Genomic DNA, 144,179 nt, shown 5'->3' on the forward strand with positions numbered 1-144,179 from the left:
CATATCATTGCTATCTTCTCAAGGTACAAAAAAAAAAAAAAAAAAAAAAAAAAAATCATTGCTACTAAGTTGTGAAAAATGCATGTCACAATAGTTATATTGAAAAATACTAGATTTACAAACTATTTTATAACATTTTTTACTAATTGTCGGTGCGGTGAGTAGTAATTGATAAGTAAAAAAGTAATGTTAGTGATGGGTCCAAATGATTTGTAAATGGTAAAGATGTTGCAAAATAGTTTGTATAGGTAGGATTACTCATTTATACTATTTATTAAACGATAAAAGGTGAAAAAAAATGTAAAAATTGGGTTACACCAATTAAGCAAATAACAATTCTCATTTAGCTATTCTATGATTCTATGCTTTTTTTTTTAAAAAAAAAAAATATTAAAAAAGGTAAATTATTATTTTTTTTTTTTAATTCTTGGAGTTTTGGATATGTTTCATTTAAATATTAAAATTTCAAAATATTTATTTTTAACCTCAAAGTTTCAAAAAACATTTCGTTTAAACCTTCTTAGAGTTTTGGATAAATTAAATGTAAATCTCAAAATTTGAAGTGAATTTCATTTAAACCAACAAATCATGTGATGTTTAAGGGGATTAACATAATAAATGTGATACAATCATACAAGGTTAAATGAAACATTTTTAAAATTTTTGAGAGTTGAACGAAATATTTTGAAAGTTCAAGGTTTTTAAAAGAAACATTTCCAAAAACCGTAAGAATTAAAAAGTAACTTATCCTAAAAAATCTCAATTAGCCTAGTGTTTTCTTAAATTTGATTAGATTTACAGGGACGCTTTTTATGCTTTCACCACAAACTATTTCAAAATTTTTTTTTTTTGGTTACAACTTTGACATATCCGATTGTGATTGATTGCTAATAATTTATTCATAGATTCACAATTTTTTCTCCACTATTTACACTCTGTCACATTTCAATTATGACAAAGAAATTGCTAAATAGTTCGTGGTCATAAATTTTCACATAACAAACCAAGTAGGAAAATCAGTTGTAATTTGCTTAAATACGTTTGCTCAGAATCTTCTCTTTTTGAAGCAATACTTAACTGCAAAAACTCTCCAGCCACTATAAATAGCTGATAGTCCCTTTTAACACACAGCAAGACAGTTAGGAATATTTGTTTTAAAGAGAAAAGAGTAAAAGAAAAACAATGGAGGTTGATCTATCTCCAAAGTTGGCAAAGAAGGTGCACGGAGACAATGGAGGGTCATACCATGCTTGGTCTCCATCTGAGCTTCCCATGCTTCGTGAAGGGAATATTGGTGCTGCTAAGTTGGCCCTTGAGAAGAATGGTTTTGCTCTTCCTCGTTATTCTGATTCTTCCAAGGTTGCTTATGTACTCCAAGGTTGCTTATATATATATATATATATATATATATATAATCGTTTTCTGTTTTAATAATTTTTTGCTTCTTTGCTTGTCTACGTTTGTGGGTTTTAAGTTCTATTGTTTGATCAATTTTACGTTGCATACTTGCATGTTCTATTGTTGTTACTTTTAGATACATAGATTTATTGATGTACTGAATTAAATTTATTTAATAAATGGGTTCTTTGTTGGGTATAGTATTTGTAGAATAAAATTTGAATGGAATTTATTTTTTATTTTTTAAGTTTTCTTTATTTTTTTCTTAATTGAGAAGGTTTTGATTTGTGGATTTTCTAGGTATTTTTAGCGCATCATGAGAAATTTTGGATTGTGTTAAATGAATCGATTAAACTAAAATTTGGGGTATTTAGTTTAATAGTAGAAAGCCCAAAATTGTTCTGGTATTAACGTATTGTGTTAAGTTACAACTCACTACCATCATGGGCTAGGTGGACTCAAATCATATCATGGCAATTTTGGTCAGTATTCTGATGGATGATTGCTTGTTTTTATTTTATTTTATTATGATTTTCTGTTTTCATTATGCTCTTGATTGCTCCATCTTTTATCATGTTCTGAATTTTTATTCTAAACTTCACCCAACTTTTTGGGTGCTTTTACTTGAGATTGGTTTTATAAGAACATCTCCAGTAGATTAGACAGATTTTTGTACTATTTAGAAAATGAACAGTGACTTTTATATTTTAGCTACCCATTTTTTCAAATACATTTTCCAACTGATTCTCTATCTCATTTAAATATTATTTCTTCATTTATTATTTATTCTTTTTTTAACAACTAAATATCTTCCAACATTTTTTTATTCAATACCTTATTATTATAATAGAAAAAAATATTTGAAAAATAAACAGTAGCCCATCAGACTTGATGAGCTACTGTTCATGAGCCAAAAAAATTCAAGATATAGAGAATCCATTGGAGATTGAACAGTAACTTATTTTGTGGGTTTACTCTCTAAAGTAGAGAGCATTTTGTGTTTAGCTCTCTTGTTGGAGATGCTCTAATTGGGTTAAAAGGAAAACAAAATATTTATGTAATCCAGTTGTTTGAATTATTATGGAAGAATAAATTTTTAGGCATTTAAATGTTGGTAAGAACAATGACTTTTGGATAGGAATGATTTGATGGCCTGACCTTTCAAAAGAGTAGTATTGTGCTATTGTCCATATGTAGCAGAAGAGTAAGCATTAAACATATTGTCTACAATTTGTTTTACAGAGTAATGATAGAGTATGATCCAAATTCTGTCAACCATTCATTGTGTAGTATATGTAATATGTTAACTTAGTCCTCATTGGTTTTCTGTAGGAAATGGTGTAGCTGGAATTGTGCTTCCTGAATCAGAAGAGAAAGTTCTTGCAATTAAAAAGGGTGATGCCATTGCCCTTCCTTTTGGTGTGGTTACATGGTGGTACAACAAAGAGGACACTGAGTTAGTCGTTCTTTTCTTGGGAGACACTTCAAAAGCACACAGAGCTGGTGAGTTTACTGATTTTTTCCTGACAGGTTCCAATGGGATCTTCACTGGGTTCTCTACTGAGTTTGTGAGACGAGCATGGGACTTGGATGAGAATGGTGTGAAAACCCTTGTTGGAAAGCAATCAGGCAATGGAATTGTCAAGCTTGATTGGAACTTTGAAATGCCTGAGCCAAAGAAGGAACATCGATTTGGTATGGCATTCAATTGTGAGGAGGCTCCATTAGACGTGGACATTAAGAAAGGTGGAAGGGTTGTGCTATTGAACACTAATGTTCTTCCTATGCTTGGTGAAGCTGGGCTTGGGGGTGACCTTGTTAGGTTGGATGGAAGTGCCATGTGCTCTCCTGGATATTCTTGTGACTCGGCATTGCAGGTGACTTATATTGTTAGGGGTAGTGGCCGTGTTCAGGTTGTCGGCGTTGATGGCCGTAGGGTCTTGGAATCAACTCTTAAGGCGGGTAATTTGTTCATCGTGCCAAGGTTTTTTGTTGTATCAAAGATTGCCTCTCCTGAGGGTATGGATTGGTTCACTGTCATCACCAGCCCCAAGTAAGACTTTTTCCACACTCTTAGGCACATTGTCACATTTGTGTTAAGCTACTGCTTGTTTTTATCCTTAGACCTCCAGGTTGTTTAATTTGCTAGTGTTGGAGTCAATCAATTCTGTGTAAAGAACTCAGCAGCAGGTCCGGGTCTATAGCTCAATAGTATGGGCAAATGAGACGGTCGCCTAAGGCCTCAAGTCAAAAACAAAGAGGACAGTCACCTAAAGCCTAAGTAAAAAAAAGCCCAAAATTTTAACTAATAGGGTTTTATTTATTTATTTTAATAGTATTAATTATACCCAAATACTAGCTAATAAATAAAATATTATTTTTATCAAATGAAGAACAAGAAAAAGAGATAAATAAATGTTATGTCTACGGTATTTTTCATAACACTTTCACAACAAATTTTAAGTGATAGGTTATTATTGGTTGTTATTGATGTGTAAAAAAGTAACTTCAGTGGTGAGTTTAAATTAGAATCAGTAATAAATTAACATCTAGAATTTGTTGTGAAAGTATTGTGAATATAACACTTCTAAAAAAAGAAAAAAAAAAGAGCAATACACAAAAAATTTCACAATAGATAAGTTGTTAAACTTTTACTAGTTCTCATCTAGATCTACTACTAACATAATTTTTTTTTACTATTATCAATCTACCACATTAACTGGTATGAAAAATTTTATCAAATTTTTTGTGTTGATAGACTTTCTAAATTTTTTTTTATATGGTTCATATTAATTAGTAATTTTGCATATAAAAATAGAGAAAAAGACCTCAATTCAATTTTTGCTGTAGGCCCCCAAATACATCAAGTTGCATTCTGCTAAGCAGTAGAAGCAATTTAATATTAAATTGTGTATAATTATTTCTAGTGAAAGTTTTTATGACTCATATGACTTTGTTTCTCTGTAGGAGTCCGACATTCACCCAATTAGCTGGAAGGACTTCAGTATGGAAGGCACTATCTCCTTCGGTGCTCCAGGCTTCATTCGATGTGGATGCCGATACAGAGACGCTTTTCCGCTCAAAGAGGACTTCTGAGGCCATTTTCTTCCCTCCACCGAATTGATAAAAAACCTAGATTTGTCTTGCTATTTTCTTAGTCATCTCAATAAAAAAGCTTAGTTAGATTGCATTTTTTTATTATATTCTTCATGCTTGCAGAATTTTAAAAAAATTAAAGATCAATAATTATATCATTAGTCAAGTGTTTAAATTTTAAGTTTTTGTAGTTTTAAATTATGCATAAAAAATATGTTTATGAATCAAATAATTATTAACATCCAATTTAAATAAAATTTGATATGTATGTTAAGAATAAAAAAAAAATATGCAATCTAATGTTTAGATTTTCAAAATATATCTTAATTTTTTAATGGAAGTAGGAAGGGATTCTCTAATTTGTCCTTTCATTTCACTCTAGTCACCAAATAATTCGCATATAGCGTTGAGCTACCAAATTTTTAATTGTGAATTAAGCTTTTCTATTTGACTTGAAATGAATTGATGAATATACTTTTGAGGGTGTGAAAGTCATCATGTGTGTGATAATTTTATTTATTTATTTATTTATTATTATTATTATCATTATTTTGTCTTGAATAAGCCAAAAGAGGATCAACCACCATCTCTGATTCTCTATGTTATTGAGCTAAAACAGTCTCAAGTACAAAGGAGGTGCGGATTTTCTAGATAGACTACAACTAAACACCCATGAAGCCAACTCATGGGCAAAGGAGTTAGATTCTCTAATGATAACTGAGAAGCACTCCAAAAGGAGAATGGTCACAAAAGAGACAACAGTTCATCACAAATTACTAGTGAAGCTTGGTCAAAGAGGAGAGAAGATGATTTATAACATGCAGGGCATCTCATTCAAGAATAACTTTGGTGAAACCTTCATCTAACAAGCCATGGAGGGGTCAATAACAAGCAATGCTATTTGGTTAAGTAATTACTGTAATTTTTAAATATGCATTATTAAAGCCAAAAAGCCTAACATTGGACACATCATTACATCTTTTTTAGATTTGTAGCAAAACCATGAAAGGAATCCATTTCAATTATGGATATTCTCCACATCTGCTAATGTTAAAGATTATTAGCGTGCATTTTCAACCTCTTTTTTTAAAACCTACCTACTTGTCTGTTTAATACAATTTAAGTCAGATAATTTTTGTTGCTAAATTATATATTAATTTAAATTTGTTCTTGAATTATTAATTATTTCAATTTGTTCTTTAAAAATTATAATGATATATTTCCATTACACAAAAGATTTTTTTTTTGTTTTTTGTTTTTGTTTTTGTTTTTGTTTAAATAACTACATCTCCTTTTCATATTAGGTGAATCTCACAAGTGAGGAACCCAAAGGTCCCAACCCATGTGAGATATCCATATTACACCAAATACCACCTCTTAGACTAGCGGGATTTGATGAGGCAGTTGTCTCTCTCTTTAGAAAATAAAAAATATAATATAATATATATATATATATATTTAAAAGCTGAAGCATAGTATTTATTGTTGCTATACTTTTGTTGAGCCATATTAACGGTTATGTCATTATTTTCTTTCCATTAATAAACAAAATTATTTTATTTCCATTATTTTTCAAATTTTTTTTTTAATGATTTCACTGTTTTCACTTCAGCTTCCATAACACCCATGACTCCTTCTATCCACTGTTTTCAACTTTCCATGTAAGCTCTTTAATGTGTCAAACTCTCCCTCTCCTCATTTCTTGCCTCTTCATCTCCTCATTGAACCCAACCAATTCATACCTGTTTAGTTGTCACTATTCCTAAAAAATCAAAGAGATGATATATGAACTGCTAGACGTCCTTTGTCACTCTTAACTGGAGGAGGAATGGTACCGTTAGACATCCTTTGCCGCTCTTAACTAGAAGAGGAATGGTTTTGGATTTAGCTCTTGCTTAAAAAAAGAGCTTATTTCAAAGCATCAAGTCTATCTTCTTCAGTCTGTTCCATAAAACCATATGGTATGTCAAGTGTGTTTTATATATTGGAGTATTGTATGTTTTTATTTTAGGATAAAGTTTAGTTATAAAATCGGTTGTAACTTAAGGTTACAACTTCCTTTAAAAAAAATTAACATTACTATATATTTTGAAAATCTAATCATTGAATTACATGTTCTTTATGCTCTTAATACACATGTCAAATTTTACGCCCATCGGATATTATTTACTATATGATTTACAAGTTTATATTTTATGCATAATTTTAAATTACAAAAACTTGTAATTTAAACAATTTATTGATGACATAGCTATTGATATTTAATTTTCTAGAAATCTTGTGAGCATGGAGGATATAAGAAAAAAAAAATGTAATTCATTGGTGGATTTGTCAAAATTCACATTCAATAAAAAGATATTGAGTTGTGTGGTGTGTTGCAGTGCAGTACGGTGCGGTACGATTATGTCATTTTACGAGTGGTTTTGATGCGGTTTTTGCTGATTGGTAAACACACATAATCACAGTACATGGGGAGAGGACAACATACACTAACACAGAGTTGCCGTATCTTATTCTGCTTGATACATGCAAGTCTTTTTTTTTTTTTTTTTTGATGGTAAACTGAATGAACTTCATTGAATACAAGCAGCAAAAGAAACATCTTGCAGGAGAGCCTGATCAATAAGGCTAGGACTCTCCTCCACCCAAACATTAAAATCAATAATGTTTTTTGCATATTTGGCTAATAGATGGGCAGGCCTATTGCCTGCCCTCTTTACATGAGAGATTTCTACCTTACGGAAGTCCTTAAGTGCAGAGAGGGAACTATAAACAATTGCAGCAACAGCAGATGGAGGAGGAGAAATTTCATTAACGGCATTAACTAATAACAGAGAGTCCCCTTCCAAAATGAAGTCATGAATAAGCATGTCTTTAGCGAATTGGAGGCCTACCTCAAAAGCTTTGGCTTCGGCTTCTAGTGCACCCATTGGAGCTTTAATTTTCTTGCAGCAGGCACCCAAAACTCTCCCTTCCTCATCCCTAACCACCACCCCAACGCCCACAGCTTTTTGCGCCCCAAATACCGCACCATCCACATTGATCTTATAGCGTGAAGGGGGAGGGGGAGACCATCTTGTAGGCCTGCTAGTGGCAGGACGCTCCGGACTGTCCAAACACATCTGGTATTCAAGGAGATAATCCAATGCTCCAAAGACAATAGCCCTACCCTCCTTCCGCTTCTTACCATGCCACACTTCATTTCTGTTAGTCCACAACGCCCAAGCCACCATAACTGCCTTCGCCACATCCCCAGGATCCCAATTCTTCTCCATGGCCCCAAACCACAGCAAGTCCAAGAAGGAAGGGAAGAAAACTCTATGGTTTGGCGGGAAAAGCTTGGTCAGAGCCCAAACCTCCTGAGTCCGAGAACACTCCCAAAATAAGTGACCTGAGGTTTCTTCCATAGTCTTACAAGCATCACAGCTCCCGTCTAGCAGCACTTTCCTACGCTTCAGATTAGCCTTGGTGGGAAGGATATCCTTACAAGCACGCCAAGTGAAATGACGAACCTTATGTCTTTGATTCCATTTAAAAGAAAAAAATTTAAGTTAAACAAAGCGAAACATTTCCATTACTTGACGGAACCCACAAAGAAAAGTGTGCCGGATTTCCCAGATGATAATCAGGTTATTATTATACCCAAAAAAAAAAAAAAACTAGTGATTATTGGACAATAATCTTGACCGACTTGACGGCACGCCTAAATAAGTGTGCATAGTTTCTGAGCTAGTGACGACTAAAACAATAATATAACCTGTTTATTTATTTGGTCATTTTTAAATCGGAAATAATAAGCTCTTCATATAATGTTTTTTTAAACATAATTTGGTGACAAAAACAACAAAAGAGCGTGACAAATGATGGTAGAAACAGCAAGCGGATATTTCAAGTTTTCATTTCTTGTATAAATAACTTAGAGTTTTATCTCGTAATTAAGGCATCAACTTAACACTGTTACAGTTGAACCAAGTTCAATCCCAATGGCCACGGCAGTGCTACATATTCTTTTGCACACATTATTGCTTGCAGCTCTTCTATTGAGTTGCCATGGCCAGGAAAGGAAGGTACATTGGTTTTCATAGTTTAAATTTAGTCTTTTTAATGCCCAAAGTAATTCAACATGGTTTCTTTATTAAGAAGTTTGTGCTGCATATAGGTTCACATTGTATACATGGGAGACAAGATTCAAGGAGATTTTTCTGCCGCATCATCGCACCATTCCATGCTAGAGAGTGTACTTGGAAGGTGTTACAACTTTTAGCCTGTCACTACTTATATAATGTCATAGTTTTGCACTAGTCTTCTAGTTAACACCCTATAATTAGTGTTAGGAGTTCTAATAGTTCAGAACTATGGCAATTAAAAGCAATGTACAGTTAATGTAATAACTAAAAACCATGCTAGGGTCTCTAGAAGCTGATATGTGGTAATGCAAAGGCAACTTATATCTATCAAGGTATTATGGTGCATGCTAACGTTATGTAGAGTGAACGAGTAGTTATTTTGAGATGTGTCAACAGGAACCAAATAGTGATCTTGGACATGTTTGGAGAAAATTTTAGATTGAGCTGCAAAGTGTGACCAATGTGACATTTTTAGCTTGTATAATAATCAAGAGAGTTCCAGTCTACACTCCAAAACAGAATCACACTTCAATGTCATCACTTTTATAACTGGAAACCACCTGAAGGCTTTACTATATTCATAGTGTAGTGTGTCATTCCAAATATAAATCCCTTCCCATAACAGCTTTAACTTTTGAATTATCTCAAGCATATTCCTTTTTTTTTTTTTTTTCAATTGCAGTGCTTCGACAGCAAAAGAGTCACTACTCTATAGTTATGGGAAGAGTTTTAATGGATTTGCAGCTAAATTAACTGATGAAGAAGTTGAAAAATTCTCAGGTGAGTGTCAAACTAGTGGCAAGGAATGAAATTTTACTACCGTTTGTGTGCTAAAAGCAGTTGAAATGTATTGCAGAAATGGAAGGTGTGATTTCAGTACTTCCAAACCACAGACTAAATCTTCACACTACAAGGTCATGGGACTTCATGGGTTTCCCCTCCAAAGGCAAAGTTGGAAGCCCTCAAGAAGATGTCATTATTGGGCTTCTTGACACAGGTTATTATACTAAGCACACAATTGTCACCATTTTGCTTTGAGTAAATAACAAAGCAAATGCTCAAATTTGAAGTTTTTCCACATCTGTTGTGTTGCAGGAATCTGGCCAGAATCTGATAGCTTCAACGATGAAGGGCTCGGCTCTCCACCTAGTAAATGGAAGGGTAAATGCCAAGGAGCCAACTTCACCTGCAACAAGTGAGCTCTCCTTTTGCCTTGTACTTATGTGTGCATTGCCATGGGTACAAACACATTACTCATTAGATGAATAAGAACTAATGTGATTGAGAAAATTTCAAAAAAAAATAAATTGGACATGCTGGTGTTTGTATGAAGGCAATGATTATTAGGCAGAGATACTATTGTGGAGTTTGTTTTCTTAATGGAAGATAACCAACAACTAAAAAAAGGTTTCAATCCTAATTGACAGAAATAAAGATGAGTCACTACATTTTGAAGATTTTCTATACTAGGGACACAAAATCCTAAGTGATTGTCTTAGAAACTTTTTGGACGGGGCACATGTAACTATTACATAACTTGAGGCACAAACTAAAGACATAATAAATTAACATTCATCTTTTAGGCATTCATCTCAGATAGCTACTTACAGAAATTTTAAAATCACAGCAAGATCATTGGAGCCCGTTACTACAACAGTGAAGAAGACTATGACATAATAGACATCAAATCCCCAAGGGATTCCGAGGATCATGGAACCCATACATCCTCAACAGCTGCAGGGAGGGAGGTAGCTGGAGCCAGCTACTTTGGGCTAGCTGAAGGAACTGCAAGAGGTGGAGTTCCTGGTGCAAGGACTGCAATGTACACAGTTTGCTGGTCATCTGGATGTTACTCAGCAGACGTCCTAGCAGCATTTGACGATGCAATAGCAGATGGAGTTGACATTATTTCCGTTTCCATTGGTTTTGGCGGGTTTTCACCATACTTTGAAGACCCATTGGCTATTGGGTCTTTCCATGCCATGAAAAATGGCATCTTGACTTCAGCTTCTGCTGGAAACTCAGGACCTTTCCCATTATCCATTGCTAATCATGCACGTTGGATATTAACTGTTGCTGCAAGCACCATTGACAGAAAATTTGTTGCTCAAGTTGTGCTTGGCAGTGGACAAGCCTTTACTGTGAGTTTTATGTTGAAGTTAATATATTCAAAAGATAGCATTCCCATAGAGTAATCTTTACTAATTCTTTGAATGATCTAATGAAGGGTCTCTTCATTAATAGCTTCAACCTCAATGGAACATCATTTCCCTTGATTAGTGTTGAAGATGGCCTTAAAATTTTAAACTACATCAGATCAACAGAGTAAATAAATTGCTATACTAATTATCTTTAAATAAATCATTGATGGCATAAATTGCTTACTTTCTTCAATACCCTAATGAAATACTTTGAACCCTTGATAGATTTCCGATTGCCACTATTTTGGTTGGTGAGACATAGAAGGATGTCATGGCACCTTATGTTGTATCATTTTCATCTAGGGGACCCAACCCTATCGCCCCAGACATTCTCAAGGTGATTAGAAAATGAGTACATAGTTTACAAAATTGTTTCCATCTATAATTTTAGTTTTAGTTTTAGAACATGGCTTAATATGTTAAAATTATGTTTGGATGATATATATGCAGCCTAATCTCACAGCCCCTGGAGTAGATATTCTTGCTGCTTGGTCTCCTGTGGCTCCACCTTCCGTGGACCAGGACGAAACTAGGTGTGTCAAATTCAACATAATTTCTGGGACATCAATGTCTTGCCCTCACACAAGTGGTGCAGCTGCCTATGTTAAGGCTGCCCATCCGAACTGGTTACCTGCTGCCATTAAATCTGCCCTTATGACCACAGGTGAAATAACAAACTTGACTTCTAGAACATGATTATGTTCAAGACTATTGCCTTATAGAAAATGTTAAATTCCCCTAATTTTACTATAAAAGGTTTATAAACTGACATGACAAAACTCAAGAAAATGGCAGAAAGATTAAACATGCCTTGCTATCTACTGTTTTGTTGGAAGCATAGAACCTTATAGACTATGAAAGAAATTAACCACACTGATAAGGAAAAACATTATAAATCATCGTTTACTCTCTCTCAATGACCTAACTTTTATCATGAATAGCTTATATTGTGGGCCCCAAGATGCATGAAGACCTTGAATTTGCTTATGGATCCGGTCACATCAACCCATTGCAAGCAGGAGACCCTGGGCTCGTCTATGATGCATATGAGGTAGACTACATAAACTTTCTGTGCATGCAAGGCTACAATACCACCACGTTAAGACTCGTCAACGGAGACAAGAGCAGCTTTTGCAATACCTCAAAGCCTGGAAGAGCATGGAACCATAACTATCCCTCATTCTCTGTTGCCGTGGAAGATGGCCAGCAGATTATGGCTGTATTCACTAGGACAGTCACCAATGTTGGCCCACCGAACTCAACCTACACTCTTTCTACAAACTTGCCAGCCTCTAGTGATGTTACTGTGGTACCATCAGTGTTGTCATTCTCTGCCATTGGAGAGAAAAAATCGTTTTCAGTGCAGGTCTATGGTCCAAAGATAGCACAACAGCCAATCATATCTGGTGCAATCGAATGGAAATATGGGCATTATGTGGTGAGAAGCCCACTTGTAGTTTACAATATTCTCCCTGGTACTCAATACGGATACCCTTCTTTCTCAATGTCCCAGAAAAAGCCAGATTCCATAGGTTCTTCTATGCATCACAGGAATGGGATCGTTAAACACAAATATTAACAATAAGTCTATCACAGTTTTTCTTCCAACATTTTGACATTGCAAGTTATTAACAATAAATAAAGTTACTTGGCGAAAGTGTGGCCTATAAATAAGCACTGTGACCAAGTGGCTCTAACTCACTTGGCATCATCATGATTTTTGGTAGACTTATATGAAAATCAATAACTACTTTTCAACTCAAAAGTTGTGAAAAAAATTGTGTTTTAGCATTACTAGTATTGAGATTTGTATGTGCATTTAAGATGACATGCCAGATTTGTACCCTTTTTATGAGTTGAAATATAATTGAAATAATAAAACTAAATGTTGGAAGCACCTCTCTGTCTCTCTGCCCTTCTCTGATCCCTTTTACTCGCATTGTTGATCTATAACTATGTCTATCTCACACAAAACAGAAAATATGAAAAACCTAAATATCGTTCTAGCTAGGACTATATAATCTACTATAAATAAAAATTTCAATTTTATTGAAAGCGAATTGTTGTTTTTGTTTTGCATATTACAAGCCTATTTAAAGGATCCATAAACCTTATCTTTCAAATGAAAGTATTCTTAAACGTATCCTAAATAATATGCTTAATTTTGATTTTAAAAAAAAGCCTAAAGATACATTTAGATTCAAATTAATAAAACTGAACTCCTAGAAACATTCTTGCGAAAATAACCCCATATTTGGATGGAGGGAGATTCAACATAATATCTGGCACATGTTGTCCAAACAGGTGAAGTAACAAACTTGACTTCTAGAACATGACTACATCATATCAACAGAGTAAATAAATTTCTAAACTAATTATCCGTAATTCAATCATTGATGGCATAAATTGCTTACTTTCTTCAATATCCTATTAACCTAATGAAATACTTCAAATTCTCCATATAAAACCGATTGCCACTGTTCTGGTTGGCGAGACATGGAAGGATGTCATGGCACCTTATGTTGTATCATTTTTTTTTCTAGGGGATCCAACCCTATCGCCCTAGACATTCTCAAGGTGATCTAGAAATTGAATAATTAGTATACAGATTGCTTTCAACTATAATTTTTGTTTTAGAACATGGCTTGATATGTTAAAATCATGTTTGGATGATATATATTGTTTTAGAACACACTGTTGATAAAGGGAAGAGAAAGGGGAAAGCCATTTTGATCTCTTGTGACTAAAAAAATCTCACATAGTGCACAAAGTGATTAGTAGGCTTACCCCTAATTTTCAAAGAGACTAATTCAATACTCAAATTCTCAACAAATCGCTTGGATGGAGAGCAATGACTTTAGTAATCTAGTTTTTCTCTCAAATTTCACTTTTGTATTTAATAACTCCACTATATACTTAAGACAAATTAAACTATGATGTGTGATAAAGCTTGTTTGTTTTGAATTCAAATATTTTCAAACCTAAAATATTTTACAAGGGTTTGATATGACAAGTAAAATTTTTCAAGTAAACCACCAAAATTGGTAGCTCAAGTGACTACTGCCAAAGCAATGTCTCCAGTGATCAGATCGCCATCATTGCCAAAGTAGTGTCTCCAATGATCGGACCGACATCACTGGTAGCCAAAATGGTGTCTCCTATCATTGGAATTACAACTTTGGTTATTGAATCTCCAACACTGATCACAAAACGGTGTTTTTGGTGATTGAAATGCAAGCACCCATCGTCAGAGTGGCTGCTTCAGTGGTCAAACCCTCAATACTGATCACTAGAGTGGTGGCTCCGGTGATCATCGAAGTAGTTGGTCTAGCCACTAGCCCACTAGATCGGTGACTTAACCCCCAGATGCGGTGAGGCAAGTCACTTTGTATTTTTTTTTTTTGTAAAAAATTTTACCAATTTTTTAATGCTAAAAATATTTTGCAACTTTTTATAAAGGATTTTACGTTCAATGGAAAATCTTTTATAAATTTGACTACATTTTACTTGCAAATCTATATATATCCAAAAGCTGAAGCATAACATTTATTGTTGCTAAGTTTTTGTTGCACCACATCATTGCCACATCATTGATCACATAATTATTATTTTTCTTATTTATTTTTTAGTCCTATTTTTTTTTTTACAAAAAAATATAAATAGATTATTGACTTTACACATTCATCTTGAGTGGTTTTACGTTACATATAATTTTTCCTTTTCATATTTATCTACTTTAATTTAGAATTTACTTTTATTCTTTATTTTTAACAAAAAAAATATATAAATAGATTATTGATTTTACACATTCATCTTGGGTGGTTTTAACATTATATAAATAGATTATTGACTTTACACATCCATCTTGGGTGGTTTTAATATTATATATAATTTTGCCTTTACATATTTATCTAATTTAATTCAGATGTTTATAACTAAATAATGAAATCAATGAAGAATAAAAAACCAAAAATAATGTCTACACATATCTATACTATATATAATAATGAAAGTGTTGTAATAAATTTTATAAAGTTCTTTATGCACTACATCTTAAGCATCTTTCTTATTTTATTTTTTTGCAATTCTTATTTTGTTCAACTTTTCATTTGCTTCAACCATTGTCTTTTTAGTTCAATATTTCATCCCTCCAATAATTTTTTTTTTTTTTGCAATTATCATTTGATTTTCTTTAGATTTAAAATTTTTTTTCCTTTATATCTTCTGAAATTCTACAGTTTCACTTTGTTCAACCTTTCATCTACTTCCACCCTTCCTCTTCCATCTTAATTTTCATGTAAATTTCTTTTTCATTTCCACCTCTCTTCCCTATTCCTTCTAAATTGTCCATGACAAAAAGGTCAATACTCTCTCTCTTTCTTCAATTTTGTTTTTGTTTTGGTGGAGTTTTTTAAAATTGTTTCAACCACTTTTTTTTTTTTTTTTTTCCTACTAATGGTTCTTTTTGTTATTGTTGATTTAATTGTCACATCACATTTGTTTATCTTTTTGGTAAATTTGTATTGACTTTTATGCATATTTAGGTAGTTTGGTATTCCAATTTCCGATCCTAAGTTCTTTTTCTTTATCCCATTGGTTTGATTTGATTTGGGGTAAGAATTAATTGTTTTACAAGTTAGAATTTGATTTTTATCTTTTTTATTTCTTTTATAGTTATCAATTCAGATATTAAATTGAAAATTCAATTAGTATATAAAACACCTTGAACGTTTAGACCCCAATTTACAAATAACCAATTCAAACTTAATATCAAACAATCAATGTGCGGAATATGAACATAAGCTTAATACAGAATTGATAAACAATCTAAACCAAATAAAATCACATCCACAGCAGAAATTAAATGACAAAGATTAAGGGAAGAGAGATGCAAACACAAGGACAACACAACAATTTGTTATCGAAGAGGAAACCGAAACCCTCGGCATTAAACCTCTCCATCACCTTCCAAGCGGTAAACAATCCACTAAAGAATGTAGTTGGGATACATGAACAGCAGAAGACCCTTCAAGCCTAATCTGCCTAATATACCTAAGCCCTCCAAGCTCCTACTCCAACGAGGTTACGCTGAACCTATTTCTTCTTTAACTTACTGGATTTCGCTACTTGACCATAACATCAATCAATATGAAATTGGTCCCTTCTTAACTGCTTCCCAAATACCAAATGGCATTCTCACAGATATGGGTATGGTGAGAAAATGTTTTAGTAATGTGCCTCTCAAGGATGTAACAATGGAGAGGAAGAGAGTAGAAAAATTTGAAGAGTCTCTATGTGAAGATTGGGGATGAGTCAATCTTGTTTTTCTCTAGGGTTTCTCTCTAAAAAATTCTCTCTGGAAGCTCTCTCTATTTCGTGAGTATAAGGGTCTATATATAGTGGGGTGAGAAAGTAATGCGAAGAGTCAGTTTTTCCCAAGCAGGGTGGTTTGGCGACTTGGCCTCGCGACTGGACTGAGTCGCGAGTTCAAGTCACGAGCTAACGGCCTGGCCAGCCTGGGACTTTTGTCTTATAGTGTAACAGCTGGCATGACTCTTCAGCTCCCCCTGCATGCTTCACACGTGTGCCAGATTTGGCGGCTTGCCAGTCGCGAGTCTCTGCATCCTTACATAATCTTGAGCATTTCTTCACACTCTCTTACTCACTACCCTTACATGATTCCCACCTAAATACATGGTTACTAATTGCTAAAATACAAGCAAATTTGGCACGGAATAAAGCCAACAAGATGGTTGATAAAATTCAACCTTACATAAATGATGAGATTTTACTAATTTTTGTTTATTTTTTAATCCTTTGGGGGTGGACAAAGTATTCTTAAAAGTTGTATTAGAAGTACTCTATATTGCCATTTATTCATAAAAAAGCAAAGCTTAATCAAACGAAAATAATCGGATGGGCGACATATTTTAGCTTTTGCAATTGTATTTTAATCACTATTATTATTATTATTATTATTTTATAACAATGCGTGCGCGCACACACACACACACACACACACATATATATATGTATGTATATATAGAACTTTAATTTTTAGATTTTGCTAATAATTGTTTATTTCATAATATGTTTTGGGTGGACGAAATTGCAATTTCTGTAAAGAAAATAACATTAATAGATTATTAACAACAAATTATTTTCTTAATCGGTCCAATTAATCATTGTTATTTTTTTAGTTACGTTTTTCAGTATTTGGATTGTTGGGTAGAAAAAATAAGGTTTGAGAAAATTTATTTAAAACTTAAAGAATAATTTCCAAATTTTATATTCTTTTTAATGATTCACAAAATGTTATTAGTAACTTTTATTAAAAAATGAATATTTTCATTAACTTGCCTTTTGAATTTCTGAGAAAAATTATATTGTTTTGATTTTGGTACGACAAAATTTATATTTATGATTTATGATTATTCTTATAATAAATAAAAATATGAATTTTCAAATTAATATTTATGATTTATGATTGTTCCTATGTTATATTTATGATTATGAAATACATTACTCTTTATTAAATTAGTCCAAATTGAAAAAAATTAAATTTAATGAGACTACTCTAAAAAAATTATCACATGTAACGTGCAGATTCGTGGCTAATAAACTCCTAAAAATGAGAAAATATTTTACTTCAAAATAAAGGAATCAATTAGAAATATAGGCATATAAATGACTTATAAATATTGAAGAGCATCCTTAGTTGATATATACAATGCCTTATAACCACATGGAATAAGTCATTCTTAAGGCAATGGCTAAAATTCATACATTAACTTATAAGTTGTCTTTCTTTTTTCGTGAATAAATTTCTTCACTAACTGACAATGGGTAGAATAAAAAAAATCAAAATTCTAACCTGTACTTTTTTAATCCAAACATTTATAATTCTAATCATCAAATAATAAATTAAATAAATTCTAGAGGGTTAAAAGTTTTTTTTTTTTTTTTTTTTTAATTTTTTTGTGTGTGTGTGTGGAGAAACTAGTGGCTTATAAGTTAATGTTCATGTTATTTTGAATATTTTCTCCGTTGTACTTTTAATTTTAAGGAAGAAAAAACACTAGAATTCTTATTCAACAATATGCAAATTTGGGTGACATGCACATTAGATAAAATATTGGTATCATGTAGTAGACACCATTAATTCAAAATTTATCTATATATTTATCAAGTAGTTAATTAATAGTGAACAGTGAGAAAATATGATGAGTCTATCTGAAATTGAATGTCTATCGTTCAAAGTTAACCACTTCATTACTTTTTTTTTTTTTTTTTTCTTGAGAGGAACCATTTCATTACTTTATAACAAAAATTGTGTTAAAGTTATGGTAGTATAGAAGAACTATAGAAACATACTATATGCACACTAGACTAATCGCACACGCTTTACGCGTGCAATAATTCTCTTTTTTATTTATTTGTTTTTTTAGTTTAATTATGCATTTTTCTTAGCTCAATTGGTATTTCCAAATGAAACATTTGGCGTTCTAATCCCCCACTTTTAACTATCAAATTATTAAGAAATAAAATAAAATGAAGAAGTCATTATTTTGTGTGGTTGGTCTATTTTTTATTTTTTATGTTAGGTTGCATCACAAATCGATATCAATGAGTAACAAAGCATAAATGTAATCAGATAAATACTTAAATATTGAATTGGGGTGAATGAAAATTTTGCCATTTTAAAAAAGGCCTATTGACATTTAATTTATCATTTCAACCTGTTAAGAAATCAAAAAGTGGGCCAGTTAACACTGATTGATTATTAATTAAAATAATAATTATTCCCGAAACTATTTACCCAAATTATTTCAATTTTTCCATATATTTTTCATGATTCTTAAGAACCGTGAATAGCATAAAATAAAAATAAAAAATAAAAAAACAAAACAAAAAGTGAATGAAAAAAAGTGAATATGAAATTATGAAGAAAAAATGGTAAAGCAAGAGCAATTGAACAAAAGTGAAATGATAGGATAAAAAATGAAATGTAAAAAGTGGGGAGAAAATGACCATACCTTTATCCAGCGCGTGTTTGAATCAAATTTTTCTTTGGATTTTTTTCCTACTTCAAATTATATATCCAGTGTGCGTTTGGAATGAGCTGAATTTTTCAGCTTATCTCCACTTTCAATTTATTTTTGTTACTATTCATGAGTCCCACTGCACTTTTTGTTACTATTTATAGGCCTTATTGTACTATTCAGGTTTTTTTATTTTTTTATTTACATTTTTAGCAAAATTTTTTTAGTTTCAGCTTAATAAGCTGTTTCAAACAGACACCCAATATAAAATAAATTTGTATTCTAGAACCTGAAACTACGAAAAAAAAGGGTAAAGGAAGGAGATGAACAATATTCAAAATTAAATGATAGAATGACAATAAAAAAAAAAAAAAAGCCATACCTTTATCCCACAAATGTAAGGGCATACTAATCCCATCGTATACTATTCCAAAATCTCTCTCTTTTTTTTTTTTTTTTTTTGAGATTCAAATACTATTCCAAAATCAGAATAGCTAAGCACATAAAAAAAAAGGGTCAAATATGCTCATTCTTTTTTTCAAATAAAAAATCAAATACTTATGCACTTTCAAAAGGTTATGAATGAAAATTTGGACTGATAAGAGACATCTAATCAAGTAAGAAACCATTATCAACCAACATGAAAAATATAGAAAAACCCACTGAGCATCAAGATCATAGGCACAAAATGAAGGAATTGGAGATACAGTGCAATGAAGAGGGAAAATATTGTGTGCTGGGTATGGTAGTTTTCTTATTTTAAAAGTGATCATATCTTATCCAATTCTGATGATAATATTTTTAAATGTGAAGTTTATTTTTTATTTTTTTATATATAAATAAAGTTTTAAATGTGATTTTAACTTATAAATTTGGCATGAGAAAAGAAAAGTTGGAGGGATGGAGATTAATGATAATTGTTAAATAGATGAGAAACTTAATTAAAACTCAAATAGATGAGAAGTTTCAAACGGTTTTAAATTTTTTTTTTAAGGATAATTCAAAGTATTTGAATTCAAATAGGAAACAAACTTATCAAATAGAAAAAAAATGGATTTGAATTCTAATATGTAGTGAGATGAACGTGATTATAGGGTCTTGGATGGTTTGAATAATGTCAAATTACACTTTTAACATTTTTGTTGTCTTTATAGCAAATAAATCTAGACTCAAGAATATGTTGTTTTAAAATTTGTACGAGAATATTTGGTAGGTCGAAAATCGAAGACAAAACAGGATAATCCACTTATTAGTAGTATAGAAAGATAATAAAGATGAGTTTCCTAATTAAATTAGCCTAATGTTTTCCTAATTAAAATTCAAAAACGTCTCTACCTACAATTTTGTTTTAGATTTTATAAATAAATAAAAAAAGAAAATTTATCTGTAATCCAATAAATGTAAAAATCAGAATGGATAAAATCTGTAATCCACTGGTCGCGGGTAGCGTTCCCTATGCGTCGAATTCAGAAACTGATTGTACTCACAGTCACAGTCACAGTCACAGCCACAACGAGGTTTTCCATGCTTTTTCAACTTTTGTAACAGCTTGCCTGCGTGGCATGCTGTTTGTTTAAATCCGTATACTCTCCCACCCCGTCTTTATCTCAGAATCTTTTTCTTTTTGAAGCAATACTTATCTACAAAAATAATTACTCTCCCGCTGGCTGCTACTATAAATATCTGATACTCTCTTTTCAGTTTTCACGCACAGCATAGACTGTTTGGCATTCTGTAACTATTATTTTTTGGGTTTTAAAGTAAAAGAAAAACAATGGAGCTTGATCTATCTCCAAAGTTGGCTAAGAAGGTGTACGGCGGCAATGGAGGGTCGTACCATGCTTGGTCTCCATCTGAGCTTCCCATGCTTCGTGAAGGGAATATTGGTGTTGCCAAGCCTATGGTCCTCGGACTCAAGCCTATGGGGAAACCAAGTACACAGAAAAAATTACAAGTTTTGGACAGAACCAAGGCCTTGCATGGTCCTCGGACTCAAGCCTATGGGGAAACCAAGTACACAGAAAAACTACAAGTTTTGGACAGAACCAAGGCCTTACATGGTCCTCGGACTCAAGCCTATGGGGAAACCAAGTACACAGAAAAACTACAAGTTTTGGACAGAACCAAGGCCTTACATGGTCCTCGGACTCAAGCCTATGGGGAAACCAAGTATACAGAAAAAACTACAAGTTTTGGACAGAACCAAGGCCTTGCATGGTCCTCAGACTCAAGTCTATGGGGAAACCAAGTACGTAGAAAAAACTACAAGTTTTGGACGGAACCAAGGCCTTGCAATGTCCTCGGACTCAAGCCTATGGGGAAACCAAGTACACAGAAAAAACTACAAGTTTTGGACGGAATCAAGGCCTTGCATGATCCTCGGACTCAAGCCTATGGGGAAACCAAGTACATAGAAAAAACTACAAGTTTTGGACAGAACCAAGGCCTTGCATGGTCCTCGGACTCAAGCCTATGGACAAGTTTTGGACAGAACCAAGCCCTTGCATGGTCCTCGGACTCAAGCCTATGGGGAAACCAAGTACACAGAAAAACTACAAGTTTTGGACAGAACCAAGGCCTTGCATGGTCCTCGGACTCAAGCTTATGGGGAAACCAAGTACACAGAAAAAACTACAAGTTTTGGACAGAACCAAGACCTTGCATGGTCTTCGGACTCAAGCCTATGGGGAAACCAAGTACATAGAAAAAACTACAAGTTTTAGATAGAACCAAGGCCTTGTATGGTCCTCGGACTCAAGCCTATGGGGAAACCAAGTACACAGAAAAACTACAAGTTTTGGATAGAACCAAGGCCTTGCATGGTCCTCGGACTCAAGCCTATGGGGAAACCAAGTACGCAGAAAAAACTACAAGTTTTGGACAGAACCAAGGCCTTGCATGGTCCTCGGACTCAAGCCTATGGGGAAACCAAGTACACAGAAAAACTACAAGTTTTGGACAGAACCAAAGCCTTGCATGGTCCTCGGACTCAAGCCTATGGGGAAACCAAGTACACAGAAAAACTACAAGTTTTGGACAGAACCAAGGCCTTGCATGGTCCTCGGACTCAAGCCTATGGGGAAACCAAGTATACAGAAAAAACTACAAGTTTTGGACAGAACCAAGGCCTTGCATGGTCCTCAGACTCATCTATGGGGAAACCAAGTATGTAGAAAAAACTACAACTTTTGGACGGAACCAAGGCCTTGCATGGTCCTCGGACTCAAGCCTATGGGGAAACCAAGTACACAGAAAAAACTACAAGTTTTGGACGGAACCAAGGCCTTGCATGGTCCTCGGACTCAAGCCTATGGGGAAACCAAGTACACAGAAAAAACTACAAGTTTTGGACAGAACCAAGGCCTTGCATGGTCCTCGGACTCAAGCCTATGGACAAGTTTTGGACAGAACCAAGGCCTTGCATGGTCCTCGGACTCAAGCCTATGGAGAAACCAAGTACACAGAAAAACTACAAGTTTTGGACAGAACCAAGGCCTTGCATGATCCTCGGACTCAAGCTTATGGGGAAACCAAGTACACAGAAAAAACTACAAGTTTTGGACAGAACCAAGACCTTGCATGGTCTTCGGACTCAAGCCTATGGGGAAACCAAGTACACAGAAAAAACTACAAGTTTTGGATAGAACCAAGGCCTTGCATGGTCCTCGGACTCAAGCCTATGGGGAAACCAAGTACACAGAAAAACTACAAGTTTTGGATAGAACCAAGGCCTTGCATGGTCCTCGGACTCAAGCCTATGGGGAAACCAAGTACGCAGAAAAAACTACAAGTTTTGGACAGAACCAAGGCCTTGCATGGTCCTCGGACTCAAGCCTATGGGGAAACCAAGTACACAGAAAAACTACAAGTTTTGGACAGAACCAAAGCCTTGCATGGTCCTCGGACTCAAGCCTTTGGGGAAACCAAGTACACAGAAAAACTACAAGTTTTGGACAGAACCAAGGCCTTGCATGGTCCTCGGACTCAAGCCTATGGGAAAACCAAGTATACAGAAAAAACTACAAGTTTTGGACAGAACCAAGGTCTTGCATGGTCCTCAGACTCAAGTCTATGGGGAAACCATGTACGTAGAAAAAACTACAAGTTTTGGACAGAATCAAGGCCTTGCATGGTCCTCGGACTCAAGCCTATGGGGAAACCAAGTACACAGAAAAAACTACCAGTTTTGGACGGAACCAAGGCCTTGCATGGTCCTCGGACTCAAGCCTATGGGGAAACCAAGTACACAGAAAAAACTACCAGTTTTGGACGGAACCAAGGCCTTGCATGGTCCTCGGACTCAAGCCTATGGGGAAACCAAGTACGCAGAAAAAACTACAAGTTTTGGACAGAACCAAGGCCTTGCATGGTCCTCGGACTCAAGCCTATGGGGAAACCAAGTACACAGAAAAACTACAAGTTTTGGACAGAACCAAAGCCTTGCATGGTCCTCGGACTCAAGCCTATGGGGAAACCAAGTACACAGAAAAACTACAAGTTTTGGACAGAACCAAGGCCTTGCATGGTCCTCGGACTCAAGCCTATGGGGAAACCAAGTATACAGAAAAAACTACAAGTTTTGGACAGAACCAAGGCCTTGCAAGGTCCTCAGACTCATCTATGGGGAAACCAAGTACGTAGAAAAAACTACAAGTTTTGGACGGAACCAAGGCCTTGCATGGTCCTCGGACTCAAGCCTATGGGGAAACCAAGTACACAGAAAAAACTACAAGTTTTGGACGGAACCAAGGCCTTGCATGGTCCTCGGACTCAAGCCTATGGGGAAACCAAGTACACAGAAAAAACTACAAGTTTTGGACAGAACCAAGGCCTTGCATGGTCCTCGGACTCAAGCCTATGGACAAGTTTTGGACAGAACCAAGGCCTTGCATGGTCCTCGGACTCAAGCCTATGGGGAAACCAAGTACACAGAAAAACTACAAGTTTTGGACAGAACCAAGGCCTTGCATGGTCCTCGGACTCAAGCTTATGGGGAAACCAAGTACACAGAAAAAACTACAAGTTTTGGACAGAACCAAGACCTTGCATGGTCTTCGGACTCAAGCCTATGGGGAAACCAAGTACACAGAAAAAACTACAAGTTTTGGATAGAACCAAGGCCTTGCATGGTCCTCGGACTCAAGCCTATGGGGAAACCAAGTACACAGAAAAACTACAAGTTTTGGATAGAACCAAGGCCTTGCATGGTCCTCGGACTCAAGCCTATGGGGAAACCAAGTACGCAGAAAAAACTACAAGTTTTGGACAGAACCAAGGCCTTGCATGGTCCTCGGACTCAAGCCTATGGGGAAACCAAGTACACAGAAAAACTACAAGTTTTGGACAGAACCAAAGCCTTGCATGGTTCTCGGACTCAAGCCTTTGGGGAAACCAAGTACACAGAAAAACTACAAGTTTTGGACAGAACCAAGGCCTTGCATGGTCCTCGGACTCAAGCCTATGGGGAAACCAAGTACACAGAAAAAACTACAAGTTTTGGACAGAACCAAGGCCTTGCATGGTCCTCAGACTCAAGTTTATGGGGAAACCAAGTACGTAGAAAAAACTACAAGTTTTGGACAGAATCAAGGCCTTGCATGGTCCTCGGACTCAAGCCTATGGGGAAACCAAGTACACAGAAAAAACTACAAGTTTTGGACGGAACCAAGGCCTTGCATGGTCCTCGGACTCAAGCCTATGGGGAAACCAAGTACACAGAAAAAACTACAAGTTTTGGACGGAACCAAGGCCTTGCATGTTCCTCGGACTCAAGCCTATGGGGAAACCAAGTACACAGAAAAAACTACAAGTTTTGGACGGAACCAAGGCCTTGCATGGTCCTCGGACTCAAGCCTATGGGGAAACCAAGTACACAGAAAAAACTACAAGTTTTGGACAGAACCAAGGCCTTGCATGGTCCTCGGACTCAAGCCTATGGGGAAACCAAGTACGCAGAAAAAACTACAAGTTATGGACAGAACCAAGGCCTTGCATGGTCCTCGGACTCAAGCCTATGGGGAAAGCAAGTACACAGAAAAAACTACAAGTTTTGGACAGAACCAAGACCTTGCATGGTGTTCGGACTCAAGCCTATGGGGAAACCAAGTACACAGAAAAAACTACAAGTTTTGGATAGAACCAAGGCCTTGCATGGTCCTCGGACTCAAGCCTATGGGGAAACCAAGTACACAGAAAAAACTACAAGTTTTGGACAGAACCAAGGCCTTGCATGGTCCTCAGACTCAAGCCTATGGGGAAACCAAGTACTCAAAAGAAAAATTATAAGTTTTGGACAGAACCAAGGCCTTGCATGGTCCTCGGACTCAAGCCTATGGGGAAACCAAGTACACAGAAAAAACTACAAGTTTTGGACAGGGGAAACCAAGTACTTAGAAGAGACAATACGGGGATTGGACACAACCTGGACGTTATATGACCCTTAGAATCTACCCCGCGAAAGAGTTCCCCATTGATAAGTGGGCTAATCCCAAGGCTGCATGGATTCTCCAGCCTACCCTCGGATCCTCGGTACCAGAGGAATTGGTGCGACTGCAATATAGTGCCATACGTTGTCAGAACGCAGTTAGAGTCCCTTACTGCTCGGTTACCCCCTCAGATGAATTATTTAGAGTTTATCGTTCTCGAACGGTTTCCTCGCATGTATTACGGAATATTCAGCTGTTATCTCGGTTAGTTTCCTGAGTTTAATTTACAGTGAATTATCGTTATTATGCCTGGTAATGTCGGTAAATTAGAATTAGTCGGATTATGTTTCAAGGTTTCCTGCTCTAAGTATCATTGAAGAAAAACACACATGGAGCACACCCATTCACAAAGTAGTTGTTGCAAAAAAGAAAAATATTCAAAACAAGTAAATAAATTCCTCTTTTATTAAGAAAAAGAAATATTATAGCGTACAATGAAAAGCTGGAATAAGCTTATATTAAAGCTAACTACATAATCGAAAAGAAAGATACAAGAGAATAAAGAGAAAGCCGAGGAAGTAGCACAGAGGAGAGGTTGGCTGCTGTTTCAAGAGGTTCAAGGAAAACCATTCCTCAACACTTTTACATGCCTATAACTCAGGCAGCCAAAGAGCCCAACTCGGGGCCTGCACCGTTGAAGAAAAGGCGTAGAGAGCCCGACTTCGGGCTAGCGGAGCTGAAAAAAAGGTGCAGGAAACCTAACTTGAGGCCAGCACCGTGGAAGAAACGGTGCAGGCAGTCGGAAGTTGATGGGCCTCCACGGAACCACGCCTGCGGTATCGCAGACGGCGCTGAGGGCGGAAAACCTTTCTTCTGACACACCAAAAATCTGGTGTGACCAGAACCTGTTTCGGATTTTGACTAAAAGAGGGGAGAGTACCGTTCCCACCATATCCAAGGAGGAGGACACCTTAAATCTGTGCCTCCCTTGCCCAGACCATACCACCTTAAGCCTTGGAAGGATCCGGTGCCTCTGTGGCGGGTAAGGTTCCTTCACCTTCACCCCAGCCTCAAACATATGGCACTAAGGGAAGACGACACTGGAGGTGGGAACTGGTTATGGACAAAGGGTTATGATTCTGAAGAGAGCACAAGGGTTTATATGCCAGGAGAACAACCACCTGTCCTACTTATATAAAGGGTAAGGAGGTGTCATTTAATTTAATTTGAGCAGATTCCCAAGAAACGCTGCAGACAAGGCAGTTCTGGCATAATTTCCAACGCTATCCGCCACCACAAGATTTAAAGGTCCTCGTGAAGGCGCGCCTCGAATACTGAAATGACAAAGGGCACTGTGCGGATGAAGAATAAAGTAATGCCTCTTAATTCGACACATCTCCCATGCAAATGGAAGAATACAAGCAGCAGTAAGGTACGGAACTTGAACAAGTCACGAGGTGGGCTTAGCATCACCAAAACCCTCATTCCCAACTAAAAAGCCGGGAAGCAGGATTTTGAGGGGCTATTGTGGGGCCTGAAATTTGGAATCCCGGCCCACTTCACATTGAGGGCCCAAAGACTAAGCCGAGGGGCCCTATTGTCGAGGAGGTATGAGGAGAACCCCTTGATGGCCCAATAATATAGCCAAGGACAACCTCACGCTCAACGCCTCACAAAACGCCTGAAGAAAAGGACAAACTCAGTACAAGAGCAGTACAAGCTAGAAAGCTGCCAACACCATAACGTGGAGCCCAGCACCTGACAAGCCCATACCCCATACCATGCTATCCAGCTTTTCCCAACCATTTTGACGTGAAGATTGATAGGACGAGTAATTGCCCCAAAGAAGGAGAAACTGACACGTAGATGAAGAAGGGAAATCAAATACTAGTATAAAAGGGAAAAAAAGAGGAGAAAGAAGGGGAGGGGGGAAGGCCCCCGGAGAAAGAAGGAAGAAAAAGGAGGAATGGTGAGAATGTAATGCTTCTCGGACTAATTCCGAGGAGTCAAACTTTTCAAACTACATTAATGCAAGGCTCTGCTATACAGTCAAAACTCATCTTTGTATGATCGCTCATGAAACCGGAACCATACCGAAACCCAGCGCCCAAAGGCAGGCCTTTCCAAACCCACTCTCTACAAATCATATTGTTCGGGCCCTTTACACACGAGCCCAACGTTATCCTTAGGTCGTTAAAAACCGTGTCCTTACAGTAACTTTTATTAAAAAATGAATATTTTCATTAACTTGCCTTTGGAATTTCTGAGAAAAATTATATTGTTTTGATTTTGGTACGACAAAATTTATATTTATGATTTATGATTATTCTTATAATAAATAAAAATATGAATTTTCAAATTAATATTTATGATTTATGATTGTTCCTATATTATATTTATGATTATGAAATACATTACTCTTTATTAAATTAGTCCAAATTGAAAAAATAATGAGACTACTCTAAAAAAATTATCACGTGCAACGTGCGGATTCGTGGCTAATAAACTCCTAAAAATGAGAAAATATTTTTCAGAGAATATTTTACTTCAAAATAAAGGAATCAATTAGAAATATAGGTATATAAATGACTTATAAATATTGAAGAGCATCCTTAGTTGATATATACAATGCCTTATAACCACATGGAATAAGTCATTCTTAAGGCAATGGCTAAAATTCATACATTAACTTATAAGTTGTCTTTCTTTTTTCGTGAATAAATTTCTTCACTAACTGACAATGGGTAGAATAAAAAAAATCAAAATTCTAACCTGTACTTTTTTAATCCAAACATTTATAATTCTAATCATCAAATAATAAATTAAATAAATTCTAGAGGGTTAAAAGGTTTTTTTTTTTTTTTTTTTTTTTTTTTTTTTTTTTTATTTTATTTTAAATTTTGTGTGTGTGTGTGTGTGGAGAAACTAGTGGCTTATAAGTTAATGTTCATGTTATTTTGAATATTTTCTCCATTGTACTTTTAATTTTAAGGAAGAAAAAACACTAGAATTCTTATTCAACAATATGCAAATTTGGGTGACATGCACATTAGATAAAATATTGGTATCATGTAGTAGACACCATTAATTCAAAATTTATCTATATATTTATCCAGTAGTTAATTAATAGTGAACAGTGAGAAAATATGATGAGTCTATCTGAAATTGAATGTCTATCGTTCAAAGTTAACCACATTTTTTTTTTTTCTCTTGAGAGGAACCATTTCATTACTTTATAACAAAAATTGTGTTAAAGTTAAGGTAGTATAGAAGAACTATAGAAACATACTATATGCACACTAGACTTATCGCACGCGCTTTACGCGTGCAATAATTCTCTTTTTTATTTATTTGTTTTTTTAGTTTAATTATGCATTTTTCTTAGCTCAATTGGTATTTCCAAATGAAACATTTGGCATTCTTTTTTTTGAGAAACAAACACACACACACACACACAAGGGAGAGGGAAAGGGGTTCTAACACAAAGGCACACCACAACTCCACTCAAAAGCCATGGTAACTTTTAAGGGAGGGTGGGGCAAGTTATACTACACACAACACACTCTCTTAAACATTTGGCATTCTAATCCCCCACTTTTAACTATCAAATTATTAAGAAATAAAAAAAAATGAAGAAGTCATTATTTTGTGTGGTTGGTCTATTTTTTATTTTTTATGTTAGGTTGCATCACAAATCGATGAGTAACAAAGCATAAATGTAATCAGATAAATACTTAAATATTGAATTGGGGTGAATGAAAATTTTGCCATTTAAAAAAAGGCCTATTGACATTTAATTTATCATTTCAACCTGTTAAGAAATCAAAAAGTGGGCCAGTTAACACTGATTGATTATTAATCTATATATATATATATATATATATATATATATATATATATATATATAAAACCGAAGCCTCTGCTAGCTCCACAATTTTCCATGTCACCTTTTTTTTTAAATTATTTTTTATGTTTTATTTATATTAGATTTTTTCCATTTATTCCCCCCCTATCAGCTTTCCCGCCACCTTTTTTTTTTTTTTTTTTTTAATTCTTCTTAACGTTTGTGCTAAATAAAGAAGAATAATCTATGGCAAAGAAGATTCTTTACGATCACCTTTGTACAATTTTTTTTTTTTAATTCTTCTTAATGTTTGTGCTAAATCACGTACACTAAGTGTTTCTTTTCCTTTTTTTTTTTTTTTTTTTTTTTTTTTTTTTTTTTTAAATTCTTCTTAACTTTTTATTAGTATTATATTATATTAGAATTATCAATTTAGAACCCTAATCCAAGCTACAACTCTTTCTTTAACCTTCACGTCTAAACCTTACAACCTCTCTGTTTTCTAATATACACTGGCACGCCAAAACTTGATCCTCCCACTGCCACCGCCACCGCGGATCATTGCCACTGCATCGATTTCTCTTTGCCTCTCCATCGTCGTTCAATCCAACCCATCATGTTTTATTTTGAGGTAGTTAAAACATGTTTTTTACTCTCCTTAATTTCTATGTATTGCTCTCTCTTTATTCGCTTCAATTGTTCATGGAATTTTGTTAGTTTGTGGTTGTGGGTTGCTGTGGATTTAAGTTTTTTTGTTTTTGTTTTCATGGAATTTTGTTGGTTTGTGATTGTGGGTTGCTCTGGATTTAAGTTTTTTTTTTTTTTTTTTCTTTGCAGATTTCCACGTTTTCTTCTTCTTACTTTGTTGTCAAATCTATGGCAAAGAAGAATCACGAAATTTTTGTAATTAGATTTTCTTTTTCCCTTTTTTTTTTGTATGCAATTTTTATTGGATTTTTGGTTTCTTGGGATTCTTCTATTTGGTTTTAATTCTGGGTTTGTTTTAGTTGATATATAGTGTTTTTCTCATCTTCATTTTACATTGGTTTGGATTTTCTTTTTCCCTTTTTTTGGTTATATATGCAATTTTTATTGGATTTTTGTTTCCTGGGATTCTTCTATTTGATTTCAATTTTGGGTTTGTTTTGGTTTGATATATAGTGTTATTGTCGTCTTCATTTACATTGGTTTTCCCTTTTTATAAATTATTATAATCTCGGGTTGTCTTATATGATAGCCTACGGAATGTTATGTTAGGGCTACCGCTATTTTGGATTCTTTGGGAATTTTTTTTGAAGGTCGGGGTTGGTTAGTATAGTTGTTTGAGAGTTATATAACTCATTTATATATGATTATGCAAGATGGGCATGGTATTAGATATTATAAATTTGAGGCAAAGATTCAGAGAGACGGTTAAGAGAGACTTAACAAATAGCAAGCTTTAACAAATACCTCTATCATTATGCAAAATCAAAAGGCATATTACATATTTTTAATCTGTTGACTTCATAACCGAAAAATACATAGGTACCTACAAAAACCTCATTTTATGTTTTCAATTTTTAGGCACAAAGGAGCCTGCACAGGCCTTGAGAGAAAAAACAACCCTTGGTTATATTGATGCTGGTGTTGCTTCAACATGGTACTCTCTTTTCTTTTTAAAATTCTCTCTTTTCATTAAGTTTTTTTTTTTCTTACACGTAGTTTGATAAAATTTGTAAGTGATTTTTTGTTGTTGTTCTAGAAGTCATAATACATGGAGAGTGGTAAGGAGGAAGATAAGTAGGGAATGTGATGCTGTGTTGTTGATTTAATCAGGGTGAGATGTATTTGTTGGCCTTATTTTCTCAATGTCATTTTTTATGTGATGTAAAAACATGACTATCATTTTTTTATGCTTTTTCAATTGAACCAGAATGGATTTTTTTCTCCAACTTAAATGAATGATTGGCTTTTATGTACTGCACCTATTCTTTGAACTTGCTTTCAAGTTTCATATGATTATATTCTTTAAGAAAACATGTACATACTCCAAATTAAAAGGTAGACTCTAACAATTTGTATTAAAAATTTGTTGTTTTTTTCCTCTTGGAATATACTTTTAAATCATTTATGAGATTTTGTGTTACCAATATTTGTTATAGCTCAATTTGTTGTATAATTTATAGTGGTGGAACTACTGAGTGTGTACTTTGGTTTCTACAATGAAAATAGTTGGTTTGAGATCTCTAAATGTGACAAGACTTATTTGCGAAGTTTTGTTTAATGGTGGGGAGCAGAATTTTGTGTTGGGTAGGAAACATAGGCAACCACAAAATTTCAGAGGGTGGTTAGAGATGATCACCTGGAATGGAAGTGGTGGCTGGATGGTATGGATGATATAATATATTAAGTAAATGTTTTGAGCTGTTGTGAGAGTGAATATTATTTTTTCACTTTAACATTAGAGAAATCGATGCATCAATAATAAAATTTATATATTTATTTTATTAATATATTTCATTCTATTTTTCTCCTCAAAATTTTGATAGAGATGGTAGTAGTTTCAAAGCATACACAAGTAATTTATTCATATTATTTTTTTCCTATAAAGTTTTATTCTCTCATCGTCACCATTATCTACTCATCAATATATTTTAGCGTACCAATTACTTGCATTGGTACCAATTAATGAATTTCCAATAGGTTTAATTCTTTTTCTTGGTGATAGGTTTCAAATTTGCTACATAGAACATTTGGTCTTTGTTTTCCTTTTTGTTCTTGAAAAGATATAATAATTTCATCGTTAGATGATAGTTGGAAATATTTACAAATTTTCAATTAGTCCAGAAAATTTGATTTTCCAAGTTCTAGGGATGAAGGAGATCAAGATTTCAAAGGCCAATTTGATGTAAGCCGTGGCTTTTGTGATGGGTGGAATTCAAGAAGCCTGCAATGATATTTAAATCTTTCAACGGTATCATATACATAATATCAAGTTTTGTTTTATATTCCCAGGTGATATATTGTTTTAACCAATCCAGTTGATTGTATTTTTATATTCCCAATATTTGATAATTGTTTTAACCAATTCAGTTGATTGTATTAGTTGCGGTGGAGGTTGGCTATTATCGTCAAATCGAAACCAAAGGCATGTGGATGAAACTTTGAAGTTAGTAGTGGATTTGGTGCAAACAACCTGTACACTTGCTGTGGAATATATGGAAGTTTAGAGAAATAATCAGTCTAGATAGCCTGTTGAAGGGTGTACATGGCCTCTATGGATTTGGGGCTTCAAGCAGTAGAGATAGAGTGTGAATTTAATAGTCTAGTAGATGAAGTAAAGTCAGCTGGACCTATCAATTTGAGCATTGGCCACATCCTTAATGATGTTAGACTACTTGGTAGTTGGTTCTTCTATTAGGAATATATTTTTCTCTTGTGGCTTTCCTTGAACAAACGGACCAACATAGAAGATAGTATTTGAAGCAAAGAACTGGCTGGGTTTGCTAGACAATGATGTATTGGATGGAGGAGCATCCCCCATGTATTAAGACTCTACTAAACAGTAATGTACCTGCTCATTGAAAAAAAAAAAAAAAAAAAAAAACCCAAATGTATTTGTAGCATTTTTCAGTGGAATTTCTTGCTTTCTTTCGGCATTTTTAATATAGTGATACTCCAAAAAATTTTAAATCAATTTCTTTTTCTATTAAAAGTTGTGCTATTACCCCAATCCATTAAAAATCACTACTCATGTTTTAGTTTTAAAGTTGTAATATCTATTGGACAATATAGTATTTTGTGTTTAAATGCATTAATATTGTTCTTTCTTTAGAACCAAAAAATTGTCATATTTGAATGATATCTTGAATAATCACTAACTATATATAGTATATTATTAATGTCATCTCTTATTTATAAGCATTTCATTTAATTATATAAGTTATTCCAACTAAAATAAAATGAAATGAAGATTTGAAATAATATTTTAAACTACCATAAATAAATATTCGATATAAACTAAAATTAATAAAATTTTCTTTTTAAAATCTTATTTTCAATAGTTTTCCTGTGCATCGCACGGGTTAGCGACTAGTTAAAATAATAATTATTCCCGAAACTATTTACCCAAATTATTTCAATTTTTCCATATATTTTTCATGATTCTTAAGAACCGTGAATAGCATAAAAAAAAAAAAAAAAAAAAACAAAACAAAACAAAAAGTGAATGAAAAAAAGTGAATATGAAATTATGAAGAAAAAATGGTAAAGCAATGAGGTGAGCAATTGAACAAAAGTGAAATGATAGGATAAAAAATGAAATGTAAAAAGTGGGGAGAAAATGACCATACCTTTATCCCGCGCGTGTTTGAATCAAATTTTGCTTTGGATTTTTTTCCTACTTCAAATTATATATCTAGTGTGCGTTTGGGATGAGCTGAATTTTTCAGCTTATCTCCATTTTCAATTTATTTTTGCTACTATTCATGAGTTCCACTGCACTTTTTGTTACTATTTATAGGCCTCATTGTACTATTCAGTTTTTTTTTTTTTTTTTTTTTTTTTTTTTTTTTTTCAGCAAAAAGTTTTTAGTTTCAAACAGACACCCAATATAAAATAAATTTGTATTCTAGAACTTGAAACTACGAAAAAAAAGGGTAAAGGAAGGAGATGAACAATATTCAAAATTAAATGATAGAATGACAATAAATAAATAAAAAAACCATACCTTAATCCCACAAATGTAAAGGCATACTAATCCCATCGTATACTATTCCAAAATCTCTTTTTTTTGAGATTCAAATACTATTCCAAAATCAGAATAGCTAAGCACATAAAAAAAAAGGTTCAAATATGCTCATTCTTTTTTTCAAATAAAAAATCAAATACTTATGCACTTTCAAAAGGTTATGAATGAAAATTTGGACTGATAAGAGACATCTAATCAAGTAAGAAACCATTATCAACCAACATGAAAAATATAGAAAAACCCACTGAGCATCAAGATCATAGGCACAAAATGAAGGAATTGGAGATACAGTGCAATGAAGAGGGAAAATATTGTGTGCTGGGTATGGTAGTTTTCTTATTTTAAAAGTGATCATATCTTATACAATTGTGATGATAATATTTTTAAATGTGAAGTTTATTTTTTATTTTTTTTATATATAAATAAAGTTTTAAATGTGATTTTAACTTTTAAATTTGGCATGAGAAAAGAAAAGTTGGAGGGATGGAGATTAGTGATAATTGTTAAATAGATGAGAAACTTAATTAAAACTCAAATAGATGAGAAGTTTCAAACGGTTTTAATTTTTGAAGTAAATATATCCAAAATTTTAGTTGTGATAAACTTAAAGAGATTTGAATTTTTGTAGTGGGAGGGTAGAAGTTTATCTAAACTCAAGGATTTTAAAAATCGGTAGTATGACTTATTTTTCCCTTAATAATACGTTTGTTTGTAAGGGTAATTTAGTTTGTAAGTAGTAGTAAAGATTAGTGGTATAGATTTGTTTGAGATTAAAATTAAAAAAGAAAAAAAAAGTGCTTGATTATTTTTTTTTGGATAGAACCATTTTTTTTCCTTCTTTAAAGTAACCAAGAGTTTTTTTTTTTTTTTTTTATTTTTTTTTATTTTTTTTAGAGGATAATTCAAAGTATTTGAATTCAAATAGGAAAAAAACTTATCAAATAGAAAAAAAATGGATTTGAATTCTAATATGTAGTGAGATGAACGTGATTATAGGGTCTTGGATGGTTTGAATAATGTCAAATTACACTTTTAACATTTTTGTTGTCTTTATAGCAAATAAATCTAGACTCAAGAATATGTTGTTTTAAAATTTGTACGAGAATATTTGGTAGGTCGAAAATCAAAGACAAAACAGGATAATCCACTTATTAGTAGTATAGAAAGGTAATAAAGATGAGTTTCCTAATTAAATTAGCCTAATGTTTTTCTAATTAAAATTCAAAAACGTCTCTACCTACAATTTTGTTTTAGATTTTATAAATAAATAAAAAAAGAAAATTTATCTGTAATCCAATAAATGTAAAAATCAGAATGGATAAAATCTGTAATCCACTGGTCGCGGGTAGCGTTCCCTATGCGTCGAATTCAGAAACTGATTGTACTCACAGTCACAGTCACAGTCACAGTCACAGCCACAACGAGGTTTTCCATGCTTTTTCAACTTTTGTAACAGCTTGCCTGCGTGGCATGCTGTTTGTTTAAATCCGTATACTCTCCCACCCCGTCTTTATCTCAGAATCTTTCTATACTTATCTACAACAATAATTACTCTCCCGCTGGCTGCTACTATAAATATCTGATACTCTCGTTTCAGTTTTCACGCACAGCATAGACTGTTTGGCATTCTGTTACTAGAAAAAGAGTAAAAGAAAAACGATGGAGCTTGATCTATCTCCAAAGTTGGCTAAGAAGGTGTACGGTGGCAATGGAGGGTCGTACCATGCTTGGTCTCCATCTGAGCTTCCCATGCTTCGTGAAGGGAATATTGGTGCTGCCAAGTTGGCCCTTGACAAGAATGGTTTTGCTCTTCCTCGTTACTCTGATTCTGCCAAGGTTGCTTATGTACTCCAAGGTATATATATATATCTAATCGGTTTCTGTTTTTATAATTTTTTCGCTTGTTTGCTTCTCTATGTTTGTGGGTTTTTTAAGTTTTATTGTCTGATCAATATTATGTTGTATGTTCTATTGCTGTTGTGGTTATATACTTAGATTTATTGATGTACTGGTATGCTGGTTTTTTTTTTTTTTATATAATTTTTATTCGATGATTAATTTATTTTATAGAAGGGTTCTTTGTTGGGTAAACAATTTGTAGAATAAAATTTGAATGGAATTTACTTTTTATTTTTTTCTTAATTGGGCTGGTTTGTGATTTGTGGATTTTCTAGGTATCTTTTAGTGCATCGTGTGAAATTTTGTTCTGGTATTGTGTTTAGTTACAACTCACTACCATCGGGCTAGGTGGACTCAAATCATATCATGGCAATTTTGGTCAGTCTTTTGATGGAATATTGCTTGTTTTTATTATGCTCTTGATTGCTCCATCTTTTGTCATGTTCTGAATTTTTATTCTAAACTTCACCAAACTTTTTAGGTGATTGATTTTTTAATTGAATTAAAAGGAAAACAAACAATCAAAGTAATCTGGTTGTTTGAATTATTATGGAGGAATAAATAAATGTTGGAAAGAACAAAGACTTTTGGATACGAATGATTTGATGATTTGATCTTTGAAAAATTGAAAAAGAGTAGTAATGTAGTACTCTGCTATTGTCCATACGTTGCAGAAGAGTAAGCAATCATTAATTTTCTTTAATGATGTAATTAGTAATTTTGCTGAACATATTGTCTACAAAACTTTTTACACTGTAATGATAAAGTATGATCCAAACTCTTCAAGCCATTCATTGTGTAGTACTATGCAATATGTTAACTTACTCCTTATTGATAAATTTTTTTACCCATAGGAAATGGTGTAGCTGGAATTGTGCTTCCTGAATCAGAAGAGAAGGTCCTCGCAATTAAGAAGGGTGATGCCATTGCCCTTCCTTTTGGCGTGGTTACATGGTGGTACAACGGAGAGGACACTGAGTTAATTGTTCTTTTCTTGGGAGATACTTCAAAAGCTCACAAAGCAGGTGAGTTTACTGAGTTTTTCCTGACAGGTTCCAATGGGATCTTCAGTGGGTTCTCTACTGAGTTTGTGAGCCGAGCATGGGACTTGGATGAGAATGTTGTGAAAACCCTTGTCGGAAAGCAATCAGGCAATGGAATTGTCAAGCTTGATGGGAACTTTAAATTGCCTGAGCCAAAGAAGGAACATCGATTGGGTATGGCATTGAATTGTGAGGAGGCTCCATTAGATGTGGACATTAAGAAAGGTGGAAGGGTTGTGGTCTTGAACACTAATAACCTTCCTTTGGTTGGTGAAGTTGGGCTTGGGGCTGACCTTGTTAGATTGGATGGAAGTGCCATGTGCTCTCCTGGATTTTCTTGTGACTCGGCATTGCAGGTGACTTATATTGTTAGGGGTAGTGGCCGTGTTCAGGTTGTCGGTGTTGATGGCCGTAGGGTCTTGGAAACAACTCTTAAGGCGGGTAATTTGTTCATCGTGCCAAGGTTTTTTGTTGTTTCAAAGATTGCCTCTCCTGAGGGTATGGAGTGGTTCTCTATCATCACCACCCCCAAGTAAGACTTTTTCCACAACACATTGTCACATTTGTGTTAAGCTACTGCTTTTTTTTAGTCTTTAGGCGTTCTGGTTATTTAATATGCTAGTGTGGGAGACGATTGTTCATAAATAACTCAGCAGGATAGGCAATTTAATATTAAATTGTGTATAATTGTTTCTAGGAAGTTTTTATGACTCATATGACTTTGTTTTTTCTGTGGCAGTCCAATATTCACTCATTTAGCTGGAAGGACTTCTGTTTGGAAGGCTCTATCCCCTTCGGTTCTCCAGGCTTCATTTGATGTGGATGCTGATACAGAGAAGCTTTTCTCCTCAAAGAGGACTTCTGATGCCATTTTCTTCCCTCCACCAAATTGATAAAAAAACTAGCTTAGTCTTGCTAGTTTCTTAGTCACCTCAATAAAATAGCTTAGAGTGCTCTAGCCCTGTATGGCCTTCTATATCTTTTATGTTTGGGTTTGTGATTGTAGACCTGTTGACATGGTCTTATGATAGATGTTCATTTGGTGTTTTGGTGTTAGTAGGAGTTGGTTTGTGGGTTGTCCAAAGTTTTCCAATAGTAATGTCGTATTATATTTCTTTATTTCTTTTCATTTAACTCCAATCACCAAATAATTTGCATATGGTGTTGATCTACCAGATTTTTAATTGTGGATTGAAACTCAATTTCACTTTTGAAAATCCTTTTGAGAGTGTGAAAGTCCTCATGTGTATGATAACGTTGGTTTTTTTTTTTTTTTTGGTGTGTCCTGAATAAGAAATTTTATTAATAAACCAAAAGGGAATCAACCAACATCTGAGAAGCAGTCCAAAAGGAGAAGGTTTGCAAAAGAAACAACTGGCTCAGGTCATCAAAAATTACCAGTGAAGCTTGGTCAAGGAGGAGAGAAGAGGAAGAGAATCAATAACAAACAGGACATCTCCTTCAAGAATAACTTAGGCAGTTCTAGGGTGAGTTTGGTTCAGCTTTTTGTAAAAGTGCATAATGAAAAAGTGGAGTTTTGTTAAAAGTGCATAATGAAAAAGTGGAGTTTCAAAAAGCTGAGTGTTTGGTAAAAGCTGTTAAAAAGTGCATAATGAAAAAGCTGAGTGTTTGGATAGCACTTATCAAAGTGGCAGTTTGAGAGATAAATTACCAAAAATGACAATATATATATAAGGAAATTTATTTCATACTTTTTTTTTTTTTGTTTGGATGTGAGTTTATTTCATACTTATTAAATCATCTATTTCATATATTTCCTAAAAAATAATAATAATAATAATAATAATAATAATAATATATTATTGGTAATATTTTAATAATTTTTAGGCAAATTTTCTTTTTTAGTGTCATAATTATTTGTTATTACTATTAATGACTTCTTATTAATATTAATTAAATCTAAATAATTTTCATCATCATGAAGCACAAAATAAAAATGTAAAAAGATGATAAAATATACACCAATAATGCTCTAGCCTTTTTTGCCTCGGGGTTGGAAGTTGTGTTTTTACCCATCTATGAAGTTAACCAGTGAGGTTGAAGCATATTAGCAAAACCATAAAAACAAGCCAATGAGTAGTTACAATAGAAAAAGGCTTTTCAGAAATAACTGAACATTCCCGGAAATAATAACAAAAACTAAACAAAAATAAGTAGACGGTACTCAATAATTTCCCCAAATCTCTCAATACACATTGTCATCCACAGGCAAAAACAACTAAACAATCCTCCTGCCTATATACAGTACAAAAACACTGCAATACTATTAATATTTGAAACCTCCACCTTCTCTCTAGTCCCTACTGATGTTATAATTTGATTAACTAATAGTGCTAACTAGTAGTGCAGAAACTAATATTAACTCTGACTTAACAATCATTTTCTTCCCATTTTTTCAGCAATCAGATAGATGCCAAAAAATAAACCAAACAAAATGAGACTCGAAACAAAGCCAATATTGAACAAAATCAAGCAAACAAAAAAACTAATCATTATTAAACTTTGTCTCTACAATCCTAACCAATCATAGCTATTGTTTGGTTGCTGAGAAACACTAGAACAGGGCCAAGGACACATTTTCTTAGCAAAAGTATCTAGTTTAGAGCTACAATTGCGAACCTAGAATTGCGAAACTAGCAAAAGCAGCCACATACATGATGAACTCTTGTACTCAAGCACCATGACAAATAGCAGCACACTTAGAGAGCCATAAAACTTGAAAAATAAGAAAACTATGGAAATTCAGGTTATGACAGACTAGAAAAGATAAATTAATAGATCTTATAAACTTTAGGGCTCATACAAAATGCAAATTCCAAACGCATATGGACAAGGAGGAATGAGAAATGAAATGGTAAGAAGTTTTTATCAGGTCCTTTGCTTGTGCAGTATCTCAGTGAGTTTCAGTCTAATTGAGTCAATTGTCAGCACCATCAAGAATGCAAATCATTGTTAGCATAAAAAAAGAGTGTTGAATAACAAAATGAAAATAGCACCAAAATAAATAAAAAAACAAGAAGACCGTATCATAGGGTCAACGAATATTGAACCTTACAACATAAGAACATCAAAATAATGGATCAGTTTGTTACTGCTATTAAATTTCATCACGGTTGTCTAGAGATTTAAACCAAACATAAAGGAATTTGATGCTGCAAGCCTGGTCATGTATATCAGTGTCATCTAAGCCAGTTTCTAGGTGAATAATGAGCTACAAGTCTACAAACCATTCATAGCAAGATTCAAACCACTGTAAATTCCAATCAACAAACCCAGAGAGAATAGAGAACAGAGAAATTCAAAACCCAGACTCAAATAACTGAGAAATCAAAACCTAGATCCATGAGAAATCAACCAAAGAACAGAGAAATCAAAACCAACCCAGACCCATAAGAATCAACCCAGGTTCGGTCCAAATCAAAACAACCCATACCCATGAGAAATCAACCCAAAGAACAGAGAAATCATAACCAACCCATACCCATGAGAAATCAATCCAAAGAACGCACAGAAAAATCAAAACCCATAACACAAACCACAATCCAAAACTATAGAAATAGCGATACCCAAACCCACGGGTTTTGAATACCCAAAACACGCAGAAATAGAGATACCAAAAACTACAGAAATAGCGATACCCAAGATTTATGAGACCAACAAAAGAGATAGAACACTAAAAACAAAAATAGTGATACCCAAACCCACGGCCAAACAACCATAAACACGCAGAAAGACAGAAAGAAAGAAGAAGAAGAGGAAGAAGAAAAGGAAGACGAAGAAAGACAGAGCAGAGAGACTTACGGAGAGGGCAGAGCAAAGCAGAGAGAAGAGATGGGAGGCGTCGTGCAAAGGAAAGCGACGTGCAAGAGCAGAGAGAAGAGATGGCAGGCATCGTGCGAGAGCAGAGAGAAGAGATGGGTGTGAGGTTAGGCGTTGAGAGACCTGAATAAATTCATGGGTATTTCTGTAATTTAATGATCAGTAACGGTAACCTAACAAAATGGGCAGTGCATGTTTTCATTTATGGACCCTCAGAGGTCCATAAAATTTCCATGTTCAGTTCGCGTTTTTGGCCTGTGCCCAAAACGCAACTTTTATCAAAAAGTTGTGTTTTGGGCTTAACCAAACGCAATTTTAGACTTGACTTTTTTTAAAAAGCCCTTTTTGCGCTCAAAATGTGGAAACAAACGAGCACCTATTTGGTTAAATAATTTTTTAAATATGTATTATTAAGTAAAAAAACCCAACACTGGATAGATCATTAGTTTGAACTTTGAAGTTTGAAAGTGATAATTTTTAGACCCCTTAAAAGCACAGTTGGATTAACCTAGGTAATTAGCCTAGTTCTTACTTAATCCAAATTCCAAATCTAGGTTATCACAATCAAACAATCATATCATGCAAAGCAGCGAAAAGATAAATAACACAATGATATGATCACCCAGGAAACCAAACCAGTAAAAACCTGAGGAGGATTTAACCTAACTATTCTCAAGGTAAACCTGAATCTATTATGAAAGAATCGAAGTTGTTCAACAGGACTTGGACCACTAACATCCTATTGCTACCCACCAGTAGAAACTTACTGACACGACCACGTGCAAGCTCTGAAACCACGGACTCCTTCTTTCTTAGATTCTCCAGCAAGTACAAGCACACCCGCTTGTGTTTCTTTAAGTTCTTATGGCAGCAACTGAATGATCATCAAGCTCTTAAAGAAATCTCTTTCTTGATAATCCTAAACTTGTGTAAAGGAAAGCTCCTCACAGATCTTATAAGAGATTTACACAAACAGCAATATGAGTAACACTAAAACGTGGCTAGGGTTTGCCCTATATACCTAGGGCAAAAACACAAAATCCTAAACGTTTTAAATAAACTAGAGTTGAGTTGGAATTCTGCAGAAAAATGCATCTGACTAGATTTTTGATTGATCGAGCTTAAGCTTCGATCGATCGAACTAGGCCAAGAAGCAATATTAATTTCTGCATCAACTTGTTCCAACTTTACATAAATGAACCAACTTTGAGCAAGTCTAAACATGACTAAACATCTTGTTTTGATCATGGTTTGCCAACAAAACACATTAGAGTTCTAAATACATAATATCCTAAGTCTTTAGAACCTAACAAACTCTCCCTTTGACAATCCGTGACAAAACACAACTAAAAGCTTAAAGTTTACAAAGAAAAGCCCTTTACAAAAATAATGCTCATAAAAACAAATCCAATCCTAACTATTATCCATCAGTTGCAAGTGTAGACAGCAGCTCAATTGAATCAACCTGTATATTTCCTGAAACATTAAACAAAATGCATAACCGCATGTGTGGAAAATACAAGTAAACAAAATAAATTCTTGATTTCAACCAACACACAATAAAGACATATATCAATGAATAACTCATAAATATAAATCAATAAGCAGTTGAAACAAGAAACATATAAAACAATAAAAGTAATAAAAGTATTTCCCCCTAACATGAATAGCCTAACAAAAATATGGCAAGAGCTAAAAAGGTAAATATAATGTGAAACACTTAGATACAATCTAAACTCCACAAACTCCAACCAACCATAAATGCTCTCCCCCTGAAAACAAAAACTTTACAAGTGCTCAAATATGTACTCTCCCTTTTTGTGATGGAATGCCAAAGGGCAATCAAAATCTATCATCAAAAGGAGGGTGGCAGTGAACATTGTCGAAACTGTGCCAACTCTGCGTGCAAAGCACGGATCTCATCGAGCACGTCCACCAAAATTTGTCCATGAGCCGCCTGAACGGTCAAGACATGATCCAACGTACGTCAAATGTCTGAATCATCCGAAGTAGTCGGTGGAGGAACATCAGCATCAGCAGCAGTAGCAGCAGCACCAGACGCCTTAGCCGTATCAACACCTGTAGAAGAGGGAGGAGGGGGAACAACATTAGATGACGCACCTCTAGGACGTGTAGGACCAACTCTCAAGTGAGCAGCCCTCTGCCTAAGGAAGGTGGCACCTATGGGAGCTATGACATGAACGGGCTCACCGGCAGGGAAATCAGCTAGACCAAGAAACAATAGAATCCTATGAATGAAAATAGGATGGATAAGAGCATGCGCTACAGCAGAACTCCTATGAACTTCGTTCAAAGAACGAAGAAATGGATGTGGAAAGCTGATAGACGCACTAGACACAAAAGCGTACAAAAACACACATCGCTCAAGAGGGATGGTGTGAAGATGAGAAATAGGCTACAAAGAATGACACGCTATCCTAAAGAAAAGACAGGCAGTCTTAGTAAGCTCAGTAGACGTGATCCGAGGATCAGAATCCCACTGGATAGAAGACCCAGTGATGTATGACATAACGTCATCTAAGGGTGGAGACTCCTTATAGGGATAGATAGGCTCCCTAACAACCGGAACCCCAAGAGCATCAGCTACTATCCAAGGGGTAATGGTGAACTCAACACCTCGTATCCAACTCCGAATAAGGGTATTGGAATCATAGACGTGGCAAGAGAGATTCGAGAAGAACTCTCTAATTAGGGCGGTCGGGGGTGGATGATCTACCTCTAACAAGGATAGCCAACCTCTACTCTCAAGGTTTGCCCTAATGACAGGATCTACCTCATCTAACACAACAAAACGCTCAGCCCAAATCTTACGCTTACAGTTTAGTTTCTCATAGACCTCTCTGCTTTTGTCATTCCTAAACAACTCACTCCTAGAGGGAGACTCAGAGGAAGTGGAGGGGGTCCTATGAGCTCTAGTCTTCCTAGGCATGGTGCTAGGATAAGGACCAAGACACAAAAAAAAAAAAAAAACAAAAACCAGGGGCAGACTGCAAGTTAGCACAAAAAAATATAGAACAAAAATCTATATTATGCATGAACAGTTTAAATGTCATGATGCATGCTCTAATACAGTGAGACTAAGTCCAAGTTAAGTTTAAATGCACAAAATTGGCTTGAGCATAGAGTTTCTAACAAAAACCCCAAAATATGAAAAACCACTTGTTCAATTTGTAATAAATTGACGAATTGATCATTACACATGAAAGAAAACAGATAAAAATGATCAATTACATCAAAACAACAAGCCAATTTCATCAATTAAACCTAATTTGAACAAAGTCCCCAATTCGGGTTCAATACAAGCCCTAGAATTTTTAATTTATCACAAAACCCCAAATTGATCAAATTAACCATCATAGATCATGAATATATCAATATAGCAACAAAACCCATTGATCAATTTCACAAAATAAGGCTTGATTAATCAAAAACCCCAATTTATGCATAGTCCGAAAATTTACCCATAAATCATGAAATAATGCATGAAAACATGAAAAACAATGCAAAAGAAAGGGTAATATGGACATACCGGCTTATGGAGAGAGAAACCTTGCAAGAAATTAGGGGGAAAACGACAAAAAATTTGTTGTGGAGCCTTGCCGAGTCGGAGAGAGAGAAAAAGTTTTGAACAGTTTTTGAAAAAGGGTTTGAACAAGTCAAATTTGAATTAAAAAAAAATCTTTATTCCCAAAATTCGATTGATCGAAACAACAGTTTCGATTGATCGAAACAAACAAAGACTCCTTAATAATTTCAAACGCAATTTTGATTGATCGAAAAACAGAATGGATCAATTAAAACAGGCAGAGGCTCACTAACAAAAAGAGTTTTGAAAAAAAAATTTAGAAACATCTCAAAGTATTGAAATAGATTAACAAAATGCATGAGCATGTGATGATATGTTTTTCAAAAACAACAGTTTTAAGCCCAGTTTCTCCAAAGTTAAAATTTTATACATTCTCCATAAATTTTCAAGCATCAAATTTGTTTTGCATAAAAACTAAGTATTTGTAAACTTGGTTAGTCAGACTAAAGACACACACAGTAACATGTACAATATTTAGCAAAGAGTAACTTGTGTAGTGTGTGCAACTAGCAAAAACTTGAGATACATGTGAGGTGATATGTGTATAGCAATTAAACACAAAGTCTACAAAATTCATCACATAGAATTTGAAAGAGACTATTACCAAAAGAGTTACATCATATAACTCCTACATCTTCTAGATCATAAGCTTGCGATCATGTAAGTTTCTTGATTTTGCCTCATATTGTACACACAAATTTTAATTATTCAGAAACTTATTAAAATAGCCGGGATAATGTACGCACCAATTTTATTTGATTGATTTAACATTAAGTCCAATAATGTACACACCAATTTTAACATTTAAACCGAGGCTACACCTTATGATCTTTTTGTGCATGTGATACACTTTCTTGAGTACAAAATCTTACGATATGTACTAAAGTGTTCATGATTGGCTAGTGAACAGTGGTGAGATGGTTATTTATGCCTTTCTCTAAAAGTTCAAGTCCGACAATCAAAGACATGTGACTTCAAGATCAAGACAAAGTGATCAAAACCATAAACATCTTTCCCACACAACATGCACTACAAAGCTTTAACTAGTAAAGTGCAATAAGTAAGCTCATCAAAGCTAAACAAGATACAAAAGACATGTTATGTGAAAATAAATTGACCAACCTTATTTTCAAAAACCCAGAAAATAGTACAAAACATAATTTGCTTCCTTTTTCTTTCCTTTTTTTTTATTATTATTATTATTTGAAAAAGATAAACAAAAACAACCTAAAATGAAATGCATGAATGTTATGCAATGCAAATCCTAGAAACGGAGAAAACAAAAACCAAAGAATAATGGTCACAAAGAATAGCAATGAAGCACAAGGACCATGTCAGAAAAACTCAATTAGATTGAGCCTTTTGCAGTCAAAACTTTTTAGATGCATCACGAGTATTGGAGTTCTTATTCACATGGGAATGATTACCAACTCCAGGATTGGAATAAAGGTTTAGAGCCTTTACCAATTCACTAATAAGTACCATAGGATCTTGTGCTTGAGACACAGGTACTTTTGGTTTGTTTACTCTCTTAGCAGCTTGCAGCTTGTAACAGTTTGGACAAATGTGTCAGACTTTCCACAAAAATGACAAACCCATGCAGGCCTATCATGACTTGTCCTTCGAAAGGGTAGGCTGCTTAGGTTTAGACTCTTTCAGGTCAACCCTAATCTTTCTAAGATGTGTAACTTCTAAGGGCTTGACAACCTCACTCACAGGGGGTTCAGAAGAAGATGAAAGAACAAAGATAGTGAAATTGGGTGCAGACACACTGATGCTTTCTACAAAACCTAACCCAGTTTTGTCAGAAGGAGACTTTTGAACACTCAGCATATGATCAAGTTTGGAACTAGCAGACCTATTAGATTGTTCTCTAGCAACAAAAAACTCATGTTCCAAATTCTTAACTTTATCAAGTAAAAGCATGTTCTCAGTCTTCACATTATTCAAAAGTTCAGTAGCATCAAACATTTTAACAAGCAAATTTTTCTTATCAAGCTCAAGAGATGCAATTTTCTTCAAGCCTAATTCAACATTCATAGCATCCTTTGCAGCAACTTTGCAAAGTTTATTGTGGGCTTCTTGAAACTCTGCGTTCTCAGAGAGTTCCCCATCAGAAGGGTTCTCTTTAACATATACGCTTTCATTGACTACAGCAGTAGCAGTGAAAGCAATGAAGTTTCCATCATCGTCACAACTAGACTCATCATCAGAAACTTCACCATCACTAAGGGTTACAGCCATAGCCTTACCCTTAGACTTCAAGTAGGTAGGACATTCAGATTTCATGTGACCATATCCTTGACATCCAAAACACTGAGGACCCATAGAATTATTTGAAGATTGACCTACTTTTTCTCTAGGTTTATCAATGTTGTTAACCTTAGTGGGATCATTCTTCCTAAAGTTTCTAGGTTCAGCAGTGTTCTTATCTCTTGTCCTTTTGTTGTTATTTCTAAGGAAATTCCTAAAATTCTTGGCAAGGTAAGCAATCTCTATAGCAGAGAGCTCATCATCAAATCCACCAACAACAACATCATCAACTGACTTAAGAGCCATTGATTTGGATTTGCTAGTCTTAGGTAGGTCCAATTCATAGGATTGAAGAGATCCTATAAGTTCATCAACAGGGATAGAGTCCACATCTTTGCTCTCAGTGATGGCAATCACCTTGGGTCTAAAATCTTTAGTCAAAGATCTAAGAATCTTCCTAAAAATTTTAGGTTGATCATAGATTTTACCCAAGTTATATGCAGAATTAACAATATCATTAAGTTTAGCATAGAATTCATTAAAAGATTCATTATCAGACATTCTAATGCTTTCAAATTTAGAAGTTAACTGCTGCAATTTGTTGATTTTGACAGCCTTTGTGCCTTCATGCACAATCTGGAGGATATTCCAAGCAGTATGAGTAACCTCAACATTAGGGATTCTCTTAAATTCCTCCATATAAACAGCGTTAAAGATAGCATTCATAGCTTTGCTATTGAACGCGGCTGCTTCTTTTTGAGAAGTTTGCCACTCACTAACAGGAGTAATGGGCTTCTCCCATTCGTATTCGATGGAGTTCTAGACTCTCTCATCAATTGATTTCAGGAATGCTTTCATCCTTACATTCCAATAAGCATAGTTATTCCCATCAAAGTGAGGAGGAATAACAAGAGAATGTCCGTGTTCCATGATAACAGGGGTCAAGGATCAGCTCAGTGATCAAAAGATCAACAACAAGAGAGCAACCCGCTCTGATATCACTTGATAGTTTTTAGACCCCTTAAAAACACAATTGGATTAACCTAGGTAATTAGCCAAGTTGTTACTTAATCCAAATTCCAAATCTAGGTTATCACAATCAAACAATCATATCATGCAAAGCAGCGGAAAGATAAATAACACAATGATATGATCACCCAAGAAACCAAACTAGTAAAAACCTGGGGAGGATTTAACCTAACTATCCTCAAGGTAAACATGAATCCACTATGAAAGAATCGAAGTTGTTCAACAGGACTTAGACCACTAACATCCTATTACTACCCACCAGTAGAAACTTACTGACACGACCATGTGCAAGTTTCGAAACCACGGACTCCTTCTTTCTTGGATTCTCCAGCAAGTATAAGCACACCCGCTTGTGTTTCTTTAAGTTCTTATGGCAGCAACTGAATGATCATCAAGCTCTTGAAGAAATCTCCTTCTTGATAATCCTAAGCTTGTGTAAAGGAAAACTCTTCATAGATCTCACAAGAGATTTACACAAACAGCAATATGAGTAACATTAAAATGTGGCTAGGGTTTGCCTTATATACCTAGGGCAAAAACACAAAACCCTAAACGTTTTAAATAAACTAGGGCTGAGTTGGAATTTTGCAGAAAAACGCATCTGACCCGATTTTCGATTGATCGAGCCTAAGCTTCAATTGATCGAACTAGGCCGAGAAGCAATATTAATTTCTGCATCAACTTGTTCCAACTTTACATAAATGAACCAACTTTGAGCAAATCTAAACATGACTAAACATCTTGTTTTGACCATGGTTTGCCAATAAAACACATTAGAGTTCTAAATACACAATATCCTAAGTCTTTAGAACCTAACAGAAAGGAATACATTTCAATTATGGATATTCTTCACATTTGCTACATGAAGTGGTCCACTAATGTTAAAGATATTATTGGTTTGTAGAACAATTTTTAACTTAAAAATAAAAAATAAAAACCTACCTACTCTTACGTTTAAAACAATTTAAGTCGTTATCAAAAAAATAAAAAAATAAAAACAATTTAAGTCAAATAATTTTGGATAATTACTGTTACCTTTGAGCAGGTAATATATATATATATATATATATATATATATATATATATATATATTTATATTTATATAAACTATTAGGCCTCACATCCTTTATATGTAATAATTAATCCATCTTCTTTCACAAAAATTTGTGTGTAACTATAGTCAATGAAATTTTAATATAAATATATGTAAGTCATACATACATGATATCTATCTAACCATTAAAAACCATTTTTTTTTTAAGTCCTAGGCTCCATGTCGAGTTTGTGTAATCTGTTCTGCTTCCTGTAGCCGGTTGGTAATCTCCCCCAAAATCTCTTTTACTCCACTCCTCTTGATGCATGGAGTGGCTGAATTTGTTAACTCTGCAATACTTGTGCTTTGACATACAATATACTCATGTTTTCTACAACTCTTTAAGTTTGCAATAGAATCATAGCACATGGGTGAGGAAAACATAGACCAACATAGAGTGGCCGTATAGTATTCTGCTCGATTAAATATAAGTCTTTGATTCAATTTAAAATATAAAATAAAAATGAATGAGTAGTTTACTGTACTATATATTTTCCTGTTAAACAAAGCTAAACATTTCCAATACTCAAGACAGAATCATCAAAGAGAAGTGTACCGAATTTCCCATATGCAGGCGAGGGCCAGCCATTGACTCCAGGACACATACGTGTAAAAAATAAGACAAAGATGATAATAAATTGTTATTACAAAAAGAAATGGTAAAACTCTAACTAGGGAGACTCGGACAATTATCATGACGGCATGCCTAAATAATTGTACATATTTTTTGAGCTAGAGGCAAAAAAAAAATTGAAGTGCAAAGACGACCAAAACAATAATATAATCAGCTTATTAATTTGGTCAATTGAAATTGGCAATAGCAATCTCTTCATATATATAATGTTTTTTTAACATATTTTGGTGACAATAATTTGGGGACTATAACAAAACAGAAACTAGTGAAGCGTGACAAATGATGGTAGAAACAGCAAGCGGATATTTCAAGTTTTCATTTCTTGTATAAATACCAGAGTTTTATCTCGTAAGGCATCGACTTAAGACTCTTACAGTTGAACAAAGTTCAATACCAATGGCCAAGGCAGTGCTACATATTCTTTTGCACACATTATTACTTGCAGCTCTTCTGATGAGTTGCCATGGCCAGGAAAGGAAGGTACATTGGTTTTCATAGTTTAAATTTAGTCTATTTAATTTCCAAAAGTAATTCGACATGGTTTCTTTATTGAGTTTGTGTTACGTACAGGTTCGCATTGTATACATGGGAGAGAAGCCTCAAGGAGATTTTTCTGTCGAATCAACGCATCATTCCATGCTAGAGAGGGTACTTGGAAGGTGTTATAACTTTTAGCCTGTCACTAGATAATGTCATAATTTATCACAAGTCTTCTAGTTAAGTTAACACCCTATAATTAGTGTTAGGAGTTATAATATTTCAAAACTACGGCAATTAAAAGCTATGTACAGTTACTGTAATTACTAATAACCATGCTAGAGCCTCGAAGCTAACGTTATGTAGAGCGAACGAGTAGTTGTTTTAAGATGTGTCAACAGGAACCAAATAGTAATCTTGGACATGATAGACATGATAGAGATAGACACATGAAAACAGTGACAGACAATCTAAACAATTGTTGGGAGAAAATTTTAGATTGAGCTGCGAAGTGGAGTAATGTGACATTTTTATATTATATAATAATCAAGAGACTTCTAGTCTACACTCCAAAACAGAATTACCCTTCAAGGTCATCACTTTTATAACTGGAAACCAGAAAGGCTTAACTTGTTCATAATGTAACATGCTTCATTCCTAATATAAATCCCTTCCCATAACTGTTTTAACTTTAGAATTATCTCAAGCATATACCTTTTTTTTTTTCCAATTGCAGTACTTCAACCGCCAAAGAGTCACTAATCTACAGTTATGGGAAGAGTTTTAATGGATTTGCAGCGAAATTAACTGATGAAGAAGCTGCAAAATTCTCAGGTGAGTGTCAAACTAGTGGCAAGGAACGAAATTTTACTACCGTTTGTGTGCTAAAAGCAGTTGAAATGTGTTGCAGAAATGGAAGGTGTAATTTCAGTGCTTCCAAACCAAATACTAGAGCTTCACACTACGAGGTCATGGGACTTCATGGGTTTCCCCTCCAAAGGCAAAGTTGGAAGCCCTCATGAAGGAGATGTCATTATTGGGCTTCTTGACACAGGTTATTTATATTAAGCACACAATTGTCATCATCTTGCTTCGCAAAAATACAAAGCGAATGCTAAAATTTGCAGTTTTTTTGCATCTGTTGAGTTGCAGGAATCTGGCCAGAATCCGATAGCTTCAATGATGAAGGACTCAGCTCTCCACCTAGTAAATGGAAGGGTAAATGCCAAGGTGCCAACTTCACCTGTAACAAGTGAGCTCTCTTTCTGCCTTGTACTTCTGTGAGGATTGCTATGGGTATAAACACCATTAGTTATTACTCATTAGATGAATAAGAATTAATGAAATTGAGAAAATTTCAAAGAAAAAATGAACTGGCCATGTTAGTGACTCTGAAGGCATTGATTATTAAGCAGAGATACCATTGTGGATGTTGTAAAAACGAAAGCTTTAATACCAATTTGTTGAGAATAGCAGAAACATGAATATCAATTTGTTGTGTGTGTATCCAAATAACAGTGGGCTTATGTAGAATAAAAATAGAAAGACAAAAGAAACAATCACACAGAAACACAGAGATTTACGTGATTCGGCTTTTGGCCTATGTCCATGGGTAGTGTCGAGGAGAGAGTTTCACTAACAAAAGAAAGAGATTACAAAGGTGGTATCAAAACACTCTCACAAAACCCAAACCCCAAATATACCCAAAAGAGCTCTTAATCACCAGAAGCATGTGACTAGAGAAAACCTAAATTTCTCTCTCAAAACAAAGCACGGCTTAGAACTCTAAAATAATATGCGGCTGCCTTTTATCACTTATCAATCAACTGCCGCATGACAAACATATTTATACAAAGTATAAGTCGGCTAGGGTATATTATTTGAGAGCATATCACAAAGCCGACTATACAAGTCCTAATATAACTAGGACTTGGTTTACAAATCCTTCCAAGACAAGGACTGTGCACTCTCACGTGCACTATTCAAGCCACTAATCATAACAAATCTCCACCTTGGCTTGAATTTGGTCAAGCCCCACAAACGAAACTTCTCCACTGCCAAACCAAAGCCCCTAAGGGCTAACAAAAACTGCAAACAGAAATCAAGTCCAAGCAATACTTGAACTTGTCCAAAAGAACTAGCTTGGTCATCATATCTGCTAGATTATCCAATGTAGCAACCTTTCTGATTGCGACGGTGCCTTGAGATACAATCTCACTAATGAAGTGATATCTGAGATCAATGTGTTTGGTTATCTCATTATACATCTAATTTTTAGTCAAATGTATGGTGCTCTGACTATCACAAAATACAACAGTATCATCCTGCTGTAAACCCAGATCACCAACCACACCCTTCAACCAAATAGCTACTTTCATTGCCTTCGTTGTTGCCATATACCCTGTCTCTGTAGTAGACAAAACAATCGTTGACTGTAGTGTCGCCTCCCAACTAATAGCACAACCAAATGTGAAGACATAACCTATCAGAAATCTCTTCTTGTCTAAATCACCAATAAAACTAGAATCCACAAATCCAACAATGCTACTACTCTCTGTAGAATCCCTATAATATACCAAGTCAACATTTGCAGTACCTTTCAAATATTGAAGAGACACAATCTCTTCACCCAAAGCAACAATCCATAAAGCTTCAATCTTAAGCTCCACCTACTCACCAACACCGCGGTCTTTAACTATCTCAATACTCTCTTTTGACTGGTCAACAATAGTAGACTTATCAAATTTCATATCTTCACTGATAATTAACCATGGGGATTCTGAATCCAGATACCACAACCTATAACCTTTTATCCCCAATGCATAGCCTAGGAATATGCACCTATTTGCCCTTTGCTCAAGTTTACCATCATTCACATGAGCAAAAATAGGACAACCAAATACTCTCAAAATAGAGTAATCAGCAAGAGTACCAAACCATACCTCAAAAGGAGTCTTAAATCCAATGACAGTTGATGGAGACCTATTTACCAAATAGCAGGCCATATTTATTGCTTCAGCCCAAAAGTCCTTAGACAAACCAAATTTTGAGAGCATACAGTGAGCCCTCTCCAAAAGAGTATTGTTTATACGTTCTACAACCCCAATCTGTAGTGGTTTTCTTCTAACAGTGCAGTGTCTCACTATACCTCCATTCTTGCAGAACTCATCAAATTCACCTAAGCAATAATCCAAACCATTAGCTCTCCAGAGACATTTAATCCTTTTACAAGTCTGCTTTCCAATAAGCGTCTTATATTGCTTCAAGGTGACAAAAACATCACTCTTGTATTTTAGAAAATACACCAAAAGTTCTATATTGAACTTGACCCTACACTGCTTACCAAAGACGCAATGTTCACAAAAGTCCAACTTCCTAATTTTCTGACCATGCAACAAACCTTGTTTGCTTAGTATTGACGTGCCAACCTCACTCATATGCCCTAAATGAGTATCATTTGAATTTGGATCTACTGATGAAGATATTGTTGCAACACCAACAATTGTGCTTCCCTGTAGTATATAGAGACCATTCACCAATTTTCCCTTGATGAAAACTGAACCACCCTTACTAATTCTCAAAACTCCACCTTCACTGGTGTATTTGTACCCTTGAGAATCGAATATACCCAAAGATAGAAGATTTTTCCTCAAATTTGGCACGTGAAGAATATTAGACAAAGTCTTAACAACACCATCATACATCTTAATCTCATGGTTCCTATCCCCAAGACCTTATAGGTTATATTATTTCCCATCAGAACTTCATCACTAATTGACCCATAGGTAGTAAACCAATCTCTTCTAGGAGTCATATGATAAGAGCAAGCCGAATCAAGAACCCAAGCATCGTCAAAGCAACCAATAGATACTGATAGAACTATGTTGTCACTCATAGAATTAACCTCCGCAACACTAGCTACATTACTAGTATTTGAAGTACTATCATTCTCCTTTTTCTCTTTGAGTAGCGTGCATTCTTTTTTCCAATGTCCTTTCTTTTTACAATAGTGACACTTACCAGATCTAGACTTTGATCTAGATTTTTCTCTATTACTACTAGATCCATTTTCATTGGATCTACTTCTAGCAACAAGGCCATCAGCTTGATTATCACCCCAATTTTCAGAAACCTTCTTCTTCAACTGCTTAGAATTCAATGCATCTTTGACATCATCAATTGAGATAGAATCTCTTCCAAACCCATACAACATGGTGTTGACAAAGTTCTCAAAAGAAGGAGGCAATGAACATAACAAAATTAGAGCCTGATCCTCATCTTCTACTTTGCATTCAATATTTTTCAAATCAATAACAATCCTATTAAATTCATCAAGATGGTCAGAAACAGGTGTACCTTCTTTCATTCGAATGGTGTATAGCCACTGCTTCATGTACAAGCGATTTGTAAGAGACTTGGTCATGTACCGACTCTCCAACTTAAGCCACAATCCTACAGCTGTTTCTTCATCTACAATCTCTCTCAGAACCTCATCTCCAAGAGACAACAAAATTGCACTATATGCCCATTCCAAGAGATCTTCTTTTTCCTCATTTGATAGTGTCGCTGGCAAAGCATTCTTGCCCTTTAGTGCTTTTCATAATCCTTGCTGCACTAACAAAGCACGCATCTTGACACGCCATAAACTGAAATCATTCTTCTCGTTGAATTTTTCAATCTCAAATCTCATTGTTGACAAAGCCTTTGTCGCCATACCAAAAAACCCAGTGAACCAATAACAACACAACCAAATAGATCTGATGAACAATCTCAACTTAAAACAAAGAACCCAAGGCTCTGATACCAGTTTGTTGTAAAAATGGAAGCTTTAACACCAATTTGTTGAGAATAGCAGAAACATGAATATCAATTTGTTGTGTGTGTATTCAAATAACAGTGGGCTTATGTAGAATAAAAATAGAAAGACAAAAGAAACAATCACACGGGAACACAAAGATTTACGTGGTTCGGCTTCTGGCCTATGTCCACAGGCGGTGTTGAGGAGAAAGTTTCACTAACAAAAGAAAGAGATTACAAAGGTGGTACCAAAACACTCACAAAACCCAAATCTCAAATACTCCCAAAAGAGCTCTCAATCACCAGAAGTACGTGACTAGAGAAAACCTAAATTTCTCTCTCAAAACAAAGCACAGCTTAGAACGCTCAAATAATATGCAGCTGCCTTTTATCACTTATCAATCAATTTCCGCATGACAAACATATTTATACAAAATATAGGTTGGCTAGGGTATATTATTTGAGAGCATATCACAAAGCCGGCTATACAAGTCCCAATATAGCTAGGACTTGGTTTACAAATCCTTCCAAGACAAGGACTGTGCACTCTCACGTGCACTATTCAAGCTACTAATCATAACAGTGGAGTTTTTGGTATTAATGGAAAATAACCACCAACTAAAAAAAGTTTGCAATCCTAATTGAAACAAATAAAGATGAGTCACTACATTTTGAAGATTTTTCCATACTTTGGGACTCAAATCATAAGTGATTGTCAAAGATCCTTTTGGGACAGGGGACACAGGTTACTATTACATAACTTGAGGCACAAACTTAAGACATAATAAATTACATTAATCTTTTAGGCATTCATCTCAGATAGCTACTCACATAAATTTTAAAATCACAGCAAGATCATTGGAGCCCGTTACTACAACAGCGAAGGCTTCTATGACATAACAGACATCAAATCCCCAAGGGACTCCGATGGTCATGGAACCCATACATCTTCAACAGCTGCAGGAAGGGAGGTAGCTGGAGCAAGCTACTTTGGGCTAGCTGAAGGAACTGCAAGAGGTGGAGTTCCTGGTGCAAGGATTGCAATGTACAAAATTTGCTGGTCATCTGGATGTTACTCAGCAGACGTCCTAGCAGCATTTGACGATGCCATAGCAGATGGAGTTGACATTATTTCAGTGTCCCTTGGTTTCATTGGGTTTAGTCCATACTTCAAAGAACCAATTGCTATTGGGTCTTTCCATGCCATGAAAAAAGGCATCTTGACCTCATGTTCTGCTGGAAACTCTGGGCCTTACCCACAAAGCCTCACCAATCATGCACCTTGGATATTAACTGTTGCTGCCAGCACCATTGACAGAAAATTTGTTGCTCAAGTTGTGCTTGGCAATGGACAAGTCTATACTGTGAGTTTTCGATTGAACTTATTCTATTCAAAAGATAGCATTTCAATAGAGTAATCTTCACTAATACCATACTAATTCTTTGAATGATCTAATGAAGGGTATTGCCATTAATAGCTTCAACCTCAATGGAACATCACTTCCCTTGATTTGGGGTGGAGATGCTGCAAACTACTCTGCAGGTGCTGACCCGGATATTTCAAAATATTGCTATAATGGTGACCTGAATTCATACAAAGTACAAGGAAAGATTGTTTTCTGCGAAGGAGTTGTCGTTGGCACTGGCATTCTATTAGCCAATGGTGTGGGAGCCATTATGGCTGACTCATCCATTACTGATGTTGGTTACAGCTTCCCTTTGCCAGCAACAATAATTAGTGTAGAAGATGGTCTCACAATTTTAAACTACATCAGATCAACAGAGTAAATAAATTTCTCTACTGATTATCTTTAAATCAATCATTATGGATTGCTTACTTTCTTCAATATCCTAATGAAATACGTTGAACCCTTGATAGAACTCCGATTGCCACAATTCTGGTTGGTGAGACATGGAAGGATGTCATGGCACCTAATGTTGTATCATTTTCATCTAGGGGACCCAACCCTATCGCCCCAGACATTCTCAAGGTGATATAGAAAATGAGTACTTAGTTTGCAAAATTGTTTTCTTCTATAATTTTAGTTTGAGTTTTAGAACATGGCTTAACATGTTAAAATTATGTTTGGATGTTATATATGCAGCCTGATCTCACAGCCCCTGGAGTAGATATTCTTGCTGCTTGGTCTCTTGTGGCCCCACCTTCCGTGGACCCGGACGACACTAGGAGTGTCAAATTCAACATAATTTCTGGGACATCTATGTCTTGCCCTCACACTAGTGGTGCAGCTGCCTATGTTAAGGCTGCTCGTCCGTACTGGTCACCTGCTGCCATTAAATCTGCCCTTATGACCACAGGTGAAGTAACAAACTTGACTTCTAGAACATGATTATTTTCAAGACTATTTCCTCATAGAAAATGTTAAATTCCCTTAATTTTACTATAAAAGGTTTATAAACTGACATGACAAAACCTATGAAAACGGCAGAAAGAATCAACATTATAAACTACGAAAGAAATTAGCCACACTGACATGGAAAACATTATAAATCATCGTTTAGTCTCTCTCAGTGACCTAACTTCTGTCATGAATAGCTTATATTGTGGACCCAAAGAAGCATGAAGACCTTGAATTTGCTTATGGATCCGGCCACATCAACCCATTGCAAGCAGTAGACCCTGGGCTCGTCTATGATGCATATGAGGCAGACTACATAAAATTCCTGTGCATGCAAGGATACAATACCACCACGTTAAGACTCATCACCGGAGACAACAGCAGCTTTTGCAATACCTCAAAGCCTGGAAGAGCATGGAACCTTAACTATCCTTCATTCTCTGTTGCCGTGGAAGATGGCCAGCAGATTATGGCTGTATTCACTAGGACAGTCACCAATGTTGGCCCACCAAACTCAACCTACACTCTTAGTACATACATACCAGCCTCTATTGATGTTACTGTGGAACCGTCTGTGTTGTCATTCTCTGCCATTGGAGAGAAAAAATCGTTTACAGTGCTGGTCTATGGTCCAAAGATTGCACAACAGCCAATCATATCTGGTGCAATCATATGGAAATATGGGCATTATGTGGTGAGAAGCCCACTTGTGGTATACACAATTCTCCCTGGTACTCTATACCCTTCCTCCTTAATGTCTCAGAAGAAAGCAAATCTCAGAGTTTCTTCCATGCATCACAAGAATGGGATCCTCAAACACAAATAATGACAATAAGTCTAGGCGCCCAAATTTTCATACAATTTTTTTCCCAACTTTTTGAGGTCACAAGTTATTAACAATAAATAATAAAGTTACATGGCCAAATTGTGACCCGTTAGCCTGTAAGTATGTACTGTGACAAAGCGACTCTTGCTCGCCCAACATGATTGTGGTTGTGTAAGTGGACTTATGAAATAACAACTTTTCAACGCAATAATTGTGAAATATGTTGCGAAAGAAATTGTGTTTTATCATCACTAGTATTGAGATTTGTATGTGCATTTGGGATGACATTTCAAATTTGTATTGCTTTTACAAGTTGAAGAAGAATTGAAATGATAAAACTTAATGTTGGAGGCACCTCTCTTAGTCTCTATGCCCTTCTCTTATCCCTATCATTGGCATTGTTGATCTATATATCTCTAAATATTTATATCTATCTCACACAAAGTGGAAAACATGAAAAGTTTAAATATCATTCTGTTATAACTTTACAATCTACTAAAAATAAAAAAAAAAATTTCAATTTTATTAAAAGCGAAATGTTGTTTTCAACATATATTACAAATTACAAGCCAATTTTATTGACATGATCATGTTTGTTGCTACCCAATGTTTAAAGGGCACTTGGGCCTAGAGAAAATGATAAGCCCAATAGATATGGGTCACTTGAACGAGTGCAAGAACCCACGAGCATGGATCCAACAAAGCAAAGGCGAGGATCCAACACCCAAAAGCTAATTATCAACATCTCATTCTCTTAGCATAAGAAAAGCATCTTGCCACAGAATAGGCATTACCCATACACTATACTCATTCCTCATTCCTAAGACTTTGTGACCCATCCCTTATTGGTAACTGTAATGATTTTGGCTGAATATAACCAAGTATCATTGTTGTTTCTCTTGTTGGTTCTTTTGGATTTGTTGTTGTGTACATGTCAATTCCGTAAAACAAAACAGACTCACTTTTTGTGGAGGAACCAAACCTGACTCCCCTCAAAACCCTCTAGATCTAGCCATTGGACTTGGTGCTGACAAGTCACAAAAAAAAGGCCCCACAATGTTTTAGGGCCTAATGGGTACAGAGATTTTTGTTTTTGTTTTCAAAATAGTATAAAAACAATTTTCAAAAAATTGAAATTGAAACTAGTTTTCAAATAATAATTTTTATATTATATGTGTTTGGCTCCTACTTTTAAGAACAATTTTCAAGATACTAAAATAAAAAAAAAAAATGATAGGTAGACCATTTCTATTTTTGAGAATTTTTTTTTTTTTTTTAATTTACAAAAAGTAACGTGTAGTAGGGGTGTGCAGAAAACCCACCGACCTGCCAAACCCGACCCGCTTGGTTGGGTCAGTTTTTAAGGCTTGGTGGATTGGGTTGGGTTATAAAAAAATTTTTTATAGTGGGTCGGGTTGGGTTTGGGTCATAAAATTACAAACCCGACCCGACCCACCCATATTTAATATATATTTAAAATATATTATATATTTAATAAATTGTTTTTAAAATCAGCTGTAGGGCACTTTTATATATATATATATATATATATATATATATTATATATATTTAATAATTTAAAAAAAAAACCAACTGTGGAGCAACATTTTCTTGGTTCCTCATAGTAATACTAATTTAATATATATATATATAATATATTATATAATTAATAAATTTTTTTAAATAACCAGTTCTTCTTATCCTATATAAAAACCAATTAGTTCACACAAATCCTAATAAATTACTATTGTTGTTTAGTCATTAGTGTTGTTTGCCTTTAAGGAGTTATATTGATACTAATCTTTAGATTTTTTTAATATATTAATATTAATATTTTTTTTTACTCAATTTAATAATAATAATAATAAAAATTTGTCAAACCCATGGGTTTAACCCGACCCAACCCAACCCATGTGGGTTGGGTTGGATTTTTATTGACCCACCATGGTGGGTTGGGTCAAAAAATCCCCTCAACCCAACCTAACCCGACCCATGCACACCCCTAACGTGTAGAATCTGTATATTACCTTTTTTGTGTGGATAATGATAAGAGAATAGAGCTCATGTATTTTTACTTTTATTTTTTAAATAATGATGAGTTTCACATTTGATATGTGAGAATTCTTTTTGTGATAAAAATAAGCTCCTTAATTTAAGAAATAGAAGAGTTTGGACAAATATGTGGCGTCTACCGTTTTCAATTTATTTACAACTATGCCATTAAAAACATTTTCTATATCTTGAAAATATTATCTCAGCCATTTTCAAAATCCTATTTTGAATAAGGAAAATATGATACAATTTTCTGAAAATTGTATTTAGAGAACATCAGTCAAACAATAGATTCAAGTATGGGACTGTGGTGGGCCTTTTTTTGTATTCTGGACTGGGCTGTTTTCTACCATACTATGGCCCAATAGTCTTGGGGTAGGAGAGTCAGGACTGGCTCAATTAAAACTCACCTTAAGTTAGCTTGTGCACAAGTAAGGACTCCTTTGTAGAAATCCTAGTCACATGCCCATGGCAGGGGATGTTGTCACAAAAACATTATGGCAGGAGACACATAATATAACAGGATAATAAAAAAATATTCTAACTAAAACGTTTGTTGTCAACCAATGATAATATTTAAACAACTTTGCAACAAGAAAGAGACGTGATAATATGAGTATGACATAAATAAGTTAGCAACAATGAAAAGAACAGTATTTATGCTAAAACAATCATGATAAAAGAGGGAAAAGGGATTGGTCTGCTAGACTTAGCTCCTTGGCAGATTTAAGTCCAAGAAGGGAACCAATCTCCAATGTGGGCAACCTCTCAGGGTAATCCTACCGTAGAAATTGCCCACTTTGAAAGAGCGCACCTAAGTGGCTTATTCTTAAATCTATTGGCTAACTAGAGGGTAGGCTGTTGAGAGGGAGAGAAGGGAGTAGCATATTGGTGCATGCCTTATCACGCTTTTGTTTTCTCACTTTCCTTCCTACTCTCTCGTTTTCTTTCTTTCTTTTGCTTATCCTCTCTATTTTTCCCTTTAACTTTCTATTTCTTTCTATGTTTCTATTCTTTCTTGTTTTTCCCTTCTTCCTCCCTTTTCTTGTTGTTCACTATGCATAGCTAAAACTTTTTTATACTGCCTGTCGTGATAAGATTTACCATTTTACCCCTCAACTGCTTTTGGCCTGTTATGGGTGTCCTTCCCTGGCCACCCACTGGTCTACTGGCTACCCAACCACCACTGCTACCCTGTACTGGCTGTGCCACGTTCCATTCCTAGACAAAAGGAATTTTGTTTTATTTTCTTATTTCTTGTAGCATTCCCATCCGGATAAGGGTTGGGTGCTCTCTCTCACTAACTCCTACGGCATGCACCTAGTGATTCTAGTTTATCTCTCCCTCTTTTGGGTGGTATGTTATCCTAGCAGGACATTTCTCCCAAAAGAGCTTGAGCGGGAATCCCAGAGTAGACTTCCCCTTTCTCCCTATCACTAGACCATACCCTTTCTTATCTCTGGCCCATCGCCCACCGCGCCTGTATTGGCTAGGTACAAGTGGGTGGTGCCTGAGCCTTGTGCGTGCTCCATTCCCATATGAGTCCATGGTTTATCTGTCGTTCATGCATTTGCCATTGCCTGTGGGTTTGTCTGGTCTTGTTGCACGTTTTTGCTGCTTATTTTTTAACCCTTTGTGGCGTGGGTGAGTCTAGGTCTCCATTCTTTGTATCTCGTTTCCTCTATGGGCTGGGTCTTGCTTGGGCACAGGCCCTTTCTTCTTTAATTCGGCCCCTGTTTCCTTTTATTGCTGGTTTGTAGGCCGACTAGTATTCTTGCCACACCACTCCATTGCTTTTGTCATGTTATTACTTGTTTTGTGCTTGCTGGACCTCCTTTGGGCTTGCCATGTACTTTTCCTTTATTCAGTTCACGTTGCCCAGTATTTCTGCTAGGTTAATTCTCATACCATCTTAGGCTTCCTCGGCCCATTTTATTCCTTTGGGCATCCTCGGCTTGCTTAATTCTTTTGGGCATCCTTGGTCCATTCCATTCTTACATTCCCATGGGCTTTTACTAAATCTTTTGGGCTTCCCCGGCCCAACTACCATGTCCTTTACTTTTGAGGTTTGTTGGTTTTTGCACAAACCTCATTTACTAATTCCTTTCTTTAGGCTCCTTTGACCCATTTTTGTTTGCTTTCCATTTCTTATAATTCCTATGGGCTCACTACTTCCTTCTCTGGGCTCCCTTGGGCCTGCTTGTTTTCTTTGGGGCCTTTTTTACTGTTTTATAGGCTTGTGGACTATTATTCCTGCCATTCGGACTTAATGGTTTTTTCTTACTTTGCTAATTCTTCTTTCTTCACTCCTTGTTATATTGTTGGGTTTTTTCTTGCCATTGCCCCTTTTCTTTTTTACTGAAATGGGCCTCAACATTCAACCCCCTAAACATATGAATCGCTCATGCGGTTCATATGTGAATAAAAAGTCTTTTCTCTCCTTTTTTCATTTTTTTTTTCTTCACAGGTTTTTTTCGAACGATGGGCCCCACCTTATCTTCTTTCTTGACATGAATAGTATTGGTTCTTCGGATTTCCCAGTTTAGCAGTTATTCTAAAACACAGCTTTTGCTTCATTAATACAATGCTTCTTTTGATGGTTGACCCATTGCATCCTTTCACGTTATCTTTATTGTCATTAGTACTTAAACTCATTCCCTTTCCATCATTTGTATAGAACGTCTTTTCATTCCCTTTTTTCTTCACTGTGTCTTCTTCCTCAAACACTTTCACCCATCTATTCCGACCAAATATCTCATCTTGATGTCGGTGAAAGGCTAGGGTTCTTCCTACCATAAGGGGAAGGAAATTGCCGCCGACGATCTTGCGCTAAAATCATGGGTGAAGATGCTCCTCTTTCCAAATCAGAGTGCTCCAAGGATGAGGAAGGGAGTCGCGACCTCGATAGTGAGTGCGCTCCCTTTATTGACCCATGGTATGATGCTGACACCCATTTCCGGTGGTACTTGGTGATTACTTGCCTCCGTCGCTGAGTCACGTGTGGATTTCCATTTGCCGCCATGACACGGAGGTGTCTTGGGCCCCTTTGGCTTCTTCGATCCCCGATCTTGATATACGCCAAGGTACTTCACTCCTCATGCCCATTCTCTTTGAGTTCGGATCAGGTACTTCTTTGGGTTCGAAGGAGTGGGTAGATGAAGAGTTGGCCAATATGGGTTTCATGGTTGTGTTACAGCAGGCCGTCATGTTAAAGGCTATTGTTTCGTCGCGTTGCCTGTCCAACTACAAGAACTTGTTCAACCTTCATCATCTAGTCTGCCGATGGTGCACTGCTACCCATACCTTCCTCCTTTCTTGCGGCGAGATCACTATGACCCTAAAGGATGTGGCAAATCAACTATTGTTGCCCATTCTTAGCGATGTGGACCCAAGTGGTATGGAACTCTTTCCCGAGGAGGAGGCCGTGGAGGCCGAATTGAAGAAAGGGATGATTGGCAACGCGAAGTTGTCGCATTGGGTTAGGGCTTTCTCCAAGGCTTTAGACGTAATCCACCATGTGGCCTTCATTGCATTCTGGCTCTGTAAGTTCATCTTTGGTTCTCACCCTTATTATGCTGTAAAACCTCTATATTTTTGATTGGCTATAAAGATTTCTATCGAGGTGAGTCTGCCATTGGCCCCCATGTTTTTGGGTCATTTGTATGTGTAGTTAGACATTTTGCCGAGTGATGAGAAGCAAGCAGGTTCCTACCACATAGTTACTACCTCCGCCGACTGTACCATCTCGCAGCATTTGCTATGAGAGAGTTGTGTTAGGCATTTGGCTAAGTATAAGTTTGTTCGTTTTGCCAAAGAGAAGTATCGTTTGTGTCCAAAGGTTATTATTGATTTTTGTGATCACTTTGTATCTGACTTTCTGTTGGCTTACCGCTGGGTTGGGTTGAAGCCGTTTGGGCATCCTGCCATGGAGTTCTTTGATAAAGGAGTTGGTTTTTGTTGAAGAGCATATAGAAATCTGGGCACTGGTTACACGTGATGATTTTTTCATGGGTCCCTTTACTGATACTTCCAAGACCACTACCCCGTTGACTGCCTTTGACGTGAAGGGGATTACATACTTGGCAGCCACTAATGTTGGGTGGCTGCCTTACTTTGCTGATGAGGGGGTCCGGTTTGTGCAATATTCTGCCAATAGAGTGAAGAGGCAGTTCAGGCTGGATCAAGACGTACCTAATGATTTTTCTACCATTTTAGAGTCTGCCACTTCTGTTCGACCATTCTTGCAGCCTAGTGCTTTTGAGTTTTGGAGAAAACGTTTTACAGCAGTCATTATTCTAGGTTCACAAAGGGAGGGTCTTTGCATAGCCGCGATGCATAGGTATTGGCAGGCTGTGATGACTTCATTTGGGCAGGAATTATTGGGCAGCCATGGGTTTTCTCTCATTCCTCCTGATGGTCTTCATGCTATCATTTCTGCCAACCCTCGGTTATTACTTCCCACTAAGTCTATGGTAGCGTATGATAGGAAGCAGAGTCGGTTTGCTATATTTGAGTGGCAAGCAAAGGAAAAGGGGTGGTACTTGTATGCTAGTGAGTACCCCACGGGTTGGGAGAAGAAGGCAAAGGTGGTGAACCTTTCTACACTTACGAAAAAGGGCTCAATGTCTCGGTCTGCCAAGCCCAAGCCTGCAAAGAGAGGTGATGACTCTTCTGAGACTTGTTCTAACATTGTTCCCTATGAAGGTAGCCTTCCCCCTATAGGCAACATAGTTCTTGAGGGTTCTCCTCCCCCTTTTGCTCATATTCGTTCTAGTAGGCACCCTACTGCAGGCAAGCCTAAGCCTGCTACTCCACAACTATCCATGGATGCTCCTCCGTCTAGCAGGACTTGAGGCAGCAAGAGGAAGACATCTCTACCAGAGTATGTTATCTCTAACCTTGCTTCTTCTTTATTTTTTTCTTATTTGTGAGGCCTTCCTGCGGCCAACCCCACATGCATACTTATTCATTTCCACTCTCTTTGTTCCCCCTTTTTTATTATTATTATTTTTTAATTACTTCTTGGCAGTCTAAGCATAAGGAGGATACTTCTGCCACCCACCCCATCTTACTTGACGAGCCCGAGTTGGAGTTATATCCCTTCCTTTTGCATGCAATCTCGTTGCCACGTGTCACCATGTGTTGTTTTTTATTATTATATATATCACCATTCATCCTTCCTTCCTCTCTTATTTTTCTTTTGTTTTCAAGCTGACCCCGAGCCCCTTTCTATTTATCACCCTATGAGTGAGGAGGTCTTCGCTGCCATGGGCACACCCATAGAGGGTTTCTTCGATAGGGTGGACATAGTGGTTGAGGCCATGGCCTCTGCTTCTGTTGCTAAGTAGGGGGTCCCTCCATAATGAAAATTTCCCAAAAGCTTAAGAGGTTTAGGAAGATTACCCTCCATTGCTATTGCTGCACTTATAGGTAGATCCATAGCCACATTTTCCTCCACAACACGACATTTTTCAAAAGCTAATGATTGATGGAAAAACGATGAAATATTTCAAAGGGCTAGACAAATCAAACTATGTAATAAGTTAGTTAAAGTGTGAAGAGAGTGAGTTGTGGACATGAAGAGTAACAGAGCTATTCATCAATGGGGGTTTCAGTCTGGAATTGACAAGAGATCTTAGTTTGACCAGTGGGGACTGGTGGTTGATAAGTTGGTCACGTGTCACGTGGGACTAAAAGAGGTTGAAAGCTGACATGGTACTACCACTTCAGACAAGTAGGATGGCTGGTTAATATTTTAATTTAATTCGTGCCACGTGTGCTTTCCATCTACCACGTAAGCAAATTCCATTGACTGCTCTCAAAATGTAGGGACTAAATTGACTGTGATCTTAAAATATAGGGACCAAAATGGTGTTTTCGTCTATATTGTTATTGTAGACACTCAATTTTGCACCCATAATTTAATCTTGGAAGATGACTAGAATGACCATTTATATACCCAAAATTTAGAGTTGCATTACATGCATTAATTCATTCATTGCATATCATAAAAATGATCTTGAAGTTCTAGCAATCATGGACGGTATGTCTGATTTCCAAATCAGACCCTTGGATTGAAAGATATCACATGATCAAGTTTTCACAGTCTGCATGCATTTTGATTGGGTGGAGCCGATCATGTGTGATTAATTCAAATTAATTCTGATTGGTTAAAAAATTAAAATTAATTAAATAATTTTTTGATTGGTTGTTGGTTAGTGTCAAAAATAGGAATGCTTGCATGAGAATAAAATGGATAATCATATAACAAAGAAATTGTGGATAATCAAGGCTTTTTAGAATATTTATCTACAAGATAATTATCACTTTAAAGACTTGAATATCAAGAAAAAGGAATTAATTTTTAGAATATGGATTAAAAATGCGTCTAGGTGCGATTCCCGACTAAAAAATCCTCAAAAAAGGAGTCTAAATTGGACCAAAATTCAAAAGCGAACCTGGCACCTCGGCCCTCTTGGAGTGCCGATCGGCACATGGCAAGTGCTGATCGGCACTTCCCAAGTGTCGACTGGCCCAAATGTTCGGCCCAGCCTGGGGACCCCCTGATTGAGATAAAGCCTATCTTTTTCGACTTTTTAGAGATAAGGATGCGTTCCAATTCATATTTGGTCTCATTCAGCTTATTTTTTAAGCATCCCAACCTCTATAAATAGATCTATAAATAGAGGGAAAAAATCAGAATTAAGGGCTCTTCTTTTCTGACTTTTGTACTCCTTTTACGTTAAAGACGTTCTGAAGGCTTTTGCTTTAGGAACTTTTTTTGTAAGTAAAGTATTTTAGACCTCAAAGAGGTGAACAAACTTCTTTGATTTTTAAAATATTCATTCATTAGAAAAGAACGCTCATGCAAGAGGTATTCTGCTTTTCTTTTCTTTTTCCATTAATTAGTATGTTATTGTTCATCTCATGAATGTGATTAATATGCTTGTTGTGTCTTGTTCTTAATATATATAATTGCCATGCTTAGATACTTTGCTAGAATTTTCTTTGCATATTCTTTAGATGATTGTTTATTGTAATTATTTTTTAAAATTTCAAAATTTGCTAATGACTATCAAAGCTTTTTTTTTTTTATAAAAACTCAACTTGTGGGGGCAGAGAATTCGCGGGCCAGGCCCACTCTGCATTAGGGTCCAGGGCCCTAGCCGAGGAGAGCCATTGCCGAGGACGACCTCATGCTCGGTACCTCACGAAATGTCTGAAGAAAGGGGCAAACTGAATGTAGGGGCAGGGCAAGGGAAAAAGCTGCCAACATCATAATACAAAACCCTGTATCTGACAAGTCCATACTCTAAACCATACCCTTTAACTTTCCCAACGACCCCAAACCATTCTAGGTATGGGTTGACAGGATAGGTCTGCACCCCAGAAAAGTGAAACTTACACGTGGACTCTAAAGGGGGAAACAAACACTAGTATAAAAGGAAAAACTCCCCAGAAGAAAAAGAGGACTCTCCCTCCCCTGGTAAAAGGGAGAAAGGGAAGGATATAAGGTTCCTTGGACAGCGTCCGAGGACTTAAGTCCTACAACCCGTACTAATGGAGGGCTTAGCTAGTCAAGCCAGGCCCGCCCATATAAGAACTTCCATAGACGCCACAATTAAACCGTCCGCCTGTACCCAAGGTCATGCCTTTCAAGCCCACTCTTTACAAATCATATTGTTGGGGCCCTTTGCATACGAGCCCAACGTCACTCATGGGCTGTTAAATAAATCGCGTCCCTACAATTGGCGCCATCTGTGGGAAAGGCTTGCGCGTTGGCTCAGGCGGCGGTGGAGTTGAGCTTTTGTCAGGCAAGGGTCTGCGAGGGTGCCTTCATTTCCAACGACATGTTGTTGTTGTTCCAGCATAAGTTCCCACTAGGAGCTATGCCTGGCAGTGCCAAAGGCACGGGCAATTCTAGGGGCTTCCAACATCAAGCTAACCCCTCCCCACCTGGGTCAAGGGGCTAACCTTTGGAAATTAAATCAATAAATAAGTAAAAAATGCGAGTTTTGGACAGAACCAAGGCCTTGTATGGTCCTCGGACTCAAGCCTCTGGGGAAACCAACTACTTAGAAGTAAACTACGAGTTTTGGACAGAACCAAGGCCTTGTATGGTCCTCGGACTCAACCAAGGCCTTGTATGGTCCTCGGACTCAAGCCTCTGGGGAAACCAACTACTTAGAAGTAAACTACAAGTTTTGGACAGAACCAAGGCCTTGTATGGTCCTCGGACTCAAGCCTCTGGGGAAACCAACTACTTAGAAGAAAACTACAAGTTTTGCACAGAACCAAGGCCTTGTATGGTCCTCGGACTCAAGCCTCTGGGGAAACCAACTACTTAGAAGTAAACTACAAGTTTTGGAAACCAACTACTTGGAAGAAAATTACGAGTTTTGGACAGAACCAAGGCCTTGTATGGTCCTCGAACTCAAGCCTCTGGGGAAACCAACTACTTGGAAGAAAATTACGAGTTTTGGACAGAACCAAGGCCTTGTATGGTCCTCGGACTCAAGCCTCTGGGGAAACCAACTACTTGGAAGAAAATTACGAGTTTTGGACAGAACCAAGGCCTTGTATGGTCCTCGAACTCAAGCCTCTGGGGAAACCAACTACTTAGAAGTAAACTACCAGTTTTTGACAGAACCAAGGCCTTGTATGGTCCTCAGACTCAAGTCTCTGGGGAAACCAACTACTTAGAAGAAAATTACAAGTTTTGGACAGAACCAAGGCCTTGTATGGTCCTCGGACTCAAGCCTCTGGGGAAACCAACTACTTGGAAGAAAATTACAAGTTTTGGACAGAACCAAGGCCTTGTATGGTCCTCGGACTCAAGCCTCTGGGGAAACCAACTACTTGGAAGAAAATTACGAGTTTTGGACAGAACCAAGACCTTGTATGGTCCTCGGACTCAAGCCTCTGGGGAAACCAACTACTTAAAAGTAAACTACAAGTTTTGGACAGAACCAATGCCTTGTATGGTCCTCGGACTCAAGCCTCTGGGGAAACCAACTACTTAGAAGTAAACTACAAGTTTTGGACAGAACCAATGCCTTGTATGGTCCTCGGACTCAAGCCTCTGGGGAAACCAACTACTTAGAAGTAAACTACAAGTTTTGAACAGAATCAAGGCCTTGTATGGTCCTTGGACTCAAGCCTCTGGGGAAACCAACTACTTAGAAGAAAATTACAAGTTTTGGACAGAACCAAGGCCTTGTATGGTCCTCGGACTCAAGCCTCTGGGGAAACCAACTACTTACGCTCTGTTTGTTTCAATATTAATGTTTTCTGGAAAATGGTTCATTTTCCAAAAAACATTTTCTAGAAAACTATCTTATTTTCCAGTGTTTGGTAACGTCCTTGAAAATGCGCTTGAGAATATTTTCTGGTGTTTGGTATGTAATTTTTTAAAAATATTTCTTATATAATTTAAAACATGTTTATTATGTAAACTAACTAATATAATCATTATAAATAAAAAACCAAGAATGAATTTGGTTTTCATACTAATTAATCTAAAATTTTGACAATAGATACAATCAAAATTAATTAGTTGTCAAATTTTCATGATCTCTACCACTCATCTTGCTCATATATATAGACAATAATGTACGTACACACACACACACACACATATCAACCATTTGTCTACTATGGTCAACCACAATATTACTCTAAATTATGTATTTACATAATGTACTGCATAATATATCATCACTACATAGGATCTACCAACAAAAAATGTATTTGCCAACAAATGCAATTCTCCTAAACAATTATCATTCATTATATAACAATATTATTAGTCCACGGTAAAGATTGTCCCATGTAAAAGCAATTTAGAGCAATATAGGTACTATATTTAAAATTTTCATCTTTTACTTCTTTCATTCTTTCTTCTTCTTCTTCTATTATTTTTTATTTTATTTTATTTTTTTGCACTTTATGTACGAAAAAGAAGTAACTTCTTCCTGGAATCCATCAAATTGAAAATTTCTTAGAGAAAAAAGAAAATTAAGCTTGAAATTCAAAGCAAAGAATTGGGATTTTGGTAGAGAGGAATGAAATGATTACCGTTGAAAATTTTTCTCCTTTGCAAGTCAGAGCTATTGATCGATTAGTGAAGTAAAGAAAAATCTAATCAAAGAATTGTGTTACAGAGAGAAAGAGAAACATGGAGAAAAGAGAGAAGAGAGACAGTTAAAGAGAGAGATCTATGGGAAGAGGAGAGACCAAAGTTAGTGACGGTGAGGGTGTGAGGAGAGAAAAAGCAAAGGGAAGAGAAAAAAAGTGAGAAAACTTACCATGAGAGAGAGAAGGCGCCAAAAAATTATATTTCCCACGGCTATAGATAAAGACAATATTTATAAAAGATGCAACGCATGAGAGAAAGATTGTTTTCCAAATTTTTTTTTTGGAAAACAGCTTATAGAAAATAAGCCTTATTTTTATTAGAATTTTCCATTGACCAAAGATAGTTTTCCATTGACCAGGTTTTTTTTGTGCTACCAAACACTGGAAAATGTGGAAAACTATCTTTACAGAAGGTTTTCCAGTGAAACAAACAGAGCGTTAGAAGAAAACTACAAGTTTTGGACAGAACCAAGGCCTTGTATGGTCCTCGGACTCAAGCCTCTGGGGAAATCAACTACTTAGAAGAAAATTACAAGTTTTGGACAGAACCAATGCCTTGTATGGTCCTCGGACTCAAGCCTCTGGAGAAACCAACTACTTAGAAGAAAATTACAAGTTTTGGACAGAATCAAGGCCTTGTATGGTCCTCAGACTCAAGCCTCTGGGGAAACCAACTACTTAGAAGAAAACTACAAGTTTTGGACAGAACCAAGGCCTTGTATGGTCCTCAGACTCAAGCCTCTGGGGAAACCAACTACTCAAGCCTCTGGGGAAACCAACTACTTAGAAGTAAACTACAAGTTTTGGACAGAACCAAGGCCTTGTATGGTCCTCGAACTCAAGCCTCTGGGGAAACCAACTACTTAGAAGAAAATTACAAGTTTTGGACAGAACCAAGGCCTTGTATGGTCCTCGGACTCAAGCCTCTGGGGAAACCAACTACTTAGAAGAAAACTACAAGTTTTGGATAGAACCAAGGCCTTGTATGGTCCTCGGACTCAAGCCTCTGGGGAAACCAACTACTTAGAAGAAAATTACAAGCCTCTGGGGAAACCAACTACTTAGAAGAAGTTTTGGACAGAACCAAGGCCTTGTATGGTCCTCGGACTCAAGCCTCTGGGGAAACCAACTACTTAGAAGAGATAATACGGGGTTTGGACACAACCTGGACATTAGATGGCCTTTAGAATCTACCCCGAGAAAGAATTCCCCATTTGATAGTTGGGCTAATCCCAGGACTGCATGGATTCCCCAGCCTACCCTCGGATTCTTAGTACCAAGGGAATTGGTGCAACTGCAATATAGGGCCATACGTTGTCAAAACACAGTTAAAGTCCCTCGCTGCTCGGCTACCCTCTCGGATGAAATATTTAGTATTTATCGTTCTCGGACGGTCGCCGTGCATGCATTACGGGGCATTAAGCCGTTATCTCAATTGGTAAGGTTCTGTTTCAAGGTTTCCTGCTTTAAACATCACTAAAGGAAGGTACATACATAGCGCACCCGTTCACAAAGTAGTTGCTGCCGAAAGGAAAAGTATTTACAAAGAAATAAATTCATCTTTTATTAAGACAAAGAAATAGTACAGCGTACAATGAAAAGCTGGAATAAGCTTATACTAAAGCTAACTACATAAGCGAAAAGAAAGATACAAGAAAATAAAGAGAAAGCCGAGGAAGAAGTGTAGAGGAGAGGTTGGCTGCTGTTCCAAGACGTTGTTCAAGGAAACCATTCCTCAACACTTTTACATGCCTATAACTCAGGCAGCCAAAGAGCCCAACTCGGGGCTTGCATCGTTGAAGAAAAGGCGCAGAGAGCCCGACTTCGGGCTAGCGCAGCTGAAAAAAAGGTGCAGGGAACCCAACTTGAGGCCAGCACCGTTGAAGAAAAGGTGCAGGCAGCCGGAAGTTGATGGACCTTCACGTAACCACGCCTGCGATATAGCAGACGACGCTGATGGCGGAAAACTTTACTTTTGACGCACCAAGAATCTGGTGCGACCAGTACCTGCTTCGGATTTTGACTAAAAGAAGGAGAAATACCATTTCCCCCTTTGTCAAAACGGAAGATTTTCTTGAATCTGTGCCTCCCTTGCCCAGACCACGCTACCTTGAGTCTCGGAAGGACCCGGCGCTTCTGTGGCGGATGGAGTTCCTTTACCCCTGTCCGTGTCTCAAACATATTGCACAAAGGGTGTATAGCACTGAAGACGAAACTGTGATTATAGCTGAAGGGTTATGATTTTGAAGAGAATCGAAGGGTTTGTGTGTAAGGAAAATAACCTTTTATCCTACTTATATAAGAGGTAAGGTGGGGGCATTCAATTCACGCAGCTTTCCAAGGAATGCTACGGACAAGGTAGAGTTGGCTCAATTTCCAATGCCATTCGCAACCGTAGGATCTGAAGATCCTCGTGAAGGCGCGCCTTGAGTATTGAAGCGTCAAAGGACTCCACGTGAGTGGGTAAAGGAATGCCTCTAATATGGCACACCTCCCATGTAAATGGAAAAACACAAATCTTAGTAGAGTACAGAATCTGAACAAGCTATGATGTAAGCCCAACATTACCAAAACCCTCCTCCCCGACTAAAAGTCGGGCAGCAGGATTTTGAGGGGCTATTATGGGGGCAGAGAATTCGTGGGCCAGGCCCACTCTACATTAGGGCCCAGGGCCCTAGCCGAGGAGAGCCATTGCCGATGACGACCTCATGCTCGGCACCTCACGAAATGTCTGAAGAAAGGGGCAAACTGAATGTAGGGGCAGGGCAAGGGAAAAAGCTGTCAACATCATAATACAAAACCCTGTATCTGACAAATCCATACTCTAAACCATACCCTTTAACTTTCCCAACGACCCCAAACCACTCTAGGTATAGGTTGACAGGACAGGTCTGCATCCCAGAAAAGTGAAACTTACACGTGGACTCTAAAGGGGGAAACAAACACTAGTATAAAAGGAAAAACCCCCCAGAAGAAAAAGAGGACTCTCCCTCCCCCGGTAAAAGGGAGAAAGGGAAGGATATAAGGTTCCTTGGACAGCGTCCGAGGACTTAAGTCCTACAACTCGTACTAATGGAGGGCTTAGCTAGTCAAGCCAGGCCCGCCTATATAAGAACTTCCATAGACGCCACAATTAAACCGTCCGCCTGTGCCCAAGGTCATGCCTTTCAAGCCCACTCTCTACAAATCATATTGTTGGGGCCCTTTGCATGCGAGCCCAACGTCACTCATGGGCTGTTAAATAAATCGCGTCCCTACACAACTGATCTGTATTTTCAGATCTAATTTTTTTCTTTTCTCTAAACTCAAAACTGATCTGTATTTTCATTAAATACAAATCTGATTTTTTCTAAAACTCAAAACCGATCTGTATTTTCATTAAATACAGATTTGATTTTTTTTTTCTGAAACTCAAAACTGATCTATATTTTCATTAAATATAGATCTGATTTTTTCTAATCTCAAAACTGATCTGTATTTTCATTAAATACAAATCTAAAAATTTTTTCTAAATTTTTCTGTCATAAAATTGTAGATTTTGAAATTTCAAAGAAAGAATTAAGAGTTAGGTTGAAGTTTTTTTTTTTTTTTAATATGTGATGCATGCATAATAAATTTGTCTCATGAATATGGATCCTCTTTCAAAAGCCTTTTTTATTTGTTTCTAACAATAGATTTGATTTTTTTTTACAAACCAAATCCCATTTTTTTTAACCTTAAAAACAAATCTGATACAAACCTAAAATCAATCATTTTTATTTTTTTTATTTTACAAGAACAAATCTTATTCTTTTTAACAAAATCTCATTTTTCTTTTTCTTTCTACAAAAACAGATTTGATGTCTTCAAATCAAATATTATTTTCTAAATTTAACACAAAATAGATCTAATTTTTCTTGATAAGATCTTTTTTTTAACCTTTCATAAAAACAAATCTGATTTCTTTTACAAACCACGTCTTATGTTTTTAATTTTCAATACAAATCTAAATACTCTTTTTAAAAGAGGACATCATTCATAAGGCAAATTTATTTAAATTAATTTTTGTCAAGTGTTTGTTATGTGTGTTCAACATCATTCAAAAATGGCATATTGGTCATTAGAGTTTAGAAGACCAGACTCTGTCTAGGCGGAATGGGTGCCTAACGCCTTCCCATTCCATAACATAGCCCCCGAGCTTAGGATATTTGGATAGGTAGATTAGTGTTTTGTCTTTAATTTTGGTAGATTGTAACTAGGACCAAAGTTTTGTATTCTTTTGCATAGATTGTAACTAGGACCCAAAGCCTTGTAAGGTAAATTTACCAAAGTTGTACTTTTATTTATTCTATCAATGATGATAGGCCAAGAATGTATTGACCCCTTGTGATAAATTAACCAATTGATTTAGCCAAGTTAATTAATTAATTCAATTAACATGCAAAACGCGTGGTAGCACAAACAAATTACCAATTAACTAAAGTGCAGCGAAAATTAAATTGGCACAGTGATTTGTTTACGAATGGGGAAAACCTACATGGCAAAAACCCCATTGGGTAATTTTAAGGTCACCACTCTCGAGAATCCACTATTATCAAAACAAGTGATTACAAGTAAAGGAATCCTAGTACCTTATACCAACCTATAGTTGAACCCTTACCCCAATACCCAATTGGACTTGTTTTGTAGTGACAATTTCTCCTTTTCAATGCACGGCTCCCAGTATCTGACTAACTAATAGATGCGCGGATCCCAGTACGCGACTTAATCTCCAACTTGAGAAAGATGTTGGCTGCAAAGTTCCTCAGTTCATCACATGATGAAGATCACGAACCTCATTGGTCACAAAACCCTAAGGTGTACAAACACAACAACTTTTTCAAGAGAAAGATGAACTAGGGCAAATTCTGTCTCCGGTCACAATTTGCATGAACACAACTTTGCTTTACACTTACGCAACCTTTTGCAGCCCTTAAAATAATCCTTATATATGTTTAGGGTTATGAGAAAAGAAAGCCTAAACACGTACTCATGGATTGGATGCAAAACAGAATTGAAAATCTATTTTTCATAAATCTCGACAGATAGGGTATCTATCGAGCTAGCTGTCGAGTTTCGGTCTTTAGCAGCTTTTTGAACCTCGATAGATACTAGTTGTCGAGGTAGCTGTTGAGCTTTAAAATCCAACACTTCTTCACTTATTTCTTGGACAGATTTGCATGGCTTTAACTCTTGAACTTGAAACCTTATTTCTTGAAGCATTAAACACATCCTAGATATACCCAATTACAAGTAAAGTGCGTTTTGTCAAAGGATTAGCCAATTCTAAATTAACATATATTCTTAAAATCAAATGACATATGTCCTAACAAATGACAATGAAGTATTTTGAATATGTAATTTGTATTTATATTTTTTTCTTTTCTTTTTTTGTATAAAAAAAAAAGTGGCGACTTCACACCACTTACCTAAAAAGAGAGGTGCCTTAAAGTACCCAAATCTCTTTTTTGAGAGTACCCAAATTTTATGGTCTCTCCCAGTGGCAACTCCATTGGGGATGTCCAAAGCACGAAAGCATGACAAGAAGTAGATTCCTTCTTTTTCTTTTTAAGGACTTCAATATAAGCTTTTGAGGAATATCTTTATTCCTAAGGACTTGTCAGACGCATGGAATTGGGATCACTTCATATCAGGTGCATGGCTTATCAGACACATGGGATTTCATCATAACATTTTTGAATATTGTAACAATTTTGGCCGTTGTGCAAGCTAGACAAATAGGGGAAAGTAGAAGTAGTCTTGAAACAGTAGTAACCTCAAGAATAAACTCATCAATCAGTGGAAGGAGCATCGGATGGATAACCATCAAAAGGATTAAAAGGACCTTGTGGAGAATCACATTCATGCTCATGGTAAATAGCATACTGATTACAGAATCCACAATATAGAATTGGCTTAAACGTTGGAGTTTTCCCTGGGATGAGAAGACTTCTTGGATTACAATGATCAGCAATCTGCAAATGAGCAATGGCATCAGAATATGGTCTGGGACTAAAGACAGAAATCCTATCTATGCTTCCCGTGGAATGATAATTTTTCCATAAATTCTGAGTAACATTAATAATTTGGTTATTAAAACAATTTCTCCAACATTCTGCAAGAGCAAAAGGATCATCAAAAGACAATTGAGAATTTCCTTCAAACCATGGCCCTTGGTGAGTGTGACCATTAATGAGAATGAGATGCTTTGAGGGTTGGACGTTCATCAAGTTATCTCTTTCCCATTTTGGCAATGTACTCCAGCATCTGATGGAAACAAAAGGACTGTTAAATCCTTTAATAGCATCTTGAATAATTTGTGGGAGTTGGCTGGCTTGATAATGGCTTGTTAATTTTATGAATCTGATAAAGCCATATTCAAATATTTGGGAAAGCCAATTAGGGTCCCTGTCATCATCATCATCTAAATCGTCAGCAATATATGAACCATCATCGTAATTTATCAAGAGGCCAGGAAACGGGTGTTTCTTTTCATATACTCTAAGAGTACTCCCAAAGTGTTCTTCCCAATCAAGCTGAATAAAGACATTATCACCTTCATCTAATTCATCAGGATCGAAAATAGTGGCTATAACAAGTTTCTTGAAGTACTTGAACCATAGATCAAGAGTCCTAAACATAGCCTTGCTTTCCAGAATACGAGATTGTATATCTGTTGGCAAGTTGGCAACAACACTTCTTAACATAGATTGGTCTTAAGACTCATTCTAGAATAATCAGTGCCCATTATAGTCTCTTTATCCATTGAATGGATTTCCTCTTTGCCAAAGAGTTGACTAATGTAGGTTTTAAGACGGCTTTTAAGAGCCTCATTATCTGAAACAAGGTTATTTTCCGAAACAAATTTGTTATTTGGAGTAAGGTCATTTTCTGGAATAAGGTTGTCATGGTGGCTCATATAAGCCTCATTTTGAGCAGTAAGGTTAACAAGGTGGATTTCAAGGGCTCTAAGGGTTTTTTGGAAAACATTATGGTGGTTTTTAGTAAAAGCAAATTGAAGGTAATCAAGAATGATTTTAATAGAGTCTGGTAATCCTGAATAGGTTCCATTGTGGAATTGCAAATTTCTTGACAAAACTTCTTGTAAAGCAATCAATATATCACCATTAGAGTATGTCACCTCTGCCGGGACATCTCCTTGAAGGGATGTTGATCCACTGGGTTTTACCCCAGAAGATGCGCCTTCATGCATTTTAAAAGGTTGTTCCGCTAGAAGCCTTTATTTTTTAGAATAGTTATGTGCAGGAGCTTTTCCCTTGTTTTTCCTCTCTACTGAGGGAGCCATAATAATCCACTTACTAGTGGTATAAGTATAATATTACTATTATTCCACTTATTAGTGGTATTTATCCACGCATCATTGTCCGATTCCTGCAAAGAATCATTGATAATGTTAGGATAATTGATAGTATTTAACATTTTGGTACTATGAATATTACCTCTAAAATCATTTGTGAAATAATGGCAAGAACTTATCATCAGGTCTTGAATAGGTATATTAATAGGAAAGTCGTCATCATAAGACAAATCATCAATGGGTATTTTCTCATGCCAAAAAGCATTAAGAGCATCATAGCAAACATCATCAATCAACATGTTAATAATTATGGATTGCAACAATTTATTAGAAATTTGTTCAGCAATTTTCTTGTATCTAACTTCTTGCTGAAGGAAGTTGGGATTTTTAATTTTAGAATGAATCATGTTTGAAGTAGCATCAATGTCAATTTCAAATTTTGAAGCAAATTTGAACTTTACTTTCTGTCCAAAAGGATCAGTAGTAATTCCATCATGTTCAACAAGAAAAGGATACAAAGCATTTATAAGAGGCAAACCAAGAATCACTTTATCAGTCATGTTTTTAACAAGAACAGAAGGAATCTTGAAACAGACATTATTATGATACACATGAGCATTATTCAATTCATACTTAATTTTCATCTGAGAACCATTAGCAGAAACCAATCTTTCAGTAGATTTTTCAAAATATTTTGAAGGAATCAGTCCTTCTTGGATACAGTTCATATCCGCACCAGAATCAATCATAGCAATAACAGTGAAATGACAATTAGGAGAAACAATGATTTTAACTTTTGTAAACCATTTTGGAGGAAGTATTTTATTAACAAGAGTAAGTTGAGGATCAGTGAAAACATCAGCAATACCTTTATCAGAAAGAAGAGCCTGTTAACTGGGTTCATCTCCATCTTTGTGCTCATCATGTTCACTATCAGATTTATCAGATTGTTGTTTATCAAGGTTTTATCAACTTTTAACATTATCAGCTCTTGTTTAAGATTATTGTTATCATTTTTAATATTTTTAAAATCATGTTTTAATTCACTTATCTCTTGTTTAACAATATTAATTTCATGTTGTAAGTCATTAACAGTTAAATCTTTGGATTTCTTTTTATTAAATCTTTCCAAAGTTTCTTCAAAGTTTATAGTTGATTTTAGTTTTTTATCAGTTTCATTTTTTAGCAAATTTTTCTTGAACTTATCCGAATATTCTTTTTGTAATTCAGGATTTTGAATTTGATTTATCAGTTGAATTATTAATTTTTCATTCTCTTCACTCTTGGTGAGGGTTTTAACAAATTTAATAACATTGCAACAGGAATCTCGGCAACCAATTTTAATATTAGGAGAATCAGAAGAATCAGTAGCAGATTGATAGCAAGAATCAGAAGAAGAAGAAAAATCATCTTCCAAGGAATCAGACGAATTGTTTGATTCAAGGATTCTAAATAATTCTCCTTGCTCTTTATCATCAATGTTTAACATGTTGAACTTATTTTTTAACTTACCAGGTTTTTGTTTACAATCTTTACTAAAATGTCCAGGTTTTCCACAGTTAAAACATTTACCTTTTCCTAATCCTTGTTTAACATGTTTCTTTTTAGTATAAAAATCATTAGGTTTAACAAAGTTGATTATGTATCTTTTATGTTTTTTGTAGCTGTAATTTTTGTGACTTTTATCATGTTTTTTCCCTTTTTGCCTGGAAGGAGTAATAGGGGGCAAACCATATTGTTCACAGAAATTACCCATTTCATATTTAGCTTTTCTTTTATTTTTTAATTGGTGTTTTAACAATTTTTCATCATTGCACATATTAATGCCAAGTTTTTTAATAGTGCTTAAAATATCACCATAAGTCAAATTATCATAATCAATAGAATCATTTTTACCAATTAACTCTTGTTTTACCTTATAAGCAAAGATAGAAGGCAGACCGTCAATAAAATTTTCTTTCCAATAAGGCTTGAAATAGTCTTTCCTATGCATTACCCTGAAAAGGAAAACATCTTGGTACCATCTATAATCAAACATAGTAGGACATCTCAAATTATTTAGCAAGTCAGAAATTCGAGATGAAATATTAGATGGAGTACCAACAAAATGTTTGATAATAGTATAAATCAAGGTATTAACACCATCAAGAATACCTCGACCAATACTTTCATCAAAAATAGGCAAACCTTCATCATTCTTTTTAACAACATGTTTAATAGATTCTCTGGAATCTTCTATGAGATATGAATCCCACCATCCGTGAAGAGTACCAAAAAAACTAGTAGCAAGAAGGTCAACAATTTCAGGGTGATCAAGATTATGATTATTAACATAAGCAATTCCAACCATAGACATATGACCCATTTTATTAATGATTTCTTGTTCAGACAAACCATCAATATTCCATTCATAAATCTTATCAGCAGAAATAGAAAACTAAGTTTGAAAAGGTCTTTCTTCAAACTGCACATCAGGGGGAGTAGGTTTTGAATACCAATTTTTTGTAAGAAACATAGGTTTGGAATTTCCAACAAATCTTTTAATTTCTGGTAAATCATCATCAAAAATCTTTTTTACAAAGACAGAAGATACAATATCAGAATCTGTACTTTCATCAAAAACAATTTCTTTTCCATTTCTTGAAATAGTGCATGCTGTATTTCGAGAAGTACTCTCAGTTTTAATTTTCAAATCAGAAAGCATTTTTTCAACAATTTCAAGAGTTTTAGATTGGGAGGTTTTAAACTTGAAATTTTTATCATGACTGGGTAAATTAATCAAAGGTTCTTCAATCTTGACAGAAACATGTTTTTTAGAAACAGATTTTTCAACAGAAGCAGTTTTGTCAATAATATTTTCTTCAATACGGTCAAGCTGTTAACCAATAACATGCAAAAATTCATTAGTAAAATTGTTTTGTTCAATAAGACTAACAATGGGAGTTTTATCATCAGCAATTTTGAAAGGAGAGGCCTTCACTTCCTCTTTTGTCACTTCATCCTTCTTAGTAGTTATCAAAATTGGCTCAAGAGGAGGATGACTAGACCTAATAATGGTTTTATCTATTTTAACAAAATTTGATTTTTTTTTTATCACATTTAAATGTTGTTTTGAAACCTCATCTTTTGAAACATAATGGTTTTCAAGAAAATCAAAAAACAAAATATGTTTTTTCCATTGATTCATCTTTTCCAACCATTTTCTCTTAACATGGTCTTTTTCAGACTGAGCAAAATTATTTTGGAAATATTTTCTTTTAGGTCTGTTTTTTGAAAGCATAAACTCATTGTACAAAGAATCCCAATCAATTTCAAAATCATCGTTTAAAATAGTCAAAACTCTTAATTGATTTTGGTCAACATGAGGATTTTCAATAGGAGGAAAATCAGAATCTGATGGAGTAACAGATACAGATTCTTCATCATCATCAATAGCAACATTGCCATGAGGAGAGGAAGATTCAGCTTTAGTAGAATAGAAAGGAGTGCTAACTTGTGAGTTACCGCTGGAAACTCCTTTTAGCCTTAAACCAATGGGTTTTTCAAGACTTTTTTGCAAAAAATCATTGAGGTCTTGATCTCTTTTTGAAATATTTTCAAATCCAGCAAAGGAATGCCTTCCTTCGTTGATCCTTAATGGTTGGTTATTTTGAAAACTTATTTTAACAGTACCATCAAGATATTGTTGAATATGAGTGAGATCAAGTTCATCAAAAACAGGTTTAACAAGAGGAGATTCTTGTTCCAACAACCATTCAGTGGGAAGCTTAATGTCTTGCCATTGAATCATTTTTGGAACTTGAACTTTAGCATCAGGAGTTGAACATTGAATTAACATAGTTTTACCAGAAGGTTCTCTGTGATTTATAGCACCAGGATTTAATTGAGTACCCAACAATCTGTAATAAATGAGGTAAATCAAAGCAAAAGGCTTACTACTTTCTTCCATGACATAACCAGATGAAGCAATATTTAAAGTTAAAGCTTTAACAATATTAGGATCATCCAAAGCAAGAGTAAGATCAAGATAACAGTTAAAATAAACAGGACCATCATACAAAGAAGCAGTAATCATACCAAGAATGCTATCTTTAAAATTTTTAAATCTAGCATCACGTAAACACATGAGAACAGAAGCATTAATACCCTTTCGGGTGAGTGGTTTAATAGCAACCTGAACCATACCAATATGCAAATAACTGAGTTTTTTAGCAATGAACTCATTAATATTTCTTTTAGAAAACAAGCAACATTTTTCATGAACTCTAGAAATAGAAAATGTTTGTTCAACAGTTCTCACTTTGTAAATGGGATAGAAAGTAGTTTCAACAAAGCTAGTCTTATAAACAGATTTAGTATCAACTTTAGTAATATTCCATTTCCGGAAATCAGGGATCTCATGTTCTTCAACAATGTGATCTTCTTCATTTACGATAACAGGAGGACAACCAGTCCTCGAGCTGACAGAGGAGTTGGATCTCCACAACTTATCCATACTATCCTAGGTTCAAAACTCAATTATCATGTTTTTCTCACAACCGTTGCATTTCGTAACACATACCCTAACCAACCCTATATCTCTCATGCCCTACACGCCCTCTCTTGGCTCAAACGGGCCTTACAATTCGATTTTGGGAATTCACTTTACAACTAGGGTGGCGCCAACGATGGTAAGAAAGGAATACAACAACAGAGTACCAAAGGTTCGGGTAGACACGGACAAGAAATTAAGGCACAACAACATTATCACCGGCCAGAAAATAGTGGCTCTGATACCATAAAGGGGGAAGGGGATGTACAGCTGAAGGGAAGAGACAGAAGCACAGTGTAATATAGTGAAAGTAATGTAAGTAAATAAATTAGAACAATAATAAGGCGGTAGAACCAGCCAAGCAGTATATATGAAAATAATTCAAAGTAAATGAAAGCAATTTAGAACCGTCCGTTATGGCGGTAATCTGTCCAAGGTGGCGGTAGCAACAAATAGAATAATGAACAGAAAACTGAAAATACTTGTTATTGAAAGTAGAATAAACACTTATAATAGTAGTGAATACAGGATCTCAACAGTACAAGTTAACAATTACAAAACTTGAACTAGTCCTAGTTACAAGGTTTTGTAAGGAAATAGTGGTACTAGAAACAAGGTAATAGGAGCAAGGAATTCTCTCTAGAGAAAGGCTTCTAAGGGGAAGAAGTTCCAAAGAGAAAATACTAAGTAGAATTCTAAATATAAAAGCTTAAGGGAAGTAGAATTATGTGTTAGACTTAAGGGACAACCCCCTTAAATAGGCAAAATTTCGGGTGACCAGTGTTATGAACAATAAAAAGTGAACAGTAATCCGTGAATAGTAATTCGTGAACAGTAATCTGTGAACAGTAATCCGTGAACAGTGTTTTTTCACTTTTTGACTTAAAATCAGCTGAAATTTTTTTGTCTTTTTCTTGGTTTAGACTTTGTCAGAAGAAGCATGGCAAGACCAAAGCATGAAAGCATGACAAGACGTAGATTCCTTCTTTTCCTTAATAAATATATATATATATATATATATTACATAGTAAAATGAATATTACAAATAGGTATTAAAAAATATAAAAATTATTTCAAATGAATTTACAAGGTAGCGGGAAAGTATCTAGTAGCTAATAACCATGCTAGAGCCTAGAATGTGACATTTTTAGGTAATCCTAATGTTATGCAGAGTGAATGAGTAGTTACTTAAAGACGTGTCAACAGGAACCAAATAGTGATCTTGGACATGATTGAGATTGACACACGAAAACAATGACGGACAATCTACAGAATAGTTTGGGAAAATTTTAGATTGAGAGGCGAAATGTGAGCAATGTGACAGTTTTAGCTTGTATGATAATCAAGAGACTTCTAGTAAGTTTACACTCAAAAACAGAATTACACTTCAAGGTCATCACTTTTATAACTGGAACTACCCGAAAGGCGTTATAGAAGTTGTTCATATTGTAATATGCTTCATTCCTAATATAAATCCCTTCCCATAACAGCTTTAACTCTTGAATTATTTCAAAGTTTTTTTTTCCCAATAGCAGTACTTCAACAGCCAAAGACTCGCTAATCTATAGTTATGGGAAGAGTTTTAATAGATATGCAGCTAAATTAACTGATGAAGAAGTTGCAAAATTCTCAGGTGAGTGCAAACTAGTGTGAAGGAATGAATTTTTACTGCCATTTATGTGCTAAAAGCAGTTGAAATGTGTCGCAGAAATGGAAGGTGTAATTTCAGTGCTTCCAAACCACATACTAAAGCTTCACACTACAAGGTCATGGGATTTCTTGGGATTCCCCTCAAAAGGCAAACTTGGAAGCCCTCAAGAAGGAGACATCATTATTGGGCTTCTTGACACAGGTCACCATTTTGCTTTGCATAAAAGACAAAGCAAATGCTCAAATTTGAGTTTTTTCACGTCTGTTGTGTTGCAGGAATCTGGCCAGAATCGGATAGCTTCAATGATGAAGGGCTCAGCTCTCCACCTAGTAAATGGAAGGGTAAATGCCAAGGTGCCAACTTCACCTGCAACAAGTGAGCTCTCTTTCTGCCTGGAACTTATGTGAGCATTGCCATGGGTAAGAATGAATGAGATTGAGAAAATTTAAGAGAAAATAAAATGGGTCATGTTAGTGACTGTCTGAAGGAATAGATTATTAACAAGTAGAGATACGAGTTTGTTTTATTGATGGCAAATAACCAACAACTAAAAAGGTCAAAATCGTGATTAGCACAAAAAAGATGAGTCACTACATTGTGAAGATTATTCCATACTAGGGACACAAAATCATTAGTGATTGTCTTGCAACTTTTGGGACAGGGGACACAGGTAACTATTACATAATTTGAGACACAAACTTAAGACATGATAAATGACATTCATCTGTTAGGCATTCATCTTTGATAGCAACTCACAGAAATTCTAAAATGACAGCAAGATCATTGGAGCCCGTTACTACAACAGTCATGGCAAATATGACATCACAGACATCAAATCCCCAAAAGACTGAAGGTCATGGAACGCATACATCCTCAACAGCCGCAGGGAGGGAGGTAGCTGGAGCGAGCTACTTTGGGCTAGCAGAAGGAACTGCAAGAGGTGGAGTTCCTGGTGCAAGGATTGCAATGTACAAAGTTTGCTGGTCATCTGGATGTTACTCAGCAGACATCCTAGCCGCATTTGAAGATGCAATAGCAGATGGAGTGGACATTATTTCGGTGTCCCTTGGTTTCAGTGGGTTTCGTCCATACTTCGAAGAACCAGTTGCTATTGGGTCTTTCCATGCCATGAGAAAAGGCATCTTGACCTCATGTTCTGCTGGAAACTCAGGGCCTGTCCCATTAAGCGTCATCAATCATGCACCTTGGATATTAAGTGTTGCTGCCAGCACCATTGACAGGAAATTTGTTGCTCAAGTTGTGCTTGGCAATGGACAAGCCTACACTGTTGAGTTTTTTTATTGAAGTTATTCTATTTAAAATAATGCATTTCAATAGAGTAATCTTCACTAATACCATACTAATTGTTTGAATGATCTAATGAAGGGTCTCTCCATTAATAGCTTCAACCTCAATGGAACATCATTTCCCTTGATTTGGGGTGGAGATGCTGCAAACTACTCTGCAGGTGCTGACCTGGATATTTCAAAAGGTTGCTTTGATGGTGTCCTGAATTCATACAAAGTACAAGGAAAGATTGTTTTCTGTGAAGCAGCCGTCAATGGCACTGGCATCCTATTAGCCAATGGTGTGGGAACCATTATGGCTGACTCATCATTTTCTGATGTTGCTTTCAGCATCCCGTTGCCAGCAACAGTATTTAGTGTGGAAGATGGCCTCAAAATTTTAAACTACATCAGATCAACAGAGTAAATAAATTGCTATAATAATTATCTTTAAATAAATCATTGATGGCATAAATTGCTTACTTTCTTCAATATCCTAATGAAATACTTCAAACCCTTGTTAGAAAACTGACTGCCACTATTCCGGTTGGTGAGACATGGAAGGATGTCATGGCACCTTATGTTTTATCATTTTCTTCTAGGGGACCCAACCCTATCTTCCCAGACATTCTCAAGGTGATATAGAAAATGAGTACTTAGTTTACAAAACTGTTTTCATCTATAATTTTAGTTTCAGTTTTAGAACATGGCTTGATATGTTAAAATTATGTTTGGATGATATATATATGAAGCCTGATCTTACCGCCCCTGGAGTGGATATTCTTGCTGCTTGGTCTCCAGTGGCACCTCCTTCCGTGGACCTGGACAACACTAGAAGTGTCAAATTCAAGATAAAGTCTGTGACATCAATGTCTTGCCCTCACACTAGTGGTGCAGCTGCCTATGTTAAGGCTGCCCATCCGAACTGGTCACCTGCTGCCATAAATCTGCCCTCATGACCACAGGTGAAGTAATAAACTTGACTTCTAGAACATGACTTTGTTCAAGTCAATTTTGTTATAGAAAATGTTAAAATTTCCACTAATTTAACTATAAAAGGTTTACAAATTAGCCTGACAAAACCTGAGAAAATGGCAAAATGATGCAACATGCCTTACTTTCTACTGTTTTGTTGGAAAAATTGAATTCATAGACTAAAGTCACTCTGATATGGACACACATTATAAAGCGTAGTTTACTCTCTCTCTCACTCTGAAATGGACCCAAAGAAGCATGAAGACCTTGAATTTGCTTATGGATCTGGGCACAACAACCCATTGCAAGCAGTAGACCCTGGGCTCGTCTATGATGCATATGAGGCAGATTACAGACTTCCTCTGCATGCAAGGCTACAATACCACCGCGTTAAGACTCATCATCGGAGACAACAGTAGCTTTTGCAATACCTCAAAGCCTGGAAGAGCATGGAACCTTTACTATCCCTCATTCTCTGTTGCCGTGGAAGATGGCCAGCAGATTAAAGCTGTATTCACTGGGACAGTCACCAACGTTGGCCCACCAAACTCAACCTACACTCTTAGTACATATATGCCAGCATCATATGACTCATATGACTTTGATTTTTCTGTCGCAGTCCAATATTCACTCATTTGGCTGGAAGGACTTCTGTTTGGAAGGCTCTATCTCCTTCGGTTCTCCAGGCTTCATTCGATGTGGATGCTGATACAGAGAAGCTTTTCTCCTCAAAGAGGACTTCTGATGCCATTTTCTTCCCTCCACCAAATTGATCAAAAAACTAGCTTAGTCTTGCTAGTTTCTAAGTCACCTCAATAAAAAAGCTTAGAGTGCTCTAGCCCTGTATGGCCTTCTATATCTTTTATGTTTGGGTTTGTGATTGTAGACCTGTTGACATGGTCTTATGATAGATGTTCATTTGGTGTTTTGGTGTTAGTAGGAGTTGGTTTGTGGGCTGTCCAAAGTTTTCCAATAGTAATGTCTTATTATATTTCTTTATTTCTTTTCATTTAACTCCAATCACCAAATAATTTGCATATGGTGTTGATCTACCACATTTTTAATTGTGGATTGAAACACCATTTCACTTGAAATGTTGAAAATCCTTTTGAGAGTGTGAAAGTCCTCATGTGTATGATAATGTTGGCTTTTTTTTTTTTTTTTTTTTTTAGGGTCCTGAATAAGAAATTTTATTAATAAACCAAAAGGGAATCAACCAACATCTGAGAAGCAGTCCAAAAGGAGAAGGTTTGCAAAAGAAACAACAGGTTCAGGTCATCAGAAATTACCAATGAAGCTTGGTCAAGGAGGAGAGAAGAGGAAGAGAATCAATAACAAACAAGACATCTCCTTCAAGAATAACTTGGGCAGTTCTATTTGGTTAAATAATTTTTTAAATATGTATTATTAAGTAACAAAACCCAACACTGGATTAGATCATTAGTTTGAACTTTGAAGTATGAAAGGAATACATTTCAATTATGGATATTCTTCACATTTGCTACATGAAGTGGTCCACTAATGTTAAAGATATTATTGGTTTGTAGAACAATTTTTAAGTTAAAAAAAAAAAAAAAAAAAAAAAAAAAAAAAAAAAAAAACAACCTACCTACTCTTATATTTAAAACAATTTAAGTCGTTATCAAAAAGAACCTCTTCCAAGTCCAAGAAGTGAAGTCCTATGAGAAATATTTGGGGCTCCTCTCTTTTGTTGGGAGGGGAAAAAAGGCTAGCTTCAACTATATAAAAGAAAGGGTTTGGAGGAAACTCCAAGGATGGGAGGGTAAATTGTTATCTCAAGCAGGGAGAGAGGTCTTAATCAAAGCTGTGATCCAAGCTATCCCTACTTATGCTATGGGATGCTTTAAATTGCCATTGGGGCTCTGTGATGATATTGAAGCAATGATTAAGAAGTTTTGGTGGGGGCAAAGAGGAAATAGAAGAAAAATTCACTGGATCCGGTGGAGCGAATTGACTAAATCCAAAATGGTGGGTGGTATGGGTTTTCGCGACTTGGCTCATTTTAATGACGCCCTTTTGGCGAAACAAGCGTGGCGGCTTTTGCACAACAAGGAAACCCTCTTTTACAAAGTTTTTAAGGCCAAGTTCTTCCCCAACACTTCTCTTTTAGAAGCTAAGGAAACAAGTTCGGGATCCTATGCTTGGAAAAGTATTCTTTACGGCCGTGATGTTATCCTTGACGGTGCTTGTTGGAGGGTGGGGAATGGAAAGTCCATAAAAATATTGCAACACCATTGGCTGCCTCGAAAACATCCAACCAAGATCCTCTCTCCAATGGTGGAAACAATGGAAGAAGCCACAGTGGATAGCTTAATTAATGAGGAAACGAGAAATTGGAATGTTGCTATGATTGATGGAATTTTTGCTCCACAAGAAGCTGAGGAAATAAAGAACATCCCACTGGCTAGAGAAGACTCTGAAGACTCTCTGTATTGGCCGTGGGAGCATGATGGGAGATATAGTTGCAAAACAGGCTACTGCTTCTTGAAGGAAGATGAAGTTGATTTTCAAGTGCCTGTACACCATGAGCATGAGGAAGGGTTATGGAAGAAGGTTTGGGCCCTTGACTGTCCAAATAAAATAAAAAATCTCATCTGGAGAGCTAGCCGTAACTCTCTCCCTACTAAGTGCAATCTATATAGACGGACAGTTATTACAGAACACTGCTGTGACCGATGCAAAGAAGAATCTGAAGACATGTTGCATGCAGTGTGGAGTTGCAAAAAACTGGATGGGGTTTAGGGAGCAAACAGTGTGTGGAACTTTCGGAATCAACAGAGCTTTGCAAGTTTTAGTGAGCTTTTGGCCTGGGTCTTCGATCATCAAAGGAAACCGGATCTGTTTGCCTTCATTATCTGGTCCATTTGGCACCAAAGGAACCAGTTTCAGACTCAACAAGCTCATCGTCCCTTACAACAAATTCCCAAGTGGGCACATGACTGTTTCAGTGAGTTTCAAGCGTTGAAAGAAGCACCATTACCCAGTAGACAGTTGAGAAGAATAAGATGGAAACCTCCAGACCAGGGAACGCTCAAAATCAACTTTGATGGCGCCATCTTCACCGAGGAAAAATGCTCCGGATTGGGAGTTGTGATCCGCGACGAGAAGGTCCTTGTTCTGGCCTCCATGGCAGCTCAGATTCCACAGCAACTCCGGCCTGAGGAGATCGAAGCTCTGGCTGCGTCCAAAGCCCTTGAGTTCGCAAGAGATTTGGATGTCACTGATGCAATCTTGGAGGGTGATTCTCTAATGGTGATGTCAGCTCTGAAGCTCAAGAATTTTGGTCTTGCTCCGTTTGGGTTGTTGTTACAAGACTCTGTAGTCTTTTCTTCAGGTTTCAAAAATTGTCCTACTCTCACACTAAGAGAGAGGGCAACACAGTAGCACATAATTTGGCAAAATTAGCTTCTAATTGTACAAGTTGTGTAATTTGGATGGAAGATGTTCGACCTGTTGTAATGCCTTCTTACCAGGCTGACTTAGCTGGTATTTCCTAATTTAATGATAGTACTGTTTCTCAAAAAATAAATAAATAAAAATAAAAACAATTTAAGTTAAATAATTTGGGATAATTACTGTTACCTTTGAACCGTTAATATATATATATATATATATATATATATATATATTGGTTAAAACTTAGTTACAGTAGCTTAGGTTTCTTACTTTAAATTTTGACGTCTGTCCAATTTACAATTTAACACCTCAAGCAAACAGCGTTAAAAAAGAAAAGAAAAGAATGGTCCAATGGAGTTCCCACCGAGTTTTCCTTCCATTTTCGCCACCACGGACAACCCTCCTACTATCCAAGTCGCAACCAGTGTTCTCCTCACCGGCGCTATCTATGTTTTCCTCTTCCGCTTTGTCCGTCGCTGCGCTAAGCAAGCCAAAGAATTGGATTCTTCTTGGATCTATAAGGCTTTCTTCGTTTTTGATCTATGATTCTGATCTATGATTTTTCTTTTTTGATCTGCGATTCTTTCTCTCTCTCTCGGTGTGTGTATGTATGTGTATCTGTGTCCTTCTTCTTTTCTGATCTATGAGGCTTTCTTCGTTTCTGATCTATGATTCTAATCTATGATTCTTCTTTTCTGATCTATGATTCTTTCTCTCTCTGTCGGTGTGTGTATGTATGTGTATCTGTTTCCTTCTTCTTTTCTGATCTATGAGGCTTTCTTCGTTTCTGATCTATGATTCTTCTTTTCTAATCTATGATTCTTTCTCTCTCTCTCTCTCTTGGTGTGTGTGTGAATGTATATCTGTTTCCTTCTTCTTTTCTGATCTATGAATCTTTCTTCGTTTTTTATCAATGATTCTTTCTTCTTTTCTGATCTATGATTCCTTCTTCATTTCTGATCTATGATTCTTTCTTCTTTTCTGGAGATTTTAAGCCAGTGGGTTCTCTTGCAGTTGCAGTACAGGAAAAAGAAGGAAGAAGGGAAAAAAAAAAAGTTTTAACGCCGTTTGTTTGGGTTATTAAATTAGACAAATGTCAAAACTTTAAGTAGGGAACCTAGGTACTGTACCTAAGTTTTGCCCATATATATATATAAACTATTAGGCCTCACATCCTATATATGTTTAATTCATCTTCTTTCATAAAAATTTGTGTGTAACTATAGTCAATGAAATTTTAATATAAATTTATTTAAGTCATACATACATGATATCTATCTAACCATTAAAAACCTTTTTTTTTTTAAGTCCTAGGCTCCATGTCGAGTTTGTGTAATCTGTTCTGCTTCTCCTGTAGCTGGTTGGTAATCTCCCCCAAAATCTCTTTTACTCCACTCCTCTTGATGCATGGAGTGGCTGAATTTGTTAACTCTGCAATACTTGTGCTTTGACATACAATATACTCATGTTTTCTACAACTCTTTAAGTTTGCAATAGAATCATAGGTCATGGGTGAGGACTGCAACTATTTAAGTTTGCAATAGAATCATAGCACATGGGTGAGGAAAACATAGACCAACATAGAGTGGCCGTATATTATTCTGCTCGATTAAATATAAGTCTTTGATTCAATTTAAAATATAAAATAAAAATGAATGAGTAGTTTACTGTACTATATATTTTCCTGTGAAACAAAGCTAAACATTTCCAATACTCAAGACAGAATCATCAAAGAGAAGTGTACCGAATTTCCCATATGCAGGCGAGGGCCAGCCATTGACTCCAGGACACATACGTGTAAAAAATAAGACAAAAATGATAATAAATTGTTATTACAAAAAGAAATGATAAAACTCTAACTAGGGAGACTCGGACAATTATCATGACGGCATGCCTAAATAATTGTACTTATTTTTTGAGCTAGTGGCAAAAAAAAAAAAAAAAAAAAAAAAAAAAAATTGAAAAGCAAAGACGACCAAAACAATAATATAATCAGCTTATTAATTTGGTCAATTGAAATTGGCAACAGCAATCTCTTCATATATATAATGTTTTTTTAACATATTTTGGTGACAATAATTTGGGGACTATAACAAAACAGAAACAAGTGAAGCTTGACAAATGATGGTAGAAACAGCAAGCGGATATTTCAAGTTTTCATTTCTTGTATAAATACCAGAGTTTTATCTCGTAAGGCATCGACTTAAGACTCTTACAGTTGAACAAAGTTCAATACCAATGGCCAAGGCAGTGCTACATATTCTTTTGCACACATTATTACTTGCAGCTCTTCTGATGAGTTGCCATGGCCAGGAAAGGAAGGTACATCGGTTTTTATAGTTTAAATTTAGTCTATTTAATGTCCAAAAGTAATTCAACATGGTTTCTTTATTAAGGAGTTTGTGTTACGTACAGGTTCACATTGTATTCACGGGAGAGAAGCCTTTAAGGAGATTTTTCTGTCGAATCAACGCATCATTCCATGCTAGAGAGAGTACGTGGAAGGTGTTATAACTTTTGGCCTGTCACTACATAATGTCATAATTTATCACAACTCTTCTAGTTAAGTTAACACCCGATAATTAGTGTTAGGAGTTATAATAGTTCAAAACTACGGCAATTAAAAGCTATGTACAGTTACTGTAATTACTAATAACCATGCCAGAGCCTCGAAGCTAACGTTACATAGAGCGAACGAGTGGTGAAAATGGCCAAATACCACCCTTTCATAAAATTTGTAGCAAAAAAACACTGTTTCGGAACTAAATGGGGATCTACCACTTTTTCTAGTACTCGAGCTCACTAAACTCGAGTTCCCTATTTTCTATTCCACCGTGTCACGTCTGACATGGCATCTGGTATTTAAAAATTCCACTTGGTACTCGAGCTTCATGGGCTCGAGTACTGTTCTAGTCTAATACCCATATCCATTAAACCCGAGTATGGCCCCTGTTACCCACACTTAAACTTACTGAACCCCTATTACCCACACTTAGATCCCACTCAGCTTACTCTCTCATCACTCACTTTCTCAATCTCCCTCTCACTCTCTCAATCTCACTATCAACTCACTCTCACTTTCTCAATCTCGCTATCATCTCACTCTAACTCTCCCACACACTCTTAATCTCCCTCTCAGTCTCACTCTCGCTCTTATTCTCAATCTCCCTCTTGCTCTTAGTCTCGCTCTTAGTCTCTATCTAGCTCTATACTCTTCCTCTTACTCACGCTCTCTACTCTCACTCTGGGTCTGCATCTTTAGTTTGGAATCAAAAGGTATGTCTTGCTCAATTTGCATCTTCAGTTTGAGCATTGGGTATTTGTGGGAGAGTAAGAGTGAAATGATAGCAAGATTGAGAAAGTGAGAGTGAGTTGATAGCGAGATTGAGAGAGTGAGAGGGAGATTGGGTATTTGTGGGATTTTTTGTGGAGGTTTTTGCTATAAAGGTTTCTGTTTTGTTGTTTGTTGCTGTGGAAATACTTAAAAAGGAAACAGTAAAGAAAGCTAGTGTTGAAATTTCCAATTTTGTGGTCATGTTGAAATGGCAACTTCCTAGCTCAATTCAAGTCAATTGAACCTATTACATTATTCTGTATAAAGCTTTGTTTTTTAGTCTTAAAAAGTTTTTTTTTTTTTTTTTGGCTTTCTCTATCTCCAACCAAATACTGGGTTATGCTGTGTTTGTTGGATTTATTTAATGATTGAAAAAAATTTCATCAAATTTTGAAGGCTTAAGATGAGTCTGCATGTCTATATTGATGTCTTTTATGGGGAAGAAATGGGTTTCATTTGTTGAGAAGTTTAGCTCTTGAACGATTTTTCTTTTTTTGGGAAACTTGATGGTTGAAATGTTGTATTTTGGTTTGCAGATTTGTTTCTGACATTTACTTTAATTCATGTTACCAAGTTTGGTCCTTAGTGAGGAGATTCGACCAACCGTAGAAATACAAGCCGTTTGTTAGCAGGTGTAATTTTTTATTTCTTTTTTTTTTTTTTTTTAATGAACATTTTCATGTGTTATTAGAGCAATCAATCATTGTAGGACACAGTTAGCATTCTCATTGAGGCCATATTTGATTTGTGAGACTGAGTAGGTTGCTAATAATATATAGAGGATCCATAGCTGAGCCTAAATTTTTTGGGGCTTGATGTTGTTGAATAATGAGTAGGATGCTTGGACTATTAAAGTGAGGGTTGAATTTAATAATGTAGAGAGACTTTCATTTTAGAAATTTCTTCCATCTAAAACTTGTGGCTTATTTATTTAGGGTTGAAAATGTTTTTATCTTGTATGCTGATGTATTCTATTTCTATTAGGTGAATATGTTGTAATCTACTTAACATTCTAAAGTTTAATTCTTTTTTTTTTTTTTTTTTTTTTTAAATCAATGAAGGGTGCATTAGATATATATTATTGCCATTTTCAGTCAAATATGTTTATAATTAAAAATAAATAAATAAGAAGAAGAAGAAGAAAGTTTATGTATTTGAAGTGAATTTTCTCTTGATTGCTGTTGTCACCAAATGCCAGATATGGACCCACATCAAGCGGGACCCTCTATACAGACTGTCTTGACGAGACAAGCTGTGCATCGTTCAAGTTTGATTTGGGATGCTCCTTTGGAAGGCAAGGTATGCACTTGTCCAAAATCATAGTCAATATATGTAGTAGAAATATTTTTGGCATTTAAGTTTGAAGCGTAATTATTACGTGCTACTTTGATTATTATTAATACTAAGCTGCTTTATTTGTAGGAAGTGCCAGGTGTACTGACTTGTCGTCACCAAGAGAAAGGTTTGCTTGAAGGTGGGTTAGATCCATGGATTGCCACTTATATCACAGATGCAGGGTTAGATGGGCTACTTCGGTCCCACATATGGACCTTGACCATGCATTGATCACGGCTTTGGTGGAGAGATGGCGGCTGAAGACACACTCATTCTACTTGCCCCACAATGAGATGACCATCATGCTACAAGACATGGAGGTTATAATGGGGGTACCTGTAGATGGCTTGCCGGTGGTGGGATATACCTATATGGACAATTGGGGCACCTCTGCGCCGACTTGCTAAGGCATAGGCTGCCGGACAAAGAAGTCAGTGCTAATAAGAATGATGGAAGGGCCGAGGTTAAAAGCCAAATGGCTTGAGGAGCGGTTTAGCAACCCTCTCCCGGCTAAGGCTGCTGAGGTGCTTATGTAGCAGTATGCTCGGTTTTACATACTGGGGATGTTGGGTGGTACGTTGTTTATGGACAAGTCTGGTGAACGGGTCTCAATTATGTATCTGCAATTTTTCAATATAATTAACAACGGAAAGAATTATAGTTGGGGTAGTGTAACACTAAGTTGGCTATATAGACACCTGTGTAAGGCATCAGAGAAGACAGCCAAGCAGATTGGCGGTGCACTACTATTAGTGCAGTTGTAAGCATGGGCGAGATTTTCAGACATATGTCCTATGATGAGGCATCCACACCAGGCACTGCCCCCAAGTCCACTTGCTATCAGGTATGTAGGACCTTAGATAGTTACCGTTTTACATTTCCGCATTAAGTTTTTTTGCATGGGAATTATGTAAGTAACTAATATGAAGGTTATGTCTGTGTTGTTTGCTAGATGGAAAGGGGCTAAGATAACAACTGAACATGCAATGCACATCTTACGCGCCTATCGTGTGTCGCTTGCTTCGCTACAGCGAAATCAAGTATCGTGCCTTACAAGTGGGAACCGCTTTGGCATGTAATTGTTGTACTTACAATTCGCTTTGGAATGAATAAACATTTTTTTTTTTCGGAGTTACATGTATTGTTCACATTCGTTACACATATTTTCTAATTATATTGTTAATATAGTTGTTTGCATCTGTTGGATCATTGCAGATTGTCTAGGAGCCATACAAGAATTATTTGGGTTCCCTGCCCGCATATTGTATAGCAGGCCAACACATATGGAGGTCTATCGTGCTGCTCATACATTTTTGGGTGGTTGAAGGTCATCACCCCGAACGTGTTCTCCAGTAGTTTAGGATGGAGCAAGGCATACTAGTTGATGTTGATACTTCAACTGAACTTCACAAGATAACACTCCAGGGCAAGCAGCAAAAAAACTAGGCCGAAGAACATGCCACGCATATTGCTAAATGGGCTGCGCATGCCACAATTGCCAATACACCGCCCTTTCATGGGGAAATGAGCTACAACGACGAGTATATGCTGTGGTTTCGTCCCCTCAATGGAACATCATTTCCATTGATTTGGGGTGGAGATGCTGCAAACTACTCTGCAAGTGCTAACCTGGATATTTCAAAAGGTTGCTTTGATGGTGTCCTGAATTCATACAAAGTACAAGGAAAGATTTTTTTTCTGTGAAGCAGCCGTCGATGGCACTGGCATCCTATTAGCCAATGGTGTGGGAACCATTATTGCTGACTCATCATTTACTGATGTTGCTTTCAGCTTCCCATTGCCAACAATATTATTTAGTGTGGAAGATGGCCTCAAAATTTTAAACTACATCAGATCAACAGAGTAAATAAATTGCTATACTAATTATCTTTAAATAAATCATTGATGGCATAAATTGCTTACTTTCTTCAATATCCTAATGAAATACTTCAAACCCTTGTTAGAAAACCGATTGCCACTATTCTGGTTGGTGAGACATGGAAGGATGTCATGGCACCTTATGTTGTATCATTTTCTTCTAAGGGACCCAACCCTATCGCCCCAGACATTCTCAAGGTGATACAGAAAATGAGTACCTAGTTTACAAAACTATTTTCATCTATAATTTTAGTTTCAGTTTTAGAACATTGCTTGATATGTTAAAATTATGTTTGGATGATATATATGTAGCCTAATCTCACCGCCCCTAGAGTGGATATTCTTGCTACTTGGTCTCCAGTGGCACCACCTTCCGTGGACATGGACAACACTAGAAGTGTCAAATTCAAGATAGAGTATGTGACATCAATGTCTTGTCCTCACACTAGTGGTGCAGCTGCCTATGTTAAGACTGCCCATTTGAACTGGTCACCTGCTGCCATTAACTCTGCCCTCATAACCACAGGTGAAGTAATAAACTTGACTTCTAGAACATGACTTTGTTCAAGTCAATTTTGTTATAGAAAATGATAAAATTTCCACTAATTTAACTATAAAAGGTTTACAAATTAGCGTGACAAAACCTGAGAAAATGGCAAAATGATGCAGCATGCCTTACTTTCTACTGTTTTGTTGGAAAAATTGAATTCATAGATTATTAAAGTCACTCTGATAAGGACACACATTATAAAGCGTAGTTTACTCTCTCTCACTTTGATATGGACCCAAAGAAGCATGAAGACCTTGCATTTGCTTATGGATCTGGGCACAACAACCCATTGCAAGCAGTAGACCCTGGGCTTGTCTATGATGCATATAAGGCAGATTACACAGACTTCCTCTGCATGCAAGGCTACAATACCACCGCGTTAAGACTCATCATCGAAGACAACAATAGCTTTTGCAATACCTCAAAGCCTGGAAGAGCATGGAACCTTTACTATCCCTCATTCTCTGTTGCCGTGGAAGATGGCCAGCAGATTAAAGCTGTATTCACTGGGACAGTCACCAACGTTGGCCCACCAAACTCAACCTACACTCTTAGTACATACATGCTAGCATCTATATGGTAAGAAGCCCACTTGTGGTTTACACAAATCTCCCAGGTTCTTAATACGGATACCCTTCCTTCTCAACGTCTCAGGAAAAACCAGACTCCAAAGGTTCTTCCATGAATCACAAGAACGGGATCCTCAAACACAAATATTGACAATAAGTACATTTCTCGTGGTATCGGACCCGTCTCTCTCCCTAGTAGGAGTTTATTTTCTCTCATTTGAATACGAGTTGTTCCATCCCTAACCTTCAGTTATAGGGGTTGTATAGTTAGTCTTTTGTTCTCTTTAGGCAGAAGCAAATAATTCCCGGTTATGGATCTAAGTATTCTCTATAGCTTACAAAACTTGCAGCTCACAAAAGAAGAAGAAGAAGCTATTCCTATCACTGGCACAAACAGCTCAGGCCTCCTTGAAGAATATTCCCTAAGTCTTTTTGGGCGGCTTCTCTCTGATCGGCAACAGAACCAACGTGCTCTAAAGAATACCCTTAGATCAGGATGGAAAATGGGTTCAGACATGAGAATAGTGGAAGTTGGAAATAATATACTCCAATTCAAGTTTAGCTCAAAGTATCAATTAGAGTGGGTTGAGAGGTGTGGGCCTTGGAGCTTTGATAACGACCTCCTCTTACTCTGTAGATGGAGAAAAGGGCTGACTTCCACAAATATTTCTTTCACCCATTCTCCTTTTTGGGTCCAAATTTAGGGCCTTCCTTTTGAGTATATGTCAGAGGAAGTTGGAGAAGAAATTGGTAGCAAGTTAGGTAGATTTATCGAAGTTGATAGGCGTTCGTGGCAATCTGATTAGGCAAAATTCATGAGAGTCCGTGTGGAGTTGGAGATTGATAAGCCACTGAGAAGGGGAGCTTATATTGCAAGCTCTGATGGTGAACGCCTATGGCTTACATTTAAATATGAAAGACTACCTACTGTTTGCTTCATTTGTGGGAAGCTTGGGCATGATAATTAACATTGCCCAACGTCCAATGTTTGGCAAAATGCTTGCCATCAGTATGGGGACTGGTTAAGGGCTGATGTCTCCGACGAGTAAGGAATGCAACGACAGGCCCGGCCGGCGACTGGTTCTTCATCGAAATGTTTCGAGGTTTCAGGTCTAGAGAGTGGGAAACAAAACTCAGAGAAGGGTGATACCTAGGGAAGGGATAACACCACACGTGTGGATGGACAGCTTGCTGGTGACGTGCAGGTCTTCAGTGGAACTTCAGAGCAGGTAATGAGTGGTGCTACAGGGCAGGTTACCAGTGTTTTGGGTTTTTGTGAGAAGTCACGTGCTTATCTCTAAATCCAAATATTTCAATTGAGCATGGGGGCTCTATCTCTCATGGGCCAAAAGGCCCCACGTCACAAGGACCGAAAGGCTTTATTTCTCAAGGGAGCCCAAGTACCAAAGCTTCCTTAGACAAGAATGAGAAAGACTGCCTAGTAAAGAAGAGTGCGGCCAGTACTGTCAAAGATGGTGTGATTTTTTAGGCCAAAGCTAACGAAAAAGGAAAACAGATTTTGGGTAAAAGCAGTCTAAAAAAAGTTGCCAGTGCGAAAGGAAAAGCAAGCGATGATCAAACTCTCGACCAGATGATGGAGATAGGAACAAAGCGTTTGAGAGGGAAAGAAGCTTTAGAGGAAGAGAGCACTCGGGCTCAAAAGCATTTCTGTGAAACAGTCAAATCGGGTTTAGCTGACTCTGTCTTAAAGCCAGTTTAATAGGCTGCACTTTTCGATGCTTTGTTGGGATCCTTGGACTTTTTCTGTTTCTATTAGTTTTGTCCTCTTGAAAAGGGAGTTCAACAGGGTAGTACATAAGCCTTTTAGCTGGTGTGTTTAAGGTAAATCTTTTTTTGGTTTGGGAGGGACCTTCTTTGCTTGATGTTGCTGCGTTGGCAGGTTGGTAGCTAGGGGTCTCTTTCCTTTCTTTTGTCTTTTCTGTTGTACTTCAATTTCTTGTGGCAATGAATCTTTGTTTCCCTTAAAAAAAATAATAATAAATAATGACAATAAGTCTTATCACACAAATTTTCTTACAACTTTTTGAGGTTGCATGTTTTTAATAATAAACAATAAAGTTACTTGGCCAAAGTTTGGGGCTCTGACTCTCTCAACATGATCATGGCTGTCAGTGCGGACTTACACCAAAATCAATAATAACTTTTCAACTTAGGAATTGTAAATAAATAAAAATTAATTGTGTCATAGGGTGTGTTTGGATAGAACTTATTTTGCTGAAACTGAAAACTGAAAACTGAAAACACTGTAGCAAAATAATTTTTAAATGTGTGAATAGTACCGTGGGACCCATTTTTAATGAAAAAGTTGATAAAAAATGAAATTTGTGGGTCTGTGAACAGTGCACAAATGCACTGTTCACTTAAAATTGGTCAAATGTTGCGGCTACTGTTCATGTACATTACATGAACAGTAACCGCTTGTGAGAAGGAAATCGCGTGAACAAAACAAAAAAAAAAAAAAAAAAAGAAAAAAAAAAAGGAGAAAACGTAGAAAACGTAGAAAACGCAACGCAGCGCAGCAAACGCGAATACAAACACACACATAGTATTACTGAATTTTTTTTCTAAATAACAATAAATATTAAAAAATTTAGTTAATTGTCACATTTCAAAACAATTTTGAAAACTAGCATCTCGAGTGTCTAAAACTCGAGTTCCAAGATAAAACTCGAGTTTTCAAGTCTCGATTTGTAAGTGGATTAAGTTAAATTGGGAAAAAAATCAAGCTAAAAATCAAGTTTTAAAAACTCGATTTCCATTAATTGAGAAAAAACGCCGCTATAGGTCTGTAAAACGTCACTATAGGTCTTAAAAACGCCACTATAGGACCCCTTAAACCTGTACTTATAAAAAATTTTTGCAGAAAAATGCCGCTATAGGGTTTTAAAACGTCACTGTAAGGCTTAAAAACGCCACTATAGGTGAAATTTTTTTGCATGGAAATCGAGTTTTAAAGACTCGAGATCTATGTGGCATTTCACACTCGCAAGACGAGTCTTTTGGACTCGAGTTATAATATGGATCTCGAGTTTCAAAAACTCGAGATGTTAGTTTTCTAAATTGTTTGAAAACGTGCCTAACTAACTAATTTGAATGGTTGAAGAAATCTGATATGCACAATACCTCTAGTATTACTAGCATTGAGGTTTGTACATGCATTTGAGATGGCGTCAAATTTGTACCCGTTTTCTAAATTGAAATAATGAAAATGTCAGAAGCACCTCTCTGTCATTCCGCTCTTCTCTTGTCTCTCCCTATCATCTCATAAAATGGAAAACGTGAAAAACCTAGATATCATTCTAGCTAGAACTCTACAATTTTCTATAAATAAAATTTTCAATTTTATTGAAAGCGAATTGTTGCTTTCATTTCACAGGTTACAAGCCTATTTGCTCCGAAAAAACCTTATTTTCAACCAAAAAAAAAAATTTTCTAGAAAATTTTTTTTTTTAACATATCCTAAATATATCCTAAATAATACAACCTAATTTTGATTTTTAAAAAAGCATAGAAATTCACTCAGAAGTTAGAATCAAGTTAATAAAAACGGAACTCCTAAAATTACGAAAATTACATAAAAATATATTTTAAAAAATAACGAACATAAAAGTTGACCCTCACTACCACCAGGCTAATGCAGACTACATAGACTTCCTCTGCAAGCAAGGCTACAATACCACCAGGCTAAGACTCATCCGTCATCACTAGAGACAACAGCAGCTTTTGCAACACCTTAACTATCCCGTATTCATTTCTGCCTAGCCATGGAAGATGACCACCGAATCAAAGTTGTATTCAATAGAACATTCGCCAACGTTGGCTCACCAAACTCAACCGACACTCTCAGTATGCACATGCCCGCCTCTGTTGCTGTCACCATAGAGCCATCATTCTCGTCGTTCTGTGTCCTCGGAGAGAAAATCGTTTACAGTGCAGGACTATGGCCCAAATATTACACAGCAGCCAATTATATCTGGAACAATCTTGTGGAGTGTGGTGAGACGGTTTACACATTTCTCCCTGGTTCTCTACACTCTTCCTTCTCCATGTCTCAGATTTTAAAGATTCCTCCATGTATCACACAAGGATGGAGGATACACAAGAATGGAATCCTCGGACACTGACATTGAGGTCTTTGTGCATTTGAGATAGCATGTCAATTACTGCTATTGTTGTCTTCTCATTTGAAGGAGACCATAAATGATGACAACTTTGAGCCAACCTATGTTTTTTAATATTTTTTCAATGACTTTCAGAAATTTAATTTTCTGTTCAATCATTATACTTCCACACTAGAACTAGAGGTGAGGTGATTTCTGGAACAATTACAAAGTTCGGAAAAGCTTGGAATCAGAAATGGTTTACTACTGATTCACATGCCTATCTACCTCTCTCAAGGTAGACAGCCCTGGATTTCCAATATAACATTCTCATGCCTTGGAAAGATGAAATCTTTCAAAGAACAGACTGCAGTGGTAAAGAAACCAGTATTTTTAGAATCAATAAGATTTGAACATTATTAGTCCTACCACCAAGCACCAGCAATCTTGTCTATAAGTAACAATCTAATCCCATTTTACAACTGATCTTAAGACCCAAAGAGAGGAAAATATTACGAATTCAAAGGCTACTAATTCATGCAACAAAAATAACAGGATCCTTGGCCCTGGGCAGCTAACTTATGTTGCGTGCCCGTGCTGCAGGTCTCAAGAACTTTTTTGGTTTAAATGTATCTTTACCCCCATAACAAACCAAAACATGATACCTTTGTCTTGTCCAATTAAAATCCTATAGTATTGTGATTAATTGATTATTACAAAAGGCTACAAAATTAGGGAAGAAAAAGGCAACTACTTACACTAAGAATTAGAAATTGTGTGACAGAGATTGAAAATCTAATACTTAAGCAATTAAGCTCAACCAAAAAGCAGCTGCCATACATCATAAACAAAAACAGGTCACCAGTGAAGTATTTAATCTACCACATTCCCAATTAAATTGCAAATGCCAAACATCAGAAAAATCCCAACTCTCAAATATAAAGCAGTTTTAGCCATACAATACAGCGAAATAAATAAATAAACATTATAAGAATGTAGAACTCAAAACATCACTTCCAATCAATTTATTCATCACCAATTGGATACAAATATGACATTCAAATACAAATAGGGCAATCAAGAGTGTTGTGTGGGAAGAGGGGGAACTCATATGATGGGAGCTCTTATCAAACCCCACAAAAACAAAATAAAATAAATAGCAGGGAAAGTGAAAAATTCGAACCTAAAAGTATTAAGCTCCATCAGTCTTCTTATTTGGTTGAAATACATGCTTAATGAGTGATTCCTTGATGGACAAGAGTTCAGGGAATTCCTGCTTCAATTTTGTGGCATCAAGCTCATTGTTGCTTCTTGGGGCAACGATCACCTTAGCTTGCTCCTCAAGAGTAAAGTTCTTCCATGTGAAGTTGGGATCAATGTATTCCCTGTACATCTCTAGTATCTCATTGTGGCTGACCACTCCGGGGTTCGTGAAGTTCCAGATTCCAGTGAGATTTCTCTTTGCCATTTCAATTGAGATTGGGAGTAGTTCATCTAAGATCGTCATTGAGTTTGGAATGTTAACTACCTTCTCATATCGAGCTATCTTTGTGATGAAGTTGCGAGGGTTGGATAAATCAGATGAGATAGGCATTCTAACACGCAAGGTACAGACATTTTCATAATTCTTGAGCAGATCTTCAACCTTTCAAATATCAAATAAGGAGCCAGAGTCAGAGTAGCATACAATCTATACATCGGAACAGCCATCAACTATTCATCTTGCTCTATTTTACCACATATGAATGTGAATGCAAGAGGATGAATGTGTGTATGGTTAATGTGTATTAAAGTATAATAGTCACAAAAGATGAAGCACATCAGAAAATTATGACCAGGCAACCATCAACTTCTTATTCAACTATTCAATCAAAACCAAAAGCCTATTAGCATCTAAAATTGAGAAGGATTTTAGATGAAAATTTTGGATCTAAAATTCCAACTTTACTAATCAGATAATTGCTGATCCAATTGGCCAATGAGATTTAAGCTCAAAAATGACACCACCTCCCCACTTATTAAGACTAAGGTGGATAATGAGATCGTGGAATTCACTACCTAGCTACGATCTACTATTACATGAGTAACTTACAAATAAAATAAAATTGTTGATCTAATTGTCTAAAGATCATGTAACCTTACTCCAATATATTCTTTTAAAAAATAAAGTTTCGTTTTTTTATGAAAATAAACATACTAAGAATTTTAAGATCCATGTTTTCGTTACCATTTTATTTTTCCACATTTTTTTAATGATAGGTTCGATTACAAACTTTAATTTATAGAACAAGTACAACGCACCATAAAACAACAATCTACACAAGCAAATGCAACATTTCTTGGTATCATTTCAATATATGCTTTTTTTTTCTTTTTTTTTAATTTCAATATATTGCAATCATGCAAAATGCGACATTTTCAGCTCAATTTCATGTAGTCAAAAATGTACCACTTAGAAACATCATGCTTACGTAACTGCTACAAATCCAATCAAATCGTGGTGTCAGATCTAGACAGGAAAAAAAAATCTTAGGAATCAAAATGTCAGATCTAAACATGTTTAAGAAGGCCCTAGTTACCTAAAACGTTACATCTACAATGACATTTCATTTCTAGCCAACCACCAAAAAATAATTAAAATAATTAAATAAAAAATAAAAAATAAAAAAAGAATAAGAAGTTTAAAGTTTAAACCCAGTACCATAGCCTTGGTCTTGGAATAAAAAGATCCGATGAAATTAGGGGTGTCCTCCTCCTTGTACCCGATACCGGATCCAAGTGGATGATCCGAATCATACTCAAAGATACATCCAGTGGCGTAGTTGATCAAGACAATACCCTTATCTCTGCACACGTCAGCCAAGGTGAGTGTTCCAGCAACGTTGGTTCGAATGGTCTCGACTTTGTGTGACTCGCACCAGTCGACGTTGGGGCGGCCCGTGACGCCGGCGGCGTTGAACACGTGGGTTGGCTTGATGGCCGCGATGTCGGCTTCGAGTGACGAGCGATTCTCGAGGCGACCAGAGCCATAGACGAAGTCGATGCCTTGAGCTTGGCAAAGCTTGCCCAGGAAACCGCCAATCCAGCCGGTGCGACCATAGATCAGGAATTTGTACGGCTTGTCGGTTGCTGAATCTCCATTTACTGGAAAACCCATCTGAGATAGATAGAGATGATGATATTGTGTAAGAAATGTGAGAATGTGAGAGATTTGGATCTGGTGGGTGTATATATATATATTAGTGAATAACAATATTTGGGAAGATTTATGGGATCTTTGTAATATAGACTGTTGTATTTTTTTAGGACAGCGATGGTGGGACCTAGGCGTTGCTTTAATTTAATGTAAAGAGTTTGAGGAATTATCAGAAGTGGGGACCTCACTCGTTTTTATCATAGATTTTTTTTTTTTTTTTTTTTGGTTAACGTTGTGAGGAAATAAATTTTTTCGATAAAATAAAAAACTTGCCTGAGATTTGGACTAATAAAGGGAAATATAAATCCGGTCTCACACTTTTTGTTTTTTAATTTACAGATGGTAACCATCTTATTTGGTTCTTATTTTTTATACTATATCTTAATTTAGTCTTTAATTTTTTAGTTTTGTATCAATTTAATTACATTATATTTTAATTTGATCTATACCCCTTCAATTTTATATCAATTTAGCTAATATTGTTATTTTTTGAATGAAAATTACCGATGTGAAAATTATTTACGTAACTAGTGGCAAATAATAATAATAATAATAATAAAAAGAAGAAGTTTCTATAGATGTGACAATAACCTGAGATCTATCTTGTCAAGACAAGTTTTTGAAAAGAAGTAGAGGGAGTAGGAAACTTTCAAAAGCACAAACAAACATAATAATTTTCACAATAATTGTATTGACAAACTTTTACTAGTTCTATTAGCTCATTATTGACATCATTTTTTTAAAATAACTCATTTTCTAAAAAAATATCATCATCAAAACAAACAGAGCATTAAAGGAAAACTATCTTTTCTTTCCCGTATTTAACTTAGGGTATGTTTGGTACACTGAATGGGGACTACGACAGGAATTGTAATTTTTATTACTAGGAATAAAATGTGTTGTAATGTAATAACTAAACATATTCATTAGTTTGGTTGCAAGTTATAACATTAGAATGAAACTTAACATTTATTTTAGGAAATTTCTTACTCATACAGTTATATTTTCTTAAAAATTGTTATTTTTAAATTTAAGAGAGATATGTGTTATTTTTTATGATTTTTTATTTTTATAATTATTAGATGTATATGGAAAGTTTGTTTACTTGGAAATATATTAAGTTTTGAAATTATTGCACTTACTAAGGAATAGTTAATACAACATTTTAAAGAGGAATAGTTATTCCTCATTTTGAAGAATAGCTATTCATATGGAATGATTATTCCTTGTAATAAAAACATAACAAAACTAAAGAATAACTAAACCATAGGAATAACTATTACATTACAGCGTCTATTACAGTTTACCAAACATGCCCTTAGTGTAAGATAGAGTTAATTTCCACTAAAATTTTCTAGAAAACAACCTTATCTCATGCAAAACTGAATAAGAAAACCAACTCTATCTCATGCAAAACTAAATAAGGAAAGTCAAGAGATAGTTTTTCAACTTATTTTAAGATCACTATCAAACATAAGAAAATGAGATAATTTTCTAAAATTGCTTTTTTGCTTTTTGAAGAAGGGATTCATTTTCCAGAAAATAAAGCTTTAATTTTAAAACTTTAAAGTTAGTAATTAATTTTTCATAGACTAATTGAAATAGATTGTTAAGAGTTTTCACATCATTGCTTGTATAATAAAAAAATGACCACATTTTAGCCAATCAAGTCCAAAATTCACTCACATTAGACTATGTAAAGTTATGTAAAAATACATGGGTTGCTATAGTAATTGTGTAAATTTACACTGGCACTATTTATTTTGCATTTTATTTTTTATTTTTTCTTTGCGTATCCTAAGGATAAAAAAATAAAATAAAATAAAATAAAGTGGATGATGATTGTTATGTGTGAAGAAAGAAAAACAATTAAAAAAAATCAAGAAATATTGATATTGTAAATGTAGAGTAAAATAGATAATTTGATGTGGGATGATTTGAAAAGTGAGTATGTTAAATAGAAAAAGTATGTTCTCATGTTCTAGTAGACATAAATTTTTGCATGAGCTGAGAGCATTTGCATAAGCTTTTAATTATCTATTTTATGCTACACTAGTATTATTCCTGTATGATACACAACTTAATGAAGAATCATACGTGTAGGGTCACGATTCAGGGTCCAAGCCCAACAGGTATGGGGTTCTGGCCCAAGGAGCCCGAAACAATGAATTTATAGAGAGTGAGTTACAGAACTAGGCCCTAACAAAGTGCATATTAGTTAACATTGGGCCATACAACAATTGGAAATAAGAAAATCTCCTTCATGTTCATTAGATATATGGTCCGAGGAGACGTAGGGGATGTATCTCTGTCTCTACTCAAAGGCTATGGTTCTCACCCTCTTCTTCTGTTCTAAGTTCCTCCTTTTTTCCGTCCACTTCTTCATGGGGACTCCCCCCCTCTTATATAGCCCCCTTGAAGTCATCAGAACCTTACACTTGTTGATCATCTGGACCTTCACTTGAGTGCCCTTCCCATCGGACATCTCCCCTATCTTTCTATGAGTTGTGGTAGCCAAGGTAACATTGTTCACAAGTCCTCTACACATTAATGCGGCCGGAAAAGTAGCTGTCATGCATTTAATGTGACAGCTATAGCCTCTCCCTTGGCATCCTACACTTTCCTCCCTCTTACGGGCTTGTGGGACTCATCCCTGTTACTAATACTCGTTGGAGTGAATCCTTATAGCTGGCAGAGTGCATGTTCGAGCCACATTTGATACGTCCAAGGAGACATTTCTCCTCGGACCGCCTTTTAAACAATTTTGGGCCCATAAGAATTGGGCCGGGAGCCCTTTTGGTACCCACACCTTCTCCTCGGACGTGGTCGAATTTTATATAGGGTCCAAGGCCCATTGTATGATCTTGGGACTTTACCCCTACAATACGTAAGCTCAAAAAGTTTAAAATAATTAAAACTAAATTATTAAATAAATAGTAATAATAAATTATAAAATAAGTAAATAATTTTAATAAAAAAATGTACTTTAAGTTTTGATTGTTTAGAGTTTAAACTTTATCAGTGTTTACTTATTTTCATATTTTAAAATTCTCTTTGTACTTTATGTTAATTTCTTAATATGAGATATGGAATGAGTTTGATTATTCCTATTTGGGTTATGTTTAATTTATGCCCTAACCAGCACATAAACAAAACAGTTCGTTAATACTAATTTTCTCCTAGTGGTAGTCTAATTGTCAACACACTCACAAATTAAATACAATAACCAAAACCAAAAATCAAAACATACACGAAAGAGTTCAAAAATTGAGAATATAAAAAATTAAATAAAAACTTACATAAGAGAACCAAGAACTTAAATCGGTGTCCATTGTTTTGCTTCTTTATAGTAAAACTTCATTAAGCATAATATCTTGCACTCAAATTCAGAAGTAAAGAACAATAAGTAAGATGAATTTATTAGATTAAAACATAAATGTAAGTTGCATTTTGAAGAAAAAAAATACAACAACGTGGGGTTTATTGTGTGGGATTTAATTATAGGGATGATTTATTGGTTAAGAGGGATTGTATCGAAAAATCATGACTAAATATATATAAGTTCTAAAAATGATAATAGATTTTTAGTTGGAGTAGAATTTAAATTTTAAAACTTAGATGATAAAGCTTTATTTAAATTGAATTATTGTTAAATTTTATCCCTTAGTCAAAAGCTTTGTAGCTTAATATCCTTAAAAAATATTAATTTAATAAGATGCAACTTGAGGGAAAAAAAAATGTGTGTTGTGTGGGATTTAAGTTGATAAATTTTTATAATAAACTTTTAGTTTGAATAGAATATAAATTTGTTTTAAATTATTGTTAAATCATGCAACTTGAGGGAAAAAAAAACAAAAAAACAAAAATAAAAACATGGGTTGTGTGGGATTTAAGTTTAGAAATTTTTGATAATTGACTTTTAGTTTAAATAGAATTTAAATTTGTTTTAAATTATTTTTAAATCTTATCCCTTAATCAAAACGTGGGTTATATATATATATATAAAGAAAACATGGGTTGTTGTGTGGGATTTAAGTTTATAATTTTTTTTTTATAATAAACTATTATTTTGAATAGAATTTAAATTCAAATGATAAAGCTTAACCTAAATTAAACAATTATTAAATATATCTTAGAGGAAATATATCTTAACAAAAATATATAATTAATTTACTAATTAGTGAGAGTAGTCACCTGGTGCAACCACAACTCTTAAGCCCAAGTTTTATTATATATTCCAATAATTAATAAAAAATTAATTTAATAATTAATGAGAGCAGTTGTTTATAAGGAAAAAAATTGTTCCAGAGAGAGAGAGAGAGAGAGAGCAACTCCTATGAATCTATATAACAAGTATATCATTCTAATACAAAAATATATGCATAAATTGTGTGGGGCCCAATAATTTATGGGCTCGGCCCGCTTGCTCATGGGGAGTCCACAGGCCCAAGCTGAAGAAGGCCATGGCCCAAGCTCAAAAATAAGAAGCACAAAAGGGCCCGGAGATATGGCCGAGGACAGCTTAGTCCTCGGCAGACCCAAAGTCTCATTGATGAAAGTGGTATACGAGCAAACTTTAAAGATCAAAAAATATCTCAGGGAAGTTGTCCTTAATACCCTTCACTGATAAGACTCTGCACCTGACAGAACCGGATTCTTAGGCTTTATTAACCATCACCAACAATTCCGGGATTAGACTGACGGGACAAATATCAGTCCTGGAAAAGTTGACCCTACACGTGGACGAGTGATAGCGAACGTAGGCTAGTATAAAAGAAAAGGTAAACTAATCAGGAAGAAGGATCCCCATCTCACTTCCTGGGAAAAACTCCAGGGATGAGAATGCCCGGACAATATATGTACATCACCACGAAAAACCACCCGCCGGGTAACCGGAGAAAGGCATTAGTGCTCCTCGGACATGATCCAAGGAGTCCAATCCCTCAAGTTACAAAGCTGTAGGGCTTGGATATCCAGGCTGAAGCCTTTTTCTTATCTGAGTTTCCCCAAAGTCCGATTTGGATCAACGCCCCGTGACCAAACGCTAGCCTTTCAAGCCCACTCTCTACAAATCTTATTGTGAGGGATCCTTCACGTGCGAGCCCAACGTCATTATTGGGCTGTTTGAGAATCGTGTCCCTACAATTAGCGCCGTCTGTGGGAAGGCTTGCGTGTTGGCGCAGGTGGCGGTGGAGTCAAGTCTCTAGCAAGCAGAGGTTCGCGTGGTTTCCTCCATCTCCGGCGACGTGCAGTTGTTGCTCTGACATAAGCTTTTGCTAGGGGCTACGCCTTGCACTGCTAACGGCACGGGCAGCTCTAGGGGCTTCCGGCCTCAAGCCAACTCTCCCCTCCCTGGCTTAGGGGTTAACCTTCGAAAAATAAATAAGTATAGAGAAAAAAAAAATTACTTAAAAAGAAATTTTACAAGTTTTGGACAGAACCAAGGCCTTGTATGGTCCTCGGACTCAAGCCTATGGGGAAACCAAGTACAAAAAAGATATCTTACAAGTTTTGGACAGAACCAAGGCCTTGTATGGTCCTCGGACCCAAGCCTATGGGGAAACCAAGTACAAAAAAGAAATCTTACAAGTTTTGGACAGAACCAAGGCCTTGTATGGTCCTCGGACTCAAGCCTATGGGGAAACCAAGTACAAAAAAGATATCTTATAAGTTTTGGACAGAACCAAGGCCTTGTATGGTCCTCGGACTCAAGCCTATGGGGAAACCAAGTACAAAAAAGATATCTTACAAATTTTGGACAGAACCAAGGCCTTGCATGGTCCTCGGACTCAAGCCTATGGGGAAACCAAGTACACAAAAGAAAAACCATAAGTTTTGGACAGAACCTAGGACTTGCATGGTCCTCGAACTCAAGCCTATGGGGAAACCAAGTACACAAAAGTACAATCGAAGTTCCCTACTTCCCAGTTGACTGCTCGCATGGATTATTTAGAGATTATCAGTCTTAGACGGTATTCACGCGCTTATCACAGAATATTCAACTGTTACCCCGGTTAGTTTCCTAAGTTTGATTTACTATGAATTGTCGATATAATGCCTGGTAGTATTGGTAAATTAGAGTTAGTTAGATTATGTTTCAAGGTATCTTGCTCTAAATATTCTTGAAGAAACACACCCATGGAGCACACTCATTCACAAAGTAGTGTTGCCAAAAGATCAGTACTCAAAACATGTAAATAAATTTCTATTTTTACTAAAACAAAGAAATAGTACAGCGTACAATGAAAAGCTGGAATCAGCTTATGTCAGAGCTCAATACATAATTGAGTAAGAAGATACAAGAAAAAATATATAAAATAAAGCCGAGGAGCAGTACAGACGAGAGGTTGGCTACTAAAGCTAACCACATAATCAAAAGGAAAGATACAAGAAAATAAAACAAAGCCGAGGAAGTGGATCAGAGGAAAGGTTGGCTACTGCTCCAAGACCTAGTTCTTCCTCAATGCTTTTACATGCCCATGACTCAGGCAGCAAAAGAAACCCAACTTGAGCCTTACACCGCTGAAGGAAAGGTGCAGAGAGCCGGAAGTTGAGGGGCTTTCTCTAAATATTTGCCTGCCACAAGGCAGAGACGCTGATGGCGGAGAATCTTTCTTCTGACACACCAAAATTCTGGCATGAACAGAACCTGCTTCGGATTTTGACTAAAAGAGGGAGAGACACCCTTTCCCCTCGATCGAAATGGAGTATTCTCTTGAACTTACGCTTCCTGTGCCCATACCTCACTATTTTGAGTCTCAGGAGGGCACGACGCTTCCGTGGCAGAAAGAGTTCCTTCTTCCCAACCCTCGCCTCAAACATGTTATGCTAAAGGAGGACAGCACTGAGTATAGGAGCTGTGATTTGGGAGGAAGCTGAAGGAGTTGTGTGTAGGGAAAGCAACTATCTCTCCCATTTATTTAAGGGAATAAGGTGGTGGCAGTTAATTCACGCAGCATCCTAAGGGACGCTACAGACAAAATGGTTCTGGCTCAACTTCCAACGTCAACTGCAACCACAAGATTAAAGAAGCCTCGTAAAGGCGCACCTCGAACATTGGGACGTCAGAGAGTACCGCGTGGCCAAAGGCTGTAGAGATACCTCTTAATTCATGGGCTTAGTGACTTCACGGCCCAGGCCCGCTCTGCATGAGGGCCCAGGGACTGTGGCCCACGCCGAGGAATAGCCGTTTCCAAGGACAATCTCCTGCTCGGCACCTCGTGAAATACCTGAGGAAAGGAAAGAAGTTTTGGACAGAACCAAGGCCTTGCATGGTCCTCGGACTCAAGCCTATGGGGAAACCAAGTACATAAAGAAGTTTTGGACAGAACCAAGGCCTTGCATGGTCCTCGGACTCAAGCCTATGGGGAAACCAAGTACACAAAGAAGTTTTGGACAGAACCAAGGCTTTGCATGGTCCTCGGACTCAAGCCTATGGGGAAACCAAGTACACAAAGAAGTTTTGGACAGAACCAAGGCCTTGCATGGTCCTCGGACTCAAGCCTATGGGGAAACTAAGTACACAAAGAAGTTTTGGACAGAACCAAGGCCTTGCATGGTCCTCGGACTCAAGCCTATGGGGAAACCAAGTACACCAAGAAGTTTTGGACAGAACCAAGGCCTTGCATGGTCCTCGGACTCAAGCCTATGGGGAAACCAAGTAGTGAGAAAAACATAAGTTTTGGACAGAACCAAGGCCTTGCATGGTCCTCGGACTCAAGCCTATGGGGAAACTAAGTACACAAAGAAGTTTTGGACAGAACCAAGGCCTTGCATGGTCCTCGGACTCAAGCCTATGGGGAAACCAAGTACACCAAGAAGTTTTGGACAGAACCAAGGCCTTGCATGGTCCTCGGACTCAAGCCTATGGGGAAACCAAGTATTGAGAAAAACATAAGTTTTGGACAGAACCAAGGCCTTGCATGGTCCTCGGACTCAAGCCTATGGGGAAACCAAGTACACCAAGAAGTTTTGGACAGAACCAAGGCCTTGCATGGTCCTCGGACTCAAGCCTATGGGGAAACCAAGTACTGAGAAAAACATAAGTTTTGGACAGAGCCTAGAACTTGCATGGTCCTCGGACTCAAGCCTATGGGGAAACCAACTACTCGGATGGGGAAGGTTCTCGGCTCAAATACTGTAAAAGGTTAAGGCCAGTGTGTTAAGTAGATGGCGAAATGACCCAATGTTCATTAGCTTAAGGAAACTGTTCATTTGGCGGGTGACATGTCCTCGGATAGTTACTTCCTATACCGTATCGAGCACTTAGTCATCATCTCGGCTAATTTTAAGGTGAGTTTCGTCCCTCACTGGTCGGCATTGCTATGTTGAATAATTTTATTAAAGTTATGATGACATCTTTTTATTAGCAAATATTTTAGCCTTAGTTGTCATTGATTCAAATGCTATATTATTGTGCCGAGCAGCGCTTGTAAACTTGTAAAAACATAAAAACAGAACATGCGAAGTAAAGTAACAACAATTTTTATTAATATGAAAGATTATTACAACATACAAATAGGGGCTTAAACAAGCCTATACAAAAGGTAAACTGCCGAAGCAACAATAATATTCGCAATACAGATAAGTAAACAGCCAGGTGCCTTTTAAACTCGTCTTCAAAGTCTCTCCAATCTCTGCCTCAGTATTGCGCATATTGAGAGAAGGACTTCTTTTGGAAAAAGTTGAAGGAGAAGGAAGAAGAAAATGAAGGACAAGGAAGAAGAAGAAGATGGAGGAGATGAATGAGGAAGATGGAGGAGATGAATGAAGAAGATGGAGGACATGAGGAAGATGGAGGAGATGAATGAGGAAGATGGAGGACATGAGTAAAAGAAGGAGGAGAAGAAGAGGGAGAAGGTAAGAAGGAAGAAAGAGAGGCAAAAGGAGGCGCCAGTGAACGAAGAGAGGAAGAAGCAGGGGCATTTAGTCCCCGCCCCAGTCCTGACTCCTAACACACTAGCGCCATGTTAGATATGCTCATGAGAGAGCGGATGGTGGTGATAAGGGATGTTTTTGACTCAGTCACACCGAAAGTGAGATGTGACGAGTCCCTACTTCGGATTTTGGCTAAAAGGAAGGGGAGACAAATCTTGAGTCTCCGCCATCCTTGCCCTGACCGAGCCATCTCGAGCTTTATTAAGATATGGTGTTTTTGGGAATGGAATGGTTTATTCATGGCTGACAACTGTGCTGAACGTATTATCGGATAAGGTATAACCAGAGGGAAGAAGTGAACTCTGGGAGGAATATGAGGGATTCAAGTATGATAAAATCAGCTTTTGTCTTCTCTCTTTATATAGGGGACGAGGAAAAGGGGTCATAATACATTCAGATCTCCAGGGAAATCTGCAAATAAATATACATCCGTTTCGTTTCCCCACGCTATCAATAACCATTAGATCTGGGAGGTCTCGTAAAGGGAAGATATTAAAGACGCGCTTCGGATAACCAAACGGCATAAGGGCATCGTGCGCAAATTAAGGGGAACATCTCGTGGACCGGTACACTCCCTGGGCAAATGAAGAGTCGCCAGCGTCAGTCAAGGGCTGAAATAAATAAGCCACAATAAAGGCTCGGTATTACCAAAACCCACATTTCCAACCAAGATGTTGGACAGCAGGGTTTTGAGGGGCTATTGTGGGGCCCAATAATTTATGGGCCCGGCCCGCTTGCTCATGGGGAGTCCACAGGCCCAAGCCGAAGAAGGCCATAGCCCAAGCTCAAAAATAAGAAGCACAAAAGGGCCCGGAGATATGGCCGAGGACAGCTTAGTCCTCGGCAGACCCAAAGTCTCATTGATGAAAGTGGTATACGAGCAAACTTTAAAAATCAAAAAATATCTCAGGGAAGTTGTCCTTAATACCCTTCACTGATAAGACTCTGCACCTGACAGAACCGGATTCTTAGGCTTTATTAACCATCACCAACAATTCCGGGATTAGACTGACGGGACAAATATCAGTCCTGGAAAAGTTGACCCTACACGTGGACGAGGGATAGCGAACGTAGGCTAGTATAAAAGAAAAGGTAAACTAATCAGGAAGAAGGATCCCCATCTCACTTCCTGGGAAAAACTCCAGGGATGAGAATGCCCGGACAATATATGTACATCACCACGAAAAACCTCCCGCCGGGTAACCGGAGAAAGGCATTAGTGTTCCTCGGACATGATCCGAGGAGTCCAATCCCTCAAGTTACAAAGCTGTAGGGCTTGGATATCCAGGCTGAAGCCTTTTTCTTATCTGAGTTTCCCCAAAGTCCGGTTTGGATCAACGCCCCGTGACCAAACGCTAGCCTTTCAAGCCCACTCTCTACAAATCTTATTGTGAGGGATCCTTCACGTGCGAGCCCAACGTCATTATTGGGCCGTTTGAGAATTGTGTCCCTACAAATTGTAACTTGAAAAAAAAACAAAAAAACAAAAATGTGGGGTGCAAGAGAGATTCTATGGAAAGACCATTGGTGAATATATATATATATATATATATATATATATAAGTTTTGAAATTTTGATAATAAATTTTTAGTTAGAGTAGAATTTAAATTTCTAAAATTTAGATGCATGTTACATGTTAATTTTGTTAAAACACTTATTGCTACTTTGTCTAAAGAAATTGATAAGAATAAATAAGTTGTTGTCTCTATCAACTAAAACTTCGATGCATGCTGCATAAGTTGTTGTCTCTATCAACTGAAACTTAGATACATGTTGCATATTTTGTTAAAACGCTTATTGTTATTTTATCTAAAATACATGTTGCATGTTTTGTTAAAACACTTATTGTTACTTTATTTAAAGAATTTGATAAGAACAAATAAGTTGTTGTTTCTATCAACTGAAACTTAAATGCATGTTGCATATTTGTTAAAACACTTATTGTTATTTTAACTAAATAAATTGATAAAAATAAATAAGATGTTTTCTCCATCTAAAAAATTGTTTTTATCCAAAATATTGTTATAATTTGGTGAAACCACTTGGTGTAATCACGGTTTCTAAATCCGACTTTTATTATATAGTATTTGATTTTATTAAAGAGTCCGAATTTGGTAAGGATAGAGTGTAAAACTCATATTTTTCACAATCTAATAAAAGATTGTCACATCAGTCTTTTACTTAAAACTCAATGCATCCTACCACACCTAATAACATCACATTAGATATTGCTTAAAACCTGGAATATAATGCTTATTGAGATGTTATCATGTACGATTATATGTATTTATGTTTTAGTAATATGATGATGTGACATATCTTTATTGGAGGATGTAAACCCTTTGGTTTACACCAAGTCTGGATAGAATTTAATCTCTTTATTAAGATATCAAATTTTCTATATTTTTTTAATTGTTTCTCTTTTTTTTTGTTTATACACAACAACTATCATTCACTCTTTTTTTTTTATTCTGGGGATACGGAGAAAAAAAAAAAAAAAAAAAAAAAAAAAAAAAAGCTAAATGCAAAATAAAAATTGTTAGTGTAAATTTACAAGATTATGGTAGCAATCATATATTTTTACAAAATTCTATGTGACTTAATGTTAGTAAATTTTGGATTATTTTTATTTTTATTTTATTTTTAAGGAACGATAAATTTTAGATTTAATTGGTTAAAATGTTATCATTATTATGAAAGCACAAATACGTGCTAACCATAATATTTTAAAAATGTTGACATGGAAAAGTTTATATTTTATGTCAAAAGGTTAGACATGGCAAAACGGGCGGGGCGGGTTGGGTTCGGGTCGGGTCAAACGGGTCACGGGTCAAAAACGGGTCACTTTAAGCGGGTTAAAAACGGGTTCGGGTCAATCGGGTGTCGGGTCGGGTCGGGTTGACCGTATTTTTTACATGAATTTTTTTTTATAAAGAAAACAACATGTATTTGCCATTTAAAAAGTTATGCAACAAATTACTTGATGTAAAATGCATTATTTTGAATTCACCACTTATATTAAGAATGAACTCAGTTAAACTTATTAATACTTATTCAATAATTTTAAAATTATACAAATCCTAACATTGCTATCTAAAACAAAATAATACAAAGATAAGTAAATTAAATACACAAGTTTTATTTCTACACAACATCAACATTCCAAAATATAAAACAAAATTACAAATGACTTATTGGATAACTCATTTGATAAAGAATAAAAACATATAAGAAATTTACAATCTTGAAAATTAATTTTATAATCTATTATCAATTGTGGTTGGCACTCTATTTCAATTGAGATATACATTTAAGTTTGATTGCTTACTTATTTATACACTGTCTCTTTTATGAATATCATATCATTGTTAAGCAACACACACACTAGGAAATATCATAATTTATTTTAAAAACCATTTATTTTGGACATAAATTGTTAAAAAAATAGGTCTAAGCATTTATAATTTATGCTAATTTGATACTTTGACTTCACTATTTTCACACTTGTGAATGTTTCTCACATATATCTACAATTTTAAATCTATGTTTTTAATTCTACTGTAACCAGATTATCTTGGCATGTATTTTACTATTTGATATTTAAAAATCTTTACTCATTACAGAATGCTCAACCATTTATCTTTCAATTAATTTGCAGGCAGTTATGTAAATGCATCAATTGTTTCCTTAAAGCTCACAACAATCAATTAAACCAATATTGTCTTAATTTTACTATTTTTTTTTACCAAAATAAAAAAAAAAAAGTTAAAAAAAAAAATTTTGATTCGAGTTCGGGTCGGGTCGGGTTGACCCACAAAAAGCACGGGTCGGGTCACGAGTCAACCCGTTTTTGCTTCAGATAAAAAAAATTGGATTCAGGTCGGGTTGGGCCGGGTCAGAAAATTCTGACCCATTTTGCCATGTCTACAAAAGGTATTTGGTCAAATTGGGAATGTATATTTGAGAATCTTTTTAGTAGCCGAAAGAATAATCATTACAACAAGAAAACAACAAAAATTTAGAAAGTTTTGGGGGTAGTGTCTCTTTTCATTAGGACCACGAGTTCTGTAATGACTATAAGTGTTATAGTGAAAATAAGTACATGTAATGACTTTTACGTCAATGGGAAGAAAAAATTGTGTACATAAATAAGAAGACCAAAGCCAAAATCATTAGAAAAAGAACTGTTTTATTTCTATTTTATTTCCAGTATCACTTTTAGTTGTTGAAAAAATTGCTAATATTTATGAGTAAGGCTTAGCTCAGTGCAATTGACTTGACGTGTCCAAAATTTATAACACATTCCTGAATAGAGTTAGGAAGATAACAAGCAAAAACATTTTTTTAAAGCAAACAAGCAAAAGCATTTAATCAAACTGAATTGCATAATTTGTTGGATCACTTCAAGATAATCGCTTATTGGGAAGTTTTATTTGTTTGATTCTAATCTTCTGAAAATTGCCTTTTTTTTTTTTTTTTTTTTTTTTTTTTTTCTTTATAATAAACAATAGTCAATTTACAATAGAGTAGGAGATATTTAATCTTTAGACATTTTCATTGAAAATACAAAAAATATATATCAATTAAGTTACGAGACTTTTAGCATTTATTAGTTCTTATGATTTTTTAGATACATAAATGGCACCAAAATTAAAATGGGTCATGTTAACGAATGTCTTTAGGGTATTTGTTAATAGATTATTTTAAGAAAGTTTTAATACTACTTTTGTGGGAAATATAGAAAGTTGTCAAAAAAATTTGTGTGATTAAGGGCCCAAATCACATACTGGGCCTTGGGTCCTGTCCGAGGAGGTAAGTAATCCGATGACGAGCAAGTGGTACAAAATGGTTTGAGTTAGACTTTACGAACAGAGCATGGATGGGAAGGTGGTTCGAGGAGGAGTGTCTTCTCGGACTAGCTAAAAATAGGTCAAACACAGATCCTAATGATCAAAGCGACCTTCCAAGAAGCCTCAGTAATAAGGACGTACCCCAGAAACATACAAGAGAGAAGGAAACCCCAAAAAATATCTAAGGGAAAGCTACTACCATCACATTGAATGCACTGCAGCTACTTTTTTGACCGCATTTATGTGAAGAAGGCTCCTAAACAGTGCTGCCTTAGCAACCGCAACTCACAGAAAGTCAAAGTGGGTGTCTGATGAGACAAGTACTCAAGTAAGGGCTCAAATGATCAACAAGTGTGGGATTAAGATGGCCCAAAGGAGGCTATATAATGTGAGAGACCCTCCACCAAAAGGAGGAGGAGGAGAAAAGAAAAGGGAAGAAACATTGTAGCAATCTAGAACCAGACTTGTAGCAAAGCTTTGAGAATAATATTTTAGAATCAATCTCCTTGGACTTGGCCAGGGACTTTTTTCTTTAGTGAACGTCTATCATCTTTCTTTCTTTGTCATCAAAATCTATTGGCCGGTTATTTAATTCACTAAAGTCCAGTTTTCTAACCCATTCTCTACAAATTTATTGCTTTGGGCTTTTTGGGTTTAAGTCCATACATTTGTTGGGTTAAAAGTTCCAACCAGGTCCTTACAAAATTCATTACTTTTTTCTTTTCCCATAAAAAGTTTCTAAAAATACCTCATAAACCAATGCCCTTAGAGCATCTATTCACATTTCCCAATTAAAAAAATAGAAAGCATTTGAGGTTACTAACATTTTATTTATTTTCTTGTATTTAGGATATCTTTGGCACATTTATTTTCTTGTTAATTTTTTTTATATATATAATTTTTTTTTTTACTTTTTTTTTACCCACCTTAAAATAAAAATTTGAACACCTTGACCTTAAATTTTATTTAAACCCAACTAAAATAAATTTGAATATAATCTTTTTTTTTTTTTTTGAGAAAGTGAATATGATCATCTTAATGTTACTTTCACAATATTTTCACAATAATGTAACTGGTTTTTATTTGGACCCACAATTAACATCACTTTTTACCTACCATTAATAACTTGCCACCTAGATTTTGTTATAAAATTTTTGTGAAAGTATTGTGTATTGAATTTTATTTAAAAAATGTTTCAAATTTTTGCTCATTTGTTAAAATAAATAAATCTTTCTCCGGGACTCTGGCTTACATTACTGTTAACAACAAAATGAAGCTGTTTTTTCCTATTCTTTTTTTCTCTTATTGAGATGTTATCATGTACGATTATATGTATTTATGTTTTAGTAATATGATGATGTGACATATCTTTATTGGAGGGTGTAAACCCTTTAGTTTACACCATTGTTATTGATTCCATTCCATTCCGGCCTGAACAATTGAAATTTTTCGTACCGGTATGCAAACTGGTACCGAAATACCCCATGTTCCACCTCGGGTCAAATTTCAGGCCATTTCGGTCCATTCCAGTCATTCCGGCCAAGATGTAAATTTCGGCCGGTACTGGATTTGGCCTGTTATTAAAATATATATATATATATATTTGGGAGTTCTTTTGATGATGAATTTGATCCTTCTCTCATGGATGATGATGAGAAGGAGGAGTAAATCTTGTATTATTTGATATTTATTTATTGTCTTGTAATCTTCTTATTGTGTGATGTTAAATTGATGTTATATTTCAAGTTATTGACGTTTAAGACTTAAGAGTTAAGACGAAATGATTTGTATTATTTGATAGTTATTTATTTATTAGAATTGACAATTTTATGTTCTACAAGAATATATATAAATTATTTTTTAAGAACCTTGAAACACCCTGAAACGGTACGTCAAAATCGGCCGGTACCAAAATATTCTAGAAACGAAACGGGGTCCGAAACGGTATTAATAACAATGGTTTACACCAAGTCTGGATAAAATTTAATCTCTTTATTAAGATATCAAATTTTCTATTTTTTTTAATTATTTCTTTTTTTTTTATACACAACAACTATCATCGACTCTCTTTTTTTATTTTAGGGATACCGAAAAAAAAAAAAAAGTTAAATGCAAAATAAAAATTGTTAGTGTAAATTTACAAGATTATGGTAGCAATCATATATTTTTACACAATTCTATATGACTTAATGTTAGTAAATTTTGGATTTTTTTTTTAATTTTTTATTTTAAGGAACGATGAATTTTAGATTTAATTGGCTAAAATGTTATCATTATTATGAATGCACAAATAAGAGTGCTAACCATAATATTTTAAAAATGTTGACATGGAAAAGTTTATATTTTATGTCAAAAGGTATTTGGTCAAATTGGTAATGTACATTTGAGATTCTTTTTAGTAGCCGAAAGAAATAATCATTACAACAAGAAAACAACAAAAATTTAGAAAGTTTTGGGGGTAGTGTCTCTTTTCATTAGGACCACGAGTTCTGTAATGACTAAGTGTTATGGCGAAAATAAGTACATATAATGACTTTTACGTCAATGGGAAAAAAAATTGTGTACATAAATAAGAAGACCAAAGCCAAAATCATGAGAAAAAGAACTGTTTTATCTGTATTTTATTTCCAATATCACTTTTAGTTGAAAAAATTGTTAATATTTATGAGTAAGGCTTAGCTCAGTGCAATTGACTTGACGTGTCCAAAATTTATAACACATTCTTGAATAGAGTTAGGAAGATAACAAACAAAAACATTTTTTTTTAAAGCAAACAAGCAAAAGCATTTAATCAAACTGAATTGCATAATTTGTTGGATCACTTCAAGATAATCGCTTATTGGGAAGTTTTATTTGTTTGATTCTAACCTTCTGAAAATTGCCTCTCTTTTTTTTCTTTTTTATAATAAACAATAATTAATTTACAATAGAGTAGGAGATATTTAATCTTTAGACATTTTCATTGAAAATACAAAAAATATAAATCAGTTAAGTTACGAGACTTTTAGCATTTTTTAGTTCTTATGATTTTTTAGATACATAAATGGCACCAAAATTAAAAAGGGTCATGTTAACGAATGTTTTTAGGGTATTTGTTAATAAATTATTTTAAGAAATTTTTAATACTACTTTTGTAGGAAATATAGAAAGTTGTCAAAAAAAATTCATTACTTTTTTTTTTTTTTTTCCATAAAAAGTTTCTAAAAATACCTCATAAACCAATGCCCTTAGGGCATCCATTAACATTTCCCAATTAAAAAATAGAAAGCATTTGAGGTCACCAACATTTTATTTATTTTCTTGTATTTAGGATATCTTTGGCACATTTATTTTCTTGTTAATTTTTTTATATATATAATTTTTTTTAACTTTTGTTTTGACCCACCTTAAAATAAAAATTTGAACACCTTGACCCTAAATTTTATTTAAACCCAACCAAAATAAATTTGAATATGATCATTTTTTTTTTTTTTGAGAAAGTGAATATGATCATCTTAATGTTACTTTCACAATATTTTCACAATAAATGTTATATGGGAAGTTGTAACTGGTTTTTATTTGGACCCGCAATTAACATTACTTTTTACCTATCATTAATAACTTGCCGCCTAGATTTTGTTATAAAATTTTTGTGAAAGTATTGTGTATTGAATTTTATTTAAAAAATGTTTCAAATTTTTGCTCATTCGTTAAAATAAATAAATCTTTTCTCTCAGACTCTGGCTTACATTATTGTTAACAACAAAATGAAGCTGTTTTTCCCTATACTTTTTTTTTTCATAAGCAGAAAAATTACACTACTTTTACAGCTAATAGATTTCTATCTACATATGTTATTCTTTCCCATTCTCCTTATCTCTCTTTCCCTCTTCTATATTTTCTTAGTTTCTCTCTTTATTTGATCAAATAGTTTGATAAATACTCTATAGATTTCCAAGTCCAAGAAGTCTTTTAGTACTTTCCCTAAGGGGGTGCAACCAACCTGCCAAAATCGACCCAACCCGATCTAACTAGTTTTTAGGACTTGGTGGGTTGGGTTGGGTTACAAAATTTTTTTTGATAGCGAGTTGGGTTGGGTTTGGGTCATAAAATTCCAAACTCGCCAAACCCGACCCGATCCACCCATATATTTAATATATATATATATATATATATATATATTATATAATTAATAATTTTTTAAAAATAACTAGCTCTTCCGATCTTATATAAAAACCAATTAGTTTACACAAACCCTAGGAAATTACTATTGTTGTTTAGTCATTAGTGTTGTTTGCTTTTAAGGAGTTACATTGATACTAATCTTTGGGTTTTTTTTTTAATATATTTATATTTATATTTTTTTCTACTCAATTTAATAATAATAATAATAATAAATAAAAAAATTTGTCCAACCCATGGGTTCAACCTGACTCATGTGGGTTGGGTTGGGTTGATTTTTTTTTGACCCACCATGGTGGGTTGGGTCCAAAAATCCCCTTAACCCAACCCATGCACACCCCTAGCTTGCTCAAATTCCAAGAGAGCGACCACGTGTATGATTAAAAAGCCATACACTTTAAAAGCAAAAACTTATATTAGTTACTATTTTTTTTTTCTTAGTTTCACATTTACTCCTAGAGTCCTAATTCTACTCCTAGGTGTGTTACTATTCTTATTTATCATTTTTTTTTATTTAATTGATAATACATATAAATATAATAAGTTGTTATTAATTTGACAAAAATGTATGGTTAATTATTTAATTATATTTGTTAATTGTTGATGCCCATTTTTGCAAATCCATATCCAAAAGCCCATGAGCAAGAAAGCCCAATGAAAAGGAATGCCCAAAGGCCCACCAAGAAGACCAAAGAGCAAGAGAGGTCCAAAGAAAGAAATGCAAGGGAAAGCGATCTACAGCAGAATACAAATCTGCCACAGAATACGGCTTTGCCGCAGAATACAGTTTTCTGGCAGAATGACTTCGGCAGATAAAGACAAATTGAGCCCAAGACCCTTTTGATCTAGTCAACATTATTTGACCCACAAAGGCCTAAATTCTTTTGTATTAAAGATAGGCGTGAAAACTAGTATGAAAAAGCATGGTGAAAGAAACAAGGTGAAAGAAACAAGGAACAATAGGAAGTGTTAGCAGCAGGAAACGCGTGAAGGAAGAGTCAAATTAAAGGAAATGACAAAACACAGCAGGAAACGCGTGAAGAAATAATACAGCCACATAGCATAACAAAACAAAGCTAATCTGCTACGGCAGAAACGATGTGGGAGACAAACACAGAAGGGCCGAGACACCACTAACCTATGCCTAACCAATACAAGGGAGGTGGGCCCATGGTCAAGGGGATTCAGAGGGTGTGGTTTGGTGGTAGGGGGAAAAGGGAGTCTATATTTAGTTTCCTACCGTGACTTCTTTTGGGAATATATCTTGCTAGGATGGTATCTTACCCAAAAGAAGTAATAAATGGTTGGGATCATCTGATGCATGCCATAGAGCTAGGTAGTGAGGTAGCCCAATCCTTATTGGTTAGTCACCTAGAGGTAGAGGTATACAACAGGAACAAACAAAATGGAATTTTGTCTTGAAATGAGTAATGGTGCAGCAAACATGTACTGAGTAATGGCAGGGGCAACCAATGGGTGGGTGGGTAATCTTGAATGGATGCCCACAACAAACCAAAAACAGTTGGTGAAGCCCTAGGGGTAAAAGGGAGAAATCCCACTGAATCAGTTTGCTATAAAAGGAAGAGGTAACCATGGCAAAAGGAAGAGAGGAAAAACAGGGGAAGAGAGAAAAACACCGAAAGAGGGAGACTCAATGGAGGGAGGCACTTAAGGGAGAAAACTCATGGTAAGAGAGTAGTAAGCACCCAGAGAGAGGGACTCAGGAAAAGGAAAGACCAAAAAGGGGGAACAACTCATGGCAGGAGAGTAGTAAGAAACTAAAAGTAAAAAAAGAACGGAGAGAAAGAAAGAAAGTGGTAAAACAAAGAGAGAAAATACAGTAGAATTAGGGGCATGCATCAATAGACCATTTTTTCCCTCACTCTTAGCAAACCCACTCTCTGATGTCCCCAAAAGTAATAGCTAGTAACAATTTAGGCCTATTCTCCAAAATGCACAACTTTGATGACAAAAGTTTATGACAATGTTGTTCAAGTTGGGGTTTGGGTTCTTTCTTAGTTTACTTATCCTATAGTAAGATTCAATACTTGATTTTGATTACAAATATATTTGATTTCTCTCATTATAAATTATATCTGCTGTATTTAGTCATTCTACTGTAGCACCTTTTCACTATATTTACCCTGCTAGCTATTATACTAGCTAAAGTTTTTCTGCTGAAGCTTTCTTCTTTATTTGTTATTATGTGTTTTACTTTTGACACAAATTAATCATCATCCTGCCATAAGTACATATATACATATATCTTGTTTCTCACGTTCTGCAAAATATATTTTATATATGTGTATGTGAATACGTATAAATATATATACTTATATATGTATGTATATATTTGAGAATATGCTAACCCATTTAAACTAACATTTGTTTGATTGGTATTTTCTTTGAGTTTTAGATTTGTTTATGTGCAGGAAGTAGAAAAGTATTTTTGCAGTAAAAAGAAAGAGTAGTCATTCACATTGTAAAAGGTTTTATTGCACGGCAGAAGGCTTTAAAGCACAGCAGACAACTTTAATGTATAGCAGACAATTTTATTGCACAACAGAAGACTTTACGGCAAAAAGTTTTAATGCACAACAGACAACTGCAATGCTCAGCAGAAAGCTTTACTGCACAGCAAGAAGTTTTGCTACATAGCATGCAAAAAAGTCAGTCCTGTGGTAGAAACTGGAGAAAAGTTCCTTTTGCGGCGGAAACTGGAGAAAAGTTCCTTCTACGGCAGAAACAGAGGATAAGCACCACATTTTGCCCACCGTAAGCGTGATCCTGGCAGACGAGGCATAGTTTGCACACAAGCCGGACCAAATTGAGTTGAAGTTGGACTGGTCTCAACTCCCTTACTCAGAATATTTGGGCCCAATACTACAAGAGGCAGCCCAGCCTGATACAACCAAAAAGGCCCACTACATTAATTATATAATTATATTTGTTGTCTTACCGATCCTTAAACTATTATTAACCTTTTTAGACTATTGTACAATATAGTCATATTGTATACTGAATTGTATTTAGAATACTATTTTAGATTATTGTATATAATATGGAAGTTGTATGTACAGAAAAAAAAATATATATATATATATATATATCATTTTATTTTTTACTAATCCCCCATGATAAAATTTCTAGCTCTATCATTGTTGACCCCCTAGAAAAAATCATGGAGCCGCCACTGCATTTATGGCATGATTTCAACAACTCTAATAAGTAAGTTAGGAAATAGGATTAAGGCATAAACTACTTATTGATTATGGTTGTTGTCTCATATTTGTATCTATGAGTCCTTCCTTATATGGAATTGTTCTTATGTAATAGACATAAGTCACATAACTGACTCCATTATGACCGGAATTCTTTATCCTTGCATCATAATTGTCAATTTCCATAATAGGGTTTAGGCAACTTTCTTGAATTTGGTGCTCAAACCTTTGTGGTTAGGCAGTCGGAGAAATTATTTACACCAATGGAAGGAGTCCTCCCCCCCCCCCCCTCCCCTCCCCCTTAATCCCCCTTCCTCCTCTCATAGGAGATGCGGTCCCCAGTGTGCAATAAATGGTGGGGTCTACAACTCCAACAAGAAGAAGGACTCCTCTCCTTGGAGAATACATTCTTGGGAAAGTTGAAACCATAGTTTTAAAAACCAAATTGGACCGATCGGTTCAACCAAGAACGGTATTGGGCACTAATTTGGTTCGATAAAAAGTCCCAAAACCGGCCAAAATCGGTCAAAAATTGGATAAAACTGAGAACCAAGACCAAAACCGATTCTTTAACTATACTGGTTTTTAAAACCATGATTGAAAATTCACCTGTTTTGACTTTTGTGTTTTAATCTTTCTAAGGATTAACTAGTTAATAAAGTTATTCTAATAAGATAATTTGTGTGCCTTCGGTGATTTGAGTTATGACTTAGGCACTACTCTTCCCATGATTGTAGTGTGCTTACTTTTTCCACATTATTATTGGAGTTAAATAAAATACTTTTCACCCTTGTTTTTGTGTTTTATTGCCTCTTCCACCCCCCCCCCCCCCCTCTTTCTTTCTCTCTCTCTTAAATTTTTGAAGCGCCTCTCATTCTTAATCCCTTGGATAGTTGCATGAAATTGCTTTGAAAAAAAATATATATATATATATATACACAGATATATAGATATAGATAGATAGATAATGTGAAAGATTGGCTTGAACTCCTAGATCATACCTTGTTGCTTGTTGGATTGTTTACCAATTGAAAGTTTTTTTTTGGTTGTTGTTGTTAAAAGTGGAATTGAAATATAATATTACTCCTATTATTAGTTAAATCAAAACTACTTGGAGTCATTCTTGAAATTTTTTATTTTTTATTTTATTTTTTTTTATAACTTGGCTTGGATCTAGTATATTAGACTCATTGGAATAATAATACGTGACTAAAAGTAGACATATGTCACAATCGTGATGAATTCTGTACAATTGAATATTGAACCCAAACCTTAATCTTTTTTTTTTTGAAAGAGTGTATTTTGTAATTTGCATGACGAATATAAATTTCAAATCATGAATAAGTTATCTTGGAAATTAGAACACTCTTTTTTTAGTTTAATTTGAGATTCACACTTATAAATTTCATACATCGTCATAAAAAAAAAAAAAAAATCATATACTGATTTTGATCCGACCATATCTATTTTTTACTTTTAAAAAAAAGCTATGAATATAATTAATGCAAAGCTAATGAGAAGCACTACATCACATGGGTTTTTTTTCTTCCTATTTTATTCTGTGGGTACATCACATGGGTTTTTTTTTCTTCCTATTTTATTCTGTGGGTAGTATATCTATTTAAGAAAAGTGTTGTCCGCTCGTGATCTGCTGGATAGTGAGTTGTTACTTGTTATCATGCACAGAGGATAGTGAGTTGTTACTTGTTATCGTGCGCCGAGGATCGCGCTTGATGCCCCTGCAGAGTACTCTATATTATACCTTGTTGACTAGGATACGATTCCTATTGTCCAAAAGAACCCTGTCTCAGTCCTTAAACGGAGTGCTGATCTATGAGAATTTATCTAAAGTGACATCATATTTGAATATAATATCTATTTTTTTATACCATAAATTTGTTAACTATTTAGGAAATTAGTTTTAGTTTTTCTTAATAGTTTATTAGTGTTTCGTAATAAAATTAACCAATTTATTTATAGGTCAGATTAGTAAGATGGCTTAGGGAAATCACAACACATCACTTTAAAGAGTTGCGGTTAAAAAAAATAAAATAAAATAAAAAGAAGAAAGAAGAAACAAATAAAAACCTCCAATTTTATTGGCTATAATATAAACATATCATTTGGAAGTAGGTTTACAACATGTGATTAATTAGTTAACATCATCCTATGTAGGCCTGTCCACGAGTCAGGCTAGGTCGGCTTTGGACCCAGCTTGGACTTGACCCGTCGACATTGGGTGGAGGGCAGAGGGCAGAGGGACCCGAAATCGATCATCGATGTCAATCAATTGAGTCGGTTTCAAGTTCAGGTGGTGCTTGGGTCAGTCAGTCGGTAGTAAACTTTGTCGGAAACTACAAATCATTGCGGTAAATTGCAAAACTTCGCTGGAATTTGCAAATTTTTCACCGGAATCTGCAAATTTTTGCTAAAATTTGTTGTGATTTGGCTAGATCTAGCTAAAGCCCACCAAATATGGTTAAGATCTCGCTGAATTTGGCTTGATCTTGTCGGATTTGGCTGGATTTTGTATATAGCTTTGGTCGGGTCGAGTGGCTCAGATTTTGGAAAAGGAAACCCGCCACTTGACCCACTGGTGTTGGTTCTTGAAAACGAAGACCCACCGCCAACTGACTGGAGTTTTGGTTTGAGTTGGAATCGAGTCGACGTCAGGTGGTTTGGCCAAGTTTTTGGGCTCCAATCAGGTTTGGATAGCCTTAATCCTATGTTATATTTGGCATCTGATATTGTTGCTTTGGTTTGTGATTACAGGAATTTATTGGACTAGCAGTAGACCATTCATCCAAGTCATGTATTCAATGAGGCTAATAGTTATGTAGATAGACTAGCAAAATGGGAAGAGAGCAAAGCGGAAGAATATGATAGTTGCCCTTCTTTTATTTACCATTGTTATGTATAAGGCTTAATGTATTTGGAGAGGGAGTGCTACTTTTGTATAAACTCTCTTATTTATAAATACTACCCCTTCTCTCTCTCTCTCTCTTATTTACAACCTCTAATTTTCGATTATATCATATGTCATTATTTTTTTATTTATTTACAATGATCCTATATGTGTGGACAATATTGAATGCCAAATGTTTAGGATATTACACTTCTTAGTATTAAAAAAAATACAAATTACACTATTTTAATTTGGACAATTGTCATTTTAAATTTTCGAAATTTCACTTTTGTCATTTTGATCCATTAAATTCAACCATGTTTCCATGTTCATCCTTCCGTTAAAATGGTTGTTGTTAGCCATTGAAGAAATATTTTTTTTAATAATTAAAATTATTAAAATATTTTAAATAAAAAACAAACTCTAAAATTAAGACAATTAAATAAGAAAAATTTCACTAAATGGAAGCTAATTAGAGTACCGAATCATCGACGATTGGAAGCAACCAATCACCACTGCATACCCTTAGCGTGATAGTCACTTTACAAGTACAAATACTTATGGAGTATATGAGCAAAGGTTAGGGTTCAAGTCTCTCGGAGAAAACTTCACACATATATACACTTAAATTAAATTAAAGTAGAATTTCTATCTTGAAAAAGAAAAAGAAAAAAAGAAAGCAACCAACAATTACAAATGAAAATTTAAACCCTCACAACATTTTTGCAACACCATGTTTCAGATGTTAAGAGAAAATATATATATATATATATATATATATATATATATATCAAAACTGAATTATAATCTCAAGCCCATGTTTCATCTATTATGAAAGAAAAAAAAAAAACACATTTAGTAAAATAAAAACCGAATAGCATTAATCTCAAACCCACTCAATTATTGCCTAATAAATCCCAAAATTTCAACCATTATGCCCGTAACAACATATAAATGAAACCACAAATCACCTTGGGAGGAGGGAATGGAATGAAAAAAATATTTTTAGAATATTCTTCCCTCCCTCTTGTTTGGGAGTTTTAATAGGGGAATGAAAAGTTCATTCCTTTGTTGAGAGTTTAAGTGGGAAGGAATGGAATGGGTAGGAGGAACACTCATTCCTCTCTATTCCCTGAAAATCTAAATTTTCATCCTTCCGAAATTGGAAGGAATGGGAGGGAATAAAATTAAATTTAATGATTTTTTTTACTTAAAACTCCCAAAATACCTTTATATATTCAACTCTTTATTTGAAAATAAGAGTCTAATAGTAATATTGTCATAAAATGATTCCATTACATTCCCTTCATGTTGCTCCCAAACAAGATTACTTAAAATTTCATTCATTTTCCATTCTTTTATTTTAAAACATCCAATCAAGATTACTTAATTTTATTCAATTCCATTCTTTTCCATTCCTTTCCCTTACTTAAATACATTGCATTCCATTCCATTTCTTTCCATTCCTTTATGATCATTCCATTCCATTCTATTTTTTTATAAACTCCCAAGCGGAGCCTTAGAGCCCCACTAAACCACCACACTGTGAGCCACCCAATGACCACACTTGAAGGCTCAAGCTGTCGGAAAGTATTCTTGTTAGAGCAGCGTTGGAATCTTTATTTTGGAGCTCCGATCCTGTGGCCTCCACATAAAACTTATTTTTACTTATGTGAACTTAATGGATCAAAATGACAAAAAAAAAAAAAAAAAACTTTGATAAAATGACTATTGCCCAAATTTAAAGAGTATAATTGGTATTTTCTTTTCTTTTTTTCTAAAAAATATTATCACATGATGTAACTGCTGAATTGGTAAGCCGTACTAAAAAAAAAACAGATGAAATTGGAAGGTAGAAGAACTATTCAACTTAGAGAATATTTCTTTTTCAATTGTGGACCGAACAACCTTTTCTTTGAAAATTCACAGCCAACACAAAAAGATGCTCCTACGTAGGGTCATCTTCTTTACAGTCTTCCTTTGATAATTGAACAAATAGGCTAACAAATGTAAGTTCTAATCCTACCTTATGATACGTTTCAAAAAAAAAAAAATCCTACCTTATGATACATAAGAATGGATGAACAAATATAGGCAAAAATAATAAATAAAAAAAGTACACAATTGAATCATGACGTGAGATACTGGAATTTGCCAAACATAGAGCAGAAGCATATATTTATATACTCTCTTCATTGGGAACATAATTGGTTTAAATTGTCAACAATTCTGGGATTAGGTATCATTGAAGTGGATCAGATAGTGAGGTTTTCTTTAATGACTGTAAATGTCCCAGTTATAGTTCCTCCTACGTCTGGGAATGTTGCACAGCCAGGAAGAGGCTTCACCTTGCCCGTTCGATCAACTTCGAGTGGATACTTTAATAGGTGACCCTTCATTTCTGTTACCTCATCAGCTACATATTGTCTCCAGTTGAGCTCGCTCAAGGACTTTACCCGCCTCACACATTCGAGGCTCTCTGGGTGCTTGAAACATCCTTCGAGAGCTCCAATGTGCTCTGCCCATAATGATACTCTATATCCATATATCTGCATCCATACATAAGAAGATAGTAGTGAATTACAGAAATCAAAATATGAATGCCAATAGCACTTGTTTTTTGTTTCCTTAAGACAATATTAACATTAAACTTTTCTGGGTGAGCATCAATAATGGAGAGTCCAATAGTTTCTCCTAAACCCAGATTCTTGGAAATATAATGATGTCCACGATTGGTTAGGCAAATTTTTTGACAAAATGAGATTTTTATGTTATTTATTCCTAATTTTTTTGAAGGATCATCTTTTGCCTTTTGTTTTTTTTTTTTTTGTCTATTTTTTTTTCCATCTAAAATTCATATGAAAAAGATATATAAACTTGAAATATATGTTTTGAGTTTTCTTCATACAAGAAAAGAAAAGATACCAAAAGTATCATGTGAATTCATATAAAAAAAGAAGAAGAAAGAGTTACGACATAGGATAAACACCTTGCATTGGTTAGTTTTAAATATAAATTGATTCATAAAAAACATTTTGCATTACTATACTATAAAGTATAAACATTGTATGCTCTATTTTGTAATCGTAGATTGACACTTGCGTGGTTTAATTTTAATTATTTATGTGGAGAAAATAAATCTCATACTTCTCGACTTTAAAAAAAAAAAAGCATATACTTTTTTTTAAATTTTATTATCTTAACATTAAATTCATTAGTTAAATGGAGATAATACAAATTTGAGGTTTTGTGGGAATGTGGATGCTGAATCCAGATTTCCTTGAGCTATTTACAGCCAAACAGAGAATCCTCTTATGATTAAAAGATGACCCAAACTAAATTCATTGCAAGAGTCTTTCTCAAGCTTTGATCATATTATTCTTCAAAAGACAAACCATAGAGATTTATAAGCATTTCTCAAACAGATCAAGCAAACCTATAGCCAGAATCACACTCAGACACATTTGTTTTTTGTTGAGTACTTATTGCTTTGATAATCACATACTTAGACAGCTAAGCAGTAACTAAGGAAAACACTCACACATAACACGCCTACATAATTTGCTAACTGGCTCGTGAAATTTCAAAGCTCAGAGCCTCACACAAGAAAAAATTATTCAAGATAATTTTGCAATGAATTACTTATTTATTGAAAAATGATATGTCCACAACATTTTTACTATAAATTCTAAGTAGCAGGTTGTTACTGGTTGTTATTGTTGGGACAAAAAATAATCTTAGTATTAGGTTTAAATTTAAACCAATAACAATTAACCACCTATGATTTGTTGTAAAAATGTTGTGGATGTAGCATCTCTCTTATTGAATTATGCCGAAAATATCTTCCTCAACTCTAATGAAACTTAATGGAATTTTTTTCCCCTATACTAGTAGCCTTCTAGTTCACTTAGCATCTTTTACATGTACATTTACTCAGACATATCTAGCAGTGAGGTAAATGCAAAGAGTTCTGTTTTGTTAAGCTTACCTGTCCATGTGGACTAGAACGTTTGCTTGCCCAGGTATGATAAGGCTGATATGCACCCATTGCAATTTCAGTGTCTCTGGTGCCTTCCATGGACCGCTGATTTATATTTGCAGATCCTAGTATCACATACTCATCATCCACTATCATTCCCTTAGAGTGGACATAAACCATAAAACGCCTACTCTTCTGAGTAAGTACCTACATAACCAACATACAGTACACTTCAGCAAGACTGAAAAAGGTGAAAGAATGATCTTACTGTAAATGGAAACTTAACATTTTGGAAAAAGAAAACTGAAAACTGTACTCAGGCAGATAAAGGGAAATACTTGAGGAGTCTTTACTGCAGGGGAATTTCTTGCACCTGAACTGTCTTCCGTATCTGGTGCCTCACGATTGCCCAGGCAGAAGAAATTCAAATAGTCTTGTGGCTCATATTTGTTCTCAAGTCCAACCTCCTTTAACGCATTGTAAATCATTTCATACATCATCTGCATTGTTTTATGCTGCAGAAATCAAAATAAACCAGGTAAAAATTATGTGGCAAGAAACCCATAAACAATGCCTTACGGTCTCAAGCATCAGTGTTGATAGACATGATAAATACATGAGAATAACATTCTACCTGCCAATAGAGAATCCGCTGAATGGGAGTGCTTGTAGGAACACCTTCTGGCCACATTGGCATAATGATATATGCAGAGAACCTCTGATTCGCTTTTATTTTGTTAACAATTTTGAGAGCAATTTCCATCGGTATTAAATTATTGGCACCTGCAGGGAAAAGTATACTTTATTGCTTATAACTATGAATTCAATGATGTTCCCAACCCAACCCAACTTGTTATTATTTCTTCTCCAATATCCTCTGAAAAATTGAAAGAGCATACCTTTCCTGCCACATAGACAATTACAAGAAACGATTCGAAATAGCATAAAATACTGCAAGTCAGCTTATTGTAGAATATCCAACTATCACATTCAAAAATTCAAATAGTATATCAATATTATTAAATAAACATGGTTTTTGGCCACCAAGCTAATTGTGTTGAGACCCTGTCCGAGAATTAAATTGGATTACACCAAGACTACACAACAAGAGCATGTATATCTTTAGCTTTTTGCTATATCTAAATTCTCATATCTGAAGCACCAGTGCTATATGACCATGTCCAGTAATGCCTTTTTTTTTTTTTTTTTTTTTTTTTCTTTTGCAGGTCACTGGATTGGATCACATATTTGTGAGAAACACTGAAATCTCTGTCTGTGTTCTTTTATGTAAATAAAATCAAAATCAAGGCAGTAACTAGAATGCAAAACCAAAAATTGACAGAGCATTTATACTAAAATTTGACTAAGAAAGTATTATATTTTTTCTAATTAAATATTATGACAACCGACATTACATATTAGTAATAGAAATACAAGGACTGAAACATTCAACAAGAAATGGAATCACTTTGAATACCATTTCCATGCTGTCAAGGAAATTTCAAGAAAGGAAAAAAGTAACGAAGGATGATTTTTATAGTAGTATGTTCTAAAGATACAGAATTATGTCTCACTTCTTTATTCTTAACCTCATTTGTTAGAGTTCCTCACCTAAGTCTTTGTGAGAATCCCAATTGTATGATGACCCAAGGAAGTACTGGTTCTCAATATAAATGAATTTTTGGGCAGCACGGATTGCCTTCACATATGCTGTATGTATGCTCATGTCTATCAGTACATTCTTCCCACATAAGAGATTCTGTTACAACAATGTAAACATATTAGTTCATTACCTTCATTGGTTCATAATCAAATGTCTTATTTTAACAAGTGAGTTGAATATCCAAGGATTTTTCTCACCATGCTCATAGCATCTTTTGGGTCCTCGGGAAATCCTTTCACAGAATTGGAATCAATTGAACGAAAAACCTTCAATTGTGGCAAATTTTAGTCCCAAAAAAAAGAAGAAGAAATCATGAATTAAAAAAATCCAACTCCAATAGAAGATTGACATCAATTGTACCTGTACATGCCAACCCCCTGGATCATTCTGAGTTTGGCAAGGAAACTCTGCTATCCCAATGATGTCTGGAATTCTTTCGATCTTAAGTAGGGCATCATCATGTGATGATGCTTTTAGCTTTCCAAGCCCGTGAGGTTGTGATGCCTTCTGCCAACGCTCCTCAAAATTGGTAAGGATGTCATATGCAGCTGGACCATCAATACGACAATGCAAATCATGCCACGGTTCTCTTGGACAGCCAACAAGAGGCTCCTATTTTAATTAGAAGCCAAATAAAGGTTAAAATGGGGGGAAAATACCCACATGAAACTTATCATATTTTCTAAAGTTGATTCCTCATGCTCAGCCTTGTCTATTATATTTCAGGTGTAAGATGAGACAAAATTAACTCAATAACTAATGAACCATATGTATGTTATTGCATCCTGTTATTGGAATGTACATCAAGCAACTGCTTGGGTGCTTGTCTGTTTTTTTCAACAATAATAATTTTAGTTCTTCTCAGTTACACTAACAAAATCATACATGTATGCATGAGTTTTGTAAATAAAATATTCATCTTTGCCAGATATATCATAGGACAAAAAAAGGAGAATAATAATATTCCAAAATTTGGATCAACTACACTCATGGAAACTAAAAAAATTAAACGAATGATTTACCGTGAAGTTGGTGTTACGATAGTCATCTTTGTGCACTGTTTCTAAAGTCCTAAAAAGAGGATGTTTAGGAGTATCATATCGGCCCCTGCATAAATCAAGACCTCCAACAAATGCCATGATCTTTCGTTTATTGTGACCTGCATCCGCATCCACAATCACTGTTTTCTGATGATGGGTATAGATTGTTCCAACTTCCTGATAATAAAACATAAGAAAACAAGAAATTCAAAGCAAGTACCAATACAGAAAATCTCATTTGAGAAATACATGCATGTCTGTACAAATAAATAAATACATAAATACATACATACATACATACACGTATGTATAAAACACTCATATAAATAGTAAATGCTATGTTTGTGTGTTTGTATGCAAATACATCCAATAAAGAAAATAAAAGTAAAATGAAATCTTCAGAACTACACCACTAAATACACAAAAGACAAAGATTTAATAGGTTCATCCAATAAAGCAGCATCAGGTAAGATTATGAGTCGCAATTCTGCAGCTGCTGCATTCAAAGAAACGGCATGTAGTTGGACAATTGATAATTATATTGCAACTTATCTATATCAAACCTGCTTTTTGATCCAGCTATGTCCTTTTCCAGCAGATCGGGGGCAGAGTAGAACTTGCACTGAAGAGTGCTTAAAAAAATGGCGAGTCTCCTCATCTTTGGTATTCATGATGCCTTCCTACATTTCATAGAAATCAGTGAATACATAATGACAGAGGATATAAAAATAACTACCTGATGCAAGAAAGAGAAAAATGATGCCTAATTCTCCTCAAATCAGAAATTTAAATGATAATAAGCTGCTTGGGGTCAGCCACTTGAATTGTGTTTTACCTTCCTGCCATTTAGTGGACCATACAAGGGAAGCAAAACTTGAGCAAAAGATAAATAATGGAACGTGTACAAACAAATACAAACTAGATAATTCATTGTCTGATAATTGAAATCTCGACTAAATTCAGAAGGGCTATTGTGAGGAATAAAACAAAATTGTATTTCTATTGCAATTTCACTTCACAAAACAAAAAACCATAATGATAAGGAAATTCACTAACCATTGTAGTATTTGAAGACAAAAAAAAAATTTAACCAGAAAAGTATATAATGATATTTGATCCCAAATTGTGCTATATAATGGAATAGTGGTGACATATGCTAGTAAAATTTCTTAGTTCCTTACTGTTTTTAATCCCAAAATGCTCCTAGAGGTAGGATCATCCCATACAAGGAGCAGTACTCTTACACCTTCTTGTGACTTGATTTTGAGAAGATCCCCCAACATGCAATCTGTTGCATTATTACCATCTCGAATCAGTTGAACCTTGTGGTACACCGACCACCCTGCAATGTATATCAAACGACGGGCCTGACTTATTGCTTCAAAGATATCATGCCAACAACTCCTGTGCTCATACTGAACATCACCATGAAGCTTCAAACTGGGAAGGCAACCATCATGAACATGGGCATCTTGATATAGTGTCACTTTTCCGCTTTTCCTAAGTGGAAAGTAGGTACCAGGGACCCCTTGGGAATGAGGACTTGAATCTACTCCATGATAAATGTTCACTTTATCCACTGGGGTGTACTGAATTGATAAACTCAAGATAGCTCCAGCCTTGCAGGGCTTCCCACTGGCATTAAGAATTGGGAAGGTTCCCTCAATTTTCATGCCAGAATATAATTGCTCCACTGGAATTCCCACAACACCCATAACCTGTGAGCCAACAATATCACTGTCTTTGACAACAAAATGCACTTCTGCAGCATCATGTGCAACAGGAACATTAAAATTCTGCCTCCAAACTGGGTTCTCACTATTACTAATCACAAATGTCCTCCCAATTACAGCACCTGATACTGAGACTGTGACATAAGGATCACTTGTTATCTTATCAGACATATGCCCCTCAATTTTGTTGTTAACCTTCCCGGGCAATATGGAAAACATTTCTCCTAACTTTTTATGAAACAAATCCAAGTTAGGAAGGTTTTTGGCCTCCTTTACCCAGATATCTAAGTTCCCATGTAACAGCAAAACCTTAAGGGAACTCTTGTTGGTCTGAAATGGCACAGCTTGTTGACCCTGACCATGGTTTGAGCCTCCAAACGAGTATGTTTGAGCATATGCAGCATGCTTCTCCATAGAACAACAAATCTTTCAATACTTATAAAGCTAGAATTGTATGGGACACTCTTTTATGTGTCAAAATATGCAATCAAGAACTTGAATTAGGCTGATTTAGCAGATTGAAGTTGAACAACAACTACACTGACTAAGAAGAAGTAAACCCAACGACAATAACAGAACTCAAGATCAAAATTTGAAGGATACCCAATGAATATAGGCACTTAATATTGTCTTGTTGTTCAACACCAAAGGAAGGCTTGGCAATGAAATAGATTGGTCAACTAAAAACAGAATGAGGCTGAGACAGCTATTGGGAACTTGGTATTTGACTTTATAATCAATGCAAAGATGTGAAGCAAAATAATTGGTCAGGTGGGTATGCCGAAATTGATAAAATGTGAGGGAAGTGAGAATATCATCTTGGGGTTTAACTTTGATCGGTAATATACAGGGGAGGTTTGACTGGGTAAACGTAAGTGAGAGACCAAGAAAAAGATGTTGATGTTGAATCGTTGATGGTGGGGGGTTCAAACTTGAAAATCTGAAAATGGGTAATGGGAAAAATAGTGTTGTGAAAGAGTAATAACTAATAACAAATTCAAAGAGATTGTGGAACGAGTGGAAAGAAGAAAGATAGCCATCAAAGTTAAACATGATAAAATATTAGCAAGTGGGCAATGGGAACTATTCAACACCAGACACACGCACACACACGCAACACAAAGAGTAAGAGAGAGAAAGAGAGACCGTTGAAAATTGTTTTATTTATGAAATATTGAATTCAAGGGCGTCTAAGCAGAATGCCTGAATGGACTAAACAGAGAGGAGAAGCTTCGTTTAGAAAATTAGGTTTGCGTTTTCCCTCGTTTTCTCTCAGTCAAATAATAAAAATAAATGCTTTCTTTCACCTTAGCCGCCCCGAACAAAAAATAATAACATTTTGGGAAAAAATGTTTTTAAAAAAAAAAAATTAATATTTCAGGACAATTCATTCGATTAAACCTCAAATAAATAATATTTCAGTATAATTTACGGATAATTATATGCACGGATAACTCAGTAACACCACTCCAATTCCAACCCCAACTTTCTTTAATTTTGATATTTTTAAACCTCTTAGTTTATAAATAATTAGTAAGTTGTACATGTGATGCACGGATAATTTTGTAATATTTTATATAAGATGGTTTTGGATGGTGTTGTATATATATCATCTATATATATATATAAAACCGAAGCCTTTGCTGGCACCATAATTTTCCACGTCAGCACAATATTTTAAAAAAAAAGCACTACAATTTTCCACGTTAGCACAATATTTAAAAAAAAAAAATTATAACTCCTCAAAACCCTAGCAACCTTACTCCTCTCTCAAGTTAAGAAATATAAAGCCACGGTTTCTGCAAACTCTCTCTCTCTCCAGACGTAGGAAGCCCTAAAGCATTCAAGATCTACAAAACCCTAGCAACCTTACCCCTCTTTCAAGTTAAGAAATATAAAGTCACGGTTTCTGCAAACTCTCTCTATTCAAGATCTACAAAATCCTAGCAACCTTACCCCTCTCTCAAGTTAAGAAATATAAAGCAACGGTTTCTGCAAACTCTCTCTCTTTTCAGACGTAGGAAGCCCTAAAGCATTCAAGATCTACAGTGCACGGTATAGATTTTAGCTTATAAAGTTCAGCTTTTGTAAGGTTAGTTTTGTTTATATATTAATTAATACATAGTACTTTGTTCACCATTGAATACTCATATAATCAATTTCCAATTCAATATTCAAGAATTAAACCAAAATTCTAACTGCGCTATCATAAAATATTATTATTAGTATGAATTTTATGGAGTTGCGGTATTCAAGAATTAAACCAAAATTCTTTTAAATTATCTATAATATTTTGTCCTCCGAAAATTTTATCTCTTTGATTTTAGTATATTGTGTTTCTTAAGCTATAGAGAAATTTTCTTTGGTTTCTGCAAACTCTCTCTCTCCAGATGTAAGAAGACCTTTTATTAAAGACCTTTTATTTCTTTGGGGAAAAAAAGGAAAAAAAAAAAGGAGAGGATATGTTAAAACTTGGCATCATCAACTTATAAGAGAGAATATGTTCTTAGATGGTAGGAATAGGACAAAATGGTTACACGTTTGTTACGCCTGACTGCCAAAAATTGCTCATAAAGATGTATGCACATGATCTACTTCCCTTTGCTTTTAGTGAAAGATTAAATGCACGCCAATGTTGAGATCAAACACTCTAAAAAAATAGTCTGTGCAATCATAAAATATTATTATTAGTATGAATTTTATGGAGTTGTGGTGTTCAGGAATTAAACCAAAATTCTTTTAAATTATCTATAATATTTTTTCCTCCGAAAATTTTCTCTCTTTAATTTTATTATATTGTGTTTCTTAAGCTATAGAGAGATTTTCTTCTTTATTTTAAATTTTATGGGATGTAAAGAGATCTTTGATTTCATGAAATAATTTATACTCTCTCCTTCTTTGATTTGATTTACTTACTATCTTTGGCACTTGCCATTGGCAATTACTCAGGGCCACTCTTATGGACTAAATCAACTTATTCTCCAGTCACCATCATTGATAAATGAGAAATCAAATCAAGGTTATAGTTTTTCTATTTAGTTGCTAGGGTTTTTGTTCATGAAATTGCTATTTTCTATTTAAAAATTGCACTTGTAGATCAATATTTATATTTCTTAACTTGGCATTTTGTACCTATGGCTAAACTTTGTGTGGATCTTTGGAAGTTCAAAAATCTTTTCTCCATTCGCCATGGTTTTTCATTGAGTAATTTCTTTCTCTCTTACTCCTCTTGACAAGTTTTGTTTTTGACTAGAAGAAAGCTTTTTTGCTTTGAAGGTCATGCAACACCTGTCTCATTTTATTTTTCCTCACCACAAGAAAAACATCTAGGTAAGGCAAATAATCTATTTTAAAGTTTGAATGGAAATTACCAAGTACAAGAGGTAAATCTTTAAGGGATGAGCTTAATTGTTTCTTATTTTCAATAATAAATCATTTTATTGCAATACCGGGTTTGAGAAATCCAATATGTTCATATCTCTATAGAATAGAGAATAGTAGAAGCCAATTTTATTACAACTACTTAAATTGAGTTGACTTAATTCTGTACAATTACAAAGTATAGCATGAAAGATAATGGAATTAATTGTTGTAATTTTTATTTTATTTCCATGTTTTGAATTTCCTCTATATTATTATTACAACTGAGCAAAGATTGAGAAAATAACATTACTACTCTAATTTGAAGTTTAATGTCCTTCTCAAGTCATGGTCTTTATTTATATATTTGCAGTTTAAATTTCTAACCGTTGATGAGAAATTAAGGCTCAGTTGCACAATATGTGTAAATTATTCAGAAGGCTACTTTAAATAGTAAGTCAATGTGTCTTTTACATTTGGGTATTAGTTAGAATTGTCTTCAAATGATTGTACCAATAAAGGTGAATGTGTATAAATTTTGTTTAACTATCCCGTGCATCGCACGGGTTAGCGACTAGTATACTATATAATAAAAGACGCTGTGGTTATGCCAAATAGCTTCACCAAATTACAGAAATTTTAATAAATTTTTAGATTTTAAGAATAGATATATACATATTTTTTGGATAAATATGACAAATCAAGTAATGAAAGAAAGTAGTATTTGATTTATAACTATAACAGTTGTGTTTATCTAAAATGTTATCAACAAAGCTTAAAATCAATAGAATAGAATTACTTAAGGATAGAATTTAAATAAATAAAAAAAAGAGATAAAAAAATGTAAAAGAAAAAAAAATGGAATTTGCATTTTTTTCCTACATTTCTTTAAAAAACGTAAAAGGAAAAAAAGATAGAACTTACATTTTTTTTTTCCTACTTTTTTTTTTTTTTTTTTTTTTTTGTGGATAAATTTGCATCTTATATCATCTTTTTCCTAATAATAAAGTTAAAAAAAAAAAAGTATTTGAGTTTCACCTAAATTACTTCTTTTTGTTCATATCATCTTCTTCACAACTTAAAATTCCCACTATATATACACACAGTTTTTTGGTGTTTCATTATTTCTACTACGTATTTTACAATTATTTGCTATATTCTTCCTTTCTCCTCTCTGCCCTACCTACAACTTGCAGGTAATTTTTTTGTTCTTTCATCAAATTGAATAGATTTTGTGTATTTCTTGCCTTTTTATTATATATAATATAATTTTTATCAACAAGTTTTATAAATAGGCTGAAATTATATGTTTGATCACACCTTTTAATGTTTTTTTTAGAAGTCAATATGACAAGCAATATATTTGTATTTTTTAATTTCTTATTACATGATTATTTGTTGTTGACATCAATATTTTATAATGGATTTAATTTGTTATGGCTTTTGTTTGGTGTTTTGTTCCATATAATCTATATTCTTTAATTAAAAGCAAAAATTTGCTGTCAAACATGAAGTTGGATATGAGAGAATCCATTCGTCCAAATTTCCATGCAAGACTATCTTTACTTAACTCCTTCTTCTTCTTCTTCTTTTTATTTTTTTTTTATTTTTTTTATTTTATATAATTTGATTACAATCCAAATTCTTCATATTACAATCCTCTAAGTTGATAAAATTTTAAATTTGATTGCAATTCAAATTCTTTATCGTATATTTCAACTACTCACCTCAAGGATTTAGGTTACAGAATAATTTTTTTAATTAATAATCCTTTTATTATTAATGTATTTTGAATTTTGGTTTCACATTAATTTTTCATATCAATATTAATTATTTTTAAAAAACAACCATGGTATAGGTATACAACTACTAATAGTCTAATATCAACGTTTAATTTTATATTTTATTTTTTTTAAACACCTCATAGATAAACATAAAATTATAATTATTCTTATCGACTTTTTTTTTTAATTTTTATTTTATTTTATACATCTCTATCAATTTTTTAGATAAATACAAAAACTTAGTTTTTGTCATCTTTTGTTCTTTCCTTCACTCTTTTTGCTAACATTGCATGTATATTAGACTTCATTCTCTCAATTTCTTCTCTGTAAATTTCTTTTCTTTCGATGCTTCATTTAAGTTACTTTTTTTTATTTTTATATTACTTTATTTTCAATGCATCGTTTAAGTTACTTTTTATTTGGTCTTTATTATATCCGGTTGGTTTGATCTTCTTGGTAATTAAGCAAGTTTTATACAACTTAAAAAGTCAAATACTCATTTATTTTCATTATCTATTTTATTATCTAATTTATTATTTAATTTTAAGTAAATTATTAAATAAAAACTATTTACATATGAATTTTGATTAATCCAATTATAAATTATAATAATAAAATGATTAGATAAAGAATTTGGATTGCAATCAAATTAAGATTTTTATCAACTTAGAGAATTGTAATATGAAGAATTTGGATTATAATTAAATTAAAATTTTTATCAACTTAGAAATTATAGGAGAATAAGATAAGGACAATATATATATATATATATATATATATATATATAATTTCTACAATTTGGTGAAGCCACTTGGCTCAACCTTGGAGTATATGATTTTAAGTAAATTATTAAATAAAAACTATTTACATATGAATTTTGATTAAGTCGTGCATCGCACGTGCATAATACCAGTTATAAAGAAAAAGTAAATTAAATTAGAGTAAAGTAACATATACATTTTGAGATATTAAAAATTAGTTTAATAGTTTCACTGCATATTTATAACCTTCTCAAGGTAAGATTAATTTTTTTTTTTTAAATCATGAAATCAAAAATAAATGCAAAAGAGTAACGGGACCTTGAAAATCAATTAATTTGTATTGTGTTCACATATTTTATACTATAAAATGAAAGTATGTCCAACTCTCTCATTGTCTTTCACTCATTGATAGTACGACATTAATACATGGTATGGGCAAGTGTGTATGCATGTGTCTTATAGATGATTTAAAACCATGGTAGAATATGGCTTTACATTGCGTACTAAATATTCTCTCTACTTATATACCCAAAACAAAAACTATCCAACCAAATTACTCAAACCTAAATCATATTTATTCCCCTAATTTAAAAAAAAAAAAAAAAAAAAAAAAAAAAAAAAAAATTAAGAAGAAGAAGAAGAGAAAAAAGTGTGGTGCAAGCTTGGGCAATTAATGAGAGACTAATGAGATAACATTAAAATAAGTTAATGTAAACTTTTGGGTAACAGTAAAAAAAAATTTAATGAAAAAGGTAAAAAAATGCTAAATGCAAAGAATAACAGTTACATCAAACATTAAAGGAAAATTAAACAATTTTATACAAAAAATATATAATAAACGAATGCTTCCTCTGTACAAATCCTGATAGACAAATATATCATTTTTTTTTAATTTATAAAATATATTCCTTATACTCTATAATCTAGAATATTAGATGATATTCATATTCTACATGAGCACAAAGTGCTTAAAATATAAGAGTTAAAGGAGGAAAAATATCAAGAGAATACAATTTTTCTAAAAAATATAAAGGAAAAAACTCATAACAAACATTAGGGATAATAATTTAATGATTAGCTATTTTTAGAGATAATTTTATTACTAAATTCATCCAAATAAGTTATAAATACCCTTGAAAACATATTGTATTATTTCCCTTAACAGTTGTCATAAACAATGGTGTGGTTTGTTTTTATACACAATGGCAAAATGGAATCTTTTGTGCACAACTTCTAATCTCCACTTGAAAATATTATCTGCAAAATAAGATAATTCATGACTAAAAAATAATTCATTTAGAAGGAAATAAAAGGAATCAATATCTATTTTCTCCTGTTAATGGAGACTTGCAATTCGTATGCACTATCCACTTCCCTCCCTTTACCACCCATCCAAAACGATGGTTCCTAAAACGGGGATGTTTTTATCATTGTTTGTATTCAAATCATAATTGACATAACCCAACCAATTGAGAAACTTGGGAAAAGCAGTTTTCTCAGGTCAATCAATACATTCATGTAACTAAAATTCATTGTGATATGCAACAGTAGTAGTAGCTACAAACACTAATCTAAATCCTTATCCATCATATTTTATCCTTAAAACTAACCACATACCACTTTGACTCCAAGAAAAATTATGAAAAGACCAGGGTAAAAGTTCTAAAATTTTAAACCTCCCACTCATATCAAA

The 144,179-nt window shown here is 35.2% G+C and overlaps 6 protein-coding genes and 2 pseudogenes across 10 annotated transcripts; 5 read left to right on the forward strand and 3 right to left on the reverse strand.

Moving 5' to 3' along the window:
• The first annotated feature begins 1,182 nt into the window (after positions 1–1,182).
• LOC126708350 (glutelin type-D 1-like) lies at positions 1,183–4,522 on the forward strand. Its single transcript, XM_050408142.1, has 3 exons — positions 1,183–1,378; positions 2,731–3,451; positions 4,369–4,522. Exons 1-3 carry the CDS (start codon positions 1,183–1,185, stop codon positions 4,520–4,522), a joined length of 1,071 nt encoding a protein of 356 aa, XP_050264099.1.
• A 2,545-nt stretch (positions 4,523–7,067) lies between these two features.
• Positions 7,068–7,901, reverse strand: LOC126708351 (uncharacterized). The gene has a single exon (XM_050408143.1). It carries the CDS (start codon positions 7,899–7,901, stop codon positions 7,068–7,070), a length of 834 nt encoding a protein of 277 aa, XP_050264100.1.
• A 576-nt stretch (positions 7,902–8,477) lies between these two features.
• LOC126708352 (subtilisin-like protease SBT4.12) lies at positions 8,478–12,401 on the forward strand (annotated as a pseudogene).
• An 8,135-nt stretch (positions 12,402–20,536) lies between these two features.
• On the forward strand, positions 20,537–86,627 carry LOC126709222 (12S seed storage globulin 1-like). 2 transcript variants are annotated; one of them, XM_050409353.1, is made up of 5 exons: positions 20,537–20,674; positions 35,561–35,720; positions 36,619–37,339; positions 37,547–37,738; positions 86,503–86,627. In XM_050409353.1, the coding sequence occupies exons 1-4, from the start codon at positions 20,639–20,641 to the stop codon at positions 37,698–37,700; spliced, it is 1,071 nt and encodes a 356-aa protein (XP_050265310.1). In that variant the 5' UTR covers positions 20,537–20,638; the 3' UTR covers positions 37,701–37,738; positions 86,503–86,627. The 2 variants fall into 2 exon arrangements, with proteins under 2 accessions (XP_050265310.1, XP_050265309.1); XM_050409352.1 differs by lacking the exon at positions 20,537–20,674 and having other exon boundaries at positions 35,445–35,720.
• LOC126709221 (cucumisin-like) lies at positions 49,510–58,077 on the forward strand. 3 transcript variants are annotated; one of them, XM_050409349.1, is made up of 10 exons: positions 49,510–49,743; positions 49,834–49,922; positions 50,477–50,574; positions 50,651–50,794; positions 50,893–50,992; positions 55,388–55,901; positions 55,999–56,321; positions 56,417–56,528; positions 56,643–56,856; positions 57,095–58,077. In XM_050409349.1, the coding sequence occupies exons 1-10, from the start codon at positions 49,660–49,662 to the stop codon at positions 57,721–57,723; spliced, it is 2,307 nt and encodes a 768-aa protein (XP_050265306.1). In that variant the 5' UTR covers positions 49,510–49,659; the 3' UTR covers positions 57,724–58,077. The 3 variants fall into 3 exon arrangements, with proteins under 3 accessions (XP_050265306.1, XP_050265308.1, XP_050265307.1); XM_050409351.1 differs by lacking the exons at positions 49,510–49,743; positions 49,834–49,922 and adding an exon at positions 50,176–50,332; XM_050409350.1 differs by lacking the exons at positions 49,510–49,743; positions 49,834–49,922 and adding an exon at positions 50,236–50,381.
• LOC126708353 (cucumisin-like) lies at positions 81,157–100,857 on the forward strand (annotated as a pseudogene).
• A 1,032-nt stretch (positions 100,858–101,889) lies between these two features.
• Positions 101,890–104,144, reverse strand: LOC126709223 (bifunctional dTDP-4-dehydrorhamnose 3,5-epimerase/dTDP-4-dehydrorhamnose reductase). The gene is made up of 2 exons (XM_050409354.1): positions 103,597–104,144; positions 101,890–102,540 (listed from the first exon to the last, which is right to left on the reverse strand). Exons 1-2 carry the CDS (start codon positions 104,050–104,052, stop codon positions 102,088–102,090), a joined length of 909 nt encoding a protein of 302 aa, XP_050265311.1. The 5' UTR covers positions 104,053–104,144; the 3' UTR covers positions 101,890–102,087.
• A 26,172-nt stretch (positions 104,145–130,316) lies between these two features.
• Positions 130,317–137,642, reverse strand: LOC126708030 (phospholipase D gamma 1-like). 2 transcript variants are annotated; one of them, XM_050407839.1, is made up of 10 exons: positions 136,030–137,634; positions 135,412–135,528; positions 134,831–135,025; positions 134,169–134,420; positions 134,006–134,074; positions 133,757–133,904; positions 132,780–132,928; positions 132,484–132,660; positions 132,155–132,352; positions 130,317–130,715 (listed from the first exon to the last, which is right to left on the reverse strand). In XM_050407839.1, exons 1-10 carry the CDS (start codon positions 136,993–136,995, stop codon positions 130,422–130,424), a joined length of 2,565 nt encoding a protein of 854 aa, XP_050263796.1. In that variant the 5' UTR covers positions 136,996–137,634; the 3' UTR covers positions 130,317–130,421. The 2 variants fall into 2 exon arrangements, 1 of the variants encoding a protein (XP_050263796.1); XR_007649173.1 differs by having other exon boundaries at positions 130,540–130,715; positions 132,519–132,660; positions 136,030–137,642.
• Positions 137,643–144,179: the final 6,537 nt, after the last annotated feature.

The sequence above is a fragment of the Quercus robur genome, chromosome 12 (genome assembly GCF_932294415.1).
Source record: "Quercus robur chromosome 12, dhQueRobu3.1, whole genome shotgun sequence".
NCBI lineage: Eukaryota > Viridiplantae > Streptophyta > Magnoliopsida > Fagales > Fagaceae > Quercus > Quercus robur.

Excerpts from the sequence above, each read along its gene's own strand:
- LOC126709222 (XM_050409353.1), top strand. The coding sequence starts at position 20,639 with ATGGAGCTTGATCTATCTCCAAAGTTGGCTAAGAAG. Across the intron at positions 20,675-35,560 it reads CTCCAAAGTTGGCTAAGAAG|GTGTACGGTGGCAATGGAGG; the intron begins GTGTACGGCGGC and ends TTGGCTAAGAAG. Across the intron at positions 35,721-36,618 it reads GGTTGCTTATGTACTCCAAG|GAAATGGTGTAGCTGGAATT; the intron begins GTATATATATAT and ends TTTTACCCATAG.
- LOC126709223 (XM_050409354.1), bottom strand. The coding sequence starts at position 104,052 with ATGGGTTTTCCAGTAAATGGAGATTCAGCAACCGACAAGCCGTACAAA. Across the intron at positions 102,541-103,596 it reads ATTCCAAGACCAAGGCTATG|GTTGAAGATCTGCTCAAGAA; the intron begins GTACTGGGTTTA and ends GATATTTGAAAG.
- LOC126708350 (XM_050408142.1), top strand. The coding sequence starts at position 1,183 with ATGGAGGTTGATCTATCTCCAAAGTTGGCAAAGAAGGTGCACGGAGAC. Across the intron at positions 1,379-2,730 it reads GGTTGCTTATGTACTCCAAG|GAAATGGTGTAGCTGGAATT; the intron begins GTTGCTTATATA and ends GGTTTTCTGTAG. Across the intron at positions 3,452-4,368 it reads ACTGTCATCACCAGCCCCAA|TCCGACATTCACCCAATTAG; the intron begins GTAAGACTTTTT and ends TCTCTGTAGGAG.
- LOC126709221 (XM_050409349.1), top strand. The coding sequence starts at position 49,660 with ATGGCCAAGGCAGTGCTACATATTCTTTTGCACACATTATTACTTGCA. Across the intron at positions 50,795-50,892 it reads TATTGGGCTTCTTGACACAG|GAATCTGGCCAGAATCCGAT; the intron begins GTTATTTATATT and ends GTTGAGTTGCAG. Across the intron at positions 56,322-56,416 it reads AACTACATCAGATCAACAGA|AACTCCGATTGCCACAATTC; the intron begins GTAAATAAATTT and ends AACCCTTGATAG.
- LOC126708030 (XM_050407839.1), bottom strand. The coding sequence starts at position 136,995 with ATGGAGAAGCATGCTGCATATGCTCAAACATACTCGTTTGGAGGCTCA. Across the intron at positions 133,905-134,005 it reads CAAAAGATGCTATGAGCATG|AATCTCTTATGTGGGAAGAA; the intron begins GTGAGAAAAATC and ends TTGTTGTAACAG. Across the intron at positions 132,353-132,483 it reads CTGCAGTAAAGACTCCTCAA|GTACTTACTCAGAAGAGTAG; the intron begins GTATTTCCCTTT and ends TTGGTTATGTAG.
- LOC126708351 (XM_050408143.1), bottom strand. The coding sequence starts at position 7,901 with ATGGAAGAAACCTCAGGTCACTTATTTTGGGAGTGTTCTCGGACTCAG.